The sequence below is a fragment of the Talpa occidentalis genome, unplaced genomic scaffold (genome assembly GCF_014898055.3).
Source record: "Talpa occidentalis isolate TD23 unplaced genomic scaffold, MPIMG_talOcc4v2.1 talOcc4.10, whole genome shotgun sequence".
Lineage (NCBI taxonomy): Eukaryota > Metazoa > Chordata > Mammalia > Eulipotyphla > Talpidae > Talpa > Talpa occidentalis.
Window position 1 is genome coordinate 82,995,263 of NW_023600993.1, and position 129,697 is coordinate 83,124,959.

At 46.5% G+C, this 129,697-nt stretch overlaps 3 protein-coding genes across 4 annotated transcripts; 1 reads left to right on the forward strand and 2 right to left on the reverse strand.

Moving 5' to 3' along the window:
* Positions 1–44,501: 44,501 nt before the first annotated feature.
* LBP (lipopolysaccharide binding protein) lies at positions 44,502–67,363 on the reverse strand. Its single transcript, XM_037521092.2, has 15 exons — positions 67,212–67,363; positions 65,292–65,406; positions 64,182–64,310; positions 59,969–60,124; positions 59,297–59,360; positions 56,047–56,110; positions 53,833–53,924; positions 53,114–53,290; positions 51,358–51,417; positions 50,639–50,803; positions 49,324–49,391; positions 48,728–48,770; positions 46,920–46,983; positions 46,589–46,665; positions 44,502–45,002 (listed from the first exon to the last, which is right to left on the reverse strand). Exons 1-15 carry the CDS (start codon positions 67,333–67,335, stop codon positions 44,958–44,960), a joined length of 1,443 nt encoding a protein of 480 aa, XP_037376989.1. The 5' UTR covers positions 67,336–67,363; the 3' UTR covers positions 44,502–44,957.
* Positions 67,364–75,090: 7,727 nt separating this feature from the next.
* Positions 75,091–103,562, reverse strand: BPI (bactericidal permeability increasing protein). 2 transcript variants are annotated; one of them, XM_037495202.2, is made up of 16 exons: positions 103,044–103,562; positions 101,634–101,835; positions 98,964–99,078; positions 97,500–97,628; positions 95,922–96,083; positions 94,737–94,800; positions 90,146–90,209; positions 88,626–88,717; positions 87,060–87,236; positions 86,012–86,071; positions 84,533–84,700; positions 83,245–83,312; positions 81,354–81,396; positions 78,690–78,753; positions 77,593–77,669; positions 75,091–76,136 (listed from the first exon to the last, which is right to left on the reverse strand). In XM_037495202.2, exons 2-16 carry the CDS (start codon positions 101,764–101,766, stop codon positions 76,098–76,100), a joined length of 1,455 nt encoding a protein of 484 aa, XP_037351099.1. In that variant the 5' UTR covers positions 101,767–101,835; positions 103,044–103,562; the 3' UTR covers positions 75,091–76,097. The 2 variants fall into 2 exon arrangements, with proteins under 2 accessions (XP_037351099.1, XP_054552554.1); XM_054696579.1 differs by lacking the exon at positions 75,091–76,136 and adding an exon at positions 77,295–77,476.
* Positions 103,563–119,097: 15,535 nt separating this feature from the next.
* LOC119253820 (60S ribosomal protein L11-like) lies at positions 119,098–119,716 on the forward strand. Its single transcript, XM_037521101.2, has one exon. The coding sequence runs from the start codon at positions 119,131–119,133 to the stop codon at positions 119,665–119,667; it is 537 nt and encodes a 178-aa protein (XP_037376998.1). The 5' UTR covers positions 119,098–119,130; the 3' UTR covers positions 119,668–119,716.
* Positions 119,717–129,697: the final 9,981 nt, after the last annotated feature.

The following is a 129,697-nucleotide window of genomic DNA, read 5'->3' on the forward strand; positions in this document are numbered from 1 at the left end:
TAATTTTACGTGTCAACTTGGCTAGGCCATGGTATCCAGGTATTTGGTCTATTTGTCTGGAGCTATCTTAAAAACTAAAAATGGAAATGCCACACGATACAGCAATCCCACTTTTGAGTATTCAAAGAACACAGAATCATCAACTTGAAAAATTGTATGCTCTATGGTGTTTACTGTGACAATATTTATAATATTTACAATATGGAAGCATCCTGCGTGCCCACCGAAAAAGGACAGGATCAAGAAGATGTGGCCCACCCACTTAACGAAAAACTATTCAGCCATAGAATATGATGAAGTGCTACCATTTACAGCAAAATAGAAGGAACTTGAGGGGATAACGCTAAGTGAAGTAAGCCAGAAAGATAGACAAATATTGTACTACGTATCTGAGTAATACAAGGAAACAAAACAGACAAAGTGATAAAATAATTACAAACTTTTGAATATTGCTAATCAAACTGAAGCTCTTCGGGTTAAGAGGGAGGGAGAAAGGATCCAGGAGGCATAGGGGATGATGGTGGGGAATTAAAAAGAACAAAAGTAAAAACATGGTAGATAGGACCTCTCTAGTGTTTCAATGGATTGAGCACAGCACTGTGAAGCTGTCCTCAGCCTCTGCAGTGCAGGTTTGATTCCTGGCCGGCCAGGGAGATACCCACATGGCATGGCAGACCTCTCCTGCCTCACCCGCTGCTCCCCTTGGCAGTGTCTTCGGTCCGTCTGCCTGTTCTGCTCCTCACTCTGTCTCTGGTGAATCCTCTCACCCTCCTGTGCCTCTGGCCTGTACCCCAGTTCTTGTATAAATAAATAAATCTTTAAAAAAAAGCCAATTAAAAAAAACATGGCAGACAGTCTTTGCTATGCAGAAAACCAACCCTAAATGTAGTGACTTGAAACAAGTATCAATATCACATGATTCTTTGGGTTGTCAGTTTGGACTGAGACCAGCTGGGTGGTTGTACTTTTGATCTCAGTGGACTCATTCATGAAGCTACAGTCAACGGGCAGTTGGGCCGGGGTTGGGTAGTATAGGGTGGTTGCCTCGGAGCTAGTGGTGTGCTAGCTGGTTACCAGAGTACCTGGTTCTTTACCACATGAGTGTTCTAAATGTGCAAGAACAGATTCCTTCATCCCCAGTTCATTCCACACCACACTCACACATGCACACGCGCACACACACTCATACACACACCACTAGTCTAGAGATGGCTGGGAAGGTGTTTTTTTTTTTTAGATCAGATTAACATTTAAAACAGTAGACAGAGTAAAGCAGAATCTCCTCGTAATCAGTCACTCATTCAATCAAAGACCTTTGGAGAAAAGGACCTGCCCCCCAAAGGAGAAGGAATTCTGCCTCCAGTCTGCCTTTGGACTTGATCTGCAATATCAGCTCTTCCCAGAATCGCCAGCCTGCTCACCTGCCCTGCAGATTTCAGACTTGCCAGCAGCTACAATTGTGTGGGACAATCAACTCCTTACCATAAGTCTCTATGTGTCTGTCATCTTGGCTGTGTTTCCCTGGGGAACTCTTGACTAACACAGAGGGCTTATGTGATTGGTTCACGGAGTCTGGCAATGTGATTGACAGTTGTCCTCTAAGAGACCTGGCCATGGAGCAGAGATAGTGACCAATATAATTTGGTTTCTTTGAAAAAGGAAACAACAAAGGCACATTTTTAAACAATGCTCCCAAACAATGTGAGTGTGTAGGTAATTTTTATTTAAAGAGATAGAGAATTTTGGATAAATCATGTTCCCTCTTAGTGTTGTTTTGATTTCCTATATTTAGAATTTTTATTCCACACAGAAGTCTTTTAGTTGCTTCATTAAGTTGGATGAAACAGATGAGCAGAAAGTTAACACTTACAAAGCAGTGAGATTTTTATACTGTGTATCATGTGATATAGGCAACTTAGACAAAAGAGAAATGGTCCTTTTGGGGACTCTGCCAGATTCCTAATCAGGCTGTAAGACTTAGAGAAGTTGAGTGCCTAAAATCACTGAACAAATACTTCTGCCAAAGGAGCTGGCAGCTCTTGGCTTGCTTTATGGAAACAGATTTTATGAAATAATTGATGTTGTCTATTTTAAGGTAATGAAGTTATTACTGGATGGAGTTTGCTGTGAGCACAAGACTTTACTGTGAGTTTTTAATGAATTCATTCAAATGGGTTTGCTGAGACGCAAACACTGAAAATTAAACTTGGGTAAAATTGACATTGCTATTTTCACTTCAAAATCATGCTGAATAAAAATTATGATGATTTAAATATGTAAATCATATAAATACATAAATCAACTATGTATACATAATAATTATACATAGCTGAGAATATACTTTATTAGTATCTAAGTTAACATTAGAGGTTTTAATTCTGGACCCACTGTAGGGACTACAAGTCCTAGTTTGCTTAGGATGGATCCAATTTATTCCAACTTATGCTCCAATTTATGTAATCATCAGTAGCACCCTCTTTACTCTCAAAATGTGCCCGTGTGGATGACAGATATGGTTACTCTAAGCATTGGCTATAAAGTAGCCTATCATAATTTTAATACATGAATTGAGCATTCAGTTGGAATTTAAATGTTCAGTTTAAACTTTAGGGTGAATGGGCCTTCCCTGGTGGTGCAAGGGTTGAGACACAACCTATGAAGTTATTTGCAGCCACTGCAGCACCAGTTTGTTCCCCGGCCAGGGAGCTACCCACTTGGCACAGCAGACCTCTCCTGACTTGCCTGCTGCTCCTCTCAGCAGTGTATTTCAGTAGATCTGCCTGTTCTGTTCCCCACTTTGTCTCTGGTGAATCCTCTCACCCCCCACACCTCTGGCCTGTATGCCAGTTCTTGTATGCATAAATAAATAAATCTTTTTTTTTAAAAAAAGGAAAAAAAAACTTTAGGGTGGAACTGAAATCTAAACAAATGGCATGTTGGAATGCAAAATATGAGTATTTTATTTATCAATGTTTAGATCACACTGATGTAAACATTTTTTTAAAGATTTATTTATTTATGCATACGAGAGCTGGGTGCAGACCAGAGGTGGAGGGGGTGAGAGGACTCACCAGAGACAGAGTGGGGAGCAGAACAGGTGGGTCCACTGAAATACACTGCTGAGGGGAGCAGTGAGCAGGACAGGAGAGGTCTGCTGTGCCACACGGGTTACCTCCTTGGCTGGGAATCGAACTCGTGCTGTAGTGGCTGCTGACAGCTTCATAGTTGCGTCTTAACCCCTTGAGCCACCAGGAAGGCCCCTGATGTAAACATTGTTGCATTAGAATGAGGTACATTTTTTTTTCCATAGTAGAATTTTGAAATTGGACATTTGAGTTTTAACTATGACTTTGAACATCATACTGCCCATGTGGTAGAGGGGATCGGCAGCACCCAGATTTGGGTCTCTTACTATATCCTCCACAGAGAGAAACCTTCTCAAGTAGAAGGGGGGTAGCTGGTGCAAAGGTTGGGGGCTGGAGGAACATGACAGCCCGAGTGTGTTGTGCTAATAGAGAGTAATTATGTCTCAGAGATGTCTGGGATATAATTTTGGGAACAAACTGCTGATGAGAATTCCCACGCATAGTGAAGATTCAATGTCTGGCTATAAAAAGCCTTGAATCCAAAATGATCCCAAGGGAAGATTCCAAAGAACAGATTTAAGAAATATATTTATAAAAATGTAATGTATTGTTTGACTTAAATTGTTAAAGATCCTTACTCCAATTTGGGCTATGACACAAGTTGTCACAAAAATTAATTTAAGTAGTCTGGCCCAAAGCTCTTGGGATAACTAAACAAAAAAGAGAAAACTAAAATATCTACCCATTAAAAGTTGAATTTAAGATGGCAATAATAATCTCAAAAGAAATTATAAGAAATACTCAATGAATTTTGTAAGGTTGCTGAAAAAATATGAATATACGCAAAATCTTTTTGTTTCTACTTGTCATTCATAAGGATTATGAAGTAATTTTAAAATGGAAAGACGTGTCTCATTTATGAGATTGGAAAAATAACAGCTCTCCCCAAACTGAACTAAGTGATCACCTGGGGACTGTCAGGTGGGGATGGAATTCCAGGGACTTTGACTTAATTCCTCTAGGGGGTGCCTCTGATGGCAGGATTTTTTTTTTTTTTTTTAAGATTTATTTATTTATTTATACAAGCACTGGGTACAGTCAGAAGCGCAGGAGGGTGAGAGAATTCACCAGAGCCAGAGCGGGGAGCAGAGCAGGCAGAAGGACCGCAGCACACTGCTGAGGGGAGCAGCGGGCGGCAGGAGAGGTCTGCGCGCCATGTGGGACCCTCCTCCGGTGGCCGGGGAGCAGCCGGGGATCGAACCGGCGCCGCAGAGGCCGCGGGCAGCTTCGCAACCCAGCTCTCAACCGCTGCGCCACCGGGGAGACCCTGATGGCAGGATTTTTAACACTGTCCCTTACTATCCCTACCTGGCCCATTCCTATATGCACTGGATTTGAGAACCACTCCACAAACTATAAGTAGCCCCCTCCCCACGTCCAAAGAACCTAAACTTAGAAATCACTAAAAGCCTTTTAATATTTTTTAATCCTAAGAGATTCTAGTTCTAAGTGCATAAAATATCCTGAATGGTGAAAATGACCCTAGTTCTCAGGTCTGTGAAAAACGCAATCATTTAAATGACCTCATGGTGAGGGTGTCTTATGACCCTAAAACCATGATGACTGAAAATGATCCCAGATGGTCCCAAACTATCCCAGAACTCTGGAGGGCTGTGGGGGGATCTTAAGATGTTGATTCAGATTCAGCAGATCTGGGGTGGGTGGAGACTCTGCCTTACTTCCAAGCTCTCAGGAGCTGCTGCTGCTGGTCCCCCGACCTCACTTGAGCAGCGAGGCTAGAAACCACATACACCTGAATGACTCAGAAGGGTCCTAAGAGAACTAAAACTGTACTCCAGAACTTCCTCAAAGGTCCCTAACAATACCAAATCCTAAATTCTAAACAACCACAGATATCCTTAAAGCTTCTTAAATGATACTTAACACCTTAAGCCAAAAATTACTCCACACCACCTTAAACTAACCCAAACAACTTAAGTGACCTTAAGGATCACAAAGGATCACAATAGACTCTAAAATATCTTAAACCTCACACCTCCCTAAAGGATCCTTAAACATTCAAATTTTCTTTATAAAAGTTATTAAATTTATGTAATATCAAATTTACTCTAAACACCAACAATTCAAAAGGCCCTAAGAGACCCTAAATATACCTAACATCCCAGGCCCCTTAAACAACACCAATTGATGCAAAGTTATCCTAAACCCAAACCCAAACTGAACAGTTTCAATGGAACCCAACTCTAATTGGCCTGACCTCCCCCTGCATTTACACACCCACATTAACAACTCAAATAAACTTGTCATTAGTGACTCAGTAATCCTAGCCCCTGACAGATAATGGAGCAGACACCTTGCTGATGGCCTGTCTTGAAACTGATTGACCAATGACTCAATCTCTGTCCCCAAGAGCAGGGCTCTATAAACCTTGGTTTTGAACCTGACCCAGGATTGTTATTCATGGTGAGCCAGAAGACTCTGAGTTCCAAATGACAATGGATTGAGGTATGGTTGAGCCTAACTCCCCTGACTCTGATAACCCTAAATCCTCGTTAACGTAAACATGATCCTGAACTCTAAACTCTGTTAAAAAGGTTGGAGCAGACTCAAACATACCCCAACCTGAACCCTAAACCCACACCTCTCCCCTTACCAATGGAATGACTTCATCCTAATAATCTCCATGACATGAGAGCAGTGACAGAAATGACCCCGAGGCTTACCTGAACCTAAATGTGACTTTGACTGTGATCCCCAGAGTCCTCAACCCTAATCACCCTGACCTTAAACCCTAAGCACACAGCAACAATAAAGCAGCATTATGATTGCCCATGGGGGGCCTCCCTGGTGGCAGAAAGGGTTAAGACCCAACCTCTGAAGCAATCCGCAGCCACTGTAGCACGAGTTCGATCCCCTGGCCGACCAGAGAGCAATTCACATGGTGCAGCAGACCTCTCCTGTCCCACCCGCTGCTCCCCTCAGCAGTGTGTTTCAGTGAATGCCCACTCTGTTCTGCTTCCCACTCTCTCTGGTGAGTCCTCTCACCATCCATACCTCTGGCCTGTACCCCAGTTCTTGTATGCATAAATAAATAAATCTTTAAAAAAAAAATTGCCCATGAGCTGGTGCTCCTGACATGGAATACTACAACTCTCCTGAGCTTGAATTCCACGGCATACCCATTACCTGAGGATCTGGTACAGAATAAGATGAAGTAGTATTTCTCTGAAGGTCATTCTACTTTTGACCCAGTCCCCAAATCCATGGCAGGCGCACGTATCACACTTTTCTCAATGTAACCTCTGAAATTTTGAAGCTAGCTGAAAATAATGCAGACTTTAGACTCTTTTATTAGACTAGATTTCTGTTACTTCTGTGGTCACAAAGTTGCTTCTCAGACACATGTGACATTCTGCTTGTTGAGAAAAGAAAGGAGGAAAAATTCCAGAAGTAGCAACCTAAAGAACAGACCATACACAAGAATCCACACTGGGTACTGAAAATGAATCCTGCTAAGTGATCATGACTTGAACTGCTTTATCCCCCAACAAGGAAGATGCTCCAAAAATACCTGCCCCAGAAAACTCAAGATCCATGATTCCTTCATTCTTCAGGAACATATTGAAAGAAAGCATTTTGGTTTCAAAGAACTACATAAAGGAGCTTCAAGTTCTGGCAGTAGAGATTTGTTTCACAGTATGGATGATTTCCTTATTTCAGAATTTTTAGAGAACGTATATGAACGTTCACAGACCCAGCACAGGATTTCACAACTAAAAGTAGATGTGAAGACATAATGTTCAATGAAGAGAGCTAGTTGGAAAAAAAACACATAAAGATGGTACTATCCGTGTGACACACACACACAAATGTATGTGTAAAGAAAAAGATAGAAGGGATATATAATTGAAGGGATATATAATTTTTAACGTTTACCTTGAGACTAGGGTGGGAGTGGGGACAGCTTGTGATGAATTAACTTTCTTCAAAACACAGTTTCTCTTTTCTGCAGTGATATGTATGCACATAATTTATTTTTTTTTAAAGATTTATTTACGCATACAAGATTTGGAGTACAGGCTGGAGGTGTGGGGGCTGAGAGGATTCACCAGAGACAGAGTGGGGAACAGAACAGGCAGATTGACCGAAGTACACTGCTGAGAGGAGCAGTGGGTGAGTCAGGAGAGGTCTGCTGCGCCATGTGGGTAGCTCCCTGGCCAGGGATTGAACTTGTGCTGCAGAGGCTGCGGATTGCTTCATAGGTTGTGTCTGCACCCCTTGCGCCACCAGGGAGGCCCCATGAACATAATTTAAAGAGTCAAACAAGAACAGCTTTGTCCTGCCCTCCCAGACCCCACTTTCCTTCCTGCCTACTTTCTATTCTGTCAGCAGACACTTGGGTTATTTCCCACTTTATCTAAAAGTAACATATTCATGTTGCTCTTGCTGATTTGCTAACCTGGGTCCTTATCGTCCCCACTTCTTGTGCCTCCATGCTGCCAATTATAATTTTTAGTTAAATTCTATGTCCAGGCTTTATGCTTTACAAAGCTGAACTGTGTACTGTGTTATGATTCTTTTTTCCCCCTTTTTAACACAGCTGTTTTTCTTGAAGTTAACCATTATCTTTTTGTTTGCTTAATTTATTTTCTTTTTTTAAAAAGATTTATTTGTTTATGCATACAAGAGCTGGGGTACAAGCCAGAGGTGTGGGGGGTAAGAGGATCCACCAGAGACAGAGTGGGGAGCAGAACAGGCAGACTGACTGAAATACACTGCTGAGGGGAGCAGCGAGCGCATCAGGAGAGGTCTGCTGTGCCATGTGTGTAGCTCCCTGGCGGGGGGGAGGGGGATCGAACTCATGCTGCAGTGGCTGCGACAGCCTCATAGATTGCGTCTTAACCCCTTGTGCCACCAGGGAGGCCCTGTTTGCTTAATTTCTATGTATTTTTCAAGAATTCAGCCTCACTCTAGTCTCCAATTCTTTAAACCTCTCAGAAGCTCAATCTCCCCAGCATTTTATTAATTTTATTTTCTTGGAGGTTGGTCCAAGAAGGGGTCACTTCTGGGCCTGGCGCATGGCCAGCAGGCGGGGTGTCTCCTCACTCTCTCCTGGGGTGCATGCCTCCCTCTCTCTTCTCTTTCCTGGAAACCATTGTCTACCTTTAGGTCAACTCCCTGCAAGATTGCAAGTTCTGATTTCTCAGACAACTGCTGCTCTGTGGGATTACAAACTCCCAGGATTTAGTAATTTCTTATTTTTTTCAAGAACTTCTAGAAATGCAGATAATGTGAATCTCCTAATCTTTAGCATACTGTGCCAGGCAGAAAAAGACCATCACCTGGACAGACTCAAAAGCTGCTCCTTTTCTCTCTCTGCTTGAGTTACTCCAAGTTATCTTGAGTCAAATTGGCCTCCCCAGACTGAGCACAAATATCGATAGTCCAAGATTATTAGTAAGACCTTCTAGATGAAAATCCACGTATTTCTCACACAGAAAAAGTAAACTGTGTGGGAGAGGAGCTGCTAGCCTTACAAGATTTGCTCGGGGTTTCTTTGGTCATAGGGGTTTGGGTTAGAACTTGATGTTTGGCTATGGAACCCAGGTCGCCCCTGTAATCTCAGGATAAAGCTCACCCCATGGTCACCATCATCAGACCTGCATCTCTACCATGCCAGCCATGAAGGGGGGGTTTGTGTCCTGTTCTAACAAGTACAAGGTGGAAGCCCCAGGGCCTCTTTTTCAACCTCTGCAGGCATCTGGACACATGGCTCTCCCAGCAGCCTGTCCAGTTGATTTCATACCGGGGACTCTTTCCAGCCAGACCACACATTCCAGCACCTTCAAACCAATGGGTCAGCTGCCAGCTTGGGTCAGCTGCCTGCCTCCCTTGACCTGTCCTGAGCTGCTGCTGCATCTCCCACCCCATCAGGAGCTTCCATCGGGACCTGGCATGAGTGGGCTAGCTGGGCCTTTTGACATTATCATTACTAAACTAAGATGATAGTGTCTGAGTTGGGCTCCTCCAGAAGTGCTGAGATCTGGATTTGACAGTGATTCCAAGAACCGCAGGAAGTGGAGTGGAGAAATATGAGAACGAAGGGGAGAAGGCATATGTAGGCTGTTGTCCTCAGGAACTCAGTCCTACTGGACACCTTTGGGAACCAAGGTAGAACCCACTTCAGGGTGCCGACTGAGGAGCTGGGGGCCGGGGTATTGACACCCTGACCTCCATCAGGCATTGGCTGAGGACCACTTGTGGAAGGTGAGAAAGGCGTGAATTCCCTGGCACATCCAGGTTGCCATGTGCACAGGCAGAGCTGAGTCTGGTGGTCAAAGAAAGTCTGCAGGCCAAGAGGTACGTGGTGGCTGCTGAGGTTAGTCATTCATGAGCAGAAATAGCAATGGATGCAGACAATGTCCGCTCCACAGACTTACTGCATTGTCTGTGTTCAAAGTGGTCATGTGTGAGATGTAAATATTTAATGAAGCCACAGCTTCATGAGCTTGTTTCTGCATTTCTTCAGCTGGTGATTTCCTGGATGCTTTAAAAAGAACGGCTGCTCCCCCTCCACCCCAGCTGACATGCTGGGGATTTTTTGAGGGCCCATCTAAGGAACCCATGATGATCTCCCTTTCTCAAGAGCTTTCACTCCATCACATTTACAAAGACCCTTTTGCATCAAAGGTAACATTTACAGGTTCTGGGGATTAAGAACTAATTTTTTTTGGGGTTGGGGGCATTTTCCAGCCTACCCCACTGTGGGAATCGTGAATTAGTTTGGAAAAAGTCAAGTGAGAACAAAAGAAGTGTCCACAGTCAGTGGGATGGCCCTGTTTAGTGAATAAGAAACCGCCTAGCCTTGGAAGCCTGAACTGCGAGGCATGACAAACAAAGGTAAGTGAACAAGGTCCAGGCGGGGCAACCCCAGGCCCCCAGGTCCCAGCACCCTCACTTCTTGGTGAGCAGCCTCTGCTAAGTCATCTCAAGGCTTGTATTTAAGGTTAATTCCCAAAGCAGTTGGTGCACTTGGGAAACTTTGCTTCTTTTTCCCCCGTCACTCATTTAACACGGGTAACAATTACGAGCCCAGAGACAGAGACAAGAGGGAGTTTTCAGGTCTGGAAGGACAGTATGTTCCAGAAGAGGAGCTGGTTGGGAACTCAGAAGGCCACGCCCTGCTCTGTGTAAGGCTTAATGATTACTGTCCCTCTTGGTTTTGCTCCCTACCCGAGCAGCTCGTTCCAACTTGTCTCACCTGGGTGGGGTCACCTCCATGGTCGGATGATGGTAGAAGGTCCCATCTCAGATATCCAATTCCCTTCTCTAAGGGGTCCAGGCCATTGTGTGTGGGGGGCATCAATGAACTGGTTGTTTTTTTTTTTTTTTTTGCATTCTCTTCCAAGTGCACAGCTTAACCCATAGGGGTCTGCCAGCAGGAAGTTAGGAAGTGAAAGCATTTTGGGGACACACTGCTGAGTTTTTAGCTGCCTGCCCATATTACAGAAACCCTTTGTCCCACGGATTTGAGGTTTGCTTTAGGCCCTGCGGGGGCCATCCAGGCATCTAGCACATCAGGCTTCCTTAGCCTGTGTCACAGGTTGACGTGCGGACTCCTAGGCATTACGGAGCTCAGCTCAAGGTTGGGCAGTGCCATTCCGGCTTTTCTTCTGGCTCATTGTTTAGTTATTCTCCTGGGGCTCTTTTGGGGGGCACATCCTGGTGACCACTCGCCGAACTCCACTGGCTCTCCAGGTGAGCCTGGCGCTTCCCAACTCTTTTAGATCCTGCCTACTCTTTGTACTTTCTACGTGTGACCATAATACCCTCCCTGGACAATTTGGACCCGGTGCCCAGACCACTCCTATCACCAGCCCTCAGGAAGCTGCTCCCTTGGATGCTTCCACCGCCTTCTTCCTTAGACCCTGCCTGCAAGTGGCCCTGGAGCCCATCAGGTTGGGGAGCTCTCCTCCAGCTGGTCCCCAATGGCTTTCAACTGCTCTTAGAATGAGCCACTATGTAGTCTTCGAGGCCCTCAGCACCAGCCCCTGGCTACCTCCTCAACCTCATCTCCGCACCCACCCGTTGGCTCCCTTTGCTTACACCTACCTCCCCCACCCCCATGTCTTCCACATGGACACTCGAATGCAGCATCTTGTCTGTCTCCCCTTTTACAATGGAAACTCCCAGAAAACAGAGCCCTGTCTTCCTTAATTCACTGCTGTGCCTCCTAATTGGTCACACTGAATGAATGAATGAACAAACGAATGTCTTTTGCATTTGTAGGAACCCATAGCCCCTAACTGTAAGACTGCAGACTCACTGGAAATATCCTGTGGGACAGGCACTGTCCTCCCCTAGAAGGACCCAATTCAAGGTGCAGGTACCCCTGGGGTGAGTAGCATCCTCAGTTCCCTCCCTGGGGTTCCGTGGAAATGATTTGTCAGAACTGTCTCCTCTGCCTCACACTCTGCCTCACCACTCCCATACCCACAACCACCCAAACTGACAAGGCCAAGCTGGAGAGTCCTGTTCAGGGGGGATGCGGTGAACTTCTGAGGACAGCCCCTCTCCAGGAGGCGCTGACGCGGAGCCAGAGGAGGAAGGCGACGCCCCCTGGTGGTACCTTCTGGTTCTGCGACTCCTGCAGAATTTTCTGGTGGGATTAGCCGAGAGTCACAGCCCGGTTCCCAGTCTCTTGCCCGACGTTGAGAAGGAATTGGGACTAAGAATGACAGGCCCATCTTTCAAACTGGGTGAACCTGATGTTTAGCGAGAACGCGAATAACGAACTCAGTAGAAAGATTGGGTCTCAGCTGCCCGTTTGTGAACGCGGCTGCCAGGCGGGCCTCTCCACGACCGTCGGTGATGTTAGCGCGCCCCCTGGTGGTCAAGGGGCGGAGCTACGCCCTCTCCCCCGACCTTTCTGAGCCGAGGCCACCAGAGTGGAGCTGGACAAGAAACGGCGGCCCTGCTGCTTAAATAGAAATAGGGCGATTTTGAAATATTAAAACCAGTGACATGTCCATCTTGATGCCCTGACTTGGCTTATGTTCCAGCCCCGTAGCACGTGGCTTAAGGAGAAGAGCTACTGCAGGCGCTCGGGGGTGCTTCCCACCTTGCAGAGGCAGAAGGGCACTCCCTCACCTGCACTCGGTGGTTTGGGACACAAAGCTTCTGATAGATCCCTGGTGTGCTTTGGTGCTTTCTGAGCCAGTTTTTCGGATGCAAATCCTTGTTCCACTATGGAGAGCCGTTAGATTACTTCCTGCCCACCTCTGTTTCATCATCTGTTTGATGGGAGCCTGGGTGGAGAGGAGGGACCCAGGAGAGGTGTGGACCTCACCTGTGTCGTTGGCACCCGTCTCATGGGGTGGCTGCAGGCATTAAAGGCCTTTCAAACGCTTAGAAAATAGAAAAAAAATAAAAAAAAAACACTTAGAAATTTACCTTGGTGGCTTCAGGCATTAAAGGCCTTCAAAATACTTAGAAAATTACCTTGGCAGGGAACTATGTAAGTGGCAGCAACTATTATTTTTTACCTTTACTGACACTAAAATTCTCAGAGTATCCCGAGAGGCTTAAAAGTCACAATAAAAAAGTGTAAATCAAAGATAATACAAGTAATGCAAATGCAAGAGGTCAAGAAGATGGCCCACTAAAATTAGTGCTCTTAGAAGTACATGTGTTCCGTTTATAAATAAGTATTAGCACACTGAGTTGGTGTCCAGTCCGAAAAGTTTGGGGTCTACTGGTTTTGAGCCTGGGTGGAGGTGAGGGATCCTGGTAGAGGTGTGGGTCTCATCCATGCCTCTCCCTTGCTAGGCTCAGCTGGCCTTGGTTGGCAAGGGCTTCAGTGCCCTATTTCATATGGGGATACTGAAGCACAGAAAGGTCAGCAGCCATGTCCAGTCACACAGTGTGGTCCCTAGATCCTGTCCATGACAAATAACCTCTTGGTTATCCGTTACCCATGGAGGTGAAAGGGGAGGCCCCTGGCTAAGACTTTATGCTCTGCCACCCCTGCCTTCTCCAAAGCATAAGCATGTATAGGACCAGGGGAGGCCTGGGTTGAGTCTGTCTCTGAGCTTTATGTCCAGGCTAGAGCATGTCTTGCATGGTCTTTGCCCTGGTCAGGGCCACTTTCCTGGGCTCTTCCTGCCAACCTGCTCCATTGGGGTGGCTGCTGTAATGCCCAGGCCATGTTCAATGCCACTGCTAACGAGTAGGTAAGAAGTTACACATGATTGGTAAGGAAACGTTTGTATCTGAGTCAATAGCCAACAAGAGCCATTTCTAAAAAGCCAACTATCCTGATGGTTGTAGATGTTTATAGAACAATTGCTTGGGCTTCAATATGGGACTTACGGCCCAGGAGTTCATTCAAATGTCTAATCGGTTGGTTGAGCCTCAGTCATATGGCTGATGCTTTTCAAGGTGCTGAGGACATGGGGTAGGTTCCTCATGTGTGCAGGGCATACATGCCAGCGGAGAAGGGAGGAACGAAATACCAATAGATTGTGGCAGTTGAGAGACTGCCCTCCACCCACACTCCTGCCTGGCCTCACTATGGCTGGAGCACACTTCTCCACTCCTTGACCATGGATTTGATTGTAAGACTTGCTTTGGCCAATGGAATGTGAGTACGAGGGACAGTGAGGCAGCTGTGAGCCTCGGTCCTAAGAGATGTCACTCATTTCTGATGGTTCTATCGTTCCTCTGCCATTGCCATGAGAAAAACACACCCAGTCTGGTCTGAGGGAGGATGAGAGGCACACGGAGCAGAGCTGCCCCCAACTGACCTACAGCCACCCAAGGAACAGAGCCGCCCAGCTGAGCCCAGCCCAGACTAGCTGAACCCCAGGCCACCTCCACATGGGAGCCATAATATAGGATTGTGGCTTTTTTATTGAACTCACATTGCTTTATAACAGAAAAATTTCAGGAATGCAATGTTAAACCCTAACATCTGTATATACTACATTAAATCCACCATTAAATGTTTAATTCCATCCTTCCCATTACAATTGATCCCTTTACCCAGCCCCCTCCCTTCTTTCCTCTGAAAACCACTAATTTGATCATGTAGTCTAAAAGTTAATTTTTGTTTTATTTAGTTTATTTGGTTTGTTTCTGTGTATCATATGAGTGAAATCATACATGTTTGTCTTTCTTGTGTCACTAAGCATAATACCCTCCAGGTCATTCTATGGGGTTGCAAATGGCAAGATTTTGCATGCATGTGGATGACATAGGTAACCAAGTAGTGTTCCACCACATCTGCTTAGTCCAGCTGCATTCAGGTTGTGTCCAGCTTTTGGCTACTACAAATATGCTGCTATGGATGACCATTTGCTTCTGTTTCTGGTGGCTTTGAGCCACATCCTTCTATTTGCTTCTGGTTCTGGAATATTTGATTCTTATCCAGCTGGTTTGATCCAGTTCTGGTCATTTGGATCCAGTCCCAGCTTGTTGAGCCAGTTTGAACCAGTTTCAGCCATCTTGGTTTCCCCCAGTATTTTATTTTCCCCCAGGGACGGCATCTGGGGTGTGGGGGGTAGGGGGTGGGGGGTGGGGCAAAGAAGGGAAGGGTCAGGAGTAGAAAAGAACCGAGCACCGAGTCAGACTAGAGCAGGCTGTCTGCAGGGCAGAGGCACCTGGACGCGTCGGGCTGAGGTCTTCCCGCCACCCCTGGGGAGCTCCGAGCGGAGGAATGCAGATACCCAGTGCACAGGCAGCCCTAGGTGGGGAGCAGGGGACAGGGCACGAGTCCTTGACTGCAGCCCCTCCAGAGACGGACGGGCACGGGCCCTGCACGGGGGAAAGCCTTGTGAACAGCCTCTGGCCGGCCTGGCAGATGGCGCGTGGGGCTTCCGCCGGGCCCACTCCTCAAGCTTCGGCCTGACGTGCGCCTTCTCCGGCAAGCAAGCTTGGCTCTGCGGCTCCCGCATCCGCTGCGGGGGAGACCTTCTTAGTGACAGGAGCCCTTCTGCTTCTCCTACCCAGTGTGCCTCCCCAGCCCCCACCGCACCCCCGGCACCAGGACCAGCGCTGCGTGGAAGCCGAGGTTGCCCCACCTGCTCCTTCCTCTGGGGTCCTTCAGGGGCATTTTCTGTAATAAATTTCTTATGAGTCTAATTCTGTCTCGGCATCTGCTGCTTATGGCTAGTAGGCATCTGTATTATTTTCAAAAGTCATGCTAATTATAGCTCAGAGGTGTTAGGCATCATTATGGGGAACAGGCACAATTAGGATCCACATGCACAAATAGGGAAACTGAGGCACAGCCAGATGCTGAACCCATGTTTGGCAGGCTCCACATTCCATAATTTCCTCTTAGTTTCCTAGAGCATCTGTAGGGGGTCTACAGCCCTACTTGATGCTCTCTCCTGGGTCTCCCAGAACCCCCCTCCACACACACACTCACACACACACACACACACACACACCCCTCTGCTGCTCACATGCTTATTTTGGATGGTGAAGTTCTTGAGCCCAGCCTTGTGATAAACCCAGCGGGTTTGTTGAAGATGTATTTGGAGCCTGCAGAGTACATTACTTGGTCATGTACCTGGGACAGCCTGATGAATGGAGCATAGAAGAGGGTCAGGGACTGGGGAGTGCCCACTTTGGCCAAAGAATTCACCCTGGTGACAAGAAAGATTAGATACCCAGGGCTCCTGTGAGGGAGGTTTTGAGCCACAGGCATCCAAAGCCAGCCTGGGGGACCTCCTGTACCCTCTGGGATGGCTGGGGACTATTCCTCACTGAATATGGGGTCAGAGCTCCTGAAAGATCCCTCCTGGCCCCAAAGCATCTAAGCCCTGACAACTTCCTGAGCTCCCCCCGTTAAAGAGTCGTCCTTTTGGGTGCGGGCTATGCCCTGTTGTTTTCCCAGGTTCAGTACGTAGGCGAGGAGCAGAGCCAGGGAAACCCAGGCCTGTAAGGGGCATGGCGCTTTGTCTACCGGCAGTACTGACTATGACCAGCAGAGGGCTCCCAAAGCAAAGCCAGCAGGAGAGACAGGTCTGGAGAATTCCATTCCTCAGGTGGTACCAACTTACTTCTGGGTAAATTGTGGAATTCCAGCTTGGGAGATCCCAGAAGCCACAAGTCCTGTGATTTTCTGCCTTTGGCTATACCTGCACCATCTCTATATCTAATTAAATTATTGAATATTTTCTCTATACCAGTGACCTTTTAAAAAGGACATGTTTAATAAAAACTACAGAAACTTCCTATCACTCTTATCGGGAAAACTAGTATCCCTTGGTATTTATAAATCAGGTGCAACTAGGAAAGAGAATATAAAGGATTGGAATAAACATTCTGGAAGTCTGGCTAGATAATTTTGCTTATCCCAAAGTGTTTGGGAAACAAGAAAGAGAAAAAGCCTGCAGAGGGAGTCACTTACCTCTCATTAAATTTCTATAATAAATTCCATCCATCTGCAGAATTCACTACTGATGTCCTCAATATGGTGCATTATTGAAGGGGGGAGGGGTGTTCTTATTTAAGAAACATTTTCCTCTCCTTAAGGTAAGAAAGATGCCCTAGGTTTTCTCTTTAAAAGTTTCAGATTTGTTTTGTCATTGAAGTCCTTAGACCACCTGGAGCTGACATTTCTGTACAGTCCACAGCACTTCTTCATAGTGCTCTAATATTATCTAGAACTAGAATTCAAACAGTCTGCAGTTCCAAATGCCTATTTAGCATATGGGGTCGTATACTAAAGTCTTGAAGTTTGGCTTTGCATCATGAAAGAATGTTTTGCTAAGCAAAATTTAAATGATAATGTACTTAACAGACAAGGCTGTTTTCCAAATATTGAATATGTATGTGCCAGGATCCTCTGTTAACTACAAATCTGCTTATGCTTTTGTTCCATGATATTTTAAAAACTGTTTTCAATTCTTTCATGGAAGAGGTTCAGAAGAAGAGAAGGCGGGTGAGAGAGAGAATGGTGAGAGAAGGGCTGCCCTTGGCTCCGACCTTTCCCGTGCTAGCCAAGAAGGACCCGCCAGGTGTTCTCTGGAATCAGACACACAGTGAGAGTGCATTGTTGGGGTATTAACTATGTGCACCTGGGGTTTTAACTTCTCCATCATTTTTCTTTCCCCATGGCCAGTCCTTGTGGCTCAGTGAAACTAACCGTTCCACGTCTAAGGGTGGTTCCTGGACCCTGGCTCAGCTAATAGAGTCCACAGTGATTGGTCCTGGGAGTGTGGGGGCTCGTGACCCCACATTGACCAATGAGAGCTTTCCTCAGCACTGCAAGGGGAAGGTTGCTTCCACCTGCTGAGTGGGCGAGCAGGAAGGGACTAGGAAGCCAGGAACTATGGGTAACCATCTTTGCCACTGTAAGGGTGAGAAACACTGCCACTGTCACGGGGCGCTGCCCCAGAATGAAGCAGATCCAGGAGACAGATTCCTGTTGACTCTGATCGCAGCATCAGATCACCTCCCATGGACTCTTCAGACATAGGTGAGCTAGCCAAGTCTATTCTTTTTTTTTTTTTTTCTTAAGGTAATTTTCTAATTACCTTACTTCTATATTCTATCTCTTTTAAATTAATTATTTTTTTCTTCCATTGTCGTAGTCCCCAATATTCTCCTGCCACCATATCACCTGTGATCCATCGCCGTATTCCCTTGCATGCTTCCCTCCTGTTTTGACCCTCTCCCTCCCCCTCTTTTGCTGGATGCCTCAGATCTATGGTCAGCTTGCTAGTTTTGACTTTTTCTTGACCTTTTGTTTGGTTTCTCTATTTTCCACATATAAGTGGGGCCATCTTCTATTTACCTTTTTCCTTCTGACTTATTTCAGCTAGCACAATCCCTTCCAGCTCCATCCATGTTGCTGCAAATGGCATGAGCTTGTCTGTTTTGATTGCTGAGTAATATTCCATAGTGTAAATGTATCACGACTTTTTGATCCCTTTGTCTATATTGGGGCATTTGGGTTGTTTCCATATCTTTGGCCAAGTCCATTCTTAATGATTTAAACATCTAAATTGAATTTCTGTAACTTGCAACTTAAAGGTGGTTGGTGAATCTATCTATCTATGTATCTATCTATCATCTACCTACCTACCTACCTATCTGGCTGGTGAATTTAGAGATCAAAAGTCTTGAACATGGCTTGGGGAGGAGAAAAAGATGGATCAAGAAAGATAGGATAAAGGCACAACTGGAGGGGATTATGCACATACTTTTCCTTTTGTCAGAAAAACTCTTCTTTGCTGTAATTCAAAGCGCCTTACAGATGCCCTTCCCTTAAAGAAACTGTCCCTGCTCCACAGGCTAGGTAAATCCTAGCATCTGGACTTTTTCCTTTTGAGCACACCACAGCTATGTCCAAGATAATTCATTACATATTAAAGTAGTTAATGTCTCCCCAATGAGGTTATCAATTGCACGCAGGTGGAGGGACCTTGTCTATTTTGCACAACTGTGTATTCTTAGCATACTGCTTAGTATCTGACTAAAAACAGGGCATCTATTGAATGGAGTGAGTAAGCTAGTCACCCCATTTTGGTCCTGACCATGTTTTCTGTGTCCATATCAATAACATCCAACCACTGTAACTGTCACCACCATAACAAACAACCAAAACATTTTATGGCCCTACTGTGTCATTACCCAAGTGTGTGTGTGTGTGTGTGTGTGTGTGTGTGTGTGTGTGCGTGTGCGCACACATGTGCCATGTAGAACTTCCTGGCTTTGCTCCTGAGAAATGGAATATTATGTTCACCCAATTAAAACAACACAGTGGTTTAAGACATACAGATTCAGTTAAAGGTTTCCTTTCTCAAATGGCAGCTTCAAGCTCAGAGTCTGTAGTAATTGTGCAGAAAACATTAGTGAGTTGAATAGATGAACAATGAACAATCTTTGGGCTCTCCAAAATGTAAGTTCCAGGCCTCCCTGGTGGCACAGGTGGTTGAGCACAGCGCTGTGAAGCTGTGTGCAGCCTCTGCAGTGCCGGTTCGATCCCCACCAGCCACAGAGCAACCCGCATGGTGGGGCAGACCTCTCCTGTTTTGCCCGCTGCTCCCCTCAGCAGTGTATTTCAGTTGTTCTGCCTTTTCTGTTCACTGCTCTGTCTCTGGTGAATCCTCTCACCCTCCCGCGCATCTGGCCTGTACCCCGGGTTCTTGTATAAATAAAATAAATCTTTAAAAAAAAAAACTAAAAACAAAATGAAAGTTCCTCCAAAGCTGATGAGATTAAAGGACCCCATGTTTCTGTTGACATTCTGTTCCCTCAACACGGTCACCCAACAAATAAATTTCAAGCAAAGAGGTTCTTGGTTCTTATTCTGTTTGCCTCTGCTCCCCTGCCAGCTCCAGTCTGTTCTTCTCCATGTCCTGGGGGCTGACATTACAGATTCCTCTCTCACGCTCTAATGTGCTCTGGTTTCTGGTTGTTTTAGCTAATGGGAGGTACAGGCAGGAAGCAAAGAGGAGCGGGGTCTTTCCCCCAGGCCCCTCCCTGCTGTACCTCATAGCTCCTGTCTCATGGCCCTTCTCCAAGGTTCCAGCTCTTTCTAGGCTCTGGTAACAGTCTCTCCCCTCCACCCCTCAACCCTAGGGGAAGTAATAATTCCCTGATGTCTCTAGTCTCTGGGGGTTTCAACACTCCTAGTTGGTTTCTTTAACTCTGTCTATATGCCAGTTAATATTCCCTGTGAGTTAAGTCCTTTGTTTCTCCTGCCAGGATTTGAGGGATGGAGTGCCAGCCAACCCGAGTGGGAGGGCAGTCACCCCTGAGAGGGTCATCATTCAATGGTTTTCTACTCAGCACCCCCTCCTCCGGCAAGTCATTTTGATGTTGAGTTACCTTTATAGACAATCTTGCCCAGGAGTCAGCAAATTTTTTTCTGGTAAACAAATGCGTGTGACAGTGTTCCAGAGAAATTTAATTTCCAGAAACAGTGGCAGACTGGATCTGGCAGGTAAATCTTAGTTCACTGGCCTCTGATCTTGATGAATCTTAAATCTTGCTTTTCTGGCCACATCAGGACATCTCCTGATCCTGGATGCAGAGGCAGCTCTGACAATCCCCAGCCAGTGGATGGACTCACTAACTCTTAGGCATCCAATAATGTCACTGCTAACGCGGTGAATGGAATTGCTGGAGGGGTCGTGGGGACAGTGGGTTGGCCAGACTGGTCTTTGCCCAGGTTCAGAGAAATAGAGATGGAAATGTCTTCCACCCTCAGGTCAAAAGTGCCATCTAGGCTGCTGTTTGGGAGAAATGAGAAACAGATGGTATATCATCAGTCCCTCCAGGTGGAGGAGCCACAAGAAACACAGGCCCAGGTTTTTCTCCTAGTTCCCCACTAACAAGTTGTGTATCCTGTCTGGGTTTCAACCTATATTAACTAAAACAGCAAGTGTTTACCGAATGCTTGTCATGTGCCAGGCATGCTGTTAAATGCCTTGTATCTGTTATTGTATTTGTTTTACAACTGCACCTGTGAGTTCAGCTATTATTAACCCTGTTTCACAGATACTATCTATTTTACTAATAGTAAAACTGAGGCAGGGGACAGTCAGATGTGGGTCTTTTATGGACAGGGCCTAGATATGGAAGTCCCGGATGGGAAGACAAGCCTTTGCCCAAAGCTGAGAGCGCTTCTAACCCAGATACTGCTCTCGTGAAAGCCTTTTTCCCTTCCAAGTCCCACTGATAGACTTGTAGTTGTTGGGCAGGGAGGTGCAGACACCCTGCCTTGTAGCAGATGCAGATCCGAGTTCTGGAGTCCCACAGTCCAGGGAAGAAAGGCAGACTGTCATACCCAGAAAAACTAGGGTCACACATTATTAAAATAGAGATGGAGATGTGAAGAAATGCAAAGACATTCCTTACTGATGGATTGGAAGAATTAGAGTTGTTAAAATGACCATTTTACCCAAAACAATACCGAGTCAATGCATCTCTATCACAGTTTAAATGACATTTAAAAAAATAGAGATGACATTACTGAAATTTATATGGAACCACCAAAGACTGAAGTAGTCAAAACAGTTCTGACCCAAGAGAAAGGGAAGACATCACAGTCCCAGATTTCAGATGAGCGTCATAGTACAGGCCTCATGGAGTCTTGTGGGGACTAAATAAGATAGCATTTGGGGATTGTAGGATAAATGAAGACTGCTTAGGCTTTTGCGCTGCTGGCCTCTGTGGTTGTCACCTGAGGCCTTGAATGCAGGAGGCGCTTGGGACTTGGGCTCAGGGTACGTAGGCCTGTGGGTGGACACCTGGAATGAGGTGTGGCCATGCATGAGCGGGTGGGGATATGTGGCGGCAGAGGACGGTGCAGCAGAGAGTGGTGGAACGGCTATGAGCAAAAGAAACTATGAGACGTCAGAGAAAGCCCAAAAAGCAAAGCTCCTGCCCGTCTGGCTCCCCTGCCTGCCCTGCACCTGGTTGCCTCATTACAAATGGTGTAGAAAGATCATTAAAAAGGCTGAAAAAGCCACTGAGGGCTCCAGGACGCTCCTTTACCTGTCTGTCCCGATCCATGGAGAACCTGCTCTTGCCCTCCCGCCACTACAGGGACACACTGGGAGCCTGAGACCGGAGAGATGGTGGCAGGGACAGCTGCCTGGGGACAGCCCTGTGCTGCCTCCTGAGCTGTCCCATCTTGCCCAAAACATGGAGCCAAAAGTAGAGGAAAACTAATCTCCATTTTCACCTCTGCAGTTCAATCTAAACATGAGGTCATTTTCGGGAAATTGGCAGCTTGTGCTTCAGAACTCAAGAGTTAAAGCTACGCAAAAGCTTTTCACTGAAAACTTGTGTGGAGACATTTTGACAGGCTCTGTTCTCCCACCAGCTCTAAGACCTCCTGTTTTTTTTTTTTTTAATTTTATTTTATATTTTTCTTACATCATTTTTCATTTTTGCACAATGTATGCATTTTCATTTTGGTCCTAAGGCCTCCTGAACCTGTCTGACTTACACTTCCCTTTGCTACCTCGTCCTGGGATTGGGCTGCCACTGTTCTCCCAACTCCCTCTGCTTTCAAGAATAGGGAGCTCACTCTGACCCGTGAACACCCATGGGTGGCCTAGCCTGGGCATTTTCCTTCTCTTTTTTGACCTCTATCTTGATACCACCCACCCCCGCACCCCCCAGGCCTATGCAGATCTTGACCTGTAGCAGAGACTTTTGGGCCTGTTCCTGACCCTTTATTCCAAGCTCAATTCCATTCATCTGATTCTTCCAGGATTGGGTTGAAGCTCTAGCTCCTCTGATTTAAAAATATCTCCATAGCTAATGTCTGTACATGATTCTAAAAAAATGGGACAGATGGTACAAAAGGGTGAAAATATAATTCTTCCTTTTCCCTCCCCAGTTCAATTCCTTTGCCCAGAGACAGTGTCTTTCTCATCCTTCCAGAAGCACTCTGTGACCACAGATGATGCCTACATGGTAACACACCTGGGTTTTTGCTTTTATCAAAAGAGCTTGGGGATATTTCATATCCACACATGCAGAGCTCATCTATTTTAATGATGGCAGAATATTCTATCTAGAAGCACGCAATTTATTTAACCCACCTCTCCTTTTTTCAGAACCCATCTCTTCTTGACAGACATTTGATTAGTTCCATTCTTGCCATGACAAACATATGCAAATAATATCATTGTGCAAATGGATTTGTGTGTAAGTGTGAATATGACTGTGGGAATTATTCTTAGAAGCAAATATTCTGGCTGACTGCATATTTGCATTTACAAGTTTGGCTCCATTTTTGATATATTCTGTAAGAATCTTGACTTTATTTTTTATAATTTTCATGTTTGAGCAGACAGCTACCTTGGTTGATCTTAAATCAAAAACTTGGTCTCCTCTGTGCTGGGCAGCTGCTGAAATCTCAGTTCAGTTCTTTTAGGCACATTTGGGGATATTTAACATCAGTGCTGGGCACACAGGGTTGGAAAGTTGGCCTGAGGTGCAGGCAGAGTTTATGTACAGTATTTGAGTCTCCTCCCTCTCTGAGAGTTTTCTTTCTCACTTTCAGTCACGATGGCTTTTCATTATATAGTTTTGTCTCTTGGCATGCCTAGTCATTTCATTCCGAGTGCTAGACATTGTAATAAAAAGCTGTAGAGACCCCAGATTATGGGATCGTCCACAAGAGAGGCTTCACTCTTTTGCCTGGCAGATGGACTGAGGGAGCGATCCCCTTAGCTCATTCCATGCAGGGACTGAGCTGAGTCGAGGCTAGGCTGTATTTCTGTTAAGACTCATTCCTCTGCTTTACAGCTCCAGGGCATGAGGGTGTGACTACCGGAGCTTGCAATGGAAAGGCTGGTGGATTTTTGTTAGTTCAGCACTGAGAGATTTCTGCTTTCAAACATCTTTAACCACTTGCCTTGAGCAGCTCAAGAAGTTGGAAACTGTTGCTCGGATAAAATCAACATATGTTCGACACCCCTCAATTCCCTAATTTCCTCAGTCTAGTCCTATAGGACTGCTGCTCTCTGCTGCTTCTATGTTCTCTGCTGGCGGCCTTTCCATCCAGAGTCACAGTCCAGCTCACATGTGGAGTTGACAGTGGCCCCAGGGAAAAAGAGGGTGTGGCTGCTTTCCCCTCTCCGGAGTTTTAATCCCTCTAGTTTTTTTGGCCTCCAAAACTTTGATTATTAAAGAACATACTTTTTTACATTTTTACCCACCTTTTCTGGTTGTTCTTAGAAGGAATATTGGCTACCACTATCTTTATTTTCTAAGCTCTTTCTTCTTTTCTGGGAGGAAAACAGACTATGGCAGGACAAGTGTGGAAGTGGCGTGACCAATTCGGAACCTAAGACAGGCATAATCTAGATGAGAGTGTTAGGGGGAAAAGGATGTCCTAAAGCTAATTCCATGCAGGCTTTGTGGACTCCACCCCCACCCCAGGCCAAAGCCAAAGACACTGGGAACTCCAAATCCCATCACCACCAAAGGGAAGGTGGCTGGGACCTGAGGGTGGGGTTAAGCAGCCAGGTGGATATAAAGCCTGACACGTGGGCTTTGGAGGGGTCCCCCATTTTGGCTCCCCACCAGCTCTGAGAGTGCCTTTGGGTTTCCAGGTCGGCGGATCGGGTAGGACGCATTAAAGAGTTTATTTCCCTATTTTCTCCCTGAGTTGTACATTTTCCTTATTTCCTTTTCCCTTGTAAATCAACCTTTTATTAACCTTTTGTGTGTGCCTGTAGTGGAGTATTAATAAGTCGCTTTTAAGTGCGGGTGAGGACCCACAGCCAGGAACCCGTTTTATATCTGGGCTGCCCTATAACAAGAGGGGTTGGCAACTTGGGCTGTGGAGGGAGAGGGAGAGGACCAGCGAGGTCCCTCTGCCAAAGAGAAAGGAAGCTAGGAGCAGAGATGTATGAAAAACATGGAGCCATTTTTTATTAAAAATGGATTTATATGTACAAACACAAAATGGAGGTAAGATATTTTTTATTTTGATGTGCTTTCCTCTCCTTCCCATCCATAATCTTTTCTTGAGAATCCCCTGAGTCATCTTTTTGGCTAATGGGGCATTTGAATCTGCTTCAGGGAGAATGTCACGGGAAACAGTGTCAGCTTTTGTCATTCAAAATAGAATTACACAAAGGGAGGACAGCCTTGCCAGGCAGAATTCTCCAAATTCTTTGATCCCTCCCTCATACCAATAAGCAAACTTGAATGCGGGTTATGTTTTTTTGAGAATCTGGGGGTGGCCAGTGGGCCTTGATGGCCAAAAGCAGCCTGTGCATGCCCAGCAGCTAGGCGGAGGAGAAAAGCCAACTGAGAAGGCAAAAGCTGGTACTGATGCTGAAGCAGCCCTGAGTGGCTGCTAAGCACTGAGTAAGCTGAGGAAGGCCAGTGAGTCTCGTAAAATCACCTGTGGGTGATGCCCTGCTCGTTGTCGAGTGAGGGTGAGGAGCTGTGGCTTGGGGTGGAGCCCAAGCCACATGTAGAGTTTGGATCCCCGACCCATGTGCTTGTGCAGTGGGTTGGCCTGAGTGCAGGGGTCTGCGAGTCGCATGGGTGGCTATGAAGGCCGAGTGTTGGAGCGACTGCAGACAGAAACCCTGAGGGTTGGTGATTACCCCCAACAGTATAGAATCGCCAATCCCAGAGCGAGTGCCTCCTGGGGGTGGATGAGGTGTGTGGCTTGTAGCTGAAACTACAGCCAGAGAAGGCCAGGAAGCCTGACGGCTCCTGGCGTGTTACAGTAGATGCCGTGAGTGGTTCCCCTCCCTCGTAGGAGCAGTGCCTTCGGCAGCAGATTTGGTGGCTCATCTGCCGGTACCAATAATTGTCTTTTGCCACTAGGTTGGGGCCCTGCCTGGTCTTATTTGTGTTCTGTTGTATTTTGTTGTTATATTGTGATGTATTTGCTTTTGTGGGCCATGGCTGCATTGTTTATGTTTGCTAAGAAAATTGTATATATGAAGACTATATGGCAGAAAACCCTGAGGGGGTGGACTGTAGGGAAAGGAAAAATGTCAGGCTTTTCTGCCCTCCTGCCATCAGGATAGATGATGGATCCTTGCGGTCCTGCATGCATGCCTGATGGCGGGCACCTGGGGTAGGGTGTGGGCATAGGTAGATGGGATTCACCTGGGCTGAGACTGGGCTTTTAAGGGCGGCATCACGGGGACGCCAGCAGAAGCCGAGCAGAAGCCGAACGAGAAGCAAGAGAAGCAGAAGCCGAGAGAAGGCCGGAGCCCATAGAGTGAAGGCCTGCCAGCCTCCCAGCCCCCCAGCACCCCTGCCTGCTGTGTACCAGGTAAATCCCAATAATAGACCTGCAAAAACCCACTGAGGACTCTGACTCCTCCTTTACCCAGTCTGCATGGGATCAGAAAACCTGCACTGTGGTTGTAAGGGGCAGGACCGGCCACAGTGCAGGTTCTCTGATCCCATGCAGACTGGGTAAAGGAGGAGTCAGAGTCCTCAGTAGTTTTGCAGGTCTTTTATTGGGGTTCACCAGGCATATGGCAGGCAGGGGTGCCGGGAGGCTGGCAGGCCTCCCAGCCCCCAGCAAGTCTTCATTCTATCTGGGCTCGCTGGCGTTCGTTCTGCTGCTTCTCGACTTCTCTTTCGGCTTCTACTGCGGCTGCTGCTGGCGTCCCCGTGACACCGCCCTTAAAAGCCCAGTCTCAGCCCAGGTGAATCCCATCTACCTATGCCCACACCCTATTCCAGGTGCCTGCCATCAGGCATGCATTCAGGACAAGGGTCCATCATCTATCCTGATGGTGGAAGGGCAGAAAAGCCTGACATTTTCTTTACCCTACAGTGGTCTTCCTGAATTTACAGGGACCAAGAATTCTCATGTCAAAAAAAATTCCCAAGTGATGCTGATGCAGCTTGTCAGGGGACCACACTTTGAGAACACTAACCTCACCCCACCAGCTAGGGGATGGTACACCCCACGCGGATACATACTGTTTTGTTCCTCACAATGGGTAGCCTCCTTCCAAAATATCCTTGCAGTCAACAGCCAAGTCCATCTGTTCATTCCTACAGTAACAAGATGTCCAACAAATCCCCAAGGAAGTTAATGAGCAACTTGGATCCAACTCTTTATTGTCTGTCAGAGGAAAGGAATCCATGCTTGGTAATGAGCCTGGGTTGCTCTGCCGGGCTCTGTGGACAGAATAAAGCACCCACTTGGTGCTTTATTCTAAGCCGAAGATGATCCTCCTTGAGGTGGGAGACCCCTTTCCAGTTTCCTCTAACTGGTAGAGGCCATAGTTGTTGGGGGTGGACCAGAAATCCTGGCCAAGTCACATTCTCCTGAATAGCACAGATTTTACACTCTGCTAAGTTGGGGGAGCAGAGGATGGTTTCTACTCCCAGAAACCTGTTTCTCTCCATCTTAGGGATATGGGGACATGAGAGGCCCACATTGTGTGGCCCACACTGGGCCAAAGCCTGGGACATCTGGGCCCCTACTGCCATTCACCCAACCCGTGAGCATTTAGCATTTAGCAGTCATTTTTACCCTAAACCAATTGCAAACATGTGTTTGGGTCTTTAATGAAATGTATCCAGGATCTGTCTCAAGGCGAGGCCTCTCACACAGCTCCAGACTGGGAGCATGGCAAGGCCTCAAGAAACGTCAGCCTTGATTATTATGGGGGTGATTAAGAAAAGAGTGTCCCAATCACCGGCTGATGTAGAACTCTTGCTTCATTCAACTCACAACCTCCTTCTGGGAGGAAATTAGCATTCTTGATAAATGCTTAAGCAATTTTCTGATAAACTTTAACAAGATTAAAACCTCTTTGGGGAAATCAGCTACCTAAACACTCAACTGATTATCAGACATTCTTTGTCTTGTATTCAGTTTAATAGTGATTATTCAACCATCCTCTTTTCCCAGGAAATGTCCTTTACAAGAGAGAACCGGGACTTGGCTTTGTGGCAAGATTGAAATAAATGCCTGACACTTGCTTTTAACTATTTTATCTGGACAAATTTAAAACAATCATGATGGAGCTAAGATATAGGAAGAGTAGCTAACATTTATTAAGTACCTGCAGCTGGCCAGACATTATATTACAGGTTTTGCATAGCTCAACTCACTGACTCTATAATGAGCTGGGTTATAACACTCTGCTTTTCTTAAGCAGTGCTTGCCCGAGATCACACAGCTGGCAGATGGCAGAGCTGGGTTTGAGTCCAGGCCTGTCTGACTTCAGAGCTGGAGCTAGCAATGGCTCCATTCTAAAGGAATCACAGCAGGAGATGGACAGTTGTCCACTCTCCAAGGGAGAGACACAGATTGGGCTGTGGGACAGCAGACTGGCCATCTCTTTTGGGGAAGAGATGGCCCATCCCAGAAGAGGAGGCAGGGAGGGATATTGGAGACAGGAGAAGGGCAGCCAGGAGCGATGGCCTGGGCAGAGGCAGAGGCGAGACCTTGGCACACTTGAAGGAGATTGTGGATTTTGGTAGGAGACTGGGGGAGCCAGCCCCAATGCTTTCAGTGACGAGATTCCTGTCATCTAGTGTTGTGACATCTCCATGCTCCTAGTGTAACAGGGTGGTCCCCAGGAAAGGGGGGAGTTCCAGGTTCCCTGCCCCACCCAAGGGAGGGTGGAGCTGAGCAGGGAGAGAAGAAGCTGCAGAAGAGACTGAGGAAGGAAGCAGGATGGAACCAGAAGGAGACCTGCAGGAGGCGCATGGAGCCTAGAGACACGTGAAGAAACTGCGCTTGTCTTTTGGTCGTGGACTGGGTGACACAGATGTGGGTGAGACCCGTGGGGAGGTGACAGTGGCAGCTTTTATCTTGATGTTGATTTTGCTCTTTTCCTTCCGGGCTTGTCTGGTTGTTTCTGACCCTTTTCTGTGGGTCCCCACTGGAAGATGCTTTAGACTTGTGGCAGGCTTTGGGGCCTTGCTCTGGGCCAGTCCCATATGGATGGAGTTTTACCCACGAGGGGACGGGTAACTTTGGGTGCTTCATTTAGAAACTAGACTCTTTGCCTTTCCTGTATTGTTTCCTAGTTTTATTAAAGTTCCTTCCCATTAAAGTCTCCTATGTTTTGTGTTGATGCGGCGGATGGCAGAACCCATTTAGAATAGGCAGGTTTGCGGGGTTTGGGCTGCCCCTCTCCCTGTCCTATAACACTAGCTGGATTTTTATGACTCTGGATTTAGAGAGGTCATACCAGGTCTAGCTGTATAGCCTTGGGCAAGTCACTTCACCTCTCTGAGGGGCTGGGTTCTTCATCTGAAAATTGGGGAATAATAAGCATCTCTCTCATAGGAAGATCAAATGGGACAAATTATAAAAAGTAATTAATATACATCCGGCAACTAGTAAAGCTGCCTAAAGGTGAGCTATTACTGTCGCAACATGAAGCTGGATTCATGGTGATAGTTCCTCTTTATTTTCCAGGGAGGGCTCTGAATTTTTTTTTAACTTTTTATTTTACTGCAATTTCCTACTGTTACAAAGATTTCAAGAATATGGCACAAAGAATTCCTGAATATTCTTCACCAAGATTCCCTCCTGAACTATTTGCCTAAAGGCTCTGTGCCCCTAAACATTTGAGTGTGTATCCCCTCAAAGCAAGGGTTTTGTCACAGTACATTGTTGAGAATCATGACGCCGATGCTGCCACAATACTGTTAACAAGCTATGTTCAGATTTGTGTCATTTATCCTATAGCGTTCTGTGTAAACAAAAGAAAATCTCAGATTATATGCTGCATTCCCTTGTCAGTTCCCTGGTTGGTGTGGGTGTCTTCTGACCTTGACATTTTGGGCAATACTGGCTAGTTACTCTCTTTGGGTTTGTCTCATGTTTCCTCATGAACACACTCAGGCTAAATGTTTTGGGCAGAAGTAAAACTGTGTCTCCTCATTGTGAACAGTTTTGTTCACAACCTCAAAATGGTGGGGAGCACTGGCCCACGTGCACAAGAACCCCCTGAGGGACTCAATAAATTTTCAGGGAATCTCCTTCCTCTCTCCCACCGGGTACCTGGTTGGCCTCCATCCTAGTGACCACTCTCCTAGTGTACATTCCTTCCAGCCAGGACAGTCCAAGACATGGCCAGTAGATGGCGCTACAGCCCGCACTTTCAATGCTGCTTTCGCCTTTCTGGAAACATCTCATTGTAAATGCAAGCTACATCTACTGGAGGGAGAGTTTGATTGCTTCAACTGTGCGGCTTGTTCTCTCCTCCTGTCCCTTCACAGTGGCTTCTGTGGATACCCCAGGACTGCAAAGGGGTCTGAACTCAGTTGGTGGCTGAAGATGATCCTCCTTGAGGTGGGAGACCCCTCCCCAGTTTCCTGAAAAGTCAAAGGAATTGTTAAAGTAATACTACCCCCAACTAGTGTAGACTGGGAGCATACCGTGTACCAGACACTGTTACAGGAGGGAATCATTACAGAGCACGTAACCTGCCCAAAGTCACACACACACACAGCAAGTCACTGTGGCCGCCTCCTGATTTGATCTTGGTGGAACTTGTGCTTGAGTTAGAGGAGGGGGTAGGGGGATTGTGAACGCTTACTTAGTAGTGATGCCGCCATTTTGTGAACTGAGCGACCAGCTTGCCTACTCTAAGTTTTGTTGATGATGAATTCTTTTCACTTTACTGACAATTAAAACCCAAACTGCTGAATATCAGAATATACTGGACCTACTGAAAATAAGGATTTCCTTGCTAACCCAAATGAATTGTAGAGACTTTGAACTTTGCCATATCAACTTTCTTAGGTGACAGGTAAGGAATAGGTATAAAAATAGTGTTTCTGAGCATTTATTTAGTTAATATTTTATATACTTTTAATTGAAATCAACTCATATTCAAAAATACAACTCACATGTTGTTCAGCTCAAAGAAATTTCTTTCTTACATACAAACATGTAACCACCCAGATAAACAAATGTAACGTTATTTGCATTCTGGACATCCAGTGGCTTCCACCTCATTCTTCTTTCCAGTCATCACTTCTGCAAAGGAAACAACTCCCTGACTGTTACAGGACAGGGAGAGGGGCACCCCAGAACCCCCAAACCTGCCTGCTCTAAATAGGTCCTGCCATCTGCAGCATCAAGACAAAACAAATAAGACCTTTAATGGAAAGGAACTTTAGTACAATTGGTGTGCAATACAGAAATGACAAAGAATATAGTTTCCAAATCAAGCACCTGAAGTTACCCATCCCCTCCTGGGTAAATGCCCAGCCTTACAGGGTTGGCCCAGAGCAAGGCCCAAAAGCCTGTGACAAGTCTAAGCACCTTCTGGCAGGGACCCATAGAAAAGGGTCAGAAACAACCTGACAAGCCTGGGAGGAAAAGAGCAAAATCAAAATCAAGCTAAAAGCTGCCATTGTTAACCTCTCCACAGGTCTCTCACCCACATCTGTTCCAACCAGTCCAGGACCAAGAAGCAAGTGCAGCTTCTTCACATGTGTCCCTGCTCCATGTCCCTCCTCCAGGTCTCCTTCTGGCTCCCCCTCCTCCTTCCTTCCTTCCCCAGTCTCCTCTCCAGCTTCTCTTCCCTTCTCAGCTCCACTCTCCCTTGATGGGGTCAGGGAACCTGGAACCAACACTTTCCCTGGGGACCACCCTGTTGCATGACTTCTAATCATTTAGATTAGTTCTGCCTGTTTAGAAACTATACAAATGACATCATATAGAATATAATCTTTTATATTTGGCTTTTCTCCCCTCAACTTGATGGTGACATTTATCTGTGTTGTTGCTGTTAGCTAACTTGAGGCTAAGCTCAGACCCTGAGGAGCAGCTGGAGGGAAAAAGTATGTGAGATGGATTGGCACTTCTTGCCACTGTGCATCACGCAGAGAGCCTCACTGGAGGAGGCTCGGGGTGCAGGAGTCCATGGCCAGGGTGAGTAGCCAATAGCCTGTCATGTTCATCCAGAAGCCTATCTGTCCACAGAGCTGACATCTTGAGCTCCAAGAGGACATTTTTGAGACAACAGTTCTTATGCAGACCACAAATCTCTTGAATGCTCAAGAAATCATTATGACAATTCTTTTTTTTTTTTTTTAAAGATTTAATTATTCATACATACAAGAAATGGGGTACAGGCCAGATGTGAGGGAGGGTGAGAGATTCACCAGAGACAGAACAGGGAACAGAACAGGCAGCTGACTGAAATACACTGCTGAGGGGAGCAGCAGGCGAGCCAGGGGAGGTCTGCCGTGCCATGTGGGAAGCTCCTTGGTTGGGGATCGAACTCATGCTGCAATGGCTGCAGACAGCTTCGTAGATTGAATCTTAACTCCTCGCACCACCAGGGAGGCCCCCAGGAGACTTATTTTGGCCAATGAAGTGTGAGTGGAAGAGGCCTGTGTAGCTCCTAAATGAAAGCTTTAAGAGCCACAGGGTGGTTCAGCCAGTGCCCTTTCCCCTCTGCCAGGATGTTCCCTGGGGCAGTGTCCCAGCAGGTGCTGCTGCAGCCTGGGCCCACAAGGAAAGAGCTGAGCAGAAGCCGCTGACACCCCAGGTGAGTGAGAAGTCAGCCTTTGTGGTGGTGAGTCTCTAGGGCCTTGGGATTGTTTGGTCTGTAGCAAAACCTGGTGAAACCTGATTAATACACATGAAGAATATTTTATATTATCATTGCCAGGTAAAGTAAATAGAAGGTCCCTCTGCCATAGACAAGGTGAGGAGGAGGATACAAATAATACAGAGCCTTCAGCTTCTCCTTTAAAAGTGAACTTCGGGATCGGGTGTGCTCTGGCCAGTACTCGTGTCAAGAATAGACTTTCAGGGCCTCCCCTGGTGGTGCAGCGGTTGAGCGCTGGGCTGCGAAGCTAACTGCAGCCTTTGCAGCGTTGGTTCAATCCCCAGCCGCCGGGCGAGGGTCCTACATGGCGCGCAGACCTCTCCTGCTGCCCGCTGCTCCCCTCAGCAGTGTACTTCGTCATTCTGCCTGTTCTGTTCCCCACCCTGTCTCTGGTGAATTCTCTCACCCTCCTGCGCTTCTGACTGTACCAAATGCTTGTATGTATAAATAAATAAATAAATAAATCTTTAAAAAAATAAAAAAAGAGAATAGACTTTCAAAATGCTCAAGTATCAGGCAGATTTAAGTCCTCCAGCCTTTTTTTTATGAGAATAAAAAATTTAACAAAAAGTGTTTTGTAAAAGACTATGAAGAGATAAGAATTACAGTTAAAGAAATAGTGAATAAGGTCATATTTAAAGGAAAAGAGTACTAAAAATAATTGGTAGATATCAGACATTTTGGTGTCCATAAAATTTTTGCAAGATCCAGAGAAGGAATAAAAACATAATAGAAAAGAGAAAGAGGAAGGTAAAACATTAAAGGAAAAGCACAAAACATTTGAGAATAGTGTGCCTGCCTTCCTACAGTGCAATGGACTCCTGATGTTGCTCAGGAAAATAAAAGATATTAAACCTCAAGAGCCTGATTGCTGCTCACCCAGGGGCCACGTCAAGCTGCCCACGTGAGATACAATTGGGCACATCTCTCTGCCCTCAAGACGATGATTTGAGGCCTCTGTGTTGTCTCTCCGCTGCCTCTTAACATGCCTTGTCTGTCCTCATCAGCAGGCACATGGGCTTGCTGCTGAACTCCAGCTGCAGAATAACCTTTGAGGTGTCTCCAGGGATCCACAAAGTTAATAGCTTTTATTTTGAGTCAGACACTTCAACGTGTAGTCTCTTAATTTAGTGAGGATCCAGCTATTGGCTTTCATAGAATGTGACAATAGACAGAAGCAATTGGTGTTGATGGGTACGAGGAGGAAAAGATGGCAGAGTGAAAGCCCCTGATGACCCTCTACACGCCTCTCAGGTGTAGCAATGACAGCAGCAGTGACAAAATGACAGCACAAGTAACAGAAGAACATGCCATCTATAATGAATTTGGAAGATATGAGCAAATCGGCAAGAGTATCTTCCAGAAACCCAGAGAAGTCTGCAACACATTTAAGGAAGATCTTGAGCGGCCCTGCCTCTCCCCTGGATATCAGGTAGGTGCCACTTCCATAAAAGTAAGTGAGAGAGTCTGGAAGGGTCTGGCCCACATCTCTGCTTGGATGAGGACTCAGGGCAAGACGAACTTGAGAGTTCAGGAAGGTCAAACCTTGAGTCTGTCTCAAGCCCCAGGATGGTGTGAACCTGGGTATAGGGAAGACCCAATCCCCTCCCACCCTTCTTCCCTCCCCCACCCCGAGCTGGGCTCCTACTGCAAGCCAACAACTTGAGGGCAAGGTGAGAGGAAAGATAGGAATACACTCTGACATCACCCTTGCACAGTGTGAGCTGACCGGGGAAAAATAAACCGACCACCGGGTAAAGGGTGGCCTGAGGCATCGCCAAGGTCACAAAGGGATCAGGGGATCTGAATCATGTCATTAATCAGATTGATGTGAGAAACTATATTGCCTTCTACATCCTGCAAACAGAGACTGTATCTTTCATTGAAATACCCATGAGAGCATTTATAAAGATTGACCGTGGCTAGAACAGAAATATCAGTGTGTTTCCACAAAATATAAAGAGTCAAGACCTCTGACCACCAAGCAATAAAGCCAGAAATTAAATCAAAGGGAGAAATGAGACAAAAATTGAACTACCTGGAAAATTTAAACACTTCTTCAAATTCCTGTGTTGAAGCCATGACTTCCGGTGAGATGGGTTTGGGAGGTGGGCCCTGTGGGAGGTGGCTGGGCTTACTTGAGGTCATGAGGTACATTACAAGGTCACACTACACACTAGTGACCTTATAATAGAAGCGACACAAAGCGATTGCCCGTTCGCTCTGTCATGTTAAGACACAGCTAGGAGATGGCCATCTGAAAGCAGGAATTACCCTAACCAGAGAACAAAGTGACATCCTGATCTTGAACTTTTGTTGTTTAAGCCACACAGTCTATGGTATTTTGTTATAGTAACCTGAGCTGACTAAGACAAATACCAAGACTGACAAAGCAGCAAAAAAGAAATTTACAGATTAATTTCGTCTATGAATATTGAAGCAGAACTTCTCTGTGAATGATTGATAAATGGAATCTCTAATAAACATAATATAGTCAAAGAATAACAAATTATAGCCAAAATAGGGGAGGCTGACACACAAAAATCAGGTGTGTCAGTCATATTTCTATATATTAACAAATGATTAGAAAGAAATTAAAAATGCAGTGTCATTTATAATAGCTCTAAAAGATGCAATGCTTAAGAACAAATTTAACAAAACATGTACAGGAGCTATATGATGCCAGCTGGAAGGAATTTTGAGATCGAAGACTTCAATGAATGAAGAGACCGTGTTCACAGTTTGGATGATTCAACATAATAAAGACAACATTTCTTTCTCAAATTTATTTTATCAATAGGTTTTACATAATTCCTATTGAATTTCCAGCAGGATTTTTAGTAGCATCTTAAAATATCTACAACAAAAAATACATATAAAGACAAAGGAATGCAAATATTAAAACATTTCAAGATGAAGAAGTTCGAGGAATCATAATACCTGATGTCATTATTTATCATGTGGCTCCCATAGTCAAGAAAGTGTGGTTGGCAGAAGAGTGGACACTTAAATCAAGGGAATAAAATAGAGTCCAGAAATAATCCCATAGAAGTATAATCAGCAGATTCTTGACAAAGATGCAAAAGGATAGAGAAAGAATTTCCTTTCAACAAATTGTGTTGACACAGTTGAAGTTACAAAATAGAAAGTCAAAACAACAAAACTTTTAGAAGAAGACAGAAAATCTCCATGACCTAGGGATTTGGGAAGAGTTCTTAGACATTACACCCAAAACACAAGTCATGAAAGAAGAATAATTGCTATACTGAGTTTCATCAAAATTAAAAACTTTTGAACTGTGGAAGACTGTCAAGAAAATGAAAAGACAAGTCACAATCTGGAGGAAACATGTGCGATCCATATAGCCAAGAAAAAACTTGCATCCAGAATATGTAAAGAACTCTTTGCACTCAATATTATGGTAACAATGCAATTAGAAAATGTATAAATGACTTGAACAGACACTTGATAAAAATAGATAAAAAATGCAAATAAGCTCACGAAAAAAGATGTTCAACATAATTAGCTATTAGGAATATGCATATTAAAGTCATAATGAGATGCCCTTACATACCAATAGGGAGGCTCACATTAAAAAGTGCTTATCAGTACCAATGCTTGATAATACCAAGTGCTGGTGACTATGGCAAGAACACTGTAGGGTAAGGAAAAATGTCAGGCTTTTCTGCCCTCCTGCCATCAGGATAGATGAAGGAACCCTGTGGTCCTGAATGCATGCCTGATGGTGGGCACCTGGAGTAGGGTGTGGGCATAGGTAGATGGGATTCGACTGGGCTTTTAAGGGCGGCGTCACCGGGACGCCAGCAGAAGCTGAGAAGCAAGAGAAGCAGAAGCTGAGAGAAGGCCAGAGATCTCAGAGTGAAGACCTGCTAGAGGCCTGCCAGCCTCCCAGCCCCCCAGTGTCCCTGCCTGCCTTGTACCTGGTAATCTAAATAAAAAACCTGCAAAACCACTGAAGACTCTGACTCCTCCTTTACCCGGTCTGATGGATCAGAAACCCTGCACTGTGTCCATTCCTGCCCTGAACAAACACCTTTTTGTATAGCCCTGACTCTTAGAACTGTGGGAATGTTCCACATACCCATTTAACAAATAAATAACCAAAGCCAATCAAGAGAGGTGGGAAAAAATCCAAAATGGCATACAAAATGAATCTGGGTGACAGATAATGAGATCACCCCCTGAACGGTATGGGAAATTAAAGAGCCAACCAAAGTAACTCTGGAAATTAGTATTTTAACTGGATGCATTAAGGGTATAGACCAAAGGATCACATACCAATATATCCCAATGAATATGTGTATACTACGATTGTACCCCCAAAATAAATGTATTGTGAATAATGAGAGCCAGGTTTACCGTTATCAGAAAAAGAAATTAGAAATAAGAGCTAGAATGAACCCGAGTGTTGCTGCATTCACCCAAGTGGCTAATTCCAGGGCTTGGGCACCAGCCTGGAACACATTACAGCGCTAGAGAGTAAGGATGCTTTCAGAAAATGATGGGGTCAGAATGGGAAGACACAGGAGCTCACCTGAAGTCATTCTTGATGGCTTAAAGCTGCAACCATTTGAGTAACAAAGATTGGGTTACAACCCTGTTCTATTTTTTCCCACAACCATTATCCTCTCTTATATAATTAACTTATAATGCTTGTTTCTTACATCTCTCTGCCTAGTTGGAATATAAACTTTATGGAAGTGGGTATTTGGGGTCTTTTTTGATATCTGTGTGTCTGCAGGCTCACTAAACATTTGAAGAATGAATGAATTTTCTATCCTCCCTGCTCTGGCACATAGATTGGGGAAACTGAAAGTTCTAATGGAAACAAAAAAAATTTTTCCAAATAATTGAACCCAACAACACTATCTGACTCTCTGCTTCAGCACGTCTGAGATTCATATGAGCAGGCAGGGATGGTCCTAAGGGAGCTGAACAGTCTGGAACATTCTCCCATGGAAAAGAACATAGCGACCTGGGAGCTCATCTACCCAGGGAACACTTTGAAAGATTTTCTTCTCAAGAGGATACTTGGACCAGCTGAGGTTACTTTGCATACTCAGTGAGAAGATGACTTTCGCCTGGACTGTTTATTATCTTTTGGCATTTTTCTTTTCTTTCTTTCCTTTTTTTTTTAGATTTATTTATTTGTGCCTAAAAGAACTGGGGTGTAAGCCAGAGGTGGGGGGTGGTGAGAGGATTCACCAGAGACAGAGTGGGGAACAGAACAGGTGGATCTGCTGAAACACACTGCTGAAGGGAGCAGTGGGCAAGACAGGAGAGGTCTGCTGTGCCATGTGGGTTAGCTCCCTGGCCAGCCGGGGATCGGACTCATGCTGCAGTGGCTGATGATAGCTTTCTAGCTCTGTCTTTAACTCCTGTGCCACCAGGGAGGCCCCCCGGCATGTTTATTTTCACTGAAAACCTCCCTCTTGTGATGTTGATATTAGGTGCCTGTTGTATGGATAAAGGAAAGATTCAAGGTAAGTGCATTAATTTTCAAAGGCTGCCATTAAAAAAGTAGCACAAACCGGGCAGTTTAAAACAACAGAACTTTTTGTCTCATAGCTCTGGAGGCCAGGAGCCCACAGCCAAGACATTGGCAGGGCCATGCTCCCTCGGAGGTTCTGGGTAGAGTCATTCTTTGCCTCTTTGTAGGATAAACGAAGTTGGTCAAGCTTTTACACCATTGGCCTCTGTGGCTATGACCTGAGGCCTTGATCTTGTTTGTTAAGGTAGAGGGCGTGTGGGTGGGGGGCCCTCGTGCCTGACTATGGACCCCTGAGCATGGGTGGGCGTGCATGTGCAAGTGTGCAAACCTTAGCCTAGGAGTCAGCGATAGAAGGTCAACCATACTCAGCGACAACTGAGTGTGGATGAGCACTAGCTGCCAGAGGAGGCCATGAGAGAATGCTACAGAAAGCCCAGCAAAGAGAGAGTACAGAGATTCACAGGGGCTCAAGCTGCTGTTTCCCTGATGGCTTGTTTCCCCGGCTTAACATAAAGACCTGTGAAAATGATGCCAAGGCCTCTAAAATTCTCTTTCAAATTGCTAAAACTGATGATGAACCTACCTGACCTGGGATGGTGGCAAAACACTCTTCCTAGATGCCAGTAGTGTAGAACACTCCTTTGTCTGTCACTGCATCAGTCCAGTCTCCACCTCCTTCACCCTATGACTGTCTTTCCATCATCTTGCCTCTGTGTGTGTCTGTCTCTGTCCACATTTCCCTTCTGTAGGACACCAGTCTTCTTGGATTAGGGTACAGGCCAATGACCTCATTTTATTTTGATTACTTCTGTCAAGACCCTATTTCCAAAAAAGATTACATGTTGAGGTGCTGGCGGTTAGAATTCAGCATAATTTTTTTTGAAGAACACAGTGAAACTCGTAACAGTTAAGTCATTTCAAATCATGGCATGTTAAAGCTAAAAGGGACTTTTTCGGTTTGGTACCACAGCCCTCTATACTCCCTTTCCGCTGCGCCAGGAAGCTGTCCAGGAGTTCACCAGAATATAATCTATGGTAAAGGTCATCTTAACTTACTAGGCCGCCTGTGCCTGTGGGCTTTGATCACCCTTCAAAAGGCAGGAGTTTGAGTTCTCTCTGGTTTCCTATTGTCCTGGGTTTTTCACCCTTTTAATTTAGCATCTCATGGCTTCTCTGCCTCCTGAATACCCCCTGGAGCCCCAGAGACAGCTAGAGGCATCAAAAGAGTAAGAACAGTTTGAAATTTCCATTAGGGTGCTCTATGATCTGACCAGAGTAACATGAAAGTGCAATTGAGGGCTGACTGAGCATGTGCGGCGCCTGCAGAGGAACGCTATGGAGACAATTAACATCTTACTGTGCAAGAGTTATGTGATGAGGGCCCAGGGCAGCCCACAACTGGGGAAAAGATTGGAATATTAGATTAAGTGACAAGAGATTTCAAATCAAATCACCAGCTGCATATTAAGTGTCCAACCCAATACTGCAATGAGTCGTGGGTGATCCAAAGACATATATCTGCTTCTTGCCCTCAAGGAAATTATAATCTACTTAGAGAGTAGATTATTCAGGAGAAGTTAGATAGCAAATTATTTTTTAATAGCAATTCACAATATTACTTGATACATTACCAAATAAACCAGACAGCTAATAATAATTCTGAGCCAGGAAAGATTACCTGCTCAGTGTGGGCTGGATGGGTGCGTGTTTTCTTGCTGGGGGAAGGAAGAGTTAATTGAGCAGGGAAATCAATGAAGCTAAGAGTTGTCTTCAAAAGTGATGAACAAATTTGATAAACCTTTAGCTAGACTAAGAAAAAGGATTATTAAATAAAGTCAGAAATGAAAGGGGAGACATTAAAACTGATGACACAGAAATAAAAAGGATTATGAGACCACTATGGGGGCCTCCCCGGCGGCGCAGTGGGTTGAGCGCAGTGCTGTGAAACTGTCCGCAGTCTCTGAATCTTGAAGAAATAGAAGATCTGAGCAGATATAACTATGAAGGAGATTGAATCAGTAATCAAAAATCTCCCAACAAATAAAAGCCAGGACCATATGGCTTCATTAGGAATTCTACCAAACATTTAAAGAAGAGCTAATGTTAATTCTTCTTAAACTTGTTAAAAATATCAAAGAGGAGGGAATACTTTCAAGCTTGTTTTATGAGACTAGTGCTACCCTCATGCCAAGATAGCAGAAGAAAGCTACAGATCAATATTTCTGATGATCATGGATGCAAAAATCTTCAACAAAAGATTAGTAAATTAAATTCAACAGCACTTTACAATGATTATACACCATGACTGGATGGCATTTATCCTTGGGATGCAAAGATGGTTCAACATACACAAATCATGCATGATACTAACAGAAAGGATTAAAATAAGATGATCATCTCGTAAACGCAGAAAAAACATTTGACAAAACTCAACGCCCTTTTATTATAAAATTCACTCAACAAACTAGGAATAGAAGGAAACTACCCAACATAATAAAATCCACATATGAAAAGCCCATAGTTACCATCATGGTGAAATACTGAAAGCTTTTCCTCTAAGCCTAAGTATATGCTGAGGATGCCCACTATCACTACTTATAGTCAATATAGTACTGAAAGTTTTAGCTATTGCAATTAGGCGAGAAAAGAAATGAAAGGATCCAAAGTGGAACAGAAGTAGTAAAACTCTGTTCACAAAAAAAAAAACAAAAAACAAAAACAAACAAACAAAAAAACCTCTGTTCACAACTGACATGATTTTACATGTAGAAAATCCTAAAGATTCCACAGAAAAAAATTAGGATTAATAATTCGGCAAAGCTACAGGATACAAGATCAATATACAAAACCAGCTGATCTTATAAAGCCTAAATGACAGTTGGGTGTGAGAGGAGTTCTGCTCCATACAATCATTCAGGGACCCAGGCTGCTGGACTGCTGGACACTGCTATCTTCAACACATTTATCTCTGCTCTCCTTGGTGTCGAGATTCAACTAGTGAAAAGGAGGGAGGGAAGGAAAGAGGGACTGAGAATCATGAATATTTAGGAGCCATATCTGGGGTGGCAAGTGTCACCTCTGTCCACATTCCTTTTGCCAGAACTCAGTTTCATGGCCACATGTATCTACAGGGGAGGTTGGAAAGTGCAGCTCAGGAAGAAAGAAAAATGACTTTGTGGGTAACTATCTAGTCAGATTCTTCCACACCTGTCTCTTCCTTCAGGAGAGGAAACTTAGACACAGAGAGGTCCAAGGTCATACAGACTTAGACACAGAGAGATCCAAGTCAAGGTACCATGCTGATGGAGAAAAAACACAAATGTGCAAATGTAATATCTGAAATTATAGTCTTACCAGTACTGGACTCAAAACTATTGTTATGTAACTATTTTCAGAGCCTCCTATTAAAAAAAGCCTCACTACTTCCCCGGGATTTCTGCTGATAGGTCTGTGCTAGGGGTCCCTTGAGCTCACTTGAGGTGGGAGGAAAGCCTTCTCTAAGGGAAATAGAGAATCCAGCCCTGGATTCTTTAGTGGCCCCAGGTGGGAAATCGCTTTTCTCTGCCTCATAAAGCAGCCTTCTGCTGTGCAGTGTTTTACTACCCATGTTCCTCTGCGCCTGGGAGAAGAGGCCCAGGTGGATGTGCTGGGAGGGGAGGATTTATGTACCAGGTTCCAGGGGAAATCCTCAGGACACTTTTATAGTTTCCTTTGTCACCTAAGCCAGGAGTAGCCACCCAAACCAGTCAGCTTGAGGGGGACAGCATGCCTGAAGTTAGGTAACAATTTGAAATTTCAGTAGCGGTCTGGCCACATACATATGCATACGGGTCATGGCAACAATTAACAGGCTTCAGTGTTTTGGTGGCTAAAACCCTCTTTCTGTTTATACTAACCACAGTGGGTTCTGCAGTTTGAAATTAGGGTGCCTGGCCAATGCAGGGCTTGTAGCCCCAGAGGGAACAGAGCTGAAGATGAGAGTGGGGTAGGAGAGCAGAATTCTGGGGCCCTCCAGGCCTGGTCAGGCCACAGAGAATAGGTCTCAAGTGTCATTGGCTTTGGGCTCACTGTCTTCCCCAGCAATGTGTCTGGGGACCAAAGGAGTTGAAGAACAGAAGGCCTCCTGTGAAGTTGGAGGCAGCATGGTCCAAAAGACCACCCTCACAAACCTACCAACTGCAAGTTTGAGGGTTTCCAAGACTACCCGAAAATTCCACAGTTTTCTAGGAGGACTCACAGAACTCACAGGCAGCTTTTGCAGTCAGTTATAGCTCGTTGAAGCGAAAACGTAGTGATTAAAATAAATCAAGGGAATAGGTACTTAGAACACGATCTGGGAATGTTGCAAACACAGAGCTTCCAGCTGACCCTCCCTGAGGATTTATGGACTATATTACTTCCCAGCCTCGTGGCGACAATACACAGAGTGCTGCAAATCAAGCCCGGTGTCCAGAGTCAGTGGGCTCCACCCATAACCATGGTTGTCTATCAGTGTGGATGGCCACTGTGTCCAGCCCCTCGGAGGTCAAGAGGCTTCCATGTGACCCAAAGCCCCATGATGGTTCACACTGTTGGCCTATCTGAGTGGTGGTCCTTCAGGTAAATAAACAGTCCTGTGGGACACCTTTCCAAGGTCTTAGAGGTGAGCTCTCAGGGGCTGAGGGCAAAGACCAGACCTCTCTTTGAGCTCGGTGAATTTGCTGATTCCACAATCCTCCAATGTGACACCTCTCCCCATAAACTCAGACACTACCTCAGGAGAGGTAGCGTCAAATACCCAACTGCTAAATTAACAGAAGACTCTTTAAGTTCCTGGATTTGATTTCTAGACACCTATTTTACAGCTGTACCTCCCCTATACATATAAGGACATATGAATAAGAAATGATGTGTGGATAAAGTTGCTCATTGAAGCACTATTTGTTGGCAGGAGTTCCTTGCTGGAGAGAGAGCAGAGCTGCCAGCTGTCGAGGAGTTGATTAAAGCAACAATCAGCTAAAGTGAAAGGCACAGTGAATCCCAAGTATCTACACAAAGAATGCCAAAACCTAATTAGAAGGGCCATATGCATGCCTATATTTGTTACAGCATTATTTACAAGAGCCAGGTTGTGGAAACAACCCAAGTGCCCAAGGACAGATGAGTGGATTAAGAAGATGCAGTATATGTACACGCCGGAATACTACTCAGTGATAAAAAAGATGAACGCTTGCTTTTGTGACAACATAGATGGAAGTCGAGGGGCTGATGCTAAGCAAAATAAGTCAGAAGGAGCAAGAAAAATAACAGATGGCTTCACTTATATAAGGAATATAAAGAAACAAAAGAAAGGGTAAAAGTCAAACCTTGTCATGAATAAGTGTTTCTCCCTTGTTTCACCACAAATCTGGTTCTACCATATTCATCAGGGACTTGCCTGGGTTTCCCTGAGACTTTCTTGATGCCATCCCCCAGAATGTTCTCAAATGTAGGCTGCGTACAAACTATCCTGACCTACTTTAAAATATGCAGAGGAGAATGACTCACAATGTTTCCAGTATTGTGGAAGTTTAATGGCACAAGCAGGTAAGCCTTGTAGTGGCTGATGCACTAGTTGTTCAGAACATGCGCACTAGCCTTCCCTCTTCCCCATCTGACTTCCTGCTCTTCTTTCCCGGTACTTCTGGCATCATCTTCCAAACAAGCTACTTATACTCACCTTCACCTCCTTGTGCCAGGATTTGCTTCTGGGGAGCCCAAAGGAAGGCAGATGATAATCATATCCGCCACTTACCAGGGCCTGGCTACACCTTGATACCCACCGAAGCTTCGTGTGATCCCATCGAGTCCTGAGTCCCCTGGAGGGCTTCCTAGCCCCCCTTCCAGGGGAGGAGGCAAGGTTTAGGGAGACCTTGCCCATGGCCCTAGGCAGGTAAGTTGGAATCAATTCTCCCCCCAGTAGCTGAGGCAACGCCCTTACAGCAGGGGCTCGAGGTGGGTGTGGGCCGCTCTACCTCCCCATGCTGGACCCCAGTGTCTGCTAATAGGAGGTGCTTAGTAAGGACGCCCAGTCAATAGATACTGAATCCCCACTATAGCCAAATAAGCCCTTTTTTATGGATTACCTAAATGTCATTGTTATCACAGATGTTATTATCATCCTTACTCTATAGGTGAGGATCAATGGGGAAAAGGGCCTGCGTGGGCCACATGGCCAGCCCTGGACAGAGCCTGGGCCCTTCACCAGCAGGGATGGCTGTGGTGGACACGTGGACAAAAGAAAAGAGGAGGGAAGAGGGGAAGCCATGGTTTACCCAGTCCCCAGCTGGTGACAGCACTGGGTCTCATCTTGGAAACTCTGCCACAGACAGGGTAAATGGGTCTGTTCCCTGTGAATTATCTGCTAGCTGGCAGCCCCATCCATCTGCTCATTAACACAATTAAAAAAAAAATCAAACAAGCCTTCTGATTCCCAGTCCCTGGGGGTCCAACTACATAACTTGGAAATAGCTCTTTATTAAGTCTGATAAAAGGCTCGTTGTTCAGTAATTAGAAACCAAGTCCTCTTCCTTCAGGCTCAGGGCTCACAAACAACAGTTGGATGAGCTTTTTATTTGGGTTGGACCAAAAACCCAGACGGATCCATCTTCTTCTGATTTATCCCCATCTCAGTGGGGAAAAACAGCAGGGGGCTGAGTTTTTGCTCTGGGAGAGCCAGTGGCTCCCGTGTCCGCAGCACAGGCAGGAAGTGAGCTCGAAACTGAAATGAACAAGCATCTTAGAGAGGGGTCCTCAGCACCAGGTCCAGGGTGCATGGAGCACACCCCACTCCTAATTCTCTCTTAGAGGTTTCCATGGCCCACGGGGAAGGGGTTTGTGGTCCAGCTGGAGCCTTGGAGACCACAGATGGGTCTGCCTATCCCCAAACCCCTTAGGCCAGGAGAGGGTGTATAGTAAAGAAAGAGGTTCAGCTAGAGTAGCAGGTGGTTCCTTCACTGTAACATCAACGACAATTTATTGGGGATCCTCTGCTAGGCATGGGGGTCAGATGTGAACAGAACAAGATGGTGCCTCCCTTAGAGACATCACAGGCCAGTGGGGGAGGACGGTCCATTGCAGTAGAGCAGGTAAACCCAGAGGCACAGAGAGGGTGGGCAAGTGTTCTGAAGAGCAGGAGAGGGGCGCAAGGCAGGCGGAGGAGGAACATCTTCATCCCCCAACATCTGTGATATGCTGCACATCTGGAAATGCAACTCGCTGATCTCGCTGCGGCTGCCAAGTCCTTCTTGTTCCTTGCTCTCAAACACTCATGTACTGGACGTTAGCACCCAAGAACAGGAATTCCTAGGAAAGACCAGACAGGACAGGGTAGTAAAGAGCACCCTCTACTCCACAAGATGCACCTTGGATCTCAAGGGAGCCACATGTCTTGGGAAACACGAGCTGAGCCAGAAACCAGGTCAGGGCATCAGTCACCTGTGTGCCTCTCTCCCCAAGGTCTCCATAAAGTACAGCTTTTGCCAGCTACATTCTCTAAGGTAGCAATTAATCTGTCATTTCCCAAGCTGCTGCTTCCTGGCAGGCCTCATAAATGTCCTTTGTGTCACCTAAATTTTCTTTTGTTGGCAAATAACACAAAACTGTGAGCTGCTATGGTTGACTCTCCCATCTCTTCAGTTCCCATCACCCAGAGGGGCAGGAATTCTGAACTCAAGGCAAAGTCCAATGCTCTCCCATGCTGCCCATCCCCTGCCTTTGAGATCAAACAAATGGACAGAGTTGATGTCAAAATTCAAAAGAATATGCTAAAATAGAATAAATCTTTGAATTACTTCCCATGCATGAAACTGAGCTAGATGCTTTCAGAGTTGGCACCCAGTTTTCAAAGAATCCATTGAGGTTTTGGCTACACCCCATTTTATAGAGGAGAAACCAGGCCAACTGGGTGAATTATCGCTTAGTCTTGGTTTTGAGCAATGATCTGTCTTCTGTGAAGACTCAACAGTACTTGGGTGTTGAGTACCTCTGGGCCCCTGGTTTGGGGCATTTGCTTTTCAAATGTAGCAGTTGGTCAACGTTTTGTGTTCCTGCAGATTCTGCTGCCCTGCAGACTCGCTGGCGGCTGTTATTTATGGGGTGCCTGTGATGTGCCAGGACAAAGTATCTCACAGACCCCACAACTTAGTCATCCCACCTTAGAGATGTTCTTCTAAAAGATAGTCTGAACCTGGGGGCACACATGGACCATCATATGCTTGTCAGAATAGTGGAGAGAATAATGAAGAATCAGACATATTCCTTGGTATTGAAATAGTTACATAAATGATAGTCCATCTGATGGGTGAGACATAATTCTTATGGACAGTAGGAAGTCTTAGGTTTCAAGAAGGGAATGAGGCTAAAGGGTGATGCTAAGTTTAAAAAGAAAAGAAAGAATACAGGTGTAAGTACTAGCAGTGCAATTATCCAAATAAAACAAAACATTTTTTTTTAAATGCTTAGAGGAAAAAAGACTGCAAGGAAGTACAATGAAGTTCAAACCATGGATATGTTGGAGCAATGGGTTTATGAATATTTTCCAAAAACTTTTATTATATGGCTATATTACTTGGAAAAAATTTTAAAAAGCTTTCAAATAGCTTTCAGAATCTGACTTGTTGGTAAGTCTAGGATTGCAGTCTTTTCAAAATGAGGTGGTCTTGAAGTCACCCGTGGCTGGGGGTGGGAGGCAGTGTGGCACAGGCTGTGTCCATACCTCCTGCCCCCACAGAGAGGCCACTTCGGAAGGACATATGGTGTCTGGGATGTTGGGGAGCATCCTACCCCAGGCAAGGCTAGGCTTGGTTCCACCCACTAAGTTATGGTCTCCAAATCTGGAAAGCTAGCCCACCTTCTCCCCAAATGCTCAAAGTCCCCCTGAACCGACTGACCTTGCGGATCTGAAGAATAAGGTCGTAGAGTTGAATGTGGCTTAGCAGAGGGAGTGGGAAACCATTTGCCAACACCTCTGTAGGTTGAGAGAGATTTATTAGTAACATTTTACCAAAGAAAAGTCCTCTTTGCAAACTCTATACACAGTACATTCCCATTTAATTGTCACTACCATCTCACAGAAAAGCCACTGGAGTTCAGAGAGGTGAAGTGACTTACCCAAGGTCACACAGCCTGCAGAAGCACCCCTTTCCCAACTCCAAGTCTAGCTCTCTTTCCACCAAATAGTGGTGTCACTCTGGACTTGGAAAAATCCACAGTGATTCTTACCGTTGACCTTGGGGTAAATGTTGTTGAGAATGTAGTAGTTGAGTAATGCCTCCAACAGCTCCACCTGGGGGAGAACAGGAGAGGTACACTGTAACCTGGGCCATCTCGCCCACTAATAAACTCCATGCCACTCTGGGGATGGGATGGTTCTCTATGTGCTGATGTGATAAGAGGCTTGACATAAGCAAATGCAATAGGTACCTACATCATGCTACTGTTTTTGTAAGATAAAACTGTTTTGATATACACATAGAAATATTTGGGAAAGTTACATTCCATGGTGTTTCCTCCAGGAAAAACATCAAGGATTGACTTAGTCTTATTTCTGTTATTTATCTTTTTTTTTTTTTACAGTGAGAATGTTTTCCTAAATTAGTTGTGGGCTACAAAAATTTTAAGTCAAAACAAAATTTATGAAAGACATCTTGTAATACTCCCTGTATTCCACATATAGGGCTTAGAGCATTACATAGATCTAGGATTCAGCCTTTATAGGGAGGTGAGGATAATGTTCCCATTTCACAGATAAGAAAAGTGAGGCCCACAGAATGAAAATGACTTGCAGGAAACTGGGCAGCAGGATCAGGGTTTGAATCCCGAGGTATCTGATTTTACAGGTCTTGTTTTTCACATTCCATGTTCTGAACACCTGATAGGATGACTTTTTCTGAATCTTTCCACGTGAACTGAATATTTTATTTTATGGAACATTTTTACATGCCCTACACAGGTACAGTATAAGTGTGTTATTATTCACTTTATTCTTTCTTCCTCTGGAAGGAGTCATCTTTCAGGGTCTCTAAGGGCAGTATCTCTCCCTGCACATCATAGCTTTGTTTCCACTACATAAGCAGTTAAAGGAAAGTCCGGGCAGTGGAGGGCAGGGGTAAGGTGGTCAGAAGAGCCCAGCTCCAGTGGGATGGTAAAAGAAAAATAACTCCAGCTAGTTAGATCTTCCATCTCCCTTCAACCTATGAGAAACAGCTGCCATCACCACCTTCCCTCTTTCCAGAGATTTCTCTTGATGGCTTCAGCCCACATCAGTTTTCCCATCTCTTTTCCTCCTTTATTGGAGGTGGGGACATCTATTTCACCACTTTTCCTCCTTGTGGAAATCACTTGATTTTGCCTGTGCATTATGTAATTCTGCTTGCTTTTACTATCAGAGTCCCTATTTTCCTCCAGGGAACCCCCTTTTCTAATCCAATATACTGTTTCCAGAAGTGTAGCCAAAACCCATGCTTGATCAATTGACCTTGTCCAATTTCTGGCCACAGTGATTGGCTAATGAATGGGCAATACTAAGATTAATCCAGTGAGAGCTAGCACAGGGATTGTGCTTTTACTCTGTAAAAAGTGAAATGAAATTACAGGAAACTAGAGGTTTAGCTACTAATTGGAGAACCCAATGCAGATGATAGCAGAATGGAGTGATGAAGAGAGCGTCTCGATGTACCTATTCAAGCCTCTGGATCTAGCTATGCCTGAAGCCTTTAGCTTTGGTTTTTTCATTGTGTTTAGTTATAAGGCTCTCTATATTCCTATATATTCTTTAAGACATTTTCAGTTGGCTTTGTTCCTTATAGTTCAAGAATTCTGTCCAGTATATGATTTAATAATTTATTATTGTGTATTGGGATGTAGTTGTTCCTTGGCCCTATTCCATGTCCTTGAGAGTTTCTGTTGTTCTCTGTGGCAGAGAAAAGCTCTTCTTCTTTGTTATTTTCTATTATAGGTGTCATAGCCTTGCTTAGTAAACACTCTAAATTAATTAATACCCTAATCATTTCATAAATAAAAACACTTACATTGAATGCTCCAACTTTAGATTCTTTCAGTTCCACATGTATCCTATAATGAACAAAAGAAGATTCAGAGACATGGGCATTATGCTCATATGAAACCTCGCTAATGTGGGGATTAGCAGAAAAGGGGAGGCCCTTACTTGAGAAGGCTCAGGTTCAAGGCTGGGGTAGGGTGGGAGTGAAAAAAATGACCAAGCAGCCCAGAACAATGATACGGTACTAGTGAGAAGACTGGCAGAGGGAAAGCAGGTCAAGTAAAAGAATTCAATTGATCTATAATTTCAGGAAGTTAATGTAGCTGATGTCTAAAATTCATAGATTTAAAAGTAAAGCACTTATTAGCACTTTCCTTAGAAATTTGGAATGGGGGATTAGGTGGAGAAATTTTAAATTTTGTGGAGGCAGGGCTGGTGAAGCGAAAGAATTGGACCAATTGGAATGAAAATTAAGTTTCCTTCCCAAATTGTGACCCACCTCCCCCTGCCCCAACATTAACAGGAAGATCTCACCATTCCCCTGCTCCAGCTACAGAGACTTAAGAAGCCCAGTCGAATGTCCCCCATCCCCCCATCCTGGCCCCGGGCAAGAGGCACACTTACTGCTCTGGCTTTAGGGATGCAGTGATCTTGTTGGTGTTGAAGGTCAATGTGGCAGATATATTAGTGGCCTGGAAATGCCAGAAGAAGGAAGAGGGACTAAGTGAGGGAGGTCATCACGTACAGGAAGGGCGACTATGAGGGCTGGTTATCTCTGCTAAGCAAATGGCTCAATGAATCAATGCAGGAATTTGCTATTAGATTGTAGATTCCCATAAGGTGCAATCTAATAATCCCATTTAGGTGCTCAATAAATGTTTGAACTTGAACATTTTTTCTTGAAATTGTTGACTATGACAGCAGTTAAACTTTGAACAGATTACCAAGGAAGGTAAAGAGTACCTGTCCCTGACAATCTCTAAATGGGAGAGTTTCTAGCTATTTCAGGGCAAGATTCAGTCCTGGTGATGATGATGATGATGATGATGATGATGTCGTCTTACTTTAAAATACATTGATAGCAATTGTGATAATGACAATATCAAATTGCAGATACAACTTCTAGGGCCAATTACCCTTGCAGAGATTTGTCTTGTTGACTTCGAAACCTGAAACAAGATAGCCAAGTTCTCTATCCAGTGAAAAGGATCCCCAAGGGACTCCAAATCCCTTACATAGAGTCTATTGAGAAAGGAGAAACCACTCTCAATATTTAATGCAGAGGCAATTTAAAGCAGGGGATTTGTTTACAAAAATGACACATTGCTGAAAAGCCAAAAAAGAATTGGAGAGGCAACTCAGGCATCAGCAGAGACAGCAAGCCACTTCTACCCAGGACTGCAGAACAGAGAGAGGAACTGGGAGTGTGGGGCAACTGGGGAGGAGACACAGTCGCTGCTAGAATCTCTGTCCAAGGTCAAGAAAGGAAAAAAATACTCTGGCTTTTTCCTTCCTCCTGCCCTCCATTCTCATTAAGTGTCTGTCATGGACTGACCCAGCTGGAACTCAGTGTAAGACAGCCTGGGAAATGTAGTCTCCAGGGGTCAGACTTAGATTAGAGCAGAGCAAAGACTCCTATACATCCCCCCACAGTAGCCCAGACTCAGCTAATGGGTGACAGAGAGATACATACATTGAACAAATAAATCTATAACAGTTATATAAGTATCTGTACTATAAATATTATAAAGAAAAATAATAGGGAGCTGCAAGAATAAATGGTAAGGGCCTAAGGTAGACCAGAAGAAAGTATAATCAAGAAAGTTCTCTCTGAGGAAGTGATATTGAAGGTGAGCTCTACAAGTATTAGCTAGGTGGTGAATCTGGGGAAACGTATGCAGAAAGAGGGAACAGCATCTGCAAAGACTTTGGATCTTACCGCACCAAGCTTGAAGACAGGCACCCGGCCAGTGTTCGACAGCACAAAGCCATCAATCTCTATCTCGGGGGACAAGGACAGATTCCCAGGGCTGAAGTTCAGTAATGGGGCAGAGGCAACTGCTCCCTGGAGCTCCAAGTTCATGTTGGGGTACAGCCTGCCTAACTGGGGGAGGGGGAGAATGAGGACATGATGTCAGATGAAAGAAATATGCAAAATAATAGCCCAGGGCATGCAGAGGGGTGATCACATTCTCACCGGGTATTTGTATACAATCTGACAAAATGCATAGATTTGGATTGAGAACTGGGTGGTTGGGGGACAGGAGTGGATGGGTCTTTCCAAGCCACATTATTTCATGCCTTGAAAGTTGAACTATTATCACCCAGCCAAAATATTTTTAAAGCACCAGGAATAGGCCTGGCCACTAGTATGTCCTCCATCTCTCTTAGGTTTATGGATTAGGGTACATTTTGTGGGACATGTTGGTATTCCTTGGGATTTTTAGATATCACTACTGAAAATACTAGGCTCTGTGGTCCCATGAGACCCAGGCTTTGAAGGGAAGGGAGCCCCAAAGCCAGCAGCACCCCAGCTTTCACTAGGGGTGGACTGTCAGCCTTGAAACCATTGGTTAAGTTAACAAAAGGTTTTAAAGAGAAGTCCCTGAAAGCCAGAGGGCTCAGTGTGCACCCACCAAGGGCTGAGGGATGTCTTACCCGAGGGGCAAAGGAACGGAAGGACTTGGTGGTCAATCGGATGTTAGAGTCAGGTGGAATCTGTAGCAAAGAGACACAGAGAAGTTTTAGGTGCTCCGGGGGAGGTGAAGGTCTAGAGAGGTGGAGTGAGGGGGAATGGTCAAGCCTGTAGCTTCTCAAATGTCCTGGGTCACCATGGCAGCGACCATCCAGATGCCTGCCCTGCACCAGCACATGAGTCTTCGAGGGGCTGGCTGCACTCCTTGGGGTGCAGGCGACATGCAGGAAACACCTTGAGAGTCCACGAGGGTGAGGGTGAGATGTGCCATCACACAGACACAGGTTTGGCTGCTGGCTTTGTGCTGTGTGGTCTAGGGCCAGGCCCTTAACCTCTCTGAGTCTCAACTTCTTCATTATAAAATGGGGATAAGCAAAGTCTCCACTCACCAGGTCACCATCTAGCACGAGGTCTAGCACAGTGAGCACTTAGTAAATCACAGCTGCTAGATTGTGTCCACTAAAAGGAGGACAGCAGCAGTAAACATAATAGCAGAAACTGGCCGATGTATGTGTGACAGGTCATCCCAAGGACACAAAGTCCATGCCATCCATCTACCAGATGCTCCCGGTTTATGAAGAGAGCAAACTGGCCTGTACATGCCCTGTGTTCCTGGCACCATCCTTGTATTGTTCACGAGGCTTCAGCTTTTACAAGGAGCAACAAGAAACAATCTTTTGAAACCCAGAAATATTAAAGAAACAGGAGAAATATTGATGATGTGACCACAATAACATTTGGTATCGATTATATAAAGCCTCTGTGAGTTGCCTTAGAGGTAGATGGTAGGAAGACTTTGTCCCTCCTTTTCACCACGCATCACTAAAATCATGTGCCCTTTTCACTGTGTCTATAGGGGAGCTCCCAGAAAAATTTTCTATTAAAAAGATCACTTTGTGGGCACAGTGTCTTCACAGTCGTGCTATACTTTTATTTTCTATTCTACGTATTTTCTATTCTATTCAGTGCATCTTTTATCCTGCCCACTCACTAAAATATTTTTAAAGAAAGATTTTTAAAAGATCTAAAAACCATGAAAATAAGACAAAATATGAATTAGAATAACATGTCTATGTAAGGTCGGTGCAGGGGGCCTGGTGAGGGCCCGAGGCCACTGGCACAAGAAGGGGCCTTGAAACCTCAGAGGGAATTCAACCTTTGCCTCAGCTCCTGGAACCAGAGGCCTCCACCAGACACAAACAGAACCTGGTAGTGTCAACCAGAAACCACCAAAAAATCCCAACTTCGGTTCCATATACCCAGTTTCCCACCTAACATTTCCTCACCCTATAAAAGGACTTATCCCCCACATTGGGCACCACTTCTCTAACCCCCATGGGGGGGGTCCAATGAATCTTGCGGGGGTGGGGGGAGGGGTGGGGGGGCGCTATAAATTTTACCCACCTTTGAGAAACTTGGCCTGGCTCTTCTTTTCTTTACCACGCCAAATCTTTCAGTCTAGCTTGAGGGGTGTGGTGGGGGAATGGAATACAGAAGCAAGCTACAAAGCCTTCCTTTGTTATAAGGGAGAAAGAACGTTGACTTTGAGCTTCCTAGAAGCCAAAGTAAAAAGGGAAATTGTGCCTATATTTTTCCTGGTCTTGATCTTTTTTTTCTTAGTCATAATTTATTATCTCATTGATGTAAATGAAAGGAAAGAAGAAAGGAAAGACAGGTTTTTTTTGTCATTTGTAAGTGCTCTTCTGCCACCATCCTCACCAAGTCATCTGTGATGGAGAAGGTCAGGTATCCTGCCTTTTGATACACCAGGCTGGCTGTGTTGAAGACATAATTAGAGATGGTAAAGTAGATCATTCTGCTGTGTTCCTCAGGAAGGTTCATAACTGGAGGAAGGAGAGCAACTCGGGAGTGGTGATCACGGTGAAAAATTTCACCCTGAAGAGAGAAATAGGGTCCACTTGAACTTTTCAGTCTGTCCCATGACCAGACATCTGAGCAAGGTAGTCCTGATGGGTGTGTGTGTGTGGGTGCACCCTGGCTCTAGATATTGCCTGAAAATCTATCACTAAAGTCTTTTTCCTTTGAATCAGTGTTGTCTATCCAGATGCCTTCATGGAAAGCTCCTGAATGCATTAAACTTTGGTATATGATCATATGACCGCTATATCACCTAGGGTCAGCTCTGACAGACTTCACCTGTGTAGTGGGCAAGGTAAAGGATGGGGACATAGAAAGAGGGGACGTCTTAAGGCCTAAGAGTTGGAAGTCACTTGTGGGAATATGCTGGCTCTGGGAACAGTCCCCACCACATTGTCTGGACTTCAACGCAGTTGGCATTGTCTGGCCTTCAACACAGCTGGCATCATTGGGGAGATGAGGACAGACAAGGTGCATTGGAGGCTCCAGGAAAGGAATGAACCCGAGGGAAGGCTACACTGGAGTTGGACCCACCCCAGGCCATATCCCAGGTCCCTTACCTTAAGCATCAAGTCCAGTGACTGGGATGTTGCCCTTGGTGCCTCCATTAAACTGTAATCAATACTGATGAAACTGTCAATCTTTGCTGAGACTGTGGACCAGGAGAAGGCAGAATTAGGAGCTAGGCAATAGAGAGAAGGGGTGATCCACATCCCAAGGAATTGTTGCAATGTATCATCAACAAATTCAGTAAAGTTGCAGGACACAAAATCAGCATACAGAGATTAGTTGTGTTTATACACTAACAATGAAATATCTAAAAAGGAAAGAAAAGAATCCCATTTACAGTAGCATCAAAAACAATAAAAGACTTAGCCAAGGAGGTGAAATATTTATGCATTGAAAACTATGACTGATAAAAGAAATTGAAGAAGGCACAAACAGATGGAAAAAGTATCTTGTGTTCATTGACTGAAAGAATCAATATCACTAAAATGTCCATACTACTCAATCTCATCTATAGCTTCAATGCAGTTTTTATAAAAACTCCAATGGTATTTCTCAAAAGAAGCAGAAAAAACAATCCTAAAATTTGTAGGGAACCACAAAAATCCTGAATGACTAGAGCAATTTGAGAAGAAAAATAAAACTGGTGGCATCATATTTTATGACTTCAAATCCTACCACAAAGCAATAGTAATCAAGAGAGTATGGCACTGTTATTAAAAATAGTCAAGGTGTGGAAACAATTGGAGCCAGTCAACAGATGGACTGTGTGTCCAAGAAAGTGTGTGTGTACATGTATATACATCATACATGTGTGTGTAACAAAATAATATTCAGTCTTGAGAAAGCAGGAGACCCTGCTGTATGTGACAACATGAATGGAACTCGAGGATACTATGCTAAGTGAAAGAAGTCAGACAGAGAAAAATAATATGGTGATTATTTACATTATGAGCATAATGAATCTTAGAAAGCTAACTTGTAAAAGCAGAGATTAGAGGCCTCCCCCGTGGCGCAGGGGGTTGAGCACAGCGCTGTGAAGCTGTCCCGCAGCCTCTACAGCACGGGTTCAATTCCCGGCTGGCCAGATTGATTCCCACATGGCATGGCAGACCTCTCCTGTCGCATCTGTTGCTCTGCTCAGCAGTGTATTTCCGTCAGTCAGCCTGTTCTACTCCCCACTCTGGTGAATCCTCTCACCCTCCTGTGCTTCTGGCCTGTACACTAGCTCTTGTATAAATAAAAAAATAAATCTTTAAAAAAAAAAAAAGCAGAGATTAGAATGGCAGTAACAGGAGCTGGGGTGTGGGGTAAATGGGGAAATATTGGTCAAAGTATATGAACTTCCAGTTAGAAAATGAATCAATTCTGGGGATGTAATACACAGCATTGTGAACATAGTTGACAGTGCTGTACTATGCATTTGAATGTTGCTAGGAGAGTACATCTTAAATGCTCTCAGAAAAGAAGTGATAATTATATGAGGAGGTGGAGGTGTTAGCTAAGGTTACAATGGTAATCACATTGCTAATTGTGTCCAATTAGCATATTGCACTTTAAACTTACAAAATGTTGTATGTAGATTATATCTACATACAAGCTGGATAAAATAAAATTCAACTTTTTAAGATTAAAAAAGAAAATATGTGCTGATTTCCAAGTATGCAAGTTATAAAAGAACAATGTATATACTATGTGTAGACTCAGATATTTTCATAATTATGCATATACATATATTCATGAACAAAGGGCTACATTTAGGAATGTATACCTGTATGCTTATTATGTTTATATTTATATTTGCACATGCAAAGAAAAATAGAAAAGAATGGACTCCAAACAGTTTACCTCTTGGAAGAAAATTTGAGGAGAAAAGAGGACTCTATTTTCACTCTCTACACATTGTTCCATTTAGTGTTTTATGAGGTATGCATATACCTTTTTTTAAAAAAAATATTTATTTATTTATTTATACAAGCACTGGGTACAGTTAGAAGTGCGGGAGGGTGAGAGAATTCACCAGAGCCACAGCAGGGAGCAGAACAGACAGACTGACGAAATACACTGCTGAGGGGAGCAGCAGGCGGCAGGAGAGGTCTGCGCGCCACGTGGGAACCTCGCCCGGTGGCCGGGGATCAAACCCGCGCTGCAGAGGCTGCAGGCAGCTTTGCAACCCAGCGCTCAACCGCTGTGCCACCGGGGAGGCCCTATGCATATACTTTTAGTAAGAAAAGTAAACTGTCCCAGAAATGGATGGGATGCTGTACCTGGCAGAGTCTGGAGATAAGGCTGTAGGTCAGAGGTCACTGATTTCTGGATCAATTCACAAATCTGGAAAATAAAAAAAAGGGAAGAGGAAGGCTGTCTGAGCACCTGGGCTTTGGTCTGACCCTGTGCTCATTGCTTTAGTCACATTATTTCATATATCTGCTCATTTTTATCGATCCCACAGATATTTACAGTGCTTATCATGTGCCAGCTACTGAAGAAACAGAGATAATAAAAAATATATAGGTTCCCCTGTGGATCCCAACAGGGTCCAGCTGGACCTTTCAAGTTCATTCTTAAGGCTGGCCAATGGAGCTGGGTAGTCCCCTCCATAGCCTGATTGGGATTCAAGGAACTTCATTGCCTGAAGCTCCATCATTAAAGATGTTTTTCACTGGGAGGCCCTGGAATGTAGCTTTGAGTAGCAGAACTAGGCAGAAAATGGAAGCAGCCATCCAAGTGAGTGTATGAGTTCATGCAGTTTGCTTTTTAAATGTCATTGCTGCACAGGTGGGCTGGGTTGACCAGTGTTTTCCCTGGATGCCCATGGATGAGTGAATGCTCTTGAGGCTACAACACACAGTAGGCCCACAGAATGGGTTGCCACCATGTGAGTTGCAAGCTTCTCCAGAAAAGAAAATATTGTCTTCTCAAACTTGTGTCCTCTACTCGCTGTTGTAACTACTCAAATCATTGCTTACGCAAACCAATGAATTATGAATGAGCACAGAGTTGTTTCTATGAAAACCTAAGAGAAGTGAGTGCTTTGGAAAGGTGAGTTGCTTCAAGAAAAATGCTGTTAAATTTGGAATGGACAAGAAAAGCTTAGGAGGGAAAAAAATAAAAACGTAGAAGGAAGCTGTTCTCGGATGGCTTCGCAAATGTCTTTTGATTCTCCTTGTGTTTCAAGGAATCTGTGCTGGGATTTGTTGCAGATCGATGTTTTATGCAAGAAAGACATCAGTGCCAATAGAGAGGCTGTTTTCAAACAACAGATCTGGGCCCGACATCAAAAGATGGCAAATGAATTTACATTTCCTCACATGTAAATATTTTCTTTGTTCATGTATATGAAAGCTTTCTCATTTAAAACACGTTTCTTCAATTAACCAGCTACCACCTGTTGTGCTAACAGATCTACATGTGCTATGAGGGAGGGGGACATGTTGAGGGGCTCCAGGAGCATGGGGGATCCCAGCTTAGTCTGGGGGTCACAGAGGGCTCCCTTGAAGACATTTTAAGGGCAAGGCATAAATCAGCCACAAGATTGTGGGGGAAAGCTGGGCAGGGGGCGGGGCAGGATAACCCCTGCTGCAGCTGTCCTCAGTTTCCAGGAGGGGAGGTTGGGAGTGGAGGAGCTGCTCCAAGGTGAAGAAAAGCGTGGTGAGGAACGTCCGTGATCGGTTTCAAGGGAACCAGGAAACTTGTTTTTTCCTGCAGACCATGGCCTAGCACATCAACCCAGCTACCCACGCCTGGATGCCCACCCCACAGGGGACATGAGTGAGTGGGGAAGGGATGCTCTCAGGTGCCTCAGCCCCAGACACAGTAGAGTAGGATGCAGTCGTGGTGGTTAAGGGTGTAGAGGGTGTCGATTAAACCTGGGATTCTATCCTCTCCCTACTGGCTGAGTAACCTTCACCTAATCTTTCTAATTTTGAGTCCTCATGCTCAGGATACACAGTAAAAAGGCCCAGTGCTTCCCAGGGTGTTTTGGGGGTGAGAGCAAGCACCGAGTCAGTGCTAACATTCTTATTTGTCCTGTTGCTCAGGTACCACACCCCACCCTGCGTGGGGAATTAGAAAGGTCCTGTACCAGGTACTATGTTTCCGTGGGAGGGAGACTTCCGAGGACTCCTAAGGATGGGAGTTCAGCTCCTCACCTTCCCAAATCACCCAGCTTTCATAAGGCCTTGGTACAGGTTGCCCCACGATTGAGGGGGTTCAAATCCTGACCCAGCCCCTCCCAGCAAGACAACTGCTGGTTGAGTGGGCCCCTCTGAGAGCCTCCTCTGTCAGATGGGGAAAGCGGTTCCTCCTTGAGAGTTAGAGGTGGAGATTCAAGGGCACCGTGTGTGGAAAGTGCTTAGCACATTATTCTTGGCCAGACTGCAGGCACAACAAATAGTCGCCATTATTATTTCCAGGAAGAATAGTTACACAATAATATATTCTGTATAACATTAATTACATTAATTTACCAAAGCCATGATGATATCATCGGCAATTTATTACCAGTGATAATTACTATATTCAAATTAATTTTAATATATTACTATTGTTAGAGAATATTGTTAATCATTTTTATCTCTATCATCAACAGGGAAGCATAAATCCACCCCGCTGAAGAATATTATGTCCCACTCGGAAAGGCACGGCAAGGGGTGCTTGAGAAAGAGGTTGGCCTATTTCCCAACCTCCCCTAGACCTTAGGACCCCAGAACAGGGAACAGACTCACCCTCTGCACCCTTAACCATGACCGCATCCTACCTCTCTGGGGAGCTCTACTGTGTATGTTACAAGTGCAGCTTGTAACATCCACTGTGAGATCTGCCTGCTATTCCCAGCTCAACCACAAGGAGGCACCCAAAGCTAAACTGGAGGTAGGCCCAGGAGCAGGTGGTGTGTGTCTGTCTGTTTGTGTGACCCCACATTCCTCCTTCAGTACTTCCCACTTTCCCCAGCACAGTCATTGCTACAGACACTTCCTGGTTTGTGACATCTCAGGGTGGGGTTTTGGGGTGAAGTGTTTGGGAAACTGAAGTCTAACATGGGTAAAAGATTAAAACTCTGTCAGATTCCAACATCTAGCAAGTTCCAATAATTTCTGGTGGGAAGCAGAGCTCCCACCTGGTTGACATGCTCTAGAAGTTTGTCACTTGTCTCTGCAGACACTGAGGGCTGCTGTCTTGTTTGACCACTGTGGGATGCAGGGCAGTGGGGCAGGGGTGGGTGTTGGGGGGTTCCGCAGTGATAAAGCCAAGCAGAGGGATATTTTACTCTTTGCTGAGAGTTCACCCATTCTCTTCCTAACTGGACAGACTCAGAGTCCAGAGACCCACGTTTTGCCCCCCAGATTTGCCACATACCTGCTCTGTGACCTTAGATAAATCACTGTCCTTTAAGGGCCCAAGTAGGCCTCTGTCAGATCCCACTACTGTCCTGATCCAGAGGTCAGTGAAAGGCCCCAGGGCTTTTCCCTGGCCCTTAAGAGGCTCAGTGGACACCAGCAGCTCAGCCATTCTTACCTTGCTCTCCAGTACTCGTCGGAACTTGGATTCGATCTGGTTGTGGAAGAGATTCAGTAGCCAGCTGGGGAGAGGGAACAGTGGATGGTCAGCTGTGTGGCTCTAATGCAGGGGCAGGAAGGAAAGCCAGGCCCTGGCCTCTGGACAGTCCAATCCCCAAGGGAGCCCATCCCACCCAGCCTGGTGCTCTGCTATGTCCCAGAGGCCCAGATGAAACAAAAATGTGGAGACCCAGTTCCTAGCTCACTCACTGATTCAGACACCTGGCATCTCAGTTCCTGCTGTACCCCAAATAAATTCAGTAGATTTGGGGGAGGGGCCTAGGAATCCACATCTTTCTATATATGGAAACTGAGACCCAAAAGGACTTGCCCCAGGGTTTGTATATATTTCCCTAAACTCTCCTTTGGCCAAAAACCTTTATATTTCTCCAATGGCCAAATTTCATTCATCTGCTGATGGTCCCCTAAAGTTTGTTTTTTTTGGTGGAAATGACACACCAATACCCCTGGCTCAAATCACACCCATTCATCTCAGCTGTGTTCCCCAAAGGATGACCTCCAAGTGCCCTTGATGTGCCAGGGCATCGTATCTTGGTCTTGCGCTAATCAGAGGCCAGGCCTTGGACTGGATGTGGGAGGGTCAAGTTGGCAGTGTCCCGTGGTGGCCTACCTCACGTCTCCTGACACATGCACATCCACATCCCTGATGTGGCTGCTGCAGCTGGAGGCAGTGACCGTGGGTCTCCCAGAAGAATCACTGCCCAAGAGAAGGTTGAAGGAAATGGAGATGCCTTTGACCTGCAAATCAAAGGACCCTTGTAGTCTCCTGGAGGAGAAAAAACAAATAACAGTTGATTCCTCGACCAAGGTCAGTCACCATTTCGGTGGAAAATATAAAGTTTAGTTCTTACCCCTAAAATGAGTGGAACTGACACAAAAACTTAAATCATGAAAAATTATTACAAATATGACAATGGAAAGACTTAATACAAATAAGATACTAAAGATCAAGAAGCAAGACTGGGTTTGTGGTCAGAGATACACAAAGGCCTTTCCAGGCAGGATCCAAATCTCAGAAGCCATCGGGAAATGACTAATAACCTTGCCAACAGAGAAAATGAAAACTTCAGTGACCAAAACTGTGCCATAGGCAAAGTAAATAATAGAATTGCATCACAAGCCAAAGAGCTAATTTCCTTACCATGTGAGGTAAAATATGAGCTAATTTCCTTAATATACAAAGACAAGCCATTAGTGCAGAAAGGAGAAGACAACCCAACAGGAAAAAGGGGAGATCGAAGATATGAGGGGGAAGCTTAATTGCATATAAGCACGTGAAAAGTTATTAAAAATGAAAATAATAATGATGCCAGTTTTCCCCTATCAGGTGGGTAAAACTTTTTTTTAAAAAAGATTTATTTATTTATGAATACAAGAACTGGGGTTGAGGCCAGAGGCATGGGAGGGTGAGAGGATTCACCAGAGATAGAGTGGGGAGCAGAACAGGCGAATTGACTTAAATACACTGCTGAGGGGAGCAGCAGGTGAGTCATGAGAGGTCTGCTGCGCCATGTGGGTAGCTCCCTGGCTGGGGATCGAACTTGTGCTGCAGTGGCTGTGGATAGCTTCATAGGTTATGTCTTAACCAGTTGTGCCATCAGGGAGTCCCAGGTGGGTAAGACTTTTGAGTATTAATGCCCATTGTTTGTGAAGATCAAGCAGCCCCACACATGGTAGGGGTTAAGCATGCCTGAAGTGCCAGATGCAGGGGGTGTCTATCCATATATCTTTGACCCAGTAACTTGACTTCATGACTTTACTCTGTGGCTCCTCCTCCCAAGGTGTATGTGTGTGGCAGTTCACTCAGGCATGATGGGGAATAGCAAAAAAAGAAGGAAACCACTTAAATGTCAACGAGTAAGGGTAGGTTCAGTAAGTCACGGGCATCTCAGATCTATGACTGTTAAAAGGAATGCGGCCAAGGGTGTCTAGCTGCACTGTGAGATATGACTCATCCAACAGAAGGAAGTACTGCCCATGCCAGAATGCAGGTAAAACTCAAAAATATTATGCTAAGGTGGTATTGGAACAAGAACAGACATACAGACCAATGGAATCGAATAGAAAATCCAGAAATAAATCCACAGATTTATGGTCAACTAATCTTTGACAAAGGAGCAAAGACTATGCATTGGAGCAAAGAAAGTTTGTTCAATAAATGGTGCTGGGAAAACTGGGTCGCTACATGCAAAAGAATGAAGCTTGACCACTACCTCACACCATACACAAAAATCAACTCAAAATGGATTAAAGAACTAGACATAAGACCTGAAACCATAAAATATATAGAAGGAAATATAGGCGAAACACTACGTGATCTGCACATCAAAGACATCTTTACAGACACATCACCCAAAGCAGTGATAGTGAAGGCAAAGATAAACAGCTGGGACTACATCAAATTAAAGAGCTTCTGCACAGCAAAAGAGACAATAACAAAAACAAAGAGAAACCCCACCAACTGGGAGAACATTTTTGCACCCAACACTAATGATAAAGGACTGATCACAAAAATCTGCAAAGAGCTGATGAGACTCAGCAACAACAAAGAAAATAATCCAGTCAAAAAATGGGCAGAAGAGCTAAAAAGAAACTTCTCTGAAGAGGAAATGCAAATGGCCAACAGGCATATGAAAAAATGTTCAACATCACTTGCCATCAGGGAAATGCAAATCAAAACTACCATGAGATACCATCTTACACCAGTGAGAATGGCACATATTAAAAAAACTAGCAACAACAAATGCTGGCGAGGGTGTGGAGAAAAAGGAACTCTTCTGCACTGTTGGTGGGAGTGCAAACTGGTCCAACCACTGTGGAGAGCTGTGTGGAGATTTCTGGACCTACTAAACATAGAGCTTCCATATGATCCAGCAATTCCACTCCTAGGTATTTACCCAAAGGACACAGAAACATCAATTCCAAAGAACACCTGCACCCCTATGTTTATAGCAGCACTGTTTACAATAGCTAAGCTTTGGAAACAACCCAAATGCCCAAAAATAGATGACTGGATCAAGAAGATGTGGTACATATATACCATGGAATATTACTCAGCATTCAAAAAAGATAAACACATGCAATTTGCAGCAACATGGATGGCGCTGGAAGGGATCATGCTCAGCGAAATAAGCCAAAAAGAAAAAGAAAAATACCGGATGGTCTCACTCATAGCAGGAATCTAGAAAACTTAAATAAGGGACCAGGAAAATGAATAACTATAAGAAAGTGAAAATCAAAATCAACAAAAAACTATGAACCAGAGACACTTTTATGGGGGCGGGGGCGGGAGGGGAGGGATTGGGGTCAGAATGGGGGGCTGCAATTGTATGGGGAATATAACAATAAAATTTATAAAAAAAAAAAAAATATTATGCTAAGGGAAAGTAGGCACCTAACATGGCACACAGCAGACGATTACACTGATATGAAATAGCCCAAATGGGTAAATCCTTAGGGACCTGACATATACAGTTGATGGCTGCCAGGTTGGGGGAAGACGGAGGTGGGGGTGACTGCTTTGTGGGTCTGGAGTGATCTCTTGGGGTAAGATGATTTGGAACTAGGTTGAGGTCATGGTTGTATGACATCGTGAATGCACTAAATGCCACTGAATTGTGTACTTGAAAATGGCTAGTTTTATGTTATGTGAATTTCATCTCAACAGAAATATACATTTATCTGTTTTTTTGTGGGACCCTTGCCGGCGGCCAGGGAATGAACCGGTGCTGCAGAGGCTGTGGGCAGCCTCACAGCCCAGTGCTCAACCGCTGCGCCACCAGGGGAGGCCCTATACATTAATCTTAAAATGACATTGCTATCACATTCGAAAAGGCAGTATCATTCCAAATGTAATTAACATAACATTTATTAATGAGAATTCTCATGTTCTTTTTTGAACTAGAGCTTCAAAAGCAGTGTTTCACACTTACAGCAGCTCTCGATTTGTACCAGTATTTTCAAACACTCAGTAAAGACATGTGACTCGAAGCTTCTGCATTGGACAGTACAGGTCTAAATGCTGGTCATCCAGAAGAGCTTGATCTGCCCTTCTGTTATGGGCTAAATTGTGTCCTCACCCCTCCCCCCAAAACCATATGGTGAAAGCTGAAACCCCAGAACCTCAGAATGTGGTTATATTTGAGACAGACCTTTATAGAGTGATTATGTAAAAATGAGGCCACTGAGGTGGGCCAGAGTCCAATCTGACTGGCGTTCTCAAAAGCAGGGGGGATTAGAAACAGAGACACCCAGGCGCGTGCCCACAGAGGGCTGTTTAAGCTGCCAGTCTGTGATATTCATACAGTAGCCCAGGCACACTAAGCCACCAGGGTTAATGGAGAGGTCAGAGGTCAGTGGAGAGTTCAAAGTGCTAGAGGGTCAGTACCTCGGGGTGGGGGGGTGGGGGCTGCCCTTGACCAACAGCAAACAGGGCCGAGCTGGGGTAATTCAGAGGTGTGCTATCTCCAAAAGTCTGCCAAGTTTACTCCCTGCCTCCCTTCCCCACACTCCCAAGGACATTTCCTTAGGGCATTTCCCAGATAAAGTACATGCACTTGAATTCTTGACTTGGTGTCTGCTGCTGGGGGGATGCAGACGCAATGTGATCTCACCTAGCTGGCCCACAACTCCACCCGGGAAGAGAGGGGAGAGACTCATCCAAACCAGTGTCCAGGTGGACACTAGTTCACCGCTGGACATGGGCTCCTTCAGTCCCCCATGGGGACTTTCCGATGAGCTAGTAACACCCGGGCCCAAGAAGGATGAATGTTGTGTGTGGGCAATGTCAAGGGCCCAAGGGCTGGGGAGCAGAGTCAACTTACACGAAAGATTTGCGCGCCTTCCATCTGCCCTGCACCCTGATGTTGGAGTTGGAGACGGAGAAAGCCAGGCCCTGGCCAGGGAGGGGTTTCAGAGAGGAACCCCGCAGCTCACAGCTGTGGATTTGCAGACTGGGGAGAGACACACAGAGGGCAGTGTCAGGCATGACCTGTGTCCAGACAGGCAGGGAGCTTGCTCTCACCCCGCCACCCCCTTCAGGGAGATGAGCCAGCAGGGGCTGCTTCAGGCAGGTGTCTGGCTACTTCCCTACAGAGAGCCTGCTGTGCACCCTGCGTGGCCTTGCTTAATACTTTACATGTTATGTCAGCTAGGCCTTGCACTGAGGGTCAGCATTTTTCTTGCTCCTTTTTTACAGAGCGGGGGATAGAACCTCTAGGAAGGGGTGGTTTGCCTGAAGTCACCAGTCAAGAGCAGAGCCCAGAAATCTCTCCCTCCTGGGTAGAACTTGCAGTAGAACCTATAGCAGCACCACATTTTATTTGCAGGCCCTTCACCCAGCCAGCTAACATCTAAGATGACACACACTATGAAGCTGTCAGTGGGAAAGAAATTGATCAAGTTCTACTCTATTTGTCTGGCACATAGTAGGTGCTCAAATATTTGCTGCTCTGGGCTCCACTGCCCTCCCTCCATTGCCCATCCCTCAAGTTAGTGTTTCGTGCCTCTTTTAGAGTCAGCTGTTCTTGTCTGGTAATCCTTCGAAGACAGCTCAAATGCCACCGCCTCTGGGAAGCCTTCTTTGACTCCCCCAGATGGACAAACCTCAGCGCCGACAGTGGAATACTTATATTTAAGGTTTAAGTTCTATCTTCCCCTCTGGACTACATTTGGCAACTAGACCAGAACCTGGGTTAGCCCCCAGGAGGCAGCTGTGCCACCCCGGTCTTACACATAGGGAAATGGAGACTCAGGCCACACAGCTAGCACATCTCGACTAATATTTGTTGCACACATGAATGGAAGAGTCCGATTCCTCCTGAATGCTTCAAAGAACTCCCCCACTGTCTTTCCCAGAGAGGTCCTGACTCAGTTCTGAGACTCTTTCTTTCTCCTTCCCGCTTCAACTCCTGCCCCCGCAGTGGGACACTCACCTGCGAAACTCATAGTTGCCTTTGCCGATGTATTTGATCTTGAAGTCCCCCGTGAAGTCAGGCAGCATGAGTTTGTACAGCTTGCTCTGCAGGGCCTCCAACCCCTCCTTGGCCGCTGTGGACAGGAAAAGCTGGGAGTCAGCCTGCTCTGCCCACCTCCCTCCCTCTAAGTCCTTCGTGCCTCCTGCGGGCCCTAGGGAGAGGTTGACTTCCTTCTTAGCACTAATTCCAGTTACAGCCCAGGGACCCCTCTTGCAGACCCGGTGTCGAGAAACAGCCAGGAGCCTCTTTGCCTCTCCGGTGCTGCTGCTGTGTTCCTGCCCTTCCTAGGGGTGAGGACACAGAACGTTTGTCAGCAGCTCCGCGAGGGAGGACAGCTGTGTGCTGGGTGGGTGATCTCTTTCTTGTCCTCCCTGGCACCTAGCCTGTTTCAAAAATGCTGCAGGGATTTTAGGACTGGATGTTGGATTTTAGGATCCTGGAGTTGGTATCTTTCTAGCTGGTGACCTTGAGCAAGTTCATCATCTTCACGTTCTCCACCTGTCAAATAGCAATCATAACAACACTTTCCTCACTGGGGAGGCATGAGGATGAAAGGACATCATTGCAAAGCAAAAAGGGGACTGGTTAGACAAAAAGGACTCCGAGCTCAGGCCCTGGCACACAATAGGCACTCGGTCGATGCCTGCAACAGCAAAGCAAAGCTTACATCGTGAGAGTCATAGAAAGGGCCAAAACAGCTCCAAGGGACTAGTTAAATAGACACAGTACATTCTTATGGTGAAAGGAGCAGAAGGCAAACTGTGCTTGATTTAGGGTTTCAATATAAACAACATTGACCAAGGTCCTCTGTGTATCCCGAAGTGTGAGGAATCCAGGATTCTGCCCTCAGAGAGAGGAGATCATAGATCACTGGCCGCCCCTCCTACCTCTTTCCAACTTGCTCTCCTCCCTCTAATACATGCACATGCTGGTGTCAGAATGCTGTCCCTTGTCTCTGGCTACCTCCCGCTTATCTTTTCTACCTCCTCCAAGAAGCCTTCTCTAATTTTCCTTGCTCTGCCCTTCGCCAGTCTGGGCTCCCAACAATGCTGCCAGAAGGGACGTTATCACCCCCATTTAACTGATAAGGCAATGGAGGCTCCACAAATGTGAGGCACAGCCCTGGATCAATGGCTGTGGTGCATAAATACCTCGGCTCCCTGGCCCCTCGGAAAGATTAATGATAAGGTTTTGTTTCACCAGCTGAAAAAAAATAATCTTACTACTTATCACTAGTCCATTCTTTTAAGTTGAGGATGACTTACAAAGAGTAGCTGAAGGGCACTAATCTTCAAGGCATTGCTAGATGAGTAATTCTTGGTCTTAAATGTCCACACCCATGTAAGGAGAGAGGGTGTTTGTCCATACACCCACCGAGAACACATTTCCAGTGCTAAAGCTTCCCTTCTGCCTTTCGAGTTTGGTCCCTGCCTCTGGAGGTAACCACCATCCTGACTTCTGGTTTTAAAGCACATGTTTTCTAACGTTACCAAAAATGTTCCAGCGAAATTGTTCCAGTCACGCGGGGGGCAGTAGCTGGTTTAATAAGGTACCTCTCCTGGCTGCCCTCCCTCCCCCGCTCACATTCCCGCTCACCCCCAGGGTCCCTCTCATTCCTGGAATTATGTCCCAAACCAATCACTGGCACCCAAACCCTTCCCTCTGTTTGCTAGCGGGGAGCTCAGTGGGGACAAACAATGTGTCCAAGTCACTCAGTGCTTAGGTGACCCCGGGCCAGAATCCGACCCGGGGCTGCCTGACCCGGAGGCTGGTCATACCACCCAGAGGGAGCGTGCCCCGCCTGTGCCCCTCCGCTGAAGCCAGAGCGGTCTGTGCCACGAAGGTCAGCCAAGTCCAACAGCAGCCACGGCTCCTCACCGTACTCCAGGCCCTTGTCAGTGATCCGGGCGGCCAGGCCAGGGCTGGCAGCCAGGGCTCCAGGGGTGCATGTGAGCAGTGCTGCCAGCAGCAGGGACTGCAGGGATCCAGCTGACACCCCCATCCTGGCTACTCAGTGAGGCGGCCGGACTGTCACAGCTGCGCTGGGCCCAGCTCCCTTAAGTAGAGGAAGCCACAGGGGTGAGGGGATGCTCCTGAAAACGGAAATGGGAGGTGCAGAGCAGGTGTTTGCAACACGCTGGAGTCATGGGTCACACTTAGAGACCTGTATCACTGCCCTGGGTTGGCCTAGCTCCAGGCAACACTCTCCAGCCACCTTCCCAGAAACATCCCTCTCTCTTTGCTAGGAAGGCCTGGCTGTAGGCTAAGAGCCAGGCTCAGGGAGGCCAAGTCACTCCCTCAAGATCACCCCCAGCACGTGGTAGAGCTAGGAGGCAAAACAGCTCCAGGACTATGCACATTCTTTCCTCTTTCTCTGCAAATTTTTTTTTTTTTTTAAAGCAATGGTCCCCCTGCTCCTACTCTCCCCTCTTCAGGAAGAGAGGTTTTCTCAAGCCTTGCTGGTGGTTAAATTTTCTGGAAGCCACATTGGCAATTATTTAAATATCTGCATGGCTGGTGAAACAGCAATTCTGCTTCTGGAAGTTGACACTAGTTACATCATTTAGTCTATATGCAAATGTGTCGTGGCCAAGAAGTTCCTTGCTGAACTGTGTGAAATTCAGACACAGAAGTGGGGCCCAGGGCAAAGTGACCAGGCAGAGAGCCTTGGCACAAGCCGCTACTGTGCATTTAACCCAAGGCTGCAGAAATAAGTGTATCAATTTCTTGATACACAGAGATGGTCACAGGGTGGTGGGGTTTGGGGCCATCTGTTTCCAATGGCACCACTTCTACTTCTTTGTTCTAGTCCCAAATTTACCTATTTGAAAAATTTCTAACAAGGGAGTTAGCAAGGATTGTCATGGGCAGGAATATAATTTTGCTTGTTGGTTTTTAAATTTTCTATTTTCTTGGGGCTAGTTCTAGGGACATATATTTATTATAGATAAAGATAGGAAAGTTTCACTTGGAAAAACTGAATTGATAGTAGGGACTGTGCTAATTTCATAGGGATCCCAAGAGGACTCCTTCACTTCGTGAGCTTTGTTTTGCCTCCTCCTCCAGGAAGCCTTCCCTGATCACCCCCACACACATTTCCTTAGATTAGAGAGCAGTCATCCTCTGAGGTCCCAGAATGCTCTGCATGTTCTCCGCCATAGCGTTAACCACTCTCTGCTTTTCTGTAATTATGGTCCTTTAAAGATAAGCCTACAAATTCTTTGATACACTTCCCATCAAAAGGTGTAATCTGCGTGCCCTTCCCTGGAAATTGTGTGGGTCTTTGCTATCTGCCCCAACAAACTGACTGTGACAGGAGACAGTTTCTTGCCAGTGTGTCAATAAGAGGCACTGGAATTGGGAGAAGATGGATCCTTACCCTGCTGAGCACAGGGAGCCCATGGCCTGGTCCTTCTATCCTCTGTAGCGTGAAGGTCTTGTCCTTCAGGCTGAGGTTTGTCTGGGTCCTATCCTTTCCTCCCCATTCCCTACTCTACTCTCTCTCTCTCTCTCTCTCTCTCTCTCTCACACACACACACACACACACACACACACACACACACTGGCCTGGGTGCTCCTGGGAGCAGGGCAGAGCCGTCTGAATCCATGGTCCTTTCTGATCAGGAGGAACTGGCAGGAAGGTGATACCTACTGAGCAGCTACCTACTATGTGCCAGTCGCCACACTGGTTATGCCCCCTGGCTCCCCTTGCCCTGTAGCAGTCTCTACGGTAGACACTGTCTCATTTTGAACCAAGGCGTCTGTGAGGAGATATCTGAGCTGAGAGCCTAAGGATGAGAGGGAGCCGGCCTATGGAAGAGTGAGTTCAAGGTCAGTAGAGGGTCAGGACAAAGGCTGGCTAGCAACAAGTGCTTCCCAGAGGCTCCCAAAGTCCTAGGGGTGTCTGCTTCCTTGGCTCAGCCTGCCAAGTCGGGAGGTGTCCTGGGTTGGAACTGGGGAACCTGAGTTCCAACCTGGCTCAGTTCCTGCCTGGCCATGTGACCCTCAGCCAACCTTATTTCTGCTTTGTGCCTCAGTTTCTCTCTGTAAAATGATGGGGACCGAGGAGATGATTCCCATGGGCCTTTCCAGCTTGGACAGTGGGAGATCTAGTCTGGAGAGTGGGACCTCCAGGGGACACAAAGGTCAGTCTTCCTCTGGCAACACTGAGGATGTTCCTGGTGAGGGGCCATGCAGGGGCGGAAATTCCCACAGCAGCAACCTTTGGGTCAGAGACTGCCCGAGTCAGCCAGCATGCTGCATGGCCCCAGGGCTGGCCTCACCCCCACAGGTGCCCAACCCTGGCTCTAGGTCCCAGCAGAGGCCCCTGGGGGCAGCATGACCCCAATGCTGGTCAGAATCGCCAGCCTTTCTTCTCCCAGGCTGTCCATCCACCTGGTGACACCTGCAGCTGCCATGGCTCAGCTGTGAAAACGCTCTCCCTTTGACCAGGAAGCGTGTTTGTTGTCTTCTGATTACGAAAGTATTGGTTGAAAAGAATTGGAAAAACACAGAATTTGGAAACTGCAGCGTCTGGAATATTGAGCTGCACACATGCTAAAGAGATGTTGAAAGAGCACATGCGCACAAAGCAGGACAGTGTAAGGTTGGGGACATGGACTCTGGGACCAGATGCCTGGGTTTGAATCCTGACTCACCCACTATGTGACTCAGTGCTCGGTCTAAGAGCAGCACGACGGGAGGCCAGAGGTCAAGAAGAGAGCAGTCAGAACATTCTCCCCTGCTGCTTCCTCCTTTAAGATGGGGGTCTGGCAGCGGCTGTGTTACTCCTGAACCCCTCACCTGAGGTTCCAGTCTCTCCGAAACTTGGGCGTACCCCATCTCTTTGCTTTGCTGCTTCAAGTCTAGGGATGCAGGTTCCAGGGGCTTGGGCATCCTTAAGCCCATCTCCCAACTCTACAAATAGCCCCTTAATTCAAATCCCAAGAAGCATCTGAGCTGGACTATCATTTCCTGCCTAGATGCTGATGGACACGTCAGCACACTGGCCGTCCCCTCTGCCCCACTGCTCTTTTGAGCAGATAGTTGTCCCCTGTTTCTAATTCTTCTCCTAAGTCTGTGCAGGTCCTCTGTGGAGACAGCAGACTTCACAAGGCAGGGCTGAAAACACACAGCAACCACACTCCTTCACGCAGGAGGTCCCTGGGGCCATGGGGGGAGGTGGGGACATGCTGTGGGATCTTGAAGGTCACACGGAGGAGAGGTCCTGGACAGAGCAGCGTGGCCTGAACTCAGAGCCATAAAATGAGAAGCACCAGCAGCAGGAAGCCTGGGTCCTTACAGGCACAGCTCCTGACGCTGTGTGACCCTGTGTAATCCTGTGTGATCCTCATTTCCCTCCAAATGCAGAAATGGACAGCATTTTTCAAGTCATCCCAGGATCTTGTTTATTTATTTTTAAATTTATTTTTATTGATCTATGATTGACATGTAAGATGAAGGTATATTTATACTTACAGATTTGATACATTTATATAGGGCAATATGACCCCTTCCACCACGTCACATATTCATTTCTCTTTTGTGTTGGGAACCATTAAGATCTAGTTTCTCAGCAATTTGAAGTGTATAATATAGTATTGTTGTCTATAATCACTGCGCTGTGCACTAGATCTCTTAGTCATCTTTTAGATCCAAGTTATACTCTTAAATAAAAATTCTCCCACCTCCCAGCCTCTGGGACCTGCCATCCTACTTTTTTACCAGTTCAGCTTTTTTAGATTGCGCATACAAGTGATATCATACAGCATTTGTTTTCCTTTGTCTGTCTGACTTAGCTCATTTAGCATAATGTCCTTAAGTTCCATACACATAATTGCAAATAGCAGGATTTTCTCCTTTCTTGTGGCTGAAAATATCCGTGTGTGTGTGTGTGTGTGTGTGTGTGTGTGTGTGTACCACAGCATCTGCACTTAGAGAAAAGGGGACCTGTGAGCACTGTTGGTGGCAATGTATATTGGTGCAGCTACTATGGAGGTTTCTTAAAAAATTAAAATTTGAACTAACAGATGATTCAGCAATTCCACGTCCGGGTATATGCCTGGAGGTGATGAAAACGGATCCTGCAGAGTATGTGTACTCTCGTGTTTATTGCAGCATCATTCACTGCAGCCAAGAAACAGGAACAGCCTAAGTGCTCACTGATGCTGGCTGGATGAAGAACTCGTGCTATATATGTATTTACACGCATGTACACACTCACACACACACATACACTCACACACCAGGATCAAGTTGAAATGCAAATTCTGGTTCATCAGCTTCCTTTGGGGGCCAGGACTCTGCATTTCCGATAAGCTTCCAGATGAGGGTAATCTTGGACTGTGCTTAGAGAACAAGAGACGAAGCGAGGTCCAAGTTCCCTCCCCGCTCAGCAGTTCTCTAGCTGGGTTCACTCTCATTTTAAGCGCAGTTTTCTGTGATGGCGCCACCCTCCTGAGAACACTGGGTCAGGCTGGGAGAGAATGATGCTATGCGGACCCGCAGTTCTGGATCCCTGTAGGGTTTTCTGGGGTGGAGGTTTAGAAATAGATGGCAGCTTTCCCCCAAGTCCCACTATAACCTGCAGATACACACACACACACACACACATATACATGCACACACACACACATACAGCCGGAGGCATGTGGGTTTACAGAAGAAAAATCATACTGCCAGTGACAAGCCAGTGCTGTCTGACGTTCTGAGTCACCTACTTGGGATGCCAGGGGACCCCCGAGAGCAGGGCTGGCTGTGTGGATGCACAGCCCTTCACCCAGGGGGCTCTAAGGAACCTGAGGACCCTCCCATCTCTCCCTCCACCTCCTCTCTGCCTCTGCAATTGGCAGCAGCCAAAATCCCAGCAGTAGCCTCAATTTACTGGGTCTTGACAGCTTGAGGACCCCAAGGAGCTTCTGTTAAAATGAAAATTTCTCAGCAAGAAGACATTCTTTAATATTTTGCCAGAGCCCACTTTATTGGATTCCTTTCCTGGAATTCCAGAGGGTACTTGCTTTATAGATGGGGGAGCTGAGGCCTAGAGAGGGAGAAGGATGGGCCCAGGTCACACTGTGAGCCCAGCACTGCACGCCTTCATTTCTGGGCCAGGCGGCGGCTCTGTTCTTGGCATCAGACCTTCCAGGCAGGCAGCTCCAGATCAGGTTTTGAGAATCACTGACTTCATGGCTTCAAGCCATACATATGTGGATTCAGCAGCATAGCATTTAAAAAATAAGTACTTATTGCGCACCTACTCTGTGCCAGGCATTGGGCTCCACCTCTGACAAGCCAGCGACAGTCCTTACAGCATAGCAAGGAGCACTCGGTTTACTGATACTTGGAGCTGGCTTTGGTTACTACTTATCAGGTCCTGTAACACAGACTTCACATATATTTGAATTTTATAAAACCCTGTGAGGTAGGTACTAGTCTCATCCTTACTTTATAGATGAGAAAATTGAAGGCCAGAGAGTCAATCATCCAAGGTCACGCAGCTGGTAAAAAGCAGGATTGGGAGTTGAACCCACAGTGTCTGGGAACACAGCTCATGCTCTCAACCATGGGGCTGTGGGCTTGTTAACTGTCCACTGACTCCTCCCAGTCACCTCATGCCAAAGAGGAGGGTGAGGTTTTATTTTCACTTTTCAGAGAAAGGGGAGGATCAGAGAGGTTAAGTAGTATCAGGAGAGTTGTGCAGCCCATGACATTTGAAACTAGGCCCAGACAACTCTGTAGCCCAGGCTCTGAGCACTGAGCTTGTGGCCTCAGGCAGGCCACATAATCTCCCTGAACTCCAGACTCCTCCCAGGGCAGGCCACTCGTGGCCACTCATGGGATGAGGAAAAGTGGTGAACACAGAGGTTAGTCTCCCCATGATCCACCCCAGTCTCTCCTCTCCTGGGGTACCCTTCCCTCTTATTGAAGTCACTGTTTCCAAAAGGACCCCAAGGCAGAATGCTTCGCCCAGAAGGGAAGCTGCTCCAACGATGAGCATTCAGGCCGTCTGCAGTGGGCAATTGGGCAATTATTTCTTGCACAGCTCTGTGACAGGGATTTCACAGAGGGGGGCGTTTACCCACTTACAGTGTGTAGTCAGTGGTTTTCAGTATATTCACAGACTTGTGCAACTACCACTGCAACCTAAGTCTAGAACAGTTTCAACACCCCCAAATAGGAGCACCATCCCCTTCACTGGTTATATGGAGCGGGTGAGGCTTAGCCTGAAGGGAGCAGCGGCCCAAACAGTGGTGTTGTAGGTGGGCAGGTGGATGATTTGGAGTGTGGTGGAGAATGTTCTTCAAATGTTCTCAAACAATTGCCTGTTCCTCAGCCATTCAAGGGAGGTTCCCAGGGCAAGGGGTGTCTACTCACCAGTCTTCAGGTGCAAGAAATATTGCATGTTTCCTATAGGAAGTGGGGCAGACGTTGCCACAATGTTTCTGAAAGTTGAGGGTAGGTTTGGGAGGGACCATCTACCTCCAAAAGAATGGAGGAGAGGAAGGGGGGGTGGGGGGCTGCAGGGCTGTGTCCCCTGTACTAACCAGCTATGTTCCCTACACGAACCAGAGGGGTCTTTTGAAAATGTGAATTAGTTATTGCCATTCTCTTGCTCAAAACACTCCAATGGCTTCTCTTAATTTTTAGAACAAAATCCAGAGTCCTTAACAGTCTCAAAGGCCTCTGAGTCTCACCCATGCTGTGCTCCTCCTGATTCTTTTCCTTCTAGTCTCACTGTCTGCTTTTCAGTTCCTATTCAGCAACTCCACAAGCCTTTGGCAAACAGAGAAAGATGCACACTTTTGGTGGACAAATTAGAGAAAGCATTTTGTTCCCTTAGCCTGATGTCTTTTTATAGTGCACAACTTATGCAACTGAACACAGCAGTCTTGCCTTAAATTTGTCAAGTCCCAGAGAAGATTTTGACTTGTGGCCGGGGTGGGAAAAGCATGGACTCTAATAGTAGAGACAGTGGAAATCCCAGCTCTGCCACCTGCCAGCTGTGCGATCCAGGGAGAGTGACTCCATCTAAAAGAACTGACCCATTCTCAGCTGGGGGGATGGAGAGTGGGGTGAAGATGACACAAAATCCTTCATGTGCTGTGCATCCTCCCTTCCAATGTGGTCCCAGAGCCTTTACCTCCACTTAACAGAGAGTAGATGATATTAGCAGAAGTGCGTATATTTTTTTTTCTAAGATTTTTTTTAATTATTTATTTATACAAGCACTGGGTACAGTCAGAAGCGCAGGAAGGTGAGAGAATTCACCAGAGCCAGAGTGGGGAACAGAACAGGCAGACTGACGAAATGCACTGCTGAGGGGAGCAGCGGGTGGCAGGAGAGGTCTGCGCGCCATGTGGGACCCTCGCAGGCAGCCGGGGATCGAACCTGCGCTGCAGAGGCTGCGGGCAGCTTCGCAGCCTAGTGCTCAACCGCTGCGCCGCCAGGGGAGGCCCAAGTGTGTATATTTTTTAAAATAAAAAAATTTAAAGCATCTTTTTATCTGCTTTTCTGCATTGCAAATGTTTCTCTCCATTTTTACTATCACTGTGGATGAATTCTGAATAATAACAGACTCTATTTCTACCCCTGTCCCTCCAGTGCTTTAGAAGTCACAACAGGATATTTAAAAATGAAATCTGGTCATGTCAACTTATAACCCACTGCCTGCTTAACGCTATCCAGATGTGTCATTGTTCACCCAAAAGCTACAGAGGCTGTCTGGGATTTATCGATCAATTTGAGGCACAATGGCGTTAAGACCCATGCAGTAGCCCGAGACAGGCACACCTGATGCCCTGTGGTAGGAAGTGGCCTAGAGCCCCTAAGGAAATTCACCAAGAGTCCTGGCCTGAGCATCTGGTTTCCATTCCAGCCTGGAGAGTCTTGGGGAAGTGTTAATTGCAACTGAGGATGTGATTGACTGAAAAAACTTCAAGGGTGTCTGTCCCTTGGCCCAGTGTTCTGCTTTGGGCACAATGGCTGGACAGGAGAGCATGGACTAAGGGAGCCATCACATGCATGTGACTGTGTAGGGGCAAGTGTTTGTGTGTAGGTTGTGCAGGATAGCTGTTCAACATCAAAGCCCATTGGTGGTGATGGAGCCATGGTCACAGTGACTACACAGGAAGACAACGGGCTGTGCAGAATCATTGTTCAACAGTGACACCATGAGGCAGTAGCAGGAACAACAGTCCAGTGGATTGAGGTTATATTAGGAAGCAAGACTTTCCTTTTGAGCCAAGTAAGCCCAAGTACTCTTGGGCAGTGCAGAATGAGGGATGTCCTAAAAAATGGACATTAGGAGGCAAGTGGGGGCTCAAGAGAGTAACTAGAGAAATAAAAAGAGGTGATTATATCTGTGCTGTGAACTGCCATAACATACCAGTTCGGCCAACAATTGAATGAATGGACATAAAACAAGAAACAAACCATCACACAGAATTCCACAGTAAAAAACAAATGTTGTTGTTGTGTGTGTATCACAAAAAGAAGTATTGTGGTTACAACGGAAACACAATTCCTAGAGGAAATGTGCATGCAGCAATAGCCCTTAGAAGAAGTTCCAAGGGCTTCACACCACCACTTTTCCAAGGAGCAAGGTCCCCTGTGTTTAGATCATTTTTGAATCTGAATTCAGAGGAGTCTTCAAGGGGTTCTGCATCAAGAACGAGAGAGGGATGGCTGGGAAAAGGTGGGCCGGCTGGAATGGGTGCTGACAGCACCTCACCTGGGTGGCTGACAGCCCCACCACCCTCGGCGACTTCAGCTGTAGTCAACATCTGCACCGAACAGCAGGAAATCCTAGGAGAGATGGGAATGCTGTCACCGGCTGAATGTGCACCCCTTGTTTGTGATGTGGGGCTGCTCTGCTGGGTTTTAGAAGGAAACTTCGAGAGCCTGCCAGTTGGGAAGGAGGAGCAGGGTGGGGCGAATGGAGAGGCAGGGGTGAGCCTGGGGCGCTCAGGTCTTGCCACTGGGGTCTGCACACCACTGGCTGCCATGCCCCTGATTCTGTCAGCAGCTTCACTGGCAGCTGTTTCCTTCTCAGGCGTGGAGACCCCGGGGCTGCTGTGGAGGCTTCATTTGTCATCCTGGCCTCATGGTAGCCCAAGGGAGCTTTTGTTCTGATCAAGGCTGCAAAAATACTTCTCTTGGCTCCTTTGCGCCCTTCACTCAGAATTTTCAGAAATGAAGAAATTAAATTGTGCCGTGGGGGTCTTTGTTTTTTTCCTTTCAGTACCGTGTCGGGAGCATGGGCATGCGTTCCTTTGTTCTTTCCACTATTTCTCTACAATCTCTTAGCCCCACAGGCTCTCTGGTCTACAGGATGATTGGGTGGTGGCGGTGAGGGAGGCTGAGAAGTCTGGGTGACATGGGGGCTTCCCATGAGGGCCACGAGGTTATCAGAAAGCCACTGACCAAGGAAAATGCTATGGTGGGTGATGGTTTCACTGCAGAGAGATCAGCTTTGGGACATGCCAGATTTTAGGGGTCTCGGGGTAAAGCCACTGGGGATGCCAACAGATGCACAAGCCAAGAGGGTGGCAGAAACGAGAGGCAGGGCTGGGTCACAGGATGGCACCAAGGAGACTCTTGAGCCTGGGTAGTTTGATGAAAGTGAACAGGGAAAGCCAATTTTGGGGGATGAGACTCTGCAGGGAACCCTGAGAACTCCCTCTGGCAAGGAAGGGGAAGGAGGAAGCAGCAAGGAAGAGGCTGGAAAACCAGAGCAAGACTCTGAAGTTAAGAGAGGAAACACTCCATGAATGGGGTAAATGTGTCAAATGCTATTGGGGCCCAGGCTGGAGGAAGACCAGAGGAGGTACACTCTTTGGTTCCCCGTGTTTAGATCCACACCAGGGATTGCAAATCCACCTGACACTGACCACACTTCATACCCTACCTGCCCAGAATGAGGCTAGATGCAAAGGAAGATTGATAATGCATGTGTCAATATTTATACCCATCTGCCTTAGGGAAGAGGCTCTGTGGCCACCCAGGAGTTACGTTTCACCACGCACAGTGTCAGACGGATGCAGCTGATGGTTCAAAGTAGACATCTGCCTTTGACTCTGGCCTTCACTGAGTAGCCGGTGACTTTTCTGAGTCTCAGTATTTCTCTGTTTCTTAACAGCAACCACCTTCCAGGGTTGTTGTAAGGTAGAAAACTCTTGATACAGGGCTTGCATAGGTGAAGCTTCCTGCAACAGTTGCTATTACTAAAGAAGATTGACAAAAAGGGCCCTTTGAGACTTACCTGGTGAGACTGAAGCAGCAGGTTGAGGAGCTGGACGTGGGTGGGCAGCGGCAGCGGGAAGCCTTGCTGCAAGCGCGCTGTAAGGGGGGGGGGAAGGTCAGGCGCAGGGGAGGAGAAGGTCGGGCAGGGGCCCAAGAGACAGCTTCCCTGAAGCCTGGTTCTGGGGAGGGACTGACGTGGGCACGTAAGCCTAAACAAAAGGTTGCCCTGGAATCTCCCATCCTCTTCTCCACCATGATCCAGGGACCTGCGGGCCTCTAATTCCTGCCTAAGCCCACACCACTGTCCTCCCGGGGGCGATGGCACTGCTGGCAGACACCAGGCCCGAGGGATGCCTGGGGTGGCTGCTTGCATGGGTTAGGGACAGCCCACGGACATGCATTTGGGACTAACTCCTTGCATGTGCCAGAGACCCTCAATGTTCAGGGAAAGCCAGAGATGGGCAGTGGACAAGGGGCGAGCGCTGCACCTCCCCACTCCCCCCCGCCCCCTGCATGCTACCACATTCTGAATTGGAACTCTGGAGACTCAAACCTGCTCTCTCAGGTCATTTTGAAGCTACATGTTTCAAGGGGTGGGGAGGGGGAATAAATCGGTCTATTTAATAATGCGTTGTCTTAATTTATAATTTCTAAATATTCTAGCCACGTGGTATGTGTGGCCTCTATTTATACTCTTGTCTCTGCCTCTGCAATGGCAGGCCTTGCCAGTGTGCTGAGCTGACCTTAGCCCTCTTCCCTGGCCCTTTTCCCAGAGCTGGAAAGAGGCTGATGGGATCAAACCCAGTTAGGATCGAACGCAGTTCCACCTGCTCTGTGATGCAGAACAAGTCACTTAACTTCCTTGACCTTCCATTTCTTCCCACGAAAACTCCTATCTCGCAGGGCTATGGTAAGGACTGGAGAAGAAATGGATGGGCAGGTGGTAGGAACTCAGCTCCCATGGGTTCCTTTTTTTCCATGCTATTTGAGATTCCTTTGAGGTGACCAGAACCCACAACTGGGGCCAGGTATTAGGTGGTTCTAGGAATTAACCCCACCCACTTTTGACCAAAAAATTGGGGACCAAAAATCAATCATTTCTCCAAAGCTCCTTACCGTTAATCTTGGGAAGAGCAACAGTGGGCAAAAGAAAGTTCATAACATTCTGCAGGCTTTCAACCTGGAAATCAGAAGGAGGATGGGGCCCGCATCAGGACCCTGTGGCCTCAGCAGTCCTCTGCCCTCTCCATTCCCGGCCCCCCTCCAGCTGGGCAAACTGTGATGATGTCAAGACTATGGCTGGATCAAGGTCACTTTCGTTCTAGAGTTTCCAGGAAAACACCTACTAAACTGTAGGGTGCAAGAGAGGCCATCGGAGTATTATTTGTGAAAATCTGTGTCAGATTCCACAGATTGAAGAACAGAGTGTTTCCATTTTTTCAGGGGCTATTTGGCAGTTTCAGCAAAAGTCTTAAGAATGTGTGTTTCCAGTGGGCTGCAAGCATGCCTCTATGGTGTTTATCCTCAGGAAATGATGTAGGGCCTCGGCAGAGAGAGCAATGGAAGGATGCTCACCCAGTGACAGATATAACCAAAGCAATAAATTAGAAGCACCCACATTTCCAATGTTTGGGGGGAGTCGTGGCCCTTTGATCCCAGGTAATACTATGCAACTGTTAAGAAGGATATTATAGAAACACAATGATCAGCACAGAGATATTCATTAGGGAATTTTGAATAAGGAAGAGCAGATTACTGAAGCCACTTAATTCTATTGCGTTGTTGTCAATAAATAGCAAAGGTCAGGAAGGATATACTCCAAATGATGACTTGCTGAAAATAGGGGTTTTTAAAAATTTTCTTTGTTTTTACAGATGCATAGGTTCTGCCTGCTTGATAATGTCTGTGTTTTGCTTTTGCAATAATGAAAAAAAAATTGTAAATAACGTAACACCCTCAAGATAATTGCCTCTAGTGGTGACATTTACAACTTGCAAATAGGTCCATTTTTGTCTCTGGAACAATTGGGTTTCCTTCCCCAGGCTGTGATTCCCTGAGCTCATCAGATCTGGTGCCCTTCTTCTCTTGAATCTGGGGACTTACTATTTTTATTTTCCATAGAAGCAGAAGTTAGCTGCCAACAGAGCTACACCTCTGGGCGTGTCAAGGAGTCCATGTGTGCAGAGGCTCCTCCAGGTGCTTCTGTTGGTTGTAAGCTCATCAGATGGACAATGGCTGGCTGGATTTCCATCAGATTTAGAGGGAGGTTTGGGATAGTCTGAATTTGGGGTTGGGTGGCTAACAAAGCACCCACTTGGTGAGGATCTTGGGGGGCATTTCAGAAAGCTAAGGGAATGTTCTTTAGGGATTCCCCAGAGTTCCCTGGGAGGTTAGAGCCCCATGTATAAGATGCCTGTGGAAAGAGCACACCATGGCTCCAAAGGGAAGTTCTAAGGTGATGCTCATTCAGGATGGCTGTTGAAGGGCATCTGAACCTCACGTATATGGGCAACTCGCCACTAGTACCTGGGGTGAGGGTAGGAGGATGGGCCTACTTCATGGTGGTCAGTGATTCTGGGGAGTGGAATCATCTACTAGGTCTGGTGAGATGCCAGCTCCTCTTCCTCCCACCTGCCCTGATCAATCTCAGAAAGTGACTTTGACATTCATCCGGCTGCTGAAGCCAGCACCTAGGAGTGATTCCTCATTGCCCTTTCTCCTCACCACGCACATCAGATCTTACACCAAGTTCCATCTAATTCTATTGCCAAAGTATGTCTTCAATCCACCATCTTTCTTCTTCTACCTGGCCCTGTTCCAGCCTCCATCATCTCTCACCTGCACAAAGGCCCCAGTCTTCCCTGACCTGTGTGATCTGACACTTGACCCTGCAATCCAGTGCCCTCACCCCAGCCAGTGGCATCTTTTACACTGTTACAAATCAGATCATGCTCTCCCTGCATGAATGAGTCCATTGTCTCACTGTCCTTTCAACACTATCTTCTTCAGCCCAGAAGGCCCTGGGGGAGCCAGTCCCGCCCTGCCTCTTCCAGACATATCTCCTCCTCCATCCCCCCACCTTTCTCTGTCCCTGTCACACTGTCTTCCCTCCATTCCCCAAGCATACCCAGCTTGTTTCCACCTCAGGGCCTATGGCCCTGCCATTCCCTCTGCCCACAACAGATCTTCGCCTTGCTGGCAACTTCAGCTCCAATATCCCCACCTCCAGAAGGCTTTCCCCAATGACATAGTCTAACCTCAACCCTCCCTGTCACTTTCTAGCCCACCTCCATTTTGTTATTCATTGCATTGTTCATGACTGGAAGGATCTTCATTTCTTTTCGTGTTTGTCTACTATGAGGTAAGGATCTGGGGGAGCTTCCTTGTCCCTTTTATCCCATACCCTCAACAGTGCCTGCCACACAGTAGGTGCTCAAAAAAGTCATTAACTTGTTTGTCCACAAGCATTTGTTGAGAAATTTTCCATACCAGATTGTGCACATTTCATCCCAGTTAAAACTCATCCCATTAACTCAGGTGGAAAGGACTGTCCCTGATCAGTGAGGAGGGAACGCAGCTCAGAGAGGAGGCGACAGTCGTAAGTAGGGAGCATGGATTCCAGCTCAGGTCTCTCTGCCCACGGAGCTCCTCCCATCATTACTTCATATGCAACTTATATGCAAATGAGCCATTGGCCTCCTAAATGACCCCAGGGGTCCCCTGAATAACCTTAGGATGGGGAGGTGGGGTGGAATGAGTCACCAAGTGTCTCAGACTCACCGAGAAGGGGCCAATGTCGGAGTGCTTCAGTTGTAGGAGCAGCCTGTGAAAAGGGGGGTGAGGGCTGAGACCACCATTAGCTTGACCCATATCCCACCCCCAATCCACATTCCCTTCCTTTATCTATAGCCCCCCTGATTTTTCTCTGGGAAAGTCCCCCATTCCCTACATTGCTAGTGCTGAGCCCTGGGGTGGGCTGGCTTAGGGCAGAGACACCTCTCCTGCCAAAGTGATTGCTTCAGGGATGGACTGTGACCCACAATGGTCCAGGGAGGGGTGGTTCCAGGGCTACAGCTGAAACTATGGTGAATAAGTTGTTCTCTTTCCTCCAGGAAAATTAGGGACCATTTTTGTCACCACTTATGTTAGTCTTCTAGGAAATGAAGCAAGGCATTTTAACCGTGACCTCAGAGAAAGAGGAAAATAAATGGCTGTTTATTGAACTCTTATTATTTAAAGCATTAAGTTGGGTGCTTTATCCCACTGAAATCCTGCAACACCCAAGAGGCAAAGGCCATCACACGCCTGTTTTACAGATGAGGAAACTGACCCTCAGAGAAGGCAAGCAACCAGATCAAGGTCACACAGCTAATCAATAGCAAAGTAGGATTTCAAACAGGTCTCTCTGATGGCAACATTCTTGTCTCCAAAACCCTAATAAAGCTTGAAAACTGTCTTGTTCACCAACAGTCAGGAGCCCTGGGATTTCTGCCCTATAGAATTCTCTGCCATCCCCTGCATATTTTAGAAAGTCTGTGCTCAGTCATCACCCAGCTGTATCCTCTCTGGCTCCTCTACTTGAGAGACCCACTGGTGTTTCAAGGAAAATTAAACCCACATGTTTCTGAAGCGGTAACACTTGTCAAAATGATGCCAGGAGAAAGAAGCAGTGCGTAACCCTCAGGAGCCGATCTCAAGGTTAAGAAAGACAGCTCCGTGCCAGAGAAGAGGTGGAAACAGGCAGGAATGTGGGTCAAGACTCCAGGCGAACAGTGTGATCGTGATGAAGAGCTGGCCTCTAGGTCTGGATGTTGGGGTGGTCACATCTGCTCTCTTGGTGTCGCTATCTCTGTGCGTCTCCTTCTTTCTCTCTCTTCCCTTCTTCCGTCCCTCATTTCGTCTCTCTCTCTGAGTCTATCAGTCTCTGTTTCTGTCTCTCCTCCCATTTCTAAAATTCCCCTTTACTGCGTCTTTTTCTCTTCTCTCTTGCTTACTGAGGGCATATTACTCCCTGGAAGTGTTGCAGACATTGAAATGCATGTTAATATCTCAATTCATCCTCATGCTGATGTTGTTGGCAAAGACTAGTTGTTGGGCTTATTTTACAGCCAGGGAAACTGAGGTTGCTTGCCCAGGCAAGCTAAGTTTCAAATGGAGGTCAGGGTCCCCATCCCCCCACCACAACTTCTAGGCCAGATTCAAATGGGCTCACATGGATTCCAGAGTCTCCCAGCAGGGGGCAGTTGTGAGGGCCCAAGGACAGGGTATGAAGATGTAGGTTGAGTGAGGGAGTTTGGCAAGCGCCAGGGGAGGCCAGGGACATGGAATGGCCAGGAGCCATTGTGGTTGGAGGTGGGGATGGGGATCAGCAACTGGCACTGAGGGGTCAGGTCAGCTCAGGCCTGAGGGGCGCCCTAGGACTTTCAGGGCAGAGGGACACTCCAGTGAAACCCAGAATGTTGGTCATGTTAAGAAGTTTGGCCGTGGGAGGTCACTTCATTTCTGAGCATCCATTACAATTTCTGCAAAGTGGGGATGATTTTGAGGTTTAATTTAACTGACAGACAGGAAAGCAACGAGACAGTGCTTGGCATATGATAAGGTCATTGTACCCGGGGAGCACCAAGAATGGATGGCAGCTGCCTCCTCCCGTCCCCGCAGGCCCACTTACTTGTCCATCTTGAGCTCTCCAATAAGCCTTCCGGACTTGATGTCAACCTTCACAGAAATATTTGTGCTCTGCAAAACAATATCCCAGGAGTTGAGGCCCCACGACCCAGAGCCGGGGGCTCTGCCAGGCCTGCAAGACCAGGAGGGGCAGCTTCACAGGGGCTCCTCCTGGGAGCCCACACTGCTGGGTCAGACCCACAGAATCCAAAGTGGAGGGAATCAATCCTTTTCCTTGTGCTTGTTGATAAGCCCTAGACTATCAAGCAATTACCATTTTCTGCTTCTGAGACCATTTCAATTATGCATTGGTGTATTTGTTCATTCTTTCGTTTATTCATTCAATTATTAATTTATTCAAATATTTATTAGATAGCTAACTTGAAATATGCCATATCTTTTCTGGTTCATAGCCACTCCTGGCGGCTAGGTGAGACAGACCTTGGGGCTGGAGTCCAGGCTAGCCCTATTCTTGCAGCCATCATCCAGTATTCATTCAACAAGTATTTACCGAGTCAGAAACTGAGGTTCCTAGATCAGATTTCCTGCCACTGTCTGTGTGACCTTGGGTGACTCCTTCAGAATCCACTTAATCTATAAAGTGGGGATAATGGGTCTCAATTTGAAACTGGGCAGACCTGCCTGAGGCCCAGGAATACCTCCTGGAAAGAGAGTCTGGTCCTCACCCCAGTAGTCATTGTTTGTGGAATGACAGAGTGATCGAATGAATGAATGCACAAATCAACAACAGCAATGAAACTTGAATTAGTGAAGGACTAACCACACAAATGAAGGAATAGACAAAGAAATGCATGGATGAATAAATGATGAGTGAACACATATACAAATGAATGATTAATTGAACAAAGGTATAAGTAGATGAATAAATGAATAATGGAATAAATGGAATGCATGTATGAACCAGAGAAAGCACAGCATATTTCAAGTTAGCAATCTAATGAATAATTGAATGAATTAATAATTGAGTGAATAAATGAATGAATGAGCAAATATACATATGCATAATTGAATGACCAAATATATGAGTGAATATAGAAACAGTCTTGTAACACTCATTTCCAGCCGAAGAGGGAATGGATAATTGAGTGAATGAATGAATGGGCATATGTGGGAGCCAGACGCAGTGTGTGTGGTGGTTCTGGTCACAAGTCCTGGAGCCCCACTGTTTGGGTTTGAATCTGGGCAGGATTCACACTGGACCTCTGACTCCAAGGCCAGCATGCTTGGCCTGTCTATGGTGCCTCATGTGCCCACCCCTGGGAACAGCTTACCACACCAAGCAGGAAGAGGGAGGCCAGGGTGGAGTTGGGGAGGATGGCAAAGGCCTGGGCCTCCAGGGCAGGGCTAAGGTCAAGGCCGGTAGGGTGCACAGTGAGGTAGGGCGGAGAGGAGACTGAGATGAGCAGCTGCATCTTCATGTTGGGGAACTCCTTGGCCACCTGCAGCCCCCAGTGAGGACAATCAACAAAAGAGGCAATTTTATTAACATGTTTTAAAATCCCACCTTGTCCTGGCTCTACATCAGCACTTTCCCTGTCTTACCATGTCTTTTCCAATAAATTCTAAAGACTGCAAGATCTGACAGCTGGCGCCCTGTTAACCTCACTCCAAAGGCCTCTCCTTCTGCTTTCCAACTCCAGTCACCCAGGATTCCTTTTTGTGCCTCAAGTATGAGCGGCTCTCTTGCCCTCTAAAGCCCTTTGCACTCTTGGTTCCCACTCCCCTAATGCCTGACTCTCCACCCTTCTCCTAGCTTGGCTATTTCCCTCCCTTCAGGTCTCAGCTCAACTCTTGCCTCCTTAGAGAGTAGTGGTGGCTCCCAGGGAAACTGAGGGGGATTTTGGCAGCACCCCCATCTCTGTTAGCTTCCAATCCTCCCCCAGGTAAACTCACAGCCTGGAAAAAAATATGATTGGGAACTCCCATATAGAATGTTCTGGAAGTACCACCATGGATGAGGCCATTATAGACTGAATGTGGGAGTCCCCTGTCCCCCCAGTTAATATGTTCAAGCCCTAACCTCCTAGCCCCTCATCCCCAGCATGCCTATATTTGGAGAAGGGTCTCCAAGGAGATGATGAAGGTCAGTGAGGGCATAAGAGCAAGGCCCTGTGCCAACAGGATTAGCATCTTTATATGAAGAGACCCAGAGCTTGCTCTCTCCACGTGCACCCAGAGGAAGGGCCACGAGGACACAGCAAGGGGATGGCCTCTTGCAAGCTAGGGAGGGGGCCTCACCAGTATGAGACTCTGTTGGCACCTTGATCTTGGACTTCTCAGCCTCTAGAGCTGTGAGAAGTTATTTCTGGTTAAGTCACACAGTCTGCGGCATTTTGATGACAGCCTGAGCAGACAGAGACAGAGGCCTTCCTTGATGGCTTTGTCTAAAGTGGCCTCATTGACCTGTGGCTTCACTTATCTTTTTGTTTTGGGAGCCTGAATAATAATTTTCTCACCCACTAGACTGCTCTCGGAGGGCAGGGGGATGGTCTGTCAGCTGAATGCCAGCACAGGGCCCCAGGCACTCAGTGGGTACTCAGTATGTATTTGTTGAATAACTGGGCCCCCAGATCTGCCCTCCTACGTGGGTCCCCTTTCTCTGTATAGGGGGTGGCCGCACAGAGCTATTTCCATTCTCTTAGGCGAGGTTGCTTCTGAGTCTGGGGGGAGGGGGTTCTCATCTGGCTGCTTAACAGAGTCCTGTCCTCTCCAGCAACCCCAGGCCAACTCCCGAGCAGGCTCTTTCTTACCTGTGGTATGAGAGTTCCAAAGAACTCGGTTGTCAGTCGGATTTTGGATTCTTTTGGAATCTGTAGGAAGGGGAAAAAGAGGAAAGACTTCTTGAGGATGATGTTAGAGATTGGACAACCGACAAATTTTATGAGGAGTGAGAGACGGAACGTATGGTCAGTGTGACAGGCGCGGACCCACTGCAGCCATCAGCCCAGAGTGGTCAGGCAGGGTCAGTGACTGCCCGTGCAGGATCAGAGATGCTCACAAAACTGATCACACAGGAAGCCCTGCTGCTGTCTCCATCTCTCCTACCAGCAAGACTCCCGGGGCTTCTGCTTTTTTACTCCACCCATTCCCCACCCCCTGCCTGCCTTTGAGGCTCTGCCACATGCATGTGATGGTGACTGACCCTCCTCGCTCTGATCCTTTCTCATTTGAATGGACTTTTTTTGTTTCCAGAGGGGCTGTGGGGTTGGCATTTGTCTGTACCCAGAAAGAGAGGGAGACTGCAGCTTTCCCAGGAGCAGCTTAGGCTGAGCTCCGAGAGGGCGTGACTAGGTAGGGATCAGGCTGCACTAGATTCTGGAGAGGATGGTCATTTCTTCATGTGACTGCGACCCAAAGAGGGGTTTGGCTATGAATATTAGAGACAAAGACAATGAGGATAATGCTACTGTGATACAGGACTCAGGCTGGGTCACTGGGCCGGACATAGGACAAGCACTCAGCTGGTGTGGGCTGGTCCTTATTGTTCGTCTAGTGCTTTCTACGTGCTGGGCCTGTGTGGAGCTTCTCATGCATTCCTGGACCCCGCAGTACATCCCCCAAAGGCAGAAACTGTTATCAGTGTTTTACTGATGACAAAACTAAAGTTCTGGGAGGTTACATGGCAGGCTGAATGTCATCCAGCTGGAAAGAGGGTCCATGATATCTGAACTTGAAGGGGGCTGGTTGACACTCAAATCAAGACCTTGATCTCCACAGGGTGAACAAAGGTTCAACTCTGGGTCTTCTGCTGCAACCTCGTCCAGTATCCGTCCCACATCCGCCCCCACGCAGCCTCACCATGTCATCCTTGAGGGTCAGGTGCAGGACTCCGGCCTGTTGGTACACAAGCCCCGCCGTGTTGAAGAAGTAGTTGGAGATGCCCAGGTACACCATGCGGTCGTGGTCAGCGGGGAAGGCCAGTGCTGGCGGGGCAAAGGGCGGGGGGCTGCGATGGCCCAGCCGAAAAAACTCTCCCTGGGGGAGGAGGCAGCGGAGTGAGCAGGGGAGGGGGGCACCCTTTAGGGAGTACAATTCAGCATCTCTGCTCCTGGAAAGTACGGGCTGAGCAGCCCACCCCCTCCTGGGCTTGAATTTTTAAGTGCTTTCCACAACAACCCCATAGGGAGGTATAACCAGGCTTATGTCCCAGGGTGGGACAGCGACTGAGACACAGGTTGCAGAAGAGGTGGCCCTGGGCCTCAAGGGCGCATGGCCCAGGGAGGGGTTGGACTTGGGCATCCAGGGCCCAGCAGCACAATCCCCACCCCTCCACTGGCCCAGCTCAAGCTTTCTGGAAAGCGCAGGAATTCTACTGAAAGAATAATGCCATTATTAGATTAGCAAAATGTTGAAAGGTTTAAGAGAAAGAGATAAACTGCTCTCTGTGTGTGTGTGTGTGTGTGTGTGTGTGTGTGTGTGTGTGTGTGTGTGTGTGTTAAACACATTCTATTCATTTTTGCTGAGCATGTTTATAGCCGCCAGGGAATATGTGTTTATAGGTTTCTGAAGACCAATTGACAAGATGCTGCAAAAGCAGATCATTTATTCAGCTAAAATAAGAATAATGTGGAGTTATAAAAATACATATGGTAGGACACCATTTATGTACAATTTAAGGGCCTATAAAACATACGATATAAGAATCAATTGATGCACATAGACATGCAGTGAAAGTATGAAAATGCAGGAAGGACACACGGAAATGGTCATTTGACTGCCTGGAGGTGGAGGCACCTGGGGCCTCAGCTTTGTGTTTCTATTGTGTTTCATTAAAAAAAAAAATCAGAGGCAAATAAAACAATACAGTAACATTTCTTAAATCTGGGCAGCAGGTAGGTGAAATCCAGGTACAAAGATGCTCATGGCAGCTCCAGTGCTGTTTGTGGCAGAAATGGCAAGAGCTCAAATACCCCAGGAGAGGGCTCTGTCTCTATCACGAGCTGTTCACTGTAATACCCAGGGCCCCAAAAGATCTAACTTGTGTGCCAATAGAGCATATTTTTGAGTTGTAATATCTGGGTGCTCTTTCTCTTTCCCTCCCCCATCCCTTTCTGCTTCAGTGCCAATGGTCAGGGAGGCCTCCTCGGGAGAGAATGTTCGAGCAAACACTTGAAGAAAGAGAGCACTTTTGCAGATATCTAGGCAGGAGCGTTTGGGGCAGAAGGAGCAGGAAGTGCAAAGGCCCTGGGGCCTCCAGTGTGACTGGAGCAGGGAGAAGCTGTGGAGAGTGCAGTGGGGGTGGGAGGGTAAGGGTCAATGGGAAGGGGGTGGAGTCATTGTAAAATTTGAGTCCAAGGATCAGAAGGAGCCCAGGAGGGTCTGAAACGAAGATATTGAGGGTTTATGATTCTTAGCATGTCTCACCTTCAGCTGCCCATCCAGGCTGTCAGCTGTGACTGTTGGAGGTGCCAGCAATGAGTAATCGATCCCGGCCACATTATCTATCCTGGCAGTCACTAGAGGGGAAGACAACAGAGCATGTGCCATCTCCCTATGGCAGCACCTTTGGGCCCTGGGATGCAAGGTCAGCATCTCCTAAAGTTGAATCAAGAACTGCAGTGCACTTCCATGCCCACCTCCTCCAGGGAGCCCTCTCTGAGCCGCCTTTGGAGGAAAATGAATCCACACCCTTATTCACACACATCTCTTCTTCCAATAGACACTAGGACAGGGCCTAAAAGACAGTGTCAAGGAGCGGAGAGACCTGGGCTTGAATTGAACCACATATGAACTTGGACATGTCCTTTTACTTCTCTGAGCCACTTTTTATCAGTTGTAGAATGGGGTAGAAGCACTGATCTCACAGGATTCAGTGAGAAGGTAGATATGCCTAATGCTCTGTGCATGGCAGGGGCTCAAAAGCCAGAAGGGATCAATATTAGCAGTAATGACATCCCAGGCTGAGCTTAACTCAGGTCAGTTTCCCCACAGTAATCAATGAGTATTAAACAAATATCATTGAGCCATTCCCTCCCATGTTAGAGGGGAAGAAACTGAGGCCCAGAAATAGTACTTGTGCAAGAGGGCACCACTGGTTTGGGATTCACACCAATATCTTTTTCCTGTCTGATGAACCAAACCTTAGACTCTGCCAGTGCATGGGTCAAGGTGGCTTCCCCGCGGGACTGGGGCATTGCCTCTGAAATGAGCACCTACTACGTGCTGGCCATGCCAGACTCCATGGGGCGGGAACTCAGGGAGGAGGCTGGGACACAGACTCTGGAGTAAAACAAAAATTTCTGAATTTAGATTCTGCTTCAGCCTCTTATTGGCTTTGTGAACTCAGGCAAGTCTCTATTCACCCACGTCCTTGAGGGAACTCTAGAAGTGAGGGAGCAAATCAGCCCACACACACCCATTCCTCCACCCCCGCAGAGGCCTCCTCATGGGAAAACTGAGAGCTTGCACTCATCTTGCTGAGGTGTTGGGACGCCGAGAGCAAGCAATGCTGCTGGGTGCGTGGCACATGGTGAGCCTCAGCCAGAGGGCTCCTCTCCCACCAAATGCAGCTCTTCACAGTCTACCAAGTACTTGGGGTTAGAGAGAATTGCCCCCATTTTAAAGATATGGAAATTGAGACCCCAAGAGGAGCAATCATCCACCTTGGATCTGTGTGTCTGGCCTCAGAGAGCTGGAAGTACTTGGTTTTTCAGTTCTTTCAAGGGTAGGGAATTAATGGGTGTGGGTGGCTTTGCCTCCTCACTTATGGACTTGCCATAAGGACCAGGAGCAAAGAGAATCCAATGCCAACTGCCATTTGAGAACAATCTATTCTACCCATTCCCACCCAGGCCCAGGCAAGTCTGGGAAACTTTAAGAATTTTCCCACCTCTCTACCCCCTACTTCTTTTATCTCAGACTCCTTGATCCCTCCCCACCCTTACCTGGCAGTGTCTGGAAAAAAGGTTGCAGTTTGGAGATCACAGAGCTTCTCATTACCTCGCAGATCTGGGGAGAACCAAGGAAGTGATCAGTGAGGGATTCCCATTGTGGAAGCTGTCTTTTGGGAAAACAATCCAGGCAGGTTTTGCTTTCCTTGAAAATAATGTAACTAAGGAAGTTTCCCTTTTTCTTTGGCCACCAAGAAGCTCAGAATTGGGCCTCCCCGGTGGCGCAGCAGTTGAGCGCTGGGTTGCGAAGCTCCCTGCGGCCTCTGCGGCGGCGCCGGTTCGATCCCCAGCTGCTCCCCGGCCACTGGAGGAGGGTCCCACATGGTGCGCAGACCTCTCCTGCTGCCCGCTGCTCCCCTCAGCAGTGTACTTCAGTCCTTCTGCCTGTTCTGCTCCCTGCTCTGGCTCTGGTGAATTCTCTCACCCTCCCGCGCTTCTGACTGTACCCAGTGCATGTATAAACAAAACAAACAAACAAACAAATAATAAATAAATAAAACATGCCTCTATAAGGAAAAAAAAAAGAAGAAGCTCTGAATTCAGTAGGCAGCTTAGAAACAATTACTGTATATGACTGTATATGATCTCTATATCTGTATTTTCATTCCTAATCTGGTGTGGAAATTCCCTGATGGATATTTGATGTTTTTGTTTTATTTTTTTTTTCCCCCCACTGAGGTAGTTACTCCTTTTCTTGAGACCTCTATTTTCTCATCTGTGTGATGGAATGTGGCAGGTTGTATTTTCCATCTGACTTGCTCTTCTGTAACATGGCCTTGCCATGCCCCCATCATTGGTGGACTATGTGATCTCCCCCCTAGAATCTGGTCATTTGTTTATAATCAATAGACTATGGCAGGAGTGACATCATGTAACTTCAGCAGCAAGGTCATAACAATGTGTGCACCTTCCACCTTGGTCTCTTCAAAGGTTCCCTCTGGAGACCCAGTGACATACTGTGAGAAGCTCCAGCTCCATGGAGGGAGTTACAGGTAGTTGCCGGGGTCAGCAGCCCCAGCTGAGAGGAGCCTTCTTGTCTTCCCAGCCCAGGAACCATAGGTGTGAGAGAAGATCCCTTGGGATAGTTCTAGCCGTGGGCTTTGGAGTTTTCCCAGATGAGACCTAGACATCATAGAGCAAGACCGGCTAAGACAGCTCTGCCGTGCCTGTCAATTTCCTGATCCACAGTCTCCAGGAGCCTTACAACACGGTGGCTGCTTTACGATGCTACATTTGGGGCTGTTTCCCAGTGATAGAGATTCCCTAGCCTGAAGGGACTGGGGGGCTAAACAAGCCCCTGCTTTCACAAGGTTGCTCTCCCCATGAGTAACCTTTGTTTGCCTCTGAGTCACTGTGGTCCTTGCCTTTCTTGACTGTCGGGTAGCCCCTGCCATGGGGGCTCCCCTCTCCTTCCATCTACTCTTCCCCGGAAATGGAAATACTGCGAGCTCTGATTCCCTTGCAAAAAAGTCAGAGCTCCTTGGTGTTCCTTTCTGGGTCCCCGTTCCTTCCACACATGGCCCTGCCCTGCTGGAGGTCACCTGCGCCTGGCGTGAACAGCTGGTCCACACCTTGCAACCCACCCCCCTGAGGGCTGAGCTGCCCAGATCTCGCCCCCAAATGCCAAAGAGTTATAGGCACCAGAAACAGCCTGGGCCGAAGAGAGGTGAGAGTTGGTGCAGAAACACCTTGGCCTCCTCAACCCTTGGGGCCAGTTCTGAGAAGGGGAATGAAGCAGGGAGCAAGAGAGGGAGCGGGAGGGTTGGAAGGGAGAAAGAGAGCAGCAACAGAAGGAAGAAAGAAAGGAGAGCAAAGCAGGCGTGGGGGGAAACAGAGAGAGCAAATCTGGTTTCTTAGGGAGTGTGTTTCTTTTTTTTTTTTTTTTACAGATTTATTTTTCACTTATACAAGAGCTGGGGCACAGGCCAGAGGCACGGGAGGGTAAGAGGATTCAGCAGAGACAGAGTGGGGAGTAGGACAGGCAGACAGACTGAAGACACTGCTGAGGGGAGCAGCGGGCGAGACAGATGAGGTCTGCCGCGCCATGTGGGTATCTCCCTGGCCGGCCGGGAATTGAACCCGCACTGCAGAGGCTGCGGACAGCTTCAACAGCATGGTGCTCAACCCGCTGCATCACTGGGGAGGCCTGGGAGTGTGTTTCTATCTCATAAGACTCCTTGCTTCAAGAGGACTAGAATCTGAGGAGACTGCACCTCCATTCCTAGTGGCCAGGGGTGGACAGGGTAGGGGGTGGTTATGGGGCAGTAATCTGGCAAATGGGACCCAACCACGCCTGAACTACCTACCTGCCCTTGAGCCACTGCCCTCCAATGCTGCTCACCCACAAGGGCCACCAGATGGCTCCAGAGCACAGCAAATCACGCGGCAGCCTGGAGCACGGCTGCCTGCCGCCACCCCGCTACGCTCCCCCCACCCCCACACACCTGATACAGAGTTGGGCTCTTCTTCCCTCAGGTAAAACCTCTCCTCAGTATTCCTTGAAGTCAGATTCCAACTCACTTCTCTTTCAGCCCTTCCTAGCATCAGAGACACCCTGAACCTTCATTCATTCATTCATTCCTCCATTTGTTCAGGCTAAATACACTCTTCTAAACAATATCTTCTTATGATTAAGAGCTCTGTCTCTGAGGTGGGTGACTGGGGTTTGAATCCCAGCTCTACCACTTCTTCTATCTGTGTCTCAGTTGACTCATCTGTAAAATGGGGATACCATGACAAGTAAGGACTTTGTGTGGGTTAAATGCTAGACTCTTTGTAGAGAGCTTAGTCCAGGGCCAAGCCCACTGCAAGCACTTAAGAATGTATAGTCCAAACTCCTCCTCCTCTTCCCCAACACCATGGTCCTCTTCACCACCATCTCCCTCCTCACCACCCTCATCATTAGCATCATCATCATTCCTCTTTAGTTGGGTGACAATTGAGGGGGCTCAGTGCTATCAAGAAATAATCTGTTTAAGCCCAAATGCCCAAAAATAGATGACTGGATCAAGAAGATGTGGTACATATACACCATGGAATATTACTCAGCATTCAAAAAAGATAAACACATGCAATTTGCAGCAACATGGATGGCGCTGGAAGGGATCATGCTCAGCGAAATAAGCCAAAAAGAAAAAGAAAAATACCGGATGGTCTCACTCATAGCAGGAATCTAGAAAACTTAAATAAGGGACCAGGAAAAAGAATAACTATAAGAAAGTGAAAATCAAAATCAACAAAAAACTATGAACCAGAGACACTTTTTGGGGGGTGGGGGCCGGGAGGGGAGGGATTGGGGTCAGAATGGGGCATGTGCAGTTGTATGGGGGAATATAAAAATAAAATTTATTATTAAAAAAAAAACAACCCAAAAAAAAAAAAAAAGAAATAATCTGTTTAATAGTCCCATATGTTAAATACATGCTAACCCCCCTCTCCTGCTGTTACTTCATTACAAAGACAGTGAGCAGTGGGGGAGCAGGCTGCTAGGTGAGCACACTGCCTGCATTATTTCAGTCATCCTGAGGGCAGCTTGGCTGAGACTATGTTAATGTCCCCATTCTACAGATGGTGAAACTGAGGTTCAGAAAGGTCAACTAATTTGTTCAAGGTTATATAGCTGGTGACACCCTGGAACAAGAGGGCTGGTTCCAGAGACTTTACCTCTAAAACCAACAACCCACAACTCACTGTGTTTTTGTTTTGGGTACAATCAGAAGCACGGGAGGGTGAGAGAATTCACCAGAGCCAGAGTGGGGAGCAGAACAGGCAGAAGGACCGAAGTACACTGCTGAGGGGAGCAGCGGGCGGCAGGAGAGGTCTGCGCGCCATGTGGGACCCTCCTCCGGTGGCCGGGGAGCAGCCGGGGATCGAACCGGCACTGCAGAGGCTGCGGGCAGCTTCGCAACCCAGTGCTCAACCGCTGCGCCACTGGGGAGGCCCTGCACAACTCACTGTTACGTATTTTTGATATCCACACTTTTTTTTTTTTTAACTTTTACGGCATGCCTTTGGAGAGAGTATTTCATTTGACTGACGTGTCCGTACCCACACTGTCAGTGCTTTGGTCCAGAAACCAGCATCTCCCATCTGAAAGATTGCACAACCCTCTCCAGTCCCTCCCTGCCCCCACTCACTGTCAGCCCCCCCCCCCCAGACAATCTCATGACAGCCAGAGAAATTTTTCTAAAGCGCAGATCTAGCCAAGTCCCCGCCTTGCTCCTCACTGTATGTTTTCAGGGTGGGAAACAGCAAAAACAGGGTTCAAGGTGTGGTGGGGCTGGGGAGGGAGGCCAGGGCTCTATGAGGGCTGTCGGGAGAGCCACAGTTTCCCTGCAGGGAGGATGTGGGGGCGGGGGAGAGCAGAGGCAAGTCTGCTGTGGCTGTGGGACGAGACTGTTTCTTAGCCCCGCCGGCCTGCTCAGACAAGCACGCGTGGCTGATGTTTAGACTAGACCGGCGGTGAAAGGGCTGCGAGGCCAGTGAGGTGGCCGGGGCGTGGGGAAGCCATAGCTGTGCCCCTGAGGTGTGTGGAGACTGAGGGCACCTCCACCTCTGACAGTGATGAGACCCTTGCCCCTCCTACCTTGCTGGACATGGCATTTTGGAGTGAGGACTCGATTTTTTTGTGGAAGAGTTGGATCAGCCACCTGGAAATTGACACGTGGGACATGAGACATCCCAAATGTCCTCATTTGTCCTCCCTCCTCCACATAGGACTGGTCCCCAAATGCACACTACCCCCCCCCATTAGCCACGTCTCCCCTTCACACCATTACATCCTCATTCACAACTGGACCTCTGTACCCCCCCCAGCCCATTTCCTTCCCATCTCTATACACCCACACTGTTCCTCCATGTCCCCCTTGTGCCTGGGTCTCCACCCACCCCAGGGCCTTGTACATGCTGTTCCCTTTGCTAAAAACACCCCCTGCCCCTGACAGCTGCCTAATTAACTCCTACTTATTCTTTTCAAGTTAATTCAAATGTCATTTCTGCAAGGAAGAACCGGCCAGTCCCCAGACCAGCCCAGTTCCTCCTGATCTATGCAGTGGGTGCACTGGCTGCCTCTTTTCTTAGTTCCATCCTTTTGTAATTCTTTGCAAACTGCTAGTAATGCAGTGATTCAATGAAGATGTCTTCCCCTCTAGGCTGGCAGCATCGAGAGAACAGGGAATGTGTGGTCAACAGTCTAGGGTCAGATAGCTCTGGGTTGAATCCCTTCAACACTGACTAACTGAAAACTCAGGTGATTTCCCATCCTCTTTGTACCTTGGTTTTCTCCCCTGAAAATGGAATAATACTAGTGCCTCACAGAGTTGTCGTGTGGCTTAACTGAGCTCAGGTATGAGCTTATACCCATGCCCAGCACACAGTAAGCCTCTGGTCCACATTACTTATTTCTCAAATTTTAGTGGCCATTTCTTGGACACATTGCACAAGCCTGGTGCACAGCAGATTCTGACTCCATTTGTTGAGTGGAGGGGCAGAGAATGCCTACAAGTCTGTGCTGAACATTCTATGGTTTAAGGTACATAAACTGGTTAGCCCAGGCCAGAGGCATAGTAAGAGCTCTGTAAAGTCTGATAAATGGTTGTTGATGGACAAGTGGCTCTTGGAGGCAGGGACAGTGTCTGCTCCATCTGTGGAGTCTTGTGGATGAACAAGGCTCTGGACAAGGCCTGGCATGGAAGTGGCATCGGACATGTTTTCTGTCTATAGCATGATGGGGACAGCTCCCTCCTCCCACCCATACCCCAGGAGACCATACCCCAGGCTGCTGCCCGAGATGTGTATGTGGGCGCTGTCCATGTGGCTGCTGCAGCTGGCACAGAAGATGGTGGAGTGGCCTGTGGTGGAGTTGCAGCCCAGTTTCAGAGCAGACAGAATGGAGATGCCCTCCAAGCTCAGGTCAAAGTTGCCACTGGCTTTGCTGAAAGGAAACAGGAATGACTTCAGCAAGCAATTTCTTCCCCATTGCCATTTAACCTTCACCCCAATGCTGGAAGTTAGGGTGACTAGAATCCTTCTCCAGGTAAGGTGGTAGAGTTCAGAGAGGGAAGGAAATCTGCCCAGGTCACACAGCAGCTGAGTAAAAGAGCCAGGATCCCAATGTGAAGTGTAAAGCCATGTCTGCCTGGCAGAACCTTGTTCTTACCCACTGCCTCAGTCCACTGTCCTTGCTGTGTGACCTGGGGCATATTTCTTAACCTCTCAGGGCTTCATTTCTTCGCTCAGACCCTGCACTAGCCTCAGAATACCAGTTTTGATACCAAGAAGCTGGGTGTTTGGGGCCACTGACATTAATTCATGAATGACCTTGTTCATTAAATGTGGTTAAGGACTCCTAAGGGGTAAAATGGGCTCTGGGTAAGAGAGTGGACAGGAATAGAGTTTGTCAACTCTTCCATAATGTGATGAAGTGTTGTTGTTGTTGCTAATATCATTCATCAATAAATGTAATGATAGAAACCAAAAAACCCAGGTGGAGAACTAAGCAAATCTCGTGCTGGGAACAGACAGAACCAGAGGCAACTGAGGTGCTCCCTTGCCATTGCCGCCCTGGCTCCCCACAAAGGAGAAGTTGCTGAAGTGTTTGGTTAATCTGAGCTGCTCTCACTCGCAGGCAGGGTTTCTGTGGTGAGAATCCAATTTTGAGATTCAGAGTTGAGGAGTGTATAATTTGCCCCGATTTCTCACCCTCTCCCTGACCCTCAACCACATCTATACCCTCACCCTGTCTTGGGCAGAGGGGGTGCCCATTTCCAGGCTCTTGGCTTTGGGTGTGGCCACAGGGCCTGCATTGGCCAATGTTCTGAATAGAAGTGACTGCAGGCTAGTCCTGAGCCTAGGTGTAGGCTTTAAGGGCCCTGACATACTTCTGATTGCCCCTGGGTACCTCTGCCAGCACCGAAGATGTGCTCAGTGCGCGGGTCCAAGCGGGAGGCAGGGAGCAGAGCTGTCTCGCTGAGCCCAACTGAGATCAGGGAGCCAGAGACAACACGTAGATACACAAGTGATAACATACCATTTATTCTAAGCCTCTGAGCTTGGGGTGGTTTGTTACCCAGCCATCGCTATCTGATTCAGGGGAAATTAAAGGTCCCCCTTAGTCTTCCATCCTAAGACACATGGAGCAACTGAGCCTTGCCAGTGCCCGGCATCTGACATGTGGACAAATGCTAAGTGATTAACCAAGGGATGTGTTGAATCTTCTTGGGTGAAAAATTACCCCCAAGAATTCAATGGGAACAAATGGCAAAAATTCCTGAGACCCTGGCTCTCGTTCCTTCTGATGATCACCAAATGCTCACCCGGAGAGTCAACAAACCCATGCTTGGAAACGCACATGAAATTCTTTTTTGCCTTCCACTTTCCGCTGATCTTGATATTGGCATTTTCGATGATAAGATTAAGGCCCACATTGGGCAACAGTTTTATCTGGGAACTGGGAAGCTGGAATTCATGGATAAACATGCTGAAGAGAAACAAAGAGAAATGACTTGGAGCCAGCACTTTCTTCCCCATCGCCATTCATCCTTCACACCAATTCTGGAAAGTTCAGTTTAGTTAGTCTCCTGGGGTCCAGACAAGGATTCAGTTAAAAATGCAGACTCACCCCCACCTCCACCCCAGCCCTTCACCCCATCTATTCCAAGAGAACCCAGAAGACTTGAGAATTATGGACATTAGCTAGGCTTTGAGGTGAGGCAAATCTACATTTGAATTCTGCTCCTCGATTTATTATTGTGTGGCCCTGAGCCTCAGTCTCCTCATTTATAAAATGAACACAATAATCTCTGTCTTGTAGGGTGTCTGTCAATTAGTGTTATATCTTGATTATAAGTACTGCAGAGGAGTGGAATGAATCTGTCTTTTTTCACTATTTATAGCAAATTTTTTTGAGTACCTACTATGTGCCAAATAATTACGATGTGTCAAATACATAGTAGGTGCTCTAATTATTTTCAGAATGAATAGATTCATAACATTCTATAGAAGATTTATGAGATTTCAATAAATTCCAATTTATGGACTTTCTACCCAGCACCATTAACTCCTTCTTATGGTAACAGAACCGCTGTTTTACTTTGGGAGAACCACTTCTTACATCTATTCCATGTTACTCCAAAGAAAATTTATTTCTCCTCCATCTTCAGGGAGAGAAGCTTGTGACTTAGACATAGGTTAATTAGTGTATTTTAGTTCCTTGACCAAAGTGATTGGTTTAGAAGTATGTACTTAGCCTATGATGGATAATCAGAGTGCATTTTAGGGTTTTTGCTTTAGTAGTAAGGCAACTCCTGCCTCAGGACTTGGAGTTCTGAGATGTGGTGGTCATCTTGCCTCTTCGAAGGGACATTCTACTTGAGAATTAGACCTCCTCAAGGGAAGTGAGGGTGGGAGGTAATGAGAGAAACAGGGTCCAATGACATTTGAGCCTACCTCCAGCTGATCCTGAAGGCAGACTATTCCAGGAAATTTTCAATCATGTGAGCCAATTAATTTGATTTTAGGCCATTTAGGATTAGGCTTGCCATTCTTGAACTCCCTCCCCAAAATCCTAATAGATATGTGTGCCTGGTGCAAAGTTCTGGGCTCATGATACATCCCCTGTGTAGTCATGGTAAGTGCCTGCAAGACAGTTTTTCTGGCTTCCTCCCTGCTCAGCTTGGGGAACTGTACCTCCTTGGGATGGTGTCAACTCTAGATTTGGGGTCCATGTCATTCTTAGTTGTTGGGGTTTATGCCTCTGGGCTTCCATGGTTTGGTGGCCCCAGAATACTTGGTGATCAAATGCAATAGGTCTTACCTATAGAAGTTATACTGCCCTTTACCAATAACTTTGATCTTAAAGCTTCCTGAGAAATCTGGAATCTTGATCTTCTCCAACTCTTTCTTCAGCACAGCTACTCCCTGCTGGCAGGCTGAGGAGAGAAAGCAGTGGTGAGGTCAGAGGCCCATTACCTCCGGTCTATAGAGGAGACAGTGGGATTAGAAAGGTCCAGAAAGGGGTCAGTCAAGATTCTCTGTAAAGGACCGGATAGTAAATATTTTCAGCTATCTCAGCAATATGTCTCCATCACAACTACTCAGCTTTGCAGTTATTATCCCAAAGCAACCATAGACAATATGGAAATGAGTGGTATGGCTATGTGCCCACAAAACTTTATTTATAGACACTGAAGTTTGAATTTCATATGATTTTTATACATTGTGAGATATTGTTTTTCTTTTGATTTTTTTCCTTTTAAAAATATAAAAACTACTCTTAGCTTATGGGACATACAACAACATGTGGCAGGTCAGAATTGGCCTGTGAGTTTGCGAGCCTTGGTATAAAATATCACCCCCTCCTATACGCAGTCACGTATGCTAAGAGTATTGTTAGATACCTGCTCTGTGCCTGGCTGTCACAGATATTCCTTCTCTTGGCTTCTGGACTCTCCACAGGACTTTTGCATGTGCCATGCCTGCTGTCTCCTAGACCCTTTTCTCCCATCTTCACCCGATCACCTTCTAGTCAGCTCTTTCATCACTTCTTCCGGGAGCCTTCCCTGACTCAGCACATGAGAGCAATCCCCTTGTTATTCTCACCACACTGTGGGCATCTCCTTGAAGCTCCATTGCCACAGATAACACATTTATCCACCTCACTTTTTGATTAATATCACTCTCCCTTAGTTGATGTAAGCTTGAAGGTCAGTGGTAATCTCTGCTTTACCACTCCCCTATGTTTACCACAGCAACTGGTACTTAATATTAGAATGCGCTTGATATTTGTGCAATGAGTCAATAAATAAATTTACCAGTGTCAGGAATTCGACTATCAGTTATTACATGGCTAGCATCATCAAGGAACCAACTAGAAGGCAAACACATTACCTGAAAAGGAGTAAGTAGTAAGGTGAGGGGTCACAGGTTTTGTATTTGCCATGCCAGTTTAGAAATAATAATAATAATAATAATAATAATAAACACTGATAAGCTCTTTTTCTGTGCCAGGCACTGTTCTGCATTCTGTATCTATATTAAGTTACTAAATCTGAACAATCCTAGGAAGTTGGTCCTTCTGCCACCCCCAATTCACCTATGAGGAAGCTAAGATTCCTGACAGTAGTGGAAGCAGGATTTGAATCCAGGCCTGCCGAACCCAGAGCCAGGGCTCTTCTGAAGGTTCAAAAGTAAACAAAGCGATGGCCCTTCTGAAGGTTCAAAGGTAAATGGCACTTAGCCACTGCCTGGAACGGAAAGAGGGTGTGAGAAGATCGGGATCTGGGGCTCAGCAAGTCCAGCAGGGTCTCTAATGCTGTGCCAAAAGGTAGGACAGCCTCTAAGGGCACCAGGGAGCCAGTGGGTGATGTGAGAGGAAGGGGAGGTACGTGAGCAGATTGTGGCTTTTCAGAAAACTCCCTCTGGTTGCCACATAGGATGTGAATAGAGGGTAAACTGAGGCTACTATAACAAAACACAAAGACTTCTGGGTTTAAAGGCTGAGTCCAAGTCTCTGCTCCTGGGAAGCTCAGGGTCACCCCAGGCATTATTGTGTGGCTAGCAACATCAAAGAACCAAATAGAAGGCATATTCCTTTCTCCTAGTTCATGCAAACCTCTGTCTGCACCTTGGAATTCAGAGGCGTCCTACCTGGGCTGGGATAGGAATTCAGGAACCAGGTGTAGGGTGCCCCTGAGTCCTAACTTAGTTTCCCCGTTGGTACACCAATTAATAGGGCATTTCCTTCCCTAGGTCTGAGTTCCCGGGGGCTGGCTAACCTCCACTGTCATGCATCTCATCTCTCTGCCCCTTGGAGGCAGCATAGAGCAGTGGCAGCCCAGGGTGTCAGGCCGGACTGGAGCTAAAATACAGACGGCACATTTTCAGAGTCCCTTCTCCAAGTCTCAGCTTGCTCATATGTCAGTGTTGCCAGTAACAGAATGTCCCACCCAGCGTGGAACTACAGACAAATGGACTCAAGTGGTTAAAGCTCCTAGCTAGTGCCTGGTGCTGATCTGAGCGGGCCAGCGATTCATGCCACTGTTTCCTCTGTCTGGGCCATATGAGTGGCCCTCTCTGGGTCACCCAGATGGGCACACCCAAACCCCTGCCCTCGGGGTGGCCACTAAGAAGATTGCTCCCACACACATTCCCTTCTCCTACCAGCATCCTCAGATAGCCTGAGCAGCTCTGCCCACACTGAAAACTGAGCCAGGGAATCTCAAGGCACAGAGATGACAACCAGCTTTGGAAGAAAGTGGAGGGCCTAGAAACCCGAACTGAGGATTGGGTGGAGGTAGGGAGGGGACCAAGAGGACCTTAGAGGCAGGAGCACAGCACTTGGAGTCCTCCAGACCAGTGTTCCAATCCCATAAAGGGCCTACTTGAAAAGCTGTGAGCATGCCATGCACAGGACTTAAAGAGCTGCACACAGCAGGTGTTCAATAAGTGCTTTTCAGGGGTGGGAGCAGAAAGAAAGAAGTATTACCATAGTCCAGGCCCTTCTGGGTAATCCTGGCCACGATGCCAGGATTGGTGGTCGCAGTCACAGCTGTGCCTAGGGCAGCCAGCACCATCAGGCTTGCCCACCTCTGCATGTTGTTGTCTAGGCCCCGGGCCATGTCTTCTTCCTCAGAGCTGCCAAAGCCTCCAGGCCTTGGAGAGGATCCAGGGACCTATAAAGGGGCTGCCTGGGGAAATGCAAGTCAGTTGAACTCAGAAATGAGGAAGGAACCTGGGAGGGGAAAGAGTAGGGGAGGATGTTGGCCTTCAGTTCCCCACCAAAGCTGGGGGCACAGCTCTGGGGCAGCCAGAGTGTATGCGTGCATGCATACATGTGTGTGTGTGTGGGGGGGGGGCGTATATGTACGCAACCTGCGGTGTGTGTGCATATGAGTGATGTGCGGCCTATGTGTGTATATGAGGTATATGTGTGCAGCCAGCAGTCTGTGTGGGTATGTATATGTAGGCATGCATGTTTGTGATGTGTTGCACATGCGGGTGTGTGAGGTATAGTGTGTGGTGTGTGTGCAGTATGTGGTGTGCATATGTGTATGCAAGTGCACGTGTGTATGTGTGTGTGTGTGTGTGTGTGTAAGTTAGCTGGGATTTCTGGTTCTGGGCATTGTTCCCTGCCCTAAGCACCCACTTCCTTTCTCCGAGTCCCCACCTTAATTCCCTCCATCTAAGGATTTCCTTGAAGCTCCATGGTGGATATATCAGGGTACACTCAAGTTTTCTGTTCTATTGAGGTATAATTGCCATATATACTTACGATGTATAAACTTGTACCTCGTGCAATGTGGTGATTTGATATATGCCTGCATTGTGAAATGCTCCACAACCAAGTTACTCAACACGTCCCCCTCTCACACGTAGTGACCATTTTTTTGTGTGGTAAGAACACTTGAGATTTACTCTCCTAGCAAATCCCAAGTCTCCACTCCAGCACTGTTACCTGTACTCACCGTACTGTACATCAGATCCACCAAACTTACTCCTTTTATAACGGAAAGTTTCATTTTTCTTTCTAGTTTTGATTTCCTTGATATTTCCCATAGTAAAACATACAAGAAAACAGAACTTTTGATAATTTGCCTGTCTTGAGCGACAGTGGTGATAATTGATGGAATTTTGTAGTCTGCTCTCTTAGCTGTGGTTTTAAGTTTCAGCTCTGCCACTCTCTGCTAGTTTGACCAATTTCTTCTTCTGTTGGGAGGGAATAATCAGAGCACCCTCCCCCCCTGGGATTATTGCGAAAACAGAAAGGGCTTTTAAACCACATGAAGAACTTAGCAAAATGCATAATAAGCAACACAAATGGTATCTACGAATGTCACCCTGACTTTAAAAGTAATGTGTTCAGTGGTCAAAATTTAAGAACCAGAATCAAAATTACCTGCAATCCCTGAGTCTAAAGAGAAGCAGAAGTATTTAGAGTATTTTGCCCACCCCACCCCCCTTATTTTTTGGTAAGGTAGGTAGGTCCAGTGTGTGTTTTTTAACAAAGAAAACTGCGGTGGCATCGGTCAGTCTGTGGCGTGCCCTTTTTCAACAAACAGTGTGTCGTGAACATTCTCTCCCAGCATTACATATTTCATTGCTTCCTCATCCCACAGTTTTCTTCGCCACACTTGTTTTCGGTCTTTTTCACCCCTTCCTTTGACAGATGTGGAACTTGAGGTTTTCAACGGGGAAGTGTTCTTCCCACAGCCACCCAGCCAGCGGCGAGGGGAGCTGGGAACCAAACGCTGGCGCCTAGGCAGGTCCCCACACCGTCCTGAGTCCTTCAGCGCCTCGGAGGGCTGTGTGTGTGGGGGGCACTTAGGTACTCTCCACCCATCCCAGCTTTCCCGACCGGTCCCAGTCTTCTCGGCCCCTGCAGCTCCCTTGCAGCAGCTTCAGGCCCTGGGTGGGCGGGAACCCCGCCGGGGCAACAGCTCGGTCTCCATGGTGATGGGAGGAGGGGCGGGGTGTGGAGGGGGCAGCCGCCTTCTCTCCTGCTGGGGCTCCATCAGCCCCCTGGCGCCCTGTCTCCCCACGCTGATTTTATGAAAGTCTAATGAAGCCAGCTGAGACCCGAGGACGTGAGACCTCCGGGGTTTTGTATGTCCGCCCCCTCTCTCCTTTGCCTAGTTCTCAAAGGTTCTCCCTTCCCACCCCCATCCACAGCAAGAATCCTGGCTGCTGAGGAAGGCAAACACTGGCAGTGCCCAGAGACCAGTATACTATGTACCAGGTGCTTTTCGTATAGTACCTTCCAGGGCTAAAAACAACCCGTGAGGGAGGGATGATTTTTTTCCATTTTGGAAAACATTGTTTGATTCAGAGCCATCATGTTCCTGTCAATGTCACATCACCTTTCATGGAGAGAAGACTCCTTCCCTCTACCTGGGCTGTTGCCTGGAGGACTTGTCTCCCTGGGTCCTTAGCCCAGCTTTACCTTCCTGGGCCCCCAGAGTCATATGCACAAGGAAGATAGCTCTAAGAAACAGCCAAAACATATAGATGGATGACTTTTCCTAAAATTAGATGTTTGAAAATACACAGTAGCCAAAAATTGCCGAATCCCCAGGGCCCAGGCAGATGTTGCATCTGTGAGGGTGTCAGACAGGAAAGGAGCATTAAGATGAAACTTGACTTACATTGCCACAAAATTAAAATCTTAAAACCACCCAACAAGTTTCTGAATAAGCAATCCCCACCCACTTCTCCCTGATGGTTCAGGTCCAGCCAAATTCTGATGGCCACAGAAGTACCCATTGCTTCAAAAATGACTCTCTACTTTGTTTTAGCTATACTGTCTTCAGTACAAATAACAGAAATGCCCAGCTCACATTGGCTTCATCTATAAGCACATTTATTATTTCAGAAAAAGAAGTCCACAGAGAGGATAGGCTTGAGGTTTTGGTTGATTTAGCAACTAACAAATATTTACCATCTGCCTAACTCTCTCTGCTCTGCCATCTTAGTGTCTTAGATTAACCCTTACACTGACTTCTCTCATGGTTGCAAAATGGATGCAGCAGCCCCTACCATCACATATAATCAGGTAGCTTCCAATATCACCTATATTTCTTCCTCTCCTCTTTTTTAGTTGAAGGGTAGGCCCCCCAAGATATTCAGATGGGCCTTCCTTAGACTGTCATTTTGACATGTGAATTATTTCTAGTTGAGGTCAGCTGAGGCCCTGAAATCTCACAAGAAACTTTTGCCACCCCATTAACTATTTAGAAAAATGAAAATTATCTTAAAAAGAGATCAACACTTTTTTGAGACATTCTCATAAGAAGTTATCTCCAAGGTACAAGAATCCTAATCCACCATTATGGTTTTTACCAGAAGTAAAGTCTATTGGAGAAACCTATGCATATAGCAGGGCAAACATCTGATCTTATCATATAAATTACCTGTTCCTATTCTGATGAGTCCCCCTTTTTTCTCCTGGAAGCCTCAACCCCCTACCTCATTCCTTAGTTTAGGAGATATATCTCCTTATTTTGCCCCATTGACACTGGAATCCATGTCCATGTAGATTCTTCAAGCATATGCAATTAACTCTGTTCTTTTCTCCTATTGTTCTCCTTGATGTTGATTTGATTGCTTGACCAGTCTGAGAAGATCCCAAATGGGTGGGAGGAATTTTCTTCTCTACCCCTACATGATCTTATAAAATATTTCAGACATATGGATAAGAATAGACAACTCTGCTTTATAACTTAACATCATGCCTAATTTACTTCATATAGTTTCTTTTAGTTCAACAACTTAATACAAGTATAGACATGGCAGAACCCCAATAAAGATAGAGAATAGTTTCATCATCTCCTTAAGCTCTAATATCCAACTAAACAAGGCTCAAATAACAAGGAACATAGATGCCAGCAGGAATTCAGCTATTTAAGAGCTGGTTAAGAATGGTTCAATTGGTCACTTAGAAAAATAAAAATGGGAAAAAAATTTTAAAAAAAGTTAGTTAAGTCTGCTGTGCCATCTTTTCCTATTTTTTATTTTTTTTTAAAAGATTTATTTATTTAAATATACAAGAGATGCAGGGTGGGGGTGGTGGGGGGTGAGAGGAGTCACCAGAGACAGAGTGGGGAACAGAACAGGCAGACTGACTGAAATACACTGCTGAGGGAAGCAGCGGGCAAGACAGGAGAGGACTGCTGTGCCATGTGGGTTTCTCCCTGGCTGGCTGGGGATTGAACTCATGCTGCAGAGGCTGCAGATTGCTTCATAGTGCTCAACCCCTTGCGCCACCAGATAGACCCCTCTTTTTCTATGTTTTTTAAAGATTTATTTATTTATTTATACAAGCATTGGGTACAGTCAGAAGTGCAGGAGGGTAAGAGAATTCACCAGAGCCAGAGCGGGGAGCAGAACAGGCAGACTGAGGCAGTACACTGCTGAGGGGAGCAGCGGGCGTGGCAGGAGAGGTTTGCGCATCATGTGAGACCCTCGCTGGCGGCCGGGGATAGAACTGGCACTAGAGAGGCTGTGGGCAGCTTCACAGCCCAATGCTCAACCGCTGCGCCACCAGGGAGGTCCTCTTTTTCTATTTTTTAAAGATTTATTTATTTATGCATACATAACTGGGGTACAGGCCAGAGGTACAGGGTGTGAGAGGATCTACCACTGACAGAGTGAGGAGCAGAACAGGCAGACTGACTGAATTTACACTGCTGAGGGGAGCAGTGGGCAAGGCAGGAGAGGTCTGCTGTGCCATGTGGGTTCCTCCCTGGCCGGCCGGGAATCAAACTCGAACTCATGCTGCAGAGGCTGAGGATAGCTTCACAGTGCTGTGCTTAACCCCTTGCACCATCAGGCAGGCCCTGCTGTGCCATCTTTAGGTGGCTCATTTTTTCTGGAAAAAAGTGCGTTGGTTTTGGAGCCGGCTCACCTGGGTCCCCACCAGGCTACCTTCTCCTTTTGTGATTCCATTCAAGCTCTCTGACCCTTTTAAAAATTGGGTTCCTTATTGAAAGATGGGGAAACAATGCTTGTCAAAGGGGTTGTTATGCAGATTAAATGAGATAATAATGAGTGAGAATCAATTTGCAGGGAGAAAGTGCTCCCTAAATAGTCATGAATCATCCTTTATCACGAGTTTCCTGGGAGAGCCCCCAGGAAAACACATGCAGTGGGGGAGGGGCTACCAAAATCAATGCTCCTGGCCCTCTGGTGTTTGCGTTTGGGCAGAAAGAGGAATCCATGGCTCACATTGCCTCTCTGGGCCTGCCCTTCCGGCACAGCAGGGTAGTCTGGATGTCACTTACACCTGCCAAATCACAGCTTCACTTTGCTGAACCTCTGTTTCTTCAGTTGTCCCCCTCTCTATGTGCAGGCAGGGGCCCTGGCTCAGGTCCAGCTTTTAGGTTTTACCAAGGGGCCACCTTTTGGTCAGTTGAGGCCCTATAAGTCTCTCCCTTTCTGCTGGATTCTCTGTTCTTTTCCTCCTTCCTTCCCATCCTGGTCCTGCTTCCTCTGTGTATTTGCTTGGGTATATGTTGTCTGTCACTTCCTGGTCCAGGACTGGGGATACAAGTGTAGAAGGGGCTCCATGGTGGGTCCTAGGAGTAAAGGGGAGGAGAGGAATAAGCCCCCATGGAGATCTGGTCTCAAGGTGTAGTGTCTAAGAGGCAAACAGATAATTTGCACCTTGGAGATGATCTTTCATGAGAGTGTCTCCCCAAATTGTTAGTGTCCTTCTCAACCTCAGGTTTCATAAAAGCACCCGTTTGGGTACTGTGGTTCTGGAAGTGGGAGCAGGTCTTTTCCATGAGATGATGGTGATAGTGATGATGATGGTGATGATGGTGGTGATGATGGTGATGATACCAGACCATAAGTGCTTGGAGCCTGAGAAGGACAAGCTCAGGCTAACCAGGCAACTCCCCAAAGCTTCCAGAAGGAGGTGATGAGACTTGACTTACCTGTGTCTCCTGTGTCCTGCAGAGACAGCCCACCTGCGCCTGGGAGCCGCGAGGAGGGGCCCCTCTGAAGATATTGGCTCTGCGCAAAGGACAGTTTCTGGGAGGTGCTGAGGTTGAGGGAAAGAAAAACAGAGAGCAAAGTAGCTCTCTCAGGGGGCCATGGGGAGGGCGGGTGTCATTTTCAGTTCCCCTTTCTTTCCAGAAACTGAAGAGCTTTGACTGTGCTACAAGCTTGATTTAGCAGGCTGGGCCTCCTCCAGCCAGAGGGAGGATCACAGGAAATGAAGTAACACACAATTGCCAAATGTCCTAGGGCCTCAGGCACCCAGAGCCATTTCCCTTCAGCCACATTAGGAAATAGGTGTGTGTGCACAGAAAGGCCCAGGGGGCTGGGGACTGGTCCCAAAGAAAACTTGCTGGTAAGGAACACACCTCACCCTGGCCTTCCCCGGGTGTGGTAAGGCCTGGGTGTGGCCTTCCCTGGGCTGAGGACACAGACAAATGTACTAGAGGGAAGGCTACAAGGAATGACCTGGCCTTGAGCCCTGACTTTGCTTCCACATGATCTTGAAGGAGTCTTTCCTCCCACCTAGGCTCCAGGGTCCTCATCTGTAAGAGCAGACCCCATCTTTGGAGGGCACAAACCACACCAGAAGCCAAATCAAGCTCTTGATTAACATTTTCTTTTGATCTTCACCTATCTCCTGAAAGAGGGTATCATTGGCTCCATTTCACAGGTGAGAAAATGGAGGTTCAGAGAAGTTAAGTAACTTGTCCAAGGCCACACAGCTGAGAAGTAGCAAGGTGAGGTTGAGGGCTTCAAAATGAGGGGAGAGTAAGTGCATTTCCCGTTGGATCATGAGATGGAGGTGACTATGAAATGCCAGGACTGTTGGAGAAATATGTCTCCTGAGCCCGCCTCTGGCAGGGACAGGTGTAGGGACACTCAGGCCAGGCGCAGAAAACAACTGAAGCAAAGGCACTGAGGCTAGAAACCTCCAGGGGGGTGCAGTGTGGGACTGCCAGGGGGAGATCTGTGGTCATGCTTTGGTCCTGTTTTTGGAGACGAGTGACCACCTCCACCACCACCACAATTTTTCAAGTACAAGGTCCTTCCCTAACAGTACTTAGATTGACAACCGATAGGTTAAGAAAAAGTCAGGGCATATTTAGCAATTCTTTTAAATGAATTTGCATTTTTTTAGCTCCCACTTTCAGACATTTGAAATGAAGAACATGTTTGATGATATTTGATACTGTTTGACCAAGGGACCTCCGAAATACCCAAAACTTGCCCTGCCGGTTCCCTAGCCTTGGTCCCCAAGACACCCGGGGAGCTCAGAAACAAAGTACTGATTTATTGTCAACTCTGCTGGCGCCAGGGCTGAGGCTGGGCTGGAGCACCAAAGACTGGGGAAGCGGGGGAGGCTGCCACTCAAGCTTTCAACTCATGCCAAAGTGCTCTCTTCGTTGCTGAGCACCTACCATGTGCTAGCCAGGCCTGGCACTCTGCACCGTTGAGGGGACACATTTGCTGATGACTGGAGGTGCCCACCCTCTGCTTCAGCCTGTCTGCTACAGAGCCTGACTTTGCTGGGCTGGCTTTTCTCTGCAGTGTTTTCTTGGATTCTGAGAAGCAGAACGAAGAAGAAGGGAGGGGTGAAGAGTGAAAGAAAAGACAAAGGATTTGCAGCTAACTCTGGGGCTTAGCTCTGTAACTTACATGTGGACAATGGGGTGCTCACTGCTTTGTTTCCTGGTCTATACCAAATACCTAGAAAGGCTCCTGGTACATAGTAGATGCTCAAGAAGTGCTTGTTGATTGAATGAAGAGTGTTTGGAGAATGGGGACTCCCCAAAAGATGATAGTGATGGTGATGCGGGATGGTTAAAGAAACGGAATTACTAGGAAGTAATCCTGTACAGTGTGCATATCCCCTTTGGGATGTCCAAAATTGCAAGCAAGAAACTTGAGTCATTTAAAAAATTATTGGGGAGGGTTGTCAGGACTATGACCCTTAGATTGCCACCTGCCCTGAGCGGGGCCAGTGGACTCACACAGTTATCAGTGGGATTTGTGCAACAATCTTCCTAGATCCTTACTGAGCACTTAAGTGATGCCAGGCATCGTGCTAAGTGACCTGCACTCATGCATAGGGGCATGCATACACATGAATGTATACCCGTACAACATCCTGATGAAGTAGGCACCCACTGCAGCTCAGTTCAGAGGACACAGCTCAGAGAGTTTGAGTAACTAACCCAGGGACACACAGTTGATAAGTAATTAATTTGGGGTATGTCGGAGAGCATCAGAGCCCCCCTCTTGACCTTATTCTCAGATGCAGGGGTCTAGGCAGTGGGGAAGAGTTGACCACATGGTGGCCACTGGCTCTGAGAGGTCCAGGCTACCTTGTGACAGCTGAAAGGGCTTCTTCTGTGTCTCTTGTCTTGTCTGCCCAAGGGAGGAAAAATAAGCATTGACAGGGCAGGACTCAGGGTTCATCTAGGGGCTGCTGTTTTCCCAGCTGTGGAGTGGCCACCTCCTCCCAGGCTCCCGGAGCCAGTCCGGGACTCCAGTGGCTCCAGGGAGCCAGGACAAAGTGTGATCATCGTGGGAAAATTAGCAAACACAGGAGCAAAAGAAAATAGCCATCAGCTGTAACCCCTCACTCAGAGACTTGTGGACAGCCTCTTGGTGTTTCCCTAGCAGTTTGTCTGTCAGCCAGTGCGTGCCTATGTCTGTTTTTGTCCATTACCGACACACAGACACAGATGGAAGCCTATTAGCTGTGTAACATGGATATTCATTTGACTTTGTGAATGTTTTTGCATATCATTAAATGTTCTTACACAACACATCTTTCCTTAGCTTTTGCGTTGTTGGCTTATGATGATTTACAAAGGTATTATATGCAGCACGCAGCACCTTTTATAGTTTGCATTTTTTATTGAGGTGTAATTTGCAAGCAATAAAGTCACCTTTGCTGGTGTTTGTGTCACTGTGATATAACATCAGCAAACCCATAGTCAGGTTATCACCGCTATAATCGACATATAGAATAGTTCCTTTTCCCCACAAATTGTACCCCTTTGTAGTCAGCTCCTCCCACCACCGCAGCCCCTGGCAACCACTGATGCTTTCTTATCCTATCCCATATTTGCCTTTTCCAGAATGTTATGTCAATGGGACCAGAGTATGTAGCCGTTTGAGTCTGGCTTCCTTCACAGCATGGTACACGGTCTCGGTCTCTCTCTCTCTCTCTCTCTCTCTCTCTTTTTTAATAGAGGCATGTCTTTATTTATTCATTTATTTGTTTGTTTGCCTGTTTACACATGCACTGGGCACAGCCAGAAGTGCGGGAGGGCGAGAGAACCCACCAGAGCCTGAGCGGGGAGCAGAACAGGCAGAAGGACCGAAGCACACCGCCGAGGGGAGCAGCCGGCGGCAGGAGAGGTCTGCGCGCCATGCAGGACCCTCCTCCGGTGGCCGGGGAGCAGCCGGGGATCGAACCGGCACCGCAGAGGCTGCGGGCAGCCCCGCAACCCAGCGCCCAACCGCTGCGCCACCGGGGAGGCCCTCTCTCTCTCTCTTTTTAAAGGTTTATTTATGCATACAAGAACTGGGCATAGGCCAGAGGTATAGAGGATGAGAGGATTCACCAGAGACAGAGTGGGGAACAGAACAGGCAGACTGAAGAAACACACTGCTGAGGGGAGCAGCAGGCTAGTCAGGAGAGGTCTGCTGCACCATGTGGGTCTCCTCCCTGGCCGGGGATTGAACTCTTGCTGCAGTGGCTGTGGACAGCTTCATAGGTTGCGCCACCAGGGAGGCTCTGTATCCCTCTCTTACCAGCGCTTCTTTTTATTTCTGAGTACTAGTCCATCCTGTGGATAGACTCCAGTTTATTTAACCATTCATCAGTTGCTGGAATTTGTGTTGCTTCTAATTTCTGATGATTATGAATAGAGTTTTTTAAACATTTGTATGCAATTTTTTGTGTGAACATAGGTTTTTATTTCTCTTGGGTAAAAATCTAAGGGTGGATTGCTTGATTCTAGGGTATGATCCTAAGTGTATTCAACATCTTTTCTTTTGAGTTGTGTTTGGTTGTTTGTCTGATATAGTTATTCAATATTTAATAACTTATAAATACAAACTGCTAGCAGTTTAATATAAATCTTCCTTCTTTGAAATGCATCTAGGAGCACAGGTTTAGATAGCTTAAAGAATATTATACTATGTGTGTGGTTCTATAGTCTGCTCTTTTAAAATCTCTTTCCACATCACTACGTAGTAATCTACATCTATTTACTTCATGTGGTACATTGTAGGGATGTACAAAAATGGGCTTAAACAACCCCCTCTTGTTCAATATACAAATGGATTCTTTTCTAGCTTTAGTTGATTTTTATAATAAATAACATCCTTGCTAAGACAAAGAGACACATGTGATTTTACTTCATTTTACTTTTCCCTTAACAACCTGCACTACAAATTAGAAGGTAAGACTGGTCTTGCCAATAAACAGTGCTGGAATAATTGGCTGTTCATATGGAAGAAAATGAAATTAATTTCCTACTTTATATCATGTATTAAAAATCTACTGCAGGGGGCCTCCCGGGTGGTGCAGTGGTTGAGCACTGGGTTGCGAAGCTGCCTGCAGCCTCTGCAGCGCTGGTTCGATTCCTGGCCACCGGAGGAGGGTCCCACATGGCGCACAGACTCTCCTGCCACCCGCTGCTCCCCTCAGCAGTGTACCTTGGTCCTTCTGCCTGCTCTGCTTCCCGCTCTGGCTTTGGTGAATTCTCTCACCCTCCTGCACTTCTGACTGTACCCAGTGCTTGTATAAATAAATAAATAAAAATAATAATTAAAAAAAATAAATATATCCTTTAAAAAAAAAAATCTACTGCAGGGCCTCCCCTGGGCGCAGCCATTGAGTGCTGGCCTGCACAGCTGCCCGCAGCCTCTGCAGCCCCAGTTTGATCCCCGGCCACTGGCGAGGGTCCCACATGGCATGCAGACCTCTTTTGCCGTGCCTGCTGCTCCCCTCAGCAGTGTATTTCATCAGTCTGCCTGTTCCCTGCTCTGGCTCTGGTGAATTCTCTCACCTTTCCATGCTCTGACTGTACTCAGTGCTTGTATAAATAAATAAATAAATAAATAAATAAATAAATAAATAAATAAATAAATCTTTTAAAAAACCTGCAGATTAAGGGTTTAAATGTAAATGGTAAAAATTACAAGTTTAGGATAAAATGAGAATTTCCTTAAGGAAAAATCCTTTGATGAAGACTATAACCCATAGGAAGACTATAATAAGATTCAAGAACGTAAAGGAAACTTTCCTTTAGATATTCAAAACATTTAAAGGAAATCTTCAACTAAATTGATAACTGCCATTCATCAAAAACCCGATTAAGAGAACAAAAGAACAGGTCAAAATCTGCAGTATTTACAACACACATAACTAACCAAGTGAATTAATAAGAAAGAGACCCATAAATAACATAGTAGAAAATGGGCCAAAAAACACGAACAAGAATTTCATAAAAGAAGAAGCAGAAATGATCATAAACAGGAGAGAAATTACTCAACCTCTTTATTGAGGGGAGTGTGGATTAAGACTCAATGAGATATCATTACATACCCATAGGATTGGCAAAAATTTGAAAGTTAGCTTGAAAAGATATGAGGGTTGGGAGAATTGGTGGGCATGTATTTTGAAAATCAGCTTTTGGTTTCTTTACTAAAGCTGAAGACCCTGCACTGTGATGCAAACATACATGCATATGCACTTGCACTCCTGGGCTTATGCAAAAGCAGCCTTGGCATCTCTGTATTAGCAACATATGCAGGAATGCTCACAGAAACATTGTTCACATAGCAGAGAACCTGGAAAGAACTCAAATAGCCATTAACAGAAAATACATATTGTAACATGTGGTTGTACAATACACTGTTCTAGGCAGACAGTGAAATACTCGAACTGAATGAACTGCCCATGTCTACAAGGAGGAATCTCAAAAGCACAATGTCCACGGAGAAAAGTAATGGCAGGAGAATACATTCAGTATGACTGCATTTATCGAGTATGTAAACAGACAAAACAAAGGAATATTTTATTTAACAATTTAGATAGAAGGAGAACTACTGGAAAGGCAAGAGTATGGTTACCTCAGGCAAGGCCAGGAGGCTGGAGGGAGGATGGTATTAATCATGCTTTTTACTTTCTTTTTTTTTTTTTTTCAAAGATTTATTTATTTATCTACACAAGCACTGGGTACAGTCAGAAGCACGGGAGGGTGAGAATTCACCAGAGCCAGAGCAGGGAACAGAACAGGCAGACTGACGAAGTACACTGCTGAGGGGAGCAGCGGAGGCAGGAGAGGTCTGCGCGCCATGTGGGACCCTTGCCAGTGGCCAGGGATCGAACTTGTGCTGCAGAGGCTGTGCAGGCAGCTTCGCAGCCCATTGCTCAACCACTGCGCCAGCAGGGGAGGCCTTTTACTTTCTGTTTCTTATGGTGTTCTGACATCTCAAAAATCTTGCTGGTCTAGGAGAGACAGCCCTCCTAGGGCTAGCCAGTTCTAGAGGCCGCAAAGGGCATGATTTTTATATGCAAAATATAATCCGAGTCTTGACCTCCTACCACCTCTTTACCTAACCCACACACCAAGACTACATTTCCCCTGCCCTGTATCGTGCAGGGCCAGCTCCTAGGCAATTAGAGACCACCCCTACAGCCCAAACCCCACTGGAATTATTCAAGCTAGCCAATCCTAAACTGTTCACCCAGCCCTGCCTTGCCTTTTCTGTGGAAACCACAATAAATGCCATGTCTAAGCAATGCCCTGCGTCACGAATCAGAGGGAAATCCCCCCACCCCTTCCGGTCCTTCTAAGGCTGGAGAAACAAACAAATGAATATCACATTGATCAGTAGGAGAAAAAGACTAAATTTAACAATATACTTATGAAGAACTTACAAAGCTGGAAATTCTAACGTAAAATGGTGGTAAACTTGGGGTTTATGTCCTTTGCTAAGAACACTGACAGAAGGGGGGCGGTTCCCATAAGAAGGGGGTGACTTCATCTTTTTTGTGTGTATGTGTAGAAGAACTGGGGTGTAGGAGGTGAGAAGATTCACCAGAGACAGAGTGGGGAGCAGGACAGGAGGATCTACTGAAATACGCTGCTGAGGGGTACCGTGCGTGAAATAGGAGAGGTCTGCTGGGCCATGTGGTTGGTTCCCTGGCTGGGGATCAAACTCAGGCCATTGTGGAAGGGCATTGGTGGTAGCACTGAGACTTATCTCCTAGGCCACCAGGGAGGCCCCATAACTTCATCTTTGGTGGAAAAAAAAAAAATAGAGAGGTTATGTGCATGGATAAATCTGCCCCTGGGTGATATCCCCAACCACATTAGAAAGAAAGGTGATCATGTCTTCAGTTAGGGGCAGGGTGATGGGATTAAGGGAAAGGCAAGGGCTCCTTTGCCTCCAGGGCCTCAACTGCCCTTAGTTCCACATACCCAAGTGTCATGTATTGGACATCTTGGAAGATGCCTATCTGACCACCTCTTTTTTTGGGGAGATAAACCCTATGCCTGCTTCTGCCTTCTGACCACCCCAATGTCTTTTCTATATGGTTGTGAGTGGGGTGTGTGTCCCCTTCCTTTGGGAAATGTAAGCAAAAAAATTCTTCTCTTGATGGCATTTCCCTCTGAATCAACTACATAAATTAAAACCCTGCAGCTACAATTATGGGGGGCGGGGTTTACATGATCACAGAGGGGCACACAGGGAGTATGGGGGGATGTTCTATTTCTTAATGGATGGGTGGGTTCAAAAGCATCCATTGTTGTACCTCAAAAAATATATATATCTTTGCATCCATATTCGTTCATTTACTATAAAAATAACACATTGTCCCGATGTTAATTTTGTGGGTTTGCTAAATGTACTGCAGTTATTATGTAAGATGGTAAGAGTAGGGGAACCTAGGTGAAAGTATATTAGAATATTCCATCCTGTTTGTGCAACTCTTCTGAATATCTAAAATGACTTCAAAAAAATTTTTTTAAAGTGGGACAGAAGCCAACCCACGCAGGGCCTTGGAGGCTTGGATTTGTCCTCTGACCAAGGGGGCTTCACTAGAGAATTTTCAAGAAATGGGGCAGGGTCTGGGGATGTGAAAAGACAAAATACAGCTTCTTAAAGAGTTTCAAAAATGGTCAGAACTTCCCTGTGGCCAGATAGAGATTGTCTTGACCGTGGGCCACGTGGTCTCCATGATGGGAGACACAGGGAAAGAGCACAGCATCCATTGGTGAGAGTGAACTGTGGTGGGGACAGAGGGCTCCAGAGACACCTCCCAGGAGGCCCCTGGGAGAGATGGGCAGGAAATGGGTGGGCCAGAGTTTGCAGAGGTAAGGGAGGGATAAAAGAGAGGAGGTCTGGGAATTGAGACAGGGCTGGGGGGCCCCACCCCCAGTTTCCTGTGTCCCTAAGCCTTCTTCCTCCTCACACCTTCACCCCTACATATCCACAAGCAGTGGTAGTTTTTCACCTCCTTTCCTCCCCTCCCCCACACTCTGGCCTGTGCACCTGCCTCTTCCTCCTCTCCCCTTCCTCTCAGCTCCAGGAAAGGCCCAGCCCTCCACCTGCAGTCTTGGCCCCTTTCCTGACCCTTTTTGAGTCTCCTCAGCTCACAAAATTCTCCTTTATAAAATCAGATAGAACTTTTCTTTGACCCCCCTCCAAACCTCCCTCCAGTAACTGCCCTCCCTCTCCTCAGCCAAACCTCCTCAAAGCCCCATTTGTCTGCCTGGCCCAGATTTCTACTTCCTGCCCTCACCACCCTCTGCTTTCAGCCCCTGGAATCTTCTACCCCACAGATACCAGCAATACCCTCCTCTTGGTCACTCACCCCCCCTTGCCCTGCTTTCTCTCTTTTTATAATCCTGAGATAGCATATGTTTATTTGCCTTTTGTCTGTCCCCTCCCTAGATTGCGAGACCAATGTTGTGTGTTGAATTGTGTTCCCCCAATTGCTATGCTGAAGTCCTAACTCTCAGTACCTCAAAATGTGTCCTTATTTGGAGACTGGGTCTTATAGAGGCCATCCAGTTAAAAGGAGGTCATGGAGGGTGAGCCACAAAAAAGGAAGACACACACACACACAAACACACACATACACACACGGAGAATGGTGGGTTAATGTGAAAATGGCCTCTCACAAGCCAGGAGAAGAGACTACATTCTTTCTCCACAGGCCTCCAAAGGAACCAACTCTAAAGACATTTTGATTTTGAACTTTTAGCCTCCAGATCTGTGAGAAAATGAAGGTCTGTGGTAGAAAGCAGCCTGTGGGTGGTGTTTGGTTGGGGTGGCTCTAGCACGTGAGCGTGAACGTGTTAGGGTGGCAGGGTTCACCTCCTCACTTCACCATCTCCAGTGCAAAGAACAATGCTTGCCACACAACAGGAGCTCAGTAACCATATCTGCTGTGTGAAAAAATGGAAGAACTACTTTCAAACTCAACAGACATTCCTTTTAGTCACCTGTTTGTTATTTTTTAAAAGCATATTAGAATAGGGGAGACGTGTAAATGATTAGAAAGGGTAAACTGTGAAAAGCATTCTGACAGAGATGCTGTGTGAAGCAAGGATCATCGGGTTATGAAGACGGGTGGTCTTTGCAAGACTTTCAGAGCCATCATGTCCCACATACAGCTGGGCGCTTTATGTCCTTACCTTCATGTCTGGTGGATGCAGCCTTCAATATAACCCCAGTGACCCTTGTTTCCATGGACAGTCCTTTCCCTCTTTTGAGGGGAGGCTGACTCTGACATGCTATTGTGCCAATAACAGTGTGTGACTTCTGAGGTCAGGTAGGAGATGTGGTGGCTCCCACATTCCTTTGCACCCTGGGGGAAGCCATGCTGGAAGGCTCCTCAAGCAGCCCTGTGAAGTGGCCCTCAGGATGAGAGACTGAGGGGTTGCCAACTGCCAGCACCATTTATTAGCCAGGTAAAGGCACCCATCTTGGAAGTGGGACTTGACAGACACACTGGTCGAGTATTTGGAGGTCTGCAGCCTTGGCCAACCTTTGGATGACAACCCCAGCCAGACCTCTGATCCAGATCAGTGCAGCGAAGCCATTCCCAAGTTCATGATCCACAGAAATTGAGAGATCATAAATGTCCATTGCGCTTTAAGTCTCTGAGTTGTGGAGTCATTTGTAACCCAGCAACAGATAATGAATACAACCTGGAAGAGACTTCCTCAACAACCCATGGAGAGCAGTGCCTAAGGAAAATCATGAGGAACTATTTTAATCCTTGACGGGATGGATCTGTAAGCAGCTTGAACACCCCTATCTCTTTCTCTTGAAGCATCCCTTGGCTTTGCCCAAAAGATCTCACTCTCCTTGGGACTTACACAGCTCTTTCTCTGGTTCCATGTGCATTTATGCTTCACCCCATAAAACCCCCTTCCCTTTCTGTTTAATATCAATAAACAATCAGTGGATCTAGCCTCCCACCAACCCCGCATTATACTGCCAACTCCCCAACTCTCCCACTCTAACCCAGATTTCTCTAGTTCCCCAGATTGTTTCTCCCCAATCCCCGCCTCCCCATGGAGAGGAACACCCCACAAGAATCTTGGGCTCAAAGCTAAATGTATCTTCTCTGCAGTCCTGCTACTCCTGGAATGTCTCCAACTAAGTGATGGCCCTGCCTCGTGCCAGCAACCTGGGGTCATCCTGGCCACCAGCCTAGACACCTCCCCTACAATAGCAACAACTAGGCCTATGGATTTTGCCTCCTGGAGACTTAGCCTAGCATTACTTCTCTCCTCCTCATTGCCTCATGCCCTTGCACTGCAATCCAGACCACCCTCTCCTCCTGGCTGGACCACCAAAGTAATCTTTCCACCCGCTTCCATTCTCTACATAGCAAACAGAAGGACTTTTAAAATCTAAATTAGGCCATGCCCCTCTTCTGCTTAAATCTTTGGTTAGCTTCTTATACTTTACAAAAATTAAAAAAAAAAAATTCTTAGCAAGTAACGTAAGTGCCTTTTAAATTTGGTTCCTGCCAACTTTTCTCCAGTTGCATCTAGCTCTTGCCTCAGGACCTTTGCATTTGCTGCTCCATCTTCCTAGAGACACTCCACTAGGATTCCTTGCTTCCTTTAAATCTCCATTAGAGCCTCCCCCGTGTCACAAGAGGTTAAGCACAGCACTGTGAAGCTATCCATAGCTTCTGCGGCTTGAGTTTGATCCCCAGCCAGCCAGAGCGCGACCGACATGGTGCAGTAGACCTCTCCTGCCTCACTCACTGCTTCCCTTAGCAGTATATTTCTGTAGATCTGCCTGTTCTGCTCCCCACTCTGACTCTAGTGAATCCTCTCACATTCCACACCTCTGGCCTATACCCCAGTTCCTGCATGCATAAATAAATACATTCTTTTAAAAAATCTCCATTACTGGCCCATAAGGCCGTGGGCCGGAAGCGCCGCTCTCTCTTCCTGTTCTCCATCATGGCGCAGGATCAGGGTGAAAAGGAGAACCCCATGCGGGAACTTCGCATCCACAAGCTCTGCCTCAACATCTGTGTGGGGGAGAGTGGAGACAGACTGACCCGGGCAGCCAAGGTGCTGGAGCAGCTCACAGGTCAGACCCCCGTGTTCTCCAAAGCTAGATACACCGTCAGATCCTTTGGCATCCGGAGAAATGAAAAAATTACTGTTCATTGCACAGTCCGTGGTGCCAAGGCAGAAGAAATCTTGGAGAAAGGTCTAAAGGTGCGAGAATACGAGTTACAAAAAAATAACTTCTCAGATACTGGAAACTTTGGCTTTGGGATCCAGGAACACATCGATCTGGGAATCAAATATGATCCAAGCATTGGTATCTACGGCCTGGACTTCTATGTGGTGCTGGATAGGCCAGGTTTCAGCATCGCAGACAAGAAACGCAGGACAGGCTGCATTGGGGCCAAACACAGAATCAGCAAAGAGGAGGCCATGCGCTGGTTCCAGCAGAAGTATGATGGGATCATCCTTCCTGGCAAATAAATTCCTGTTTCTATCCAAAAAGACTAATAAAGTCTGTTCAGTGAAATGTAAAAAAATAAAAAATAAAAAAATAAATAAAAAAAATAAAAAATCTCCATTAATGGTCATTTTTTCCTGAGAGACCTTCGCTGACTACCCTCATGAAACAGAAGACCCCAGTTCTTTAGTCTGCTTTACATTCCTCCTCATGCATTTACTTGGTTATTAGCTTGTGTTTTTCTCTCTTTCCCAGCAGAATGTAATTACATTAGAATTAACAATACATTAGAAGATAAGGTCTACGAGGACTAAGACTGTCTGTTCACTGTGCCAAAATCCAGTGACTGAATAGGGTTCAGCATACAGTAAACATTCAACAAATGTAATCAGTGAGTGAGCTTCTTGCTTTACATTTTGGGCTCCAGTAACACTGAACTGCTTTTGGCTGACTTCATACACCAAGTTGCTTCTCACCTGGAGGCCTTATTCATGCTGATCCACTTACATAGGGGGTTCCTTCTCCTTTCCTTAGATATTCCCTATGGCTACTTTAAGATTCTGCTTGTGTTATCACCTCCTCCAGGCAGCCTCCCTGATCACTATGCCTTTGTCTGGATTAAGGTACCCTTCCCTAGGCAACCACAGTATGTTAAACATCTCAACCTTAGTTCTTCTCAATGTACCTCTGAAGAATCTGGGCTGTTTTGTTTTGCTTTGCTTGCTTTTTGTGAACATCTTGTGAGCAAACTCTTCAGCACAGTCTAGTATAGTCAGAGATGAGTGAATGTTTTTTTATAAATGAATGAATGAATGAACGAATTGGCTTGGTTCTACTCATAAAATTTTCTCAGTGATCCTGTCCCTCTCTGGAACCCAGTTTTTCTTAATCTGTAAAACCAGGGGTCTCACTAGCCTGCTGTGTTTATTAAAACTGCAATTTCCAGTCCTAGCCCTCGGGGTTCTGATTCTGGAGGAGAGGGGGGGACATCTGTATGTAATAAATACCCACAAGTCATTCTGATGTGGCAACAGCTGGATCCCACGACTTCTGAGGCCCCTTCCTGCTCTTCAGACCTGAGATTCCACTTTGATGAGAAACCAGAAGGGGAGGCCACACGTGAGGACCTCTGGAGGACAGTCCTGGAGCACTCCCTGGAGTGTGGGGCCACAGACAGGAAGACAGTGATTCTTTGCCACCACCCCCAATAAGGGCTGCTGACTGAAATGGGGAAGGAAAAACAAGCACAGCTGCACAGGACAATCCAGCCTTTCATCACAGGCTAAGTTCTCAGCCTCAGGATGACCTTGGCCCCTTCCCTGTCCTGTTGCAGTTGCCACAGCACCAGTTGCCCAGTTTTTATTTACAGTTTTTCATCCCAGGAAGAGGCTCAGGGTGTCCTTGGGTGTCCACAGAGGGGAAGGGGCAGTTCCCCATGAGAAAGAAGGAAGAGGAAGCTAGAGTTTCGGGAAGGAGGCATGTCAGGCTAAGAATTTCAGGGATGGGGGTTAATCAGGCGAAGCTGCAGGCATTGAGGGTGTGCAGGCATTGAGGGCTTGAATGCCCCACTTCCAATTTTTTTTCCAGCTCTGCCAAGCAAAAATAATGTGGGGAAATCCCACCAGCCCTACCCTCCTTACCTTCTCTGTGAATGGGGGTCCCCACACATCTGATGTCCACAGCTCTGATGAGATGAAAAAGAGGTCTGTTGGGTGTCTGCCATTCCTAGCATTCTGAGATCTGGGGGTAGAGCTCTGGGCTAGGGGTTACAATGCTGGTGGGTCTGAATCCTGACTCTCCTCTGGGCATGCTGTGTGGCCAGGGAAGACTGCTGACCTCTCTGGGCATCTTTGCAAGGCAAGTGGAGGGAGAAATGGAGGCTACCTAAGGCAGCCTGCCGGTGAATTACACTATCCTTGACAGCATGTCAAGAGTATTTACTATCAACAGGACTTTCTCTGTTGATGTTGACCTTGGCAACCTGGCTGAGGAGGTGTTTGCTACCTTTCTCCACAGTGAAGTGAGTCCTTTCCCCACTTTTTACACTGTGTTCTTTGGGAGGAAGTCACCCTGTGCAGCCAGCACTTTGGGATCAGGGTGAAGGGGCCGGAGGCGGAATACTCACACAAATCATTTAGAATTCTGCTCATGGTATTTATCTATTTTTCCCACTTATTTATTCACTCATTTATGTCAATATTCTGGTGTTGGTCATTAGAAGCTCCTCCAGGTGGTTCCCATCATGATGAGTTTTGTTTGTTTTTTAGTATTTCTTATTTTTTGGCACTACAAGAGACTCCAGGCTCCTCCTGTCTATTTCCTGGCCCAGTCCATTTCTCTAATGGTTTCTTTAATCTTTTTTGAGAAATTAATATGTGGGTGCCAGCTGTACTCATTGCTACTGGGCGGGGGGGTCATTGTTTCTATGCTCTCTCAACTGATGGAGCAAGGGAAAACGTGCGTGCATACTAACTATAGAAATACACATATACAGCTTTGTAGACACACACACACATACACACACACCAATCAATCTATCAACCTATCTACATCTATAGCTATATTAAGCTATAGATACCGTCTTTTAAAAAATCAAAACCTTACAAAAACTTACTGTCTTCAGCTCTAATCCACTACCAAACAGAACATTCTAGACCCTTGTTTGTAAGCTCTCACTTCAATATTGAGAAAACCACACTATTCTTCTTTTTCTGATCAATTCATCTGAACTTTGGTTACTGGAAGCCCCTTTAAGTTGGCTCATTCCAACTTTGTCTCATCATCCTTGAGGGTTTCCTTGCTTTCTGACAAGATTTTTCAAGTTCGCCTTGCATTGTCCCTGCACAAAGCTGAATTCAGTCATTTCTCTGAAAACCGGAGTTTCATTTAGTGGGAAATGGTATGTAAGAATTAAGGTCTGGACACTGAGTATGTTTATTGCTCTGGAGGTGTTGTGGTGTTCCCTGGTTTCCTCAGTGGGCAGGGTTAGGGTGTGTGTGTGTATGTGTGTGTGTGTGTGTATACGAATTTATACCAATGCTCAATTAAAACTCAGGGCCACAGAGCCTTCCTTCATTCTATATTTTTACCTTCCTTTTCCTACAGTGAAAACCCAGTTTCCCATGTCATTAATATATTTACTCATTTCTTCTATCTCACACCACACCAAAGTGGTTTCAGAATTAAAATGCCGTGCCTCTGCCAAATACTATTTATTAAAGTTCAGTACTTCTTTATAGTTTCTTCTGTCCTTAAAATATATCCCACCTGGGGTAAGGAGTAGTCAGAGACTTATGGCCAAAGTAACATGATTTCTTTTGTGTGGGTACGTTATTAATCTGGCATGCAGTTAAAATACATTTTCCTCTTTGTTTTCAAGTTTAAGGCTTAGGGTTTCATCTTTTTATTTAGTTTAATTTTTGAAAATGTTAAATATTTACATGGTTAAAAAATCAAACCCTTGCAAAACATGTTCAGAGAAATCTCGTTCCCAACTCTCCCTTCCCCAAGGCATTGCCACCGACTCCTCAGGAAAAACCATCTTCAATAAGTTTCTGGGCTTTGCATCATTAAATAAACATGGACATAAACAGATAGATGCTTTTAAGTTTTATCCTCCACAAAAGGTAGCACACGAAACGCAGTCCTTCACACTTGGTTCTTATTTTACTGTTTTGTGCCCCATATAGGTCCAGGGAGATTTTTTTCTCCCTTCTGGTTGCAGTGTTTCCTTGTGCGGCCTCATAGACCATTCAGCCTCAGATGGACACTCGCACGCCAACATTTGTTGGGTATTCCAACATGTTGTTATAAACTAGATATGCTGCAATGAATAATCTTGTGCACAGCTTCTTCATATTTGTGCAATTGTATTTTTAGGGTAAGCTGTAAAAGTCCTGGGTCAGAGGGTGGAGCATATGTCATTTTGTTAGATATTATCTGATGTCATTCCCAACAGAGATGTGGAAGAGCGCCCCTTTGCTCAAAGCCTCACCAACAGGCATTGCCAAATTTTTGAACTTTTGCCAATTTGATGAATGAGAAATGGGCCTTCCATGTGGTTTGATTTGCATTAAAATTTCTCCTAGGTGCCCATTTGTATGTTTGTTTCCCTATGACACGTGTTGGTGGTTCAAACCACCCTAATAGATTTGATCTTGGGACTGACCCAATCCCATGGGTGGTTGGTGGCTCTGACTCCCATCATACTAAGGGCCAGTAGAGCTCCCCACTCCCCATCTCTGAAGGCCATTGATCCTTCCCTGGGCCCCCCACCAGCTGAGGGAGCAACTATTTCTTCCACACAAAGAAGACTCTGAGTGAGGAGAATGACTTGGCCTCTGAGAAATGCTGAAGTCTTGACCTCATCCACCACTCAGAGGGCCAGTCAGGATAAGGGAACGACAGTGCCTGGACCATGGGTGGGGAGTAGAGGGGGGCACAAAATATAGGGGTGGGATTGCTGTTTGGGGAAGCTGATTTGGAGACACAGAGCACACTGTCTCCCCAGGGAGACCGAATCAGTCTCTCAAGCTTAACGCTCATCCTCCTCTACACGGTTGCTTGAGTGACCTGCCTAAAATTGAAGAGAGGACCATGGCACCCCCAAATTACAAATTTCCTCCGGCTCTCCATGAGGATGAACATAGCTGGGATCTGACCTCCACTTACTTTCCAAATGGAACCCCCTCCCTTCCTAACACACCCTGTGTCTCTCTGTCTTTCCATCCATGCATGCATCCAACCATCCTTCCATATCAGTTATCTATTGAGGCATTATATGCCTTTTTAAAAGATTTACTTTTATTTATTTATGCATATAAAAGCTGGGGTACAGGCCAGAGGTGTGGGAGGTGAGAGGATTCACCAGAGACAGAGTTGGGAGCAGAACAGTTGGATTGACTGAAATACACTGCTGAGGGGAGCAGCGGGCGAGGCAGGAGAGGTCTGCTGCAACATGTGGTTAACTCCCAGGCAGGGGATTGAACTTCTGCTTCAGTGGCTACAGATATCTTTATAGTGCTGAGACTTTAACACCTTGTGTCACCAGGGAGGCCCCTGGTGCATTATATGCATTACATGCAGCATCTGAAACATTTATTGTTTCACACAGTTTTTGTGAAAACAGGTTGTTGGAAGCAGCCTAGCTGGTGGATCTAGCTCTGATCTCTTATGAAGTCAACCTGACACCATCAGATTGTCAGCTGGGGCTAAGGCCAACCCAAGACTTGACTGGGCTGCAGGGTTTACTTCCAAAGCACTTGCTCATGTAGTGAGCAAGTAGTGGTGGCTGTTGGCAGCTCCTTACTACGTGGGCACTTCTACTGAGTTGCTCGAGTAGGGGGGATGTTAAGTGGGCAGCTGGCTTCCCCCACAGTGAGTGACAGAGAGACAGCAAGGAGGAAGCCACAATGTCTCTTATGACCTAGTCTCAGAAGTGACAGACTGTCAGTTCCCCACATTTGATTCTTCTAAATGCAGCCTATCCAGAAGGGGACTCTGCTTAGGGGAGAAGTGTGAAGAAATTTGTGGACATATTTTAGAGTCACAACACTATCCATCTACCTTGCGAACAATGTATTGAGCTCCTACTGTGTGCCTGGTCCTGGTGGCAGTTCATAGTCCAGAACCTTGAGAAGCGCATCATCTAGATGGGAGTGCAAACTCAAATGCCTGTGGAGTCCAGGAAGTAGAATGAATGAGTTAAGTGACCATGTGGGCTCCATTGAGCTGGCTTCATTGAGCTTCTGAGTTAATGTGAAGCATCCTTATTTTTAGGTGTTGACAAGTAAATCAGTTTTAGCTTGTTTTTCAAACTCTCTGTTTGCTTGGTTTGGCCCATATACCACCCGTTTGCAGCCATACCAAATTTCTCAGTGGTCTTCCCAAATATGCATTCATTTGACAAATTTCTATATGCACTGGACTTCTAGGAGATGTCATAGTTTCCACTCCCAGCTCTTTCATACTTGTGTCCACAGCTCCATTATGGCCCCTGCCTCTTTCACCAGGTGAGTTCCTGAGGGAGGAATGAAGACAGGTGCCACTGAGCAAAAGGGGCAAGATGGCCTTAGGGCACCAGGTCCTGGGAAAATGAACAGGACTTCCAGCCAGGGGATTCCCTGGTGGGGAAGAGGATGAGCAAAACTCCAGTGTGTGGAAAGTGTGGGTAGTGCTGAGGCTGGCAGAGTCCCAGCTCCTTCCCCTTTAGACCTCCCCTAGCTGGCAGGCTCTTGGCTGCCTCCCTAGATGGTGAGCGCGGAGGTCTGATGGCCCTTCCAAGTAGCCAGGGGAGAGCTGGGAAGGGAAACAGCTGGAACAAGAAACCCAAATCCTGGATGAATCATCGATGGAATCTGTCCCACAATAACAAGAGAGGGCTGAACTGGGAGGAAAAGAGAAGCCCTGAGGGTACTGGGCCCAGAGAGGTGAGGGTTAAGAGATGGCCTGGGAGCAGCAGGGTGGCCTCCAGCCCCAAGTCTCCCTGGGACCTTGGCTCTTGGCTCTCAGTTTCCATTGTCATTGGAGCCAGACCCCCCTCCAATCCTCCATGGCAGGCCCTTGCTGGTGGGTCTCTGCAGACTCCGCTCCCTTCCACTGTCTCCACCCAGTTAGAGGAAACTTTTGGGGAAAAAAAAAAAAGAATCTTCTCACATTACTCCCTCCTTTGCTTCCTCCCATGGCTTTCCATGGCTCTCGGGAGAACATCAAACTCTCACATCTGCAAAGTGCTGCCCATCTCTCCTACCTCTTCTCCTGTCCCTACTCCCCTTAGTCTAACTCTTTTGTGTCTCCAACCAGCTCGCTTGCCACGGGGCTCTTGCATGTGCTGGAAACTCTCACTCTAATGTTTTTCCCTGACTTTTCTCACCAGTTATTCCTCTCTCTTCAGATCTCAGCTTAAGCCTTGAGCACAGCTATCCTAGACCATAGAATACTTGCTCCTTTTTCCCTTGAACAACTGAACCACCATTTGTATGATGCATTCATTATTAAGATCTGATCCCTTACTACACTATGAGCTACATGAGGGCAGAAGCTATCTGTTGTGTCAGCCTGGTATTACCAACAGCCTGCACACTGTCCCTGCCACGGGTGGATGGTTAGTAAATGCATCTCCTGGCCTCTGTCCTTGCAGGACATGACAAGTGTGTATGACTACTGCTTCACAGCAGCAGGGAAGGAGTTTAAGCAGAGTTACTGATTCCATTGCACAGCTGAGAAAACTGAGGCTCAGAGAATTTGGGCTGACATTTGCTGGGAACCTATTATATGCCTGGCACTGTGTTAAGCCCTTTAGTGCATTATGTCATTGGATTCCCACAAAAGCCATGAGGGGAAGATTATAACCTCCATGAGGAAACTCTGGTTCCCAGAGGGTAGGGAAATCTACCCAAAGCTACACAGCAAATCAGTAGCAGAACCCATTTCATATTGCTTCCCTGGTTTCTCTACTCCATCAGACATAAGGCCAGTGATAGATTTTGCTATTTCTCAAACTCAAAAGCAGTGACTGGACCATAATTCCATTATTCACTTACCAAAGAAAGAGGAAATGCATACTTGAATAGCCCTTGGAAAATCCCGAAGAGACAAACCAAGTACAGTCCCATAGTTAAGCCTGTGTTTTGGAGGCTGATTTCACAATCATTGGATCCTAACATAAACAACATTTTATGTGTTGTATATTAATTCTGCTGAACCAGGCACAGTGCAACACATTTTATATTCATTCACTGATTGAATCCTTACTACAAACCTATGAGGAAATAAATATTATTCAGTCTTTGTAAGATGACCCATCGTTTGTAAGGATGAATCTGAGACTCAGAAAGGCGAACATTCCTGAGGTCACATGTAGTATGGAGTTGAGCCACATTATTAGAGAGTATTTTTGGAGAGCATGCATGGAAATAAAGGTGCAAAGGATGTTGAGAGGCCCAAGGGGTGGACTGTAATTAGTGCTTTATAGCCACTTCAGGTCATGCAATCTATTTCCTTCTGGGTAACCTGATATGCTTAGTATTCAGCATATATTCCTGATATGCTTAGTATTATTGGGACCCTGGGCACATCTCTCTTTTAAGACTTTGAATCTATCAAGAAGTGACACAAGCCGGGGCCTCCCCGGTGGCGCAGCGGTTGAGCTCTGGGTTGCGAAGCTGCCCGCAGCCTCTGCAGCACCGGTTCGATCCCCGGCTTGCTCCCCGGCCACCAGAGGAGGGTCCCACATGGCGCGCAGACCTCTCCTGCTGCCCGCTGCTCCCCTCAGCAGTGTACTTCGGTCCTTCTGCCTGCTCTGCTCCCCGCTCTGGCTCTGGTGAATTCTCTCACCCTCCCGCGTTTCTGACTGTACCCAGTGCATGTATAAACAAAACAAACAAACAAATAAATAAATAAATAAAAACATGCCTCTATAAAAAAAAAAAAAAACTTTAAAAAAAAAAAAAGAAGTGATACAAGCCTTAAGATTCACTTGGGTAGCACAAGAAGGTAGTTAATAACGTAATTCCTAGAAATGAATGTCCTTGTCCAATTTTGGACTCACCATTTACTAGCTATCTGATATTGGACAAGTTGCTCTTGTATAGAATAAGGAGAGTGATAGAATCTATCTCATCACTGTCACACATGCAGAGAAGCACCTGACCTGTGGAAAGTTCCATTTTGGCGTATTTGTCTTGATGCAATTCCATCAGTCTCCAAAGGTTTTACAATTCATTCCTGCTAGTGAGACCCCAGAGCATCTCCTTTGTTTCCAGTGCTTTCCAGAGCATGTGCACCTGGCCTTCTCATTGATTCTGTGAATACCTGATATCCCCACCAATGCCTTATTTCTCTGTTTAATTAACTCAGAACCAGTGTGTTGCCTGCAACCCCAGAACACTAGCTGTCAATTGTCAATTCTGCTTCACTACAAAGCTAGGACTCAAAAACCTCCAAGTTACGATCCCCGCCCCCAACTCCCAGTGGAGTTCTGCACCTGACATGCATTTTCTGTCTGGAGTAGTGATACTGCAACCATCCAGACTGGCTCCTGCAGTTTGGAGAGGGTTTATGAGATTGCTTAATACAAGCCATCAAGATATCCTCTGGCATGTGTGCATGGTGGATCTATTGGGGATTATTAATACCAAATTAACAATGAACCACTGGAAGCCCAGGATGTGAACTGGTTATTAAAAGTTACACAGGGTAGTGCGTTAGCACCTAACTCAAGTTCTCTCTGCTAGAAACAGATCAACCATGGCGATGGAAAACGGACTGTGACTATGACAATGACTTTGAACTTAAACCTTTACTGCTAAAGTCATTCTTTTTTAGTTCTTTACTAACTCCCAGTTTCTTTGAGCTTAATACCGCCTCAGGGCCTTTGCACATGCTTTTCCTGTCTCCCGAAATTCAGCTTCTTTCCCCCACTCTTTACTAATTCCTTCCCTCTTTCAGATCTAGGGTTCTGTCTCCTTCCTAAACCTCAAGCTGTAAGTAGATCACCCTACAGTTCCCAATGTCAACATTTGTCTGTTTTCTTAGTTGTCACCACATAATAATTCAGGTTTGTTTGTCTTTTTTTCCTGTTGATGTGTTTCTTGCCTATCTTCCTTAGTAGATTATGCATTACCAGAGGGCAGGGACTCTGACTTGTTCAGGTTCAGCGCTTTGCAAGATATTTGATCAATAAATGGAACAATCCCAGAATCATCTAACCAGAAAGCATCCAGTTTCTGGCTTTTCTCCAAAGCTAAAGAAGCATGGTTTGGCTAAGGTTATAAAGTCAGTCATCATTTAGGAGAAAGCAGACTAGAACTTGCAATCACATCATCTGTAAGCCCGGTGATGGGTGGGGCTGGATTCCCAGGGAAGGGTGTTGGAACTTTGCTTGCTCCTCCCCACCAAATGGAAAAGCCAGGTACTAGCATCATCTTCCCTCTCTCTTCCCCGCTTCCATGTCCTCTTCTACTTTACCCATGAGGAAACTGAGGCTTAAGACAGTCGTGGCATGCCCGAATCTCCCATTGGGGAGTGGACAAGAAGACACTCAAACTCCGCTGC

Excerpts from the sequence above, each read along its gene's own strand:
- LBP (XM_037521092.2), bottom strand. The coding sequence starts at position 67,335 with ATGGGGGTGTCAGCTGGATCCCTGCAGTCCCTGCTGCTGGCAGCACTG. Across the intron at positions 60,125-64,181 it reads AAGGCGCGCAAATCTTTCGT|GAGACTACAAGGGTCCTTTG; the intron begins GTAAGTTGACTC and ends TTTCTCCTCCAG. Across the intron at positions 46,984-48,727 it reads CTAAAGTTGGAGCATTCAAT|GTGGAGCTGTTGGAGGCATT; the intron begins GTAAGTGTTTTT and ends GTTCTCCCCCAG.
- BPI (XM_054696579.1), bottom strand. The coding sequence starts at position 101,766 with ATGGCCCGGGGCCTAGACAACAACATGCAGAGGTGGGCAAGCCTGATG. Across the intron at positions 88,718-90,145 it reads TTTTTTCCAGACACTGCCAG|TGACTGCCAGGATAGATAAT; the intron begins GTAAGGGTGGGG and ends CTTCCCCTCTAG. Across the intron at positions 77,670-78,689 it reads TGCTCTTCCCAAGATTAACG|CGCGCTTGCAGCAAGGCTTC; the intron begins GTAAGGAGCTTT and ends CCCCCCTTACAG.
- LOC119253820 (XM_037521101.2), top strand. The coding sequence starts at position 119,131 with ATGGCGCAGGATCAGGGTGAAAAGGAGAACCCCATGCGGGAACTTCGC.